This window comes from Zingiber officinale, chromosome 7B, assembly GCF_018446385.1.
Source record: "Zingiber officinale cultivar Zhangliang chromosome 7B, Zo_v1.1, whole genome shotgun sequence".
NCBI lineage: Eukaryota > Viridiplantae > Streptophyta > Magnoliopsida > Zingiberales > Zingiberaceae > Zingiber > Zingiber officinale.
The window spans coordinates 45,528,475-45,672,653 of NC_055999.1; the positions used below are offsets into that span (position 1 = coordinate 45,528,475).

The window sequence follows — 144,179 nt, forward strand, 5'->3', positions numbered from 1 at the left end:
ACTAGGGTCCGGCTTCACTCACCGGGACTTCCACCACCTAGCTTCACTCACTAGGGTCCGGCTTCACTCACCGGGACTTCCACTTTACCTAACCTTTGGTTAGGACTCACCTTTGCTAGTCATCTAGTCCTGACTAGACTTCTCTCTCCCAAACATCAAGTCCTGTTTGGGTCAATCCTTGGTCATATTGTCAAACATCGAAACCCTAGAGGTTAATTGCACCAACAACACTGACTATCACTAATGTGTATTGTTTAATTGAACGGATGTATGGATTAGTCATCGCGTAACGGAAATACTTGAGTTTGTATAACCGAGGGTCCCTTAGTGATAGAAGGTAACCATTAAACCGGACATCTCGGAGACTCCCTCGAACTAGAGGTCAAATCCATACAAGGGAGACTCTAATTTATGCTTAAAGGGTTTTTCCTAATTTATGCTAAGAGGTGATAGGTGTGATTTAGATTGTATGACCGAGAGTCCCTAAGTGACAAAAGGGTAACCATTAAACCAAATTTTCTATGTTACCCTTATCACTTGATACCAACGGGAAAACACTCCGATGGGACCGTCATGGGGTAGCATTGATATTTACTTAGGTTCCCTATGAGGTATAAACTTAGATGACATGGAATTGATGACTCATATTGTTAATAATAGCCCTAAGAGTCAATTATGAGATGATTAGACTTATTGGGTTATTAGGTTAATGGTTAATCCAATATAATAATTCAACCTATTAAGAGGAAAACAAAGAGAAGTTTAATCCAAATTAGACTCATTGAGTTAGACTCAATTGGATCCAATTATTAGATTGAGTCTAATTTAAATTAGATTCATGGAGTCAATTTGGATTGATGTCCATGGAGTCAATTGGGATTGATAAGGTTCAATGAGTTAGACTGATTGGGTGAACTTGAATTCATCAAGGAAGAGGAAAGGTCAATTTTGACTTGACCAAAACGGAAGAAGAAAGGTCAATTTTGACTTGACCAAAAGACTCTTCATGAAAGATAACTAAGAGTCAATTCATGAAGAAGATCAAGAGGCAAAAGGGAGATCAAGAGCCAAATGGACTTTTTGTATTCCATGGGAGTACAAAAGGAGGAATTTTGGCCATTGGTTGTAAGAAATTTTATTTTTTTTCTTCTTCTCCTTCCTCCTCTTCTTCCTCTTGGTCGATCCTTCCTCATGGCTGAATCACCTTGTGTGGCTAGCACCACAAAGTTGGTTCTTCTCCAGATCGAGAGTTCGTGAGATGAACGGAACACATGTGTGGATACCGTAGAGGCACGGACACTGATCGCGCTGAGATTTACATCTAAAGAAAGGTTGCTGCCGAGATTGTGAAGGGCACGCATCAAAGGTATAATCCTCTCATGTAAAACATAGTATATGGTTTCCTTTTGCATGGATCTTTTGGAGGAATTAGATATTTTCTGTTGTGCTTTCATGTGTTTAGCGCCCTCGTTCTTTGCAGTGGTATCAAAGCCACTTGCGAAGGGATATACTAAGTTGTTAGAATGTTATATATGATATAAAATTGCATGATAGGTTTACTATAATCTACAAATTATGAGTTTCGGTCATATTATGAGTTTCGATCATAATTGAGAATCTCGGCCAGATTATGAATCTCGGCCAAAATTATTTTGTTGGGAACGAAACATAGTTGGTACTGTGGCCAGCAAGGTCTCAGCCAATGGTGTCTTGTTGGGAACAAAACAAAGTCGATTTTAGGGCTTAGGGTCTCGGGTATGGTAGCAACTCATAAAATGAGTATGTAAAATAATTTTGCTTCAGGGGCGCTGCCCCCTGAAAACCCTACAAGGGGCGCTTCCCCCTTGACCCCCGCCCGCTAACCAACTAGCGGGACCGCCATGACGTTGCGACTCATAAGTCTTTGTAGAAATCATAGTAAATTTTATGTCATAGAAATATTGTGAATGTTATATGGCATGGTACATGGTTATGGCCTTTAACGCCAATGTGATTGGATGTGTGTGTATGTTGTAATTCATAATACAGCCTATGTGTCATGCCTTCATCTTATATCAATCTTATTGTAAATTTAGACTACTCTCGAATGTAACTCAAGGTTTCTTTAGGTTTTGTAATGTACAAATTAGAAAATAATCAGTCTACTGGACGACGGTGAGAAAAAGGAAGAAGGACAACAACATACGACGACCGAGGCACTTGAAGAAGATTCTTAGCCCTGGGTTAACTTTTTGATCTTCTCATTAGCTTAAGAGGATCATAGATTAAGGGGCCATAACCATGTTATGTTTCATTTTTGATGTGCGTAGATTGTATATACTTGTTTAGCATGTTTTGACGCACATTACTATATTTGACGCATACTTTATCTATGCATTTTCATGTTCCTTGCTTACTTTTAACATATTTACTCTTGTTTGTTCGGAGATTTGCTCTTGTGTGTTTTCTATATACAGGGGTCAAATTTGGAGAAGAATTGATGTTCGTGGCTAATTCAACAATCAAATAAAGGAAGAAGACATTAGCCATGAGTGTCACACGACCATGCCAAAGGAAAATGACTTTGGCCATGTGAAGCTGGCTGGCCGTGAAGCTTCAGTAGAGAAGGAGAATGGTACGGCCGTGTGAGAGTCACACGATCATGTCACTTTTGAAGCTAATCCAGAACATGGTCGTGTAGATCTACACGGCCGTGTAAGCCTTCCAGAGACCAAGCATTGCCTAGTCGTGTGTGTCACACGGCCGTGTGACATTTCCAGAGGCAGAACATTGCTAGGCCATGTGGATTTGCACGGCCGTGCAAGGCATCAGTGACAAAGCATGACACGACCGTGTGAGAGCCGCACGGCCATGTGACTTTGGCCGAGAGGTAAGAGGGCAAGTGTGAGATTCACACGACTGTGCCACGGGCCGTGTGGCACCCAAACCCCCTACTCTATATAAGTGTTTCTCCTCTTTTGAAAGGGGAAGGACTCTCCCTTTGGGAAGATGGAATCTTGAGGCTTTCCTTCACCTTTTGGGCATTGATCCTACAATTTGAAGGAGTTTTCCATCCAAGATTCGACTCCGGTGGCATGGATTGGTTTCGAAGATCACTCGTCGTCTTTAGATAAGCATTTCTTCTTTATCTTCTTGATTGAGATTGAAATGTTTACAATCATCTTGTCTTCGGTTCTTTTCTCTTGTTTCATGGAGTAGATCTTCTTGTTCTAGGATAGAGAGAGTATCTATGATGTTAATTGATGTATGAATTCATGGATGTGCCAACTTCTTGTTTCAATGATGTTGTTATGTTTTGTATCAATTCAATCTTGTGTGGATTGTTGTGTTTGGATCTAATTACCATTTTTGATTGGATGTTTGTAATTCTTGTGAATCTTGTAGATGAATTCTCTAGATTGTATGACCGAGGGGTGTCATGACAGAGCTATCTCGTTAATGGACATTTAGGGGATCACCTTAAAGGGTGATGCAAGAATCTACAAAGAAGAGGGATAGATGAATGCGATGTACCATATATCTTGATGTGAATTGATTAGTGATGAGTTTCTATGTTGTATGACCGAGGGGCGTTGTGACAGGGCTTCCCCATTTACGGACTTCATAGGGATCATTTTTATTCAGTTTCTTGAGGTGTAGATTAATGTCCCTAGCCGGTGTTTTCTGCAGAAGATAACCGACAACTTCTTGTAAACGCATGACAATTGAGGAATAGGATTGGTAGACCATGTTACATTGATAAGTATCACAAAGAACCCAAATCTCCTAGAACTTCCATAAGACCTAGTTTCCTGCATTACCTTTCTATTTCTAGTTTTGTTTTAGTTCGTGTAATTCTTGTTCGGTTGTTTAGCTAATTCGGTTTGATACATCTTTAATGATTATAACCAGTCCCTGTGGATACGATATCTTTTTATATTACTGACGACGTATATCGTGGTCACGAAGGTAACGACAATGAATTCAATATCATTTTTAGAAGTGAAGATCATAAATCTAGATTTGATATTCTTGTCAATAGAAAGATTGTGTGTACACATTATTTGGACCCAACTATTTTGAATATTCTAGGAATTAGAGATGATGTAGATTGGATGATTGGGTCTCTTGATTGGAATGATATCATGTACACACATCTACCTACATATCCTCGCATTATACTTGAGTTTTTGAGTTCACTAGATGTTCACTTTGCTAATGAGGATGGCTACGTTGGCAAAATAACTTTTAGATTAATGAACCAAGAATTTCAGTGGGCATTTAGTGAATTCAATAACCGATAGCTCTCGTAGGTTTGACTCTAGATTCAATTGGAATCATTTTTAGAATTCGATTACTGGATTGGATCAACCCTATGAGCCTTCTAGAGCTAAAGCTTCCCATATGCAAAATCCCATTTTTAGGTACTTACATCGAGTTATGAGTAAAACTATTTTTGGTAGAGGGGAAAGCGATGGAGTTGTTAGAAAAGTGGAACTTTATGCTTTGTGGGCCTTGTTACATAAGGTTGATTTTGATTCCGATTTCCATTTCTTGCAAACCTTGGTGAGAGCTGGGAAGGCATCCTCGGGATCGATTATTTTTGGTGGTTTGATTACTCAAGTAGCTATAAGTTTAGGTTGTGATATAGATGAACTAGAGATCATTCATGGCAATAATATGATTGATATTGATGTATGTCTTGCTATGAAAATGATTTACCGAGATGAGAATGACTTTGCTTTTCCTAGGAGGGATGGTTTTCCATTACCCCTTCCTTATCCTGAGCAGACTTCGGTTCGCAACCCTGCTAATTAGGTAATCACTGATGTAGATCCTGAGAATGTTCCTTCTTTATTTGAGGACACTGAGCCCCACATTGAGCCCTCGTCATCTGGACACCCGCAACCCTCCGGACATCCGGAACCTGTTAGGCATTCTTTCTCCTATGCTACGGGTCAGTCCAGGTTTGATTTTTCTCATTTTTGTGCATCTCTAGACTCGCTTCATGAGAAGCAGGAGGCCAAACGAGTAATGTTAGAGGGTCGCTTTACTTTATCAGATGATCAGTTTAGAGAGGTGCAAGATCATTTTCAATTTACGAGGAATTTTCAAGGTCAAGTGGCTGAGTTTGTTCAGGACTATGATATTGATTAAGCTAGGATGAGAGAATTCATGCAGGGCATGAGTGTTACTAATCAACAAGTGGATGCCCTCTATGAATATCATAAGTTCCTGAGTGAAACTCCAGGTTTCCCTAGTTTTCCTATTCATGTAGACCCCCACCTCTTCCTTCACCACCATATTGATTTCATCGGAATGATGAAAAGTTTAAGTCGGGGGGGGGGGTTGCAACAACCTGATTTTTCTTTGCATTTTTCAGTTTTTATATTTTATTATGCATTTTGTTTTGTTTGTTTGATTTCTTGAGTTTGTTTTTTATTGTCTTTTGAAACATTGTGGCATACATATTGAGAACATCAATCTTCACTTTTATGCTTTTTTGTCTTTAAGTAAAATGGTTACCACATTTTTATCTTGATTCATGATGTTGTAAATGATGCTAGTATGTATAGTGTACCTTTTTCTCTATCTTAAGTAGCATGATATAAGCTAAGTATCGTATGGAGATAAGTTTGAGTTTGGCTTAACCTTAAAGATCTTCTTTCACCTTACTTGAACTTGAATAGTTGAAATTATTGAAATAGTCATGATTCATCCTATTTGTTTAGTACTTGGTTTCCATGGTGATTTCTCAAACTTTATTTTGGTTACTAGATGAGGCTCGAATCATGTAAGCCCATTTGGAAAAATCAAAATATCCCAACATTTGTGCTTATGTACATATGTGTTAAGTGTTGCACCTTGCAATCACTTAGAAAAAAAAATGAAAAGAAAAAGTGAAAAGAAAAAAAAAATGTTGAATAAGGGATATAAAAAATAGTTGTCATGAGTGGAAACTAGCAAGTTACCCCTTTGAGACCGAGTTAGGTTACTGGAGAAATAACTGCTATGATTATCTTGATATCAAGCACGCCTTTGAGACCTTGGGTTGATTGAGAAATATGAACCAAGTGTGTGGCAGGTAAGTGTCTATCACTGGAAACATTAGGAACTCAATTGGATGGCAACTTGACTAGGACGAAGATTAAACCTTGAAGGGGTTGGGTCACTTATTTGCACTGTGCACAAAGAGACTTATGCTTAAGTCATACTTGAGTTATTTCCATGATCATGCTTATCAATGAAACTTTTGGATAGAGATAGGAAAGTACATTAGGGATTATGATGCATTATAGAACATATGAATCTAGATTGCGACATTTTACTTAAGGACAAGCAAAAGTTTAAGTCTAGGGGTGTGATGTGCGTAGATTCTATACACTTGTTTAGCATGTTTTGACGAACATTACTATATTTTACGCATGCTTTATCTATGCATTTTCATGCTCCTTGCTTACTTTTAGTATATTTACTCTTGTTTGTTCGGAGATCTGCTCTTGTGTGTTTTCTGTCTACAGGGGTCGAATTTGGAGAAGAATTGATGTTCGTGGTCAATTCAACAATCAAATGAAGGAAGAAGACATTAGACATGAGTGCCACACAGCCATGCCAAAAGAAAATGACCTTGGTCGTGTGAAGCAAGCTAGCTATGCATCTTCAACAGAGAAGGAGAATGGCATGGCCGTGTGAGAGCCACACAGCCATGTCACTTTTGAACCTAATCCAGAACATGGTCGTGTGGATCTACACTATCGTGTAAGCCTTCCAGAGACCAAGCATTGCCTGGCCGTGTGTGCCACACAGCAGTGTGACATTTCCAGAGGCAGAACATTACTAGGTCGTGTGGATCTGCACGGGCGTGCAAGGCATCCAGTGACAAAGCATGACACAGTCGTGTGAGAGTCACACGGCCATGTGACTCTAGCCGAGAGGGAAGAGGGCAAGGCCATGTGAGATTCACACGCTCGTGGGGAGGCTCTCCCTTGGGGAGATCGAATCTTGAGGCTTTCCTCTTTTGGGAGGATCGGAGTTTACATCCAAGATTCGACTTCGGTGGCATGGATTGGTTCCAAAGATCACTCGTCGTGTTTAGATAAGCATTTCTTCTTTATCTTCTTGATTGAGATCGAAATGTTTACGATCATCTTGTCTTCGGTTCTTTTCTCTTGTTTCATGGAGTAGATCTCCTTGTTCTAGGATTGAGGGAGTATTTGTGATGTGAATTGATGTATGAATTCATGGATGTGCCAACTTCTTGTTTCAATGATGTTGTTATGTTTAGTATCAATTTAATCTTGTGTGGATTGTTGTGTTTGGATCTAATTACCATTCTTGATTGGATGTTTGTAATTCTTGTGGATCTTATAGAGGAATTCTCTAGATTGTATGACTGAGGGGTGTCGTGACAGGGTTGCCCCATTAACGGACATTTAGGGGATCACCTTGAAGGGTGATGCAAGAATCTACAAAGAAGAGGGATAGATGAATGCATTGTATCCTATATCTTGATGTGAATTGATTAGTGATAAGTTTCTATGTTGTATGACCGAAGGGCGTCGTGACAGGGCTGCCCCATTAACGGACTTCATAAAGATTGTTTCTATTTAGTTTCTTGAGGTGTAGATTAATGTCCCTAGCCGGTGTTTTCTGCAGAAGATAACCGGCAACTTCTTGCAAACACATGACAATTGAGGAATAGGATTGGTAGACCATGTTACATTGATAAGTATCACAAAGAAACCAAATCTCCTAGAACTTCCATAAGACCTGCTTTCCTGCATTACCTTTCTATTTCTAGTTTTGTTTTAGTTCGTGTAATTCTTGTTCGGTTCTTTAGCTAATTCACTTTGATACATCTTTAGTGATTATAACCAGTCCCTGTGGATATGATATCTTTTTATATTACTGACGACGTATCCGTACACTTACGGGGACGAAACAATTTTGCATATATGTTGATGTGTTCTATGATTGTGTGCTAAGGGTAGTTTCACCATAATTAGGTCCTTTTACTATATGCCTACCAAATTTTGGTACTCACTACTACCTCGATCATTTATAGTCAGGTTTGCCAAAGCAAAGTGACTTGTTTTATCTTAGTAGAGTGCGACAGGATAATTGTAAAGTCCGACTATTAGACTTTGGTTGTGACTTAACTAAGTTACCTCAATTGGATTGAGAACTTAGAGGCATAACCCATGTGATGTAATTCAAATTATACTAGTCTTGGACGATTAGCCAAAGTTAACTCAAGATGAATTATAATATGGATTTTATAAGATGAGCAAATGAACAAATAGTTTTGTTCACCTAAAGATACAAGAGTTACATAAGATGTAATTGATAAACGTTGTCTACCTAAGTTGTACTAAGTCTTGGGTGATTAGCCAAAGCTAACTCAAGATTAGGTATAATATGGATCTTTTCTAAATGGTACACAATACCTACCTAATTTATACAAGTCTTGGGCGATTAGCCAAAGCTAACTCAAGATGAGATATAATATGGACCTTGTCCCACATGAATGTCAGCACGATTGAATTTAGCACTAGTAGAGACTTGCTTCTACCAAGCTTTAGAATTCAGTGGGAGAATCATTTAATTAAAGACCTAATTAAATGATTTAGTATGATACTTTTCTGTATTTTGATGTTGTAGACCACCATGTCATCTAGTACGTTGAATACACTCTCTTTGTGATCTGCCCTTAATAAGAACAAGCTCAATGGAGCTAATTTCCTAAACTAGTACAGAAACTTGAGAATAGTTCTCAAGCAAGAAAGAAAACTATACATCCTAGAGCAGTCCATTCTTGAAGCACCCCCCACTACTGTCACTAGAGATGATAGAGATACTTATAAGAAGCATTAAGATGATGCATTAGATATATCATGCCTTATGCTGCCACCATGTACTTTGAGCTTCAGAAGCAACGTGAGAACATGGATGCTTATAATATGATTGAACATCTTAGACAACTATATCAAGGACAAGCAAGGCCTGAGAGATTTGACATCTCTAAGGCATTGTTTCAGTGTAGAATGCAAGAAGGAAGTCCCGTAGGGCCTTATGTGCTCAAAATAATCGGGCATGTGGAGAATCTACAAAGGTTTGGATTCCCACTAGGTCAAGAATTGGCCACTGACCTTATCTTGCAGTTATTGCCTGAGAGCTACAGTCAATTTGTCATGAATTATAACATGAATGAAATTGACAAACCATTGCCTGAGATGTTGAGCATGTTGAGAACTACTAAACTCAACCTTGAGAAGGCAAATCCTAATATCATTTTGATGATGCAAAAGGGCAAAGGCGAATGGAAGCTCAAAGGTAAGGGTAAGACCCAAGCCAAAGACAAGGGCAAGACTCATGCATTAAATCCCAAAGGTATAGTTGTTAAGGAAGGAACCTACTTCCACTATGGTGAGACCGGATGATCCTGTCCGAGTGATGAGTGGATGGACGCTGGGAACGTGGCGCTCTTCGCTGTCTCCGGCTGGTGATGTGGATCTCCGCCGCTACCTGCAAAGAAGTCGGGCCAGGAGGAGTTTCCCGGCGACGACCCTCCGACGCTCAAGTCAGGCAAGAGGCAAGCGAAAAAGTGGCGTTGAGAATCAGAGATTGCATACCTCCTGTGAAGTCTGGGGGGCTCTTATATATAGAGCTATAGGGAGGCTAGCTTGTGCACTCCCATCGAGGCGTACACGTGTACCTCACCTTACCTCGGTATGGGATTGCCAGTAGAGCATGTCTGACACCATACTGCTACAGTCCGAGCATCTCTTCGATGGGACGGCAGGCCATTTCGTCTTAGGCTTCTGCGTTATGGCCTGGTCGTTGAACATACCTGTTGTCAGTGACAGGTGTTTCTGAGGATGATGCTCCCACTGTTCCCTTTGTCGTCTGGTCTCCTTTCTCCGCGCCGAGCGTCCAGCTGTTCGCCAGCACATTACTCCCGACCTGGCGTAGGTATTGGTCCGACCGGGAAGATTCCCAATCGCGTGCTCGGACGAGCTTATTCCCTCCCATGCTGCTTTATGCCTTGGCCGAGCGGACTACCCGCTCGGCCCGACTACCCCTTTCACCTTAAGCATCGGAAACCGGACTCCTGACAGGGGGGTTATTGATTTCGCTCGGATTTGCTCGGCCGGTCCGCCTGTTAACCCTACTCCTATCCGATCGGCCATACCTTAGGTTGACCATTTTGCCTTTTGACCTCCATGTGGCGTTGACTCCCCTCTAAAGGGGGTTCCCCCGACCTTACTGCCGGATCACCGGACATTGGAAGAGGAACTGCAAGGTGTATCTAGAGGAATTGAAAAGGAAGAGAAGTGAGATTTCTGCCTCAGGTATATATGTTATAGAAGTTAATCTATCTATTTCTTCTTCATGGGTATTAGATACCGGATGTGCATCTCACATTTGTACTAATGTGTAGAGGCTGAGAAATAGTAGATCATTAACAAAGGGCGAAGTTGACCTACAAGTAGGAAATGGTGCAAGAGTTGGTGCTATAGCTGTAGGAACATATTCCTTATCTTTGCCCACTGATTTATTTTAGAACTTGAAGAGTGTTATTATGTGTGTGCTTTAACTTAGAACATTATATCTATTTCTTGTTTAGATAAGAAAAGTTTTTCATTTGTAATAAAGGACAAATGTTGTTCTATTTATTTCAATGAAATATTCTATTATAGTGCACATCTTGTGAATGTACTCTGTGTTCTAGACTTTGATAACCCAATCTATAACATAAATACCAAACATATCTCTGGCATTATCGCTTGGGTCACATAAATGAGAGTCGCATATCCCAACCCCATAAGGATGGACTTTTGGACTCATTTGATTTTGAATCATATAAGACATGTGAATCTTGTCTCCAAGGTAAGATGACAAAGATTTCATTTAGTGGACATAGCGAAAAAGCAAATGACTTATTAGGACTCATACATACAGCTACGTGTATGTACGCAGATGGCCCTTTCAAAATAGTAGCTAGAGGAGGCTACCATTACTTCATTACTTTTACTGATTATTTCAGTAGATACGGCTACGTGTATTTGATGAGAAACAAGTCAAAATCCTTTGAAAAAGTTCAAAGAATTCAAGAATGAACTACAAAACTAACTTGGTAAGAGTATTAAGATGCTTTAATCAGATCAAGGTGGGGAATACCTTAGCCAAGAGTTTCATGACCATCTCCTTGAGTGTGGGATCATATCTCAACTCACTCCACCTGGAACACCATAATGCAATGATGTATCAAAAAGGAGAAATCGTAATTTATTAGATATGGTACGATCGATGATGAGTCATACATATCTTCCTACTTCCTTCTGAGGACATGCTCTAGAGACGGCCGCTTTCACACTTAACCACATTCCATCCAAGGCAATCATAAAGACACCATATACGATATGAATTGGGAAGAGTCCCAAGATGTCTTTCATGAAGATTTGGGGTTGTGAGACTTATGTTGGCAAGTCTCAGATAAACTAGGACCCAAATCAGACAAATGTTATTTTGTAAGATATCCCAAGGAAACAAAGGGATACTACTTTTATAATTTCACATAAGGCAAGGTGTTTGTTGCTAGAACTAGTGTCTTTCTAGAAAGGAAATTTGTTTCTAGAAAAACTAGTGGGAGTAAAGTCGATCTTGAAGAAATTCAAGTTGCATAAACTAGCACTGACACCTTGATGGAAACTGAATAGGAACCACAAGATGTTGTGGATCATGATGTTGTTACACCACAAGAAGTTGTGGAGCAATAACCTGTTCTAGTAGCACAAGCTCTACGCAGATCTGATAGGACCCATCGTCAACCTGAGAGGTATTCTTTTCTCTTGTCTGACAATGGTGATGTAGTGTTAGTTGGTCTCAACGAGCCTACATCTTATCAGAAAGCTGCACAGAGCCTAGATTCTAGAAATGGCTAGAGGCCATGAGATATTAAATGGAATCCATGTACACTAACTAAGTATGGACTTTGGTTGATCTACCTGAAGGGATCAAACCTATTGGGTGTAAGTGGGTCTTCAAGGTGAAAACTGACATGGATGGGCATGTGCATACCTATAAAGGTAGATTGGTGGCTAAAGGATTCAAGCAAATTCATGGTATAGACTATGATGAAACCTTTTCACCAGTTGTGATGAAAAAGTTTATTTGGATCATGCTTGTTATTGCTGCTTACTATGATTATGAGATCTGGCAGATGAATGTCAAAACTGCATTTCTTAATGGAATCTACTCGAGGATGTGTACATGACACAACCTAAGGGTTTTGTAGATCCAAAGCATGCTGGAAAGGTTTGTAAGTTGCAAAGATCCATTTATGAATTAAAGCAAGCTTCTAGAAGCTGGAATCTTTGATTTGATGATGCGATCAAAATGTTTGGTTTCATCAAGAATGAAGATGAACATTATGTCTACAAGAAGGTTAGTGGAAGCACAGTCATCTTTCTCATATTGTATGTAGATGACATACTTCTCATTGGAAATGATATCTCTACTCTTTAGTTAGTGAAGACTTGACTTGGAAATTGATTCTCAATGAAGGACTTAGGTGAAGCAGCCTATATTTTAGGCATCAAGATCTATAGAGATAGATCTAAGAGATTGCTTAGTCTAAGTCAGAGTATATATATTGACAAGGTGCTTAAACGTTTTGACATGCAAGATTCTAAGAAGGGATTTCTGTCAATATCACATGATGCGAGTCTTTCGAAGACTCAATGCCCCTCTTCTAAGGAAGCAAGGGACCGCATGGATCAGATTCCTTATGCATCTGCTACAAGGTCTATCATGTACACCATGCTTTGTGTACTCGCTTAGATGTCTCGTATATGTTAAGCATGATGAACATATACCAGTCAGATCCAGTTGAAGGTCAGTGGAGTACAGTCAAGAATATTCTTAAGTACTTGAAAAGAACTCAAGATTATTTGTTGATCTTTGGAGGCGATAAAGAGCTTGCTGTAAAGGATTACAGCGATTGTTGTAAAGGGTTACAGTGGTGCTAGCTTCCAAATTCACAAGGACGATTCTAGATCACAGTTAGGATAAGTATTTTACTTAAATGGTGGTCCTGGGTATTGGATACTACAACGATCCCATCTCATTCGAGGGATCATCAATATATGAGATATGAGGATATGTAGAGAACCGAACAATGCTAACATTACAGATCCTTTGACCAAGGCTTTGGCACCAAGGAAGCATGATGGTCATACTAGATCAATGGATATTAGATATTTTAGTGATTGATACTAGTGACATAAGGAGAATGTTAGTGAAAGGCCTAAGAGGCAATCAAGAGTTAATTGACGTGGACATTTTGTATCATATTTCGTTATTTCATTAAAGGGTAAAGGTTATGGTTATTATATTTATTTTAATTCAGTGCTGAATGAATAAATATAATAATGTCCTAGGGTAGTAGGTTCTAGTCTACAACATATCAATTAGCTGAATTGATAGTGGAATATTGTAGATATATAGAATGCTACTCTTAATTATTTCTTGTCAAGTATTAATATATAAGGATAATATTAATGCGCTGAGACTAGCATGTAGGTCAACGGATGACTTAATCTCATAAGTCATGGATATGAGATATCAGGTTGATACCTAAGTATATATTAGAGAATATGTAATGAATTGGCCCGCCATGAGAATGTTTCATGGATCATTATATGAGTGTCATAAACATTCTCATGTGACTATTGGTATGAATAGTTCTTAGACCTAAAGTCACTATAGTTCCCTACATAAGGAGTTGTGTATTTTAGTATCGTCAAACATCACCTATAATAGAGTGGACTATAAAGTCGATCACTGGGTATACAATGAGTTATGCGGAGGGATGTGAGTGATGTAGATGGGATCTATCCCTTCCATATAACGAAAGCGATATCTGTCGGCCCCTTGATTAGTAGGACACAATAATGCATGATCATGCTCAAATGAGTCAATATGCGATATTAAGCTTATTTGATTGAGTGTGTCTATTTGTAGATCAAGAAACATAAAGATTGATAAGATGATGACATAATCTATGCCTCATTGATTAATCTAGATATCAAGGATAGAGAGACTGAGTCATATAAGATAATAACTATGGGCAGGTTAGGTCGGATCTCGACTTTCTCGTCACTTGGGTAGCAATGATGCATTGCTAAATGTCACTCATTGTTTATGTATCTAAAATATTGATTTGGATACATTACCAATGTTACGAGAGTCTATTAGGTAACACACAAAGAACATGTTGGTTTGGAGATGGATATTTTAATTTGACTAAAATACTGAGGATCTTAAGATTAATGGGTTAATCTAAAGTGTTGGTGTCATCTTTGTAATGATTAGCACTAGTGCTAGTGGGAGATTGTTAGTAATAGCCCTAATATGAGATGATTTTGCTTATTGGATTAATGGTTAATCCAATATAATAATCGAATATATTAAGAGGAAAATAAAGAGAAATTTAATCCGAATTAGACTCATTGAGTCAGACTCAATTGGATCCAATTATTGAATTGAGTCTAATTTGAATTAGATTCATGGAGTCAATTTGGATTGATATTCATAGAATCAATTGGGATTGATAAGGTTCAATGAATTAGACCTATTGGGTGAACTTGAATTCACCAAGGAAGAGGAAAGGTCAATTTTGACTTGACCAAAACGGAAGAGGAAAGGTCAATTTTGACTTGACCAAAACGAAAAAGGAAAGGTCAATTTTGACTTGACCAAAAGACTCTTCATGAATGATGACTAAGAGTCAATTCATGAAGAAGATCAAGAGGCAAAAGGGAGATCAAGAGCCAAATGGACTTTTGGTATTCGATGGGAGTACAAAAGGAGGAATTTTGGTCATTGATTGTAAGAAAGTTCATTTTTTATCTTCTTCTCCTTCCTCCTCTTCTTCCTCTTGACTGATCCTTCCTCATGGCCGAATCACCTTGTGTGGCTAGCACCATAAAGTTGGTTCTTCTCCAAATCGAGAGTTCGTGAGACGAACGGAACATGTTCGTGTGGATACCATAAAAGCGCAGACACTTGATCACGCTGAGATCTGCATCCAAAGAAAGGTTGCTACCGGGATTGCGAAGGGAACGCATCAAAGGTATAATCCTCTCATGTAAGACTTAGTATATGATTTCCTTTCACATGGATCTACTGGAGGAACTAGATATTTTCGGCTGCACTTTCGCGTGTTTAGCGTCCTAGTTCCTTACACATATTATATTGAGCATCATAATGAAACCAAACTTCTAGAATCACTTCCCTCAAACTAACTTCTCTCTACAATCCCTCTCTTTCTCTCCCAACTCTCTCTCTCTCTCTCATTTTCTCTTTTCTTAGTTCTCAAGCATTCACCCAACCTTCTGATTGTCTAGATAATTCATCATGGAAAGTCAACTAGTGCTTAATCAACAGTCCCTGTATGATCGATATTTTTATTACTTGATGACATAACCGTGCACTTGCGGTTTGACATGAGTCGACTGATTTTTTTCAAATGAATTGATTTAAGGACAAGGATAAAACAAGAAGTGGGTACGTGATTTGATCATTTTAAAACTATAGTTCGTGATTTGGATATTTTGGAAACTTATCTACTCAGTTCGATAAAAAAAAATTGTTATTTCAAACCGAGAATAAGCAAAAAGAAAAGAAAAGGGTTTTTTCCCTTCCGTCACTGATGCCAACATAAAAGAGCTTTCCTTTTCTCAACTGCCCGTCGCCTCTAAGGCTTGCCAGCGCCACTTGCGGACTTCAGCCTCCTTCTCCAACTTGCCTCGCATCTCCGGCCTTGGACTGTCGAATAGCAAGGAAGGGTTGGTGGAAATTTTATTTCCGCCAAATTGCTTATTGCAACACCCGCTGTCGCCTCCTGCTACCCACTGTTGGCCACCGATAAGTCTCTTATCGGTCAGTACGACATCGAAGAGCAACCTCGACTGAAGCCTGTGTTGCCGCCCAAAGGGGTGTTTCCCCTTGCTATAGCACCCGCCGCCACCTTTTGCTGCCCACCACCAGCCAACTATTGGCCGCCAGTAAGTCCCTTGCCACACCAACCTTTTTCCACTTGTTTTCCAATGGAAGGGTAGCAGCGAAAGGTTGTTGGACAACAACCTATCTTGGCAAATAGCAACCTTGTGAAGGTTGCTCACCGGTCGATTTGTGTCGTCGGATTGCTTCGGCCGCTAGACACAAATCAAGTTGTGATCCATTTCTCATATCGTTCCGTCTCCCCACTTTTGCTAGTACCAAAGCAGAGACTTGACTCAGGCTTTGGAAGCCATCTTGATGAAAGATCAACGTGGATATGAATAGAGGCAAGGCTCCGAGAGTATCACTTCGTTGGTTCCAATTCCACTCCAGTTGATTCCGATGGAGGCTAGCCTTGCAAGGCTAGCAAACACTCTATACAAGGTCCATTAACAAACCCGTAGGTATAATTTATTATCATAAAATTTTTATTTTTATGATCATGTTTGGCTGTGTTGTATCATTGCATGTGTGTGGTATGTGTGATTAATAATTAGGAATTATTATATTTTTATTTCCATTGTGCATGTTTACGAAATGTGTTTTAGTATGTACCCATGTTGAGCTACCCTACATGATCCCCTCTATAGTTAGGCAATTAAATGTTTTGATGACTTGGACAACATGTTTGATTTAGGTTGGTTATTATATCTAATTTCTATGTTAAGTTGCCTTGAATCTACCATATATGCAAGTTGACTTGGCATCGTTAATGCAATCGACATCTAGTCAAGGTTGACCAAGCTCTAGTTAGCTTGAGTTAAATTTTGATGTTTGATCCATACATTTAATGGTAGAGTGAGATGTCAGGAGAAAGGAAAGTTTATTGGAGAGGGAGATTAAATCAACTTCAGTTCAAGGTTGACCAAGTTGTATTTTGATGGTTTAGACATAGATGGTTGAGAGAAAAATTAAGTAGATTAAAGGTTTATAAGATACTTAACAGTGGAGAAGTTTAAGTGGCTCACAGTTGGTCAAACATATAGTGATTGGAAGTCCAACAAGGAGTTGGCAATGGTGAAAATCAAGTAGGTCATGGAGGATCAGACACTTAACATGAAAGGGAAAATCCAAGTGTATCATAGAGGATTAGATATTTGCCATAAGATGTGAAGTCTAAGTAAGTCAATATTGACTAAACACTTAGCAATGAAGAAATCCTGGCAGATCAAATTTGACCGAAATTAGGCACAAAATGAAAAGTCCTGATAAGTCAACGGTTAGCATATGCTAAGCAATGATAACATTTTGATAGGTCAAGGTTGATCGGATGCTAAATAATAATGAAGTCTCGACAGGTCAAGGTTGACTGTATACTATACAATGGTGAGTTTTTGGCAGATCAACATTAATCGGATGCTAGAGAAATTAAGCCTTGATAGGTCAAAGTTAATTGAATGCTAGACAAAGAAAGTCATGTTAGGTTGAGCTCAATCGGATACTAAAACAAATGAGAATTAAACCTTGTTAAGGCTGAAATAGAGATATCAATCGATTATTATGGACCAACAATTGGCTAAGGGAGTTTACAATATATGTAATATGTTAAAGTAAACAGAATATTTAAAACTTAACTAATCAATTCGATTGATCATCATCAATTGATTGATGGAAACAATTAATCAACTGATGACACTACTATAGCAAAAAAAAAAATATTTGAGTTAATTTAGAAATTTGATTGTTGATGTAACACTGATAAGATATAACAATCGACTATTATAATCAATGCTGAGCTAGAAGAATCGTTCTATATGTGCAACATTTGAATTCTAGAAGAACAATTAACTAATGGTAACAAGCAATTGACTATTAGACGGTTTTCAGTCATGATAGCAATCTTGTAAAGGATGGTTTTGTGGAAGATTTTAGATGGCATTTCCAAAACACGTAAAATCGATTTTTACTTGTGTTATTAATTTGTTCAATTTTTGTTTCTATTTTTCCTCTGCATTTAACTCTGTGTACAAGCACAAGTGAAAGACTCATTTCGAATTGCTATCCACCACCTCTAGCAACATCATTGATCCCAATAGGCATGACCAAGGTGGTTGTTGGCTCAATGACTCAAGGTCCATGGAGATTGAAGTACAAGATCAAGCATTTGAGGGGCCACAAAACGAGATCCATAGAGATCAAAGAAGGATACTGAGGGGCTGCAAAAGTATAGCAAGCCAAAGAGGTGAACAACATGAGCGAAGGCAAGGCTCAGAGCATCCAAGTGGCGTACCTTAATGAGGGAAAGCCTCAAGGGCCAAAGAAACTCTACAAGAAATGTAAATGGAGCAATCTATATACAAGGGATAAGGGTATATGGCAGTTTAGATAGACTTAACTGTAATATAGTCAAAGTTAGGAGAATCAATCAATTGGTGTTGGGATCTAGTCAACTAGTGACTAAGAAAATGGCACCCTAAGTTTTTTAGAATTTTATGATTTGACTAGTCGATTGATAGTTTAGTTGACTGATAGCCAAGAGAGTCAATACCCCATCCTCATGTGTTTGGGGTATATGGTTTGCTCAATCGACTAGTAAATAGAGACTAGTTGATTGATGTTTAAATACCCCACGTTAATCTATTTAGGGTATTATGGTTCCACCAACCAATAATTTTGACCATCAACAAAGGAATAGAAGGGTTGTCAGTAGATTGAGTTTCTTTGTTCGAGAATAGAATATTTTTAAGTCAACTAGAGCAGTTGACTCAACATCAATCAATAAATTGATGGTAAATTTACTTGACTATGGTGCCACGATTGATTCAAATGTAATCAAAGATGAAATGCTTAAAATGACATGATTCAGATAAGATGACGATCACTTGACTAATGGTGGTCACATTAGCATAGTAGAATTCGAGGAGAAGGCTATAAAACATTTTGAGAGACTATGAAATAGACCATCAATAATATAGTATCAACGTCCATAGTTTACCACCAACATAGCTTCAATTGTTCTTACCCATTTGTGCCTTTTGTAATTGTCAAATTGTAAAAGGTTTTCCACCTCTAGTGCTAAGAAGGAAGAAATATATGTGGGTGAAATCGCCTCTAAGGTTTTGATGGTTTGATTTAAACAATATGTTTAAGAAAATTTGGTCAAGGGTAATTAATTAATAACTTGATTATGGTTAATCAAGTTAAGTGAAGAGTCCAATCAAAGTCAAGATTTAGTTGAAGCATGTAAATGAGTAAGAAATTCAAGTAGGATCTAATACTTGGCTGGTGGTGAAAAGATCTAGTGGGACTAGGCAATTCAAGTCCTAGTGGGATTAGGCAAGGGAAGGCCTGGTTAGGAACCAAGCAATGGAAGTCCAAGCGAGGATAGGTAGTGGAAGATCTGGTTGGGAACCAGACAATGGAAGTCCTAGTAGGATTAGGCAGTGGGAGACCTAATTGAAAACTAGGCAATGAAAGTTCTAGCAGGGCTAAGCTGTAGAAGACTTAGTTAGGAATTAGACAAATCTAGTTAGAAACTAGGTTAAGTCCAAGGTGGGTAAGCTAGGAGCTAAACACTTAGCAAAGAAAGAAATCTTGGAGGAATAAACTTTAAGCAAGTGAACCTAGTAGGTTAGGTAAACCAAGTACTAGGTTTTCCATGTTTTGCTTATTGTTTGCTTGTTTGTTTTATAGAAAACAACAATTAGACTAAGACTCAGGTGAGATCAGTTGAGAACTAGTTCGGGTCATCGGACTAATGATCTGGTCAACCGAAAGGATCTAGTCGACCATAAGGATCCAATCGACAACGAGTTGGTTCTCAAATAAGTTTTGACTAAGCTCCAGGCATGTTCCAGTCAACCAGAATGTCAAGACTAGGCTCAAAGAGGATCAAGTTTGTAGTCGAGTCAACGGAGGTCGAATCGATCGAAGAAGTGCCAATCAAGTTGTATAAAAGGGGAGTTAAGGCAGCCTCTTCTTACAATTCTTGAAAACCTCTATCTTCGTGCTAATGCTCAGAAAGTGCTCCAAACTTTGCTTGTGTGGTTCGAGAAGCGCCAGGAAGAGTGTCGCAACATTCAAGATTTCCAACAGTTCATCACGAATTTGTTTTCATACTTGTATTGTATTTACATATCTATTTTTCATATTTGTGATTATCCTTACAAATTCTATAAGAGGTTTCTCCGCCTCTAGAAGAATCTGAAAAGGTAAAAAACATTAGTGAACTGACACTGGGTGCATATTTTAGATATACTAACCCTACGAGTTGTGAACCAAATAAATCTGGTATCTTCTTTTTATTGTTTTATTTTACTTTATTCTATCACGTATTTCTAACACTCTGATTGACAAGAAAATGAAAGAATGAAAAATTTTTAACTAAGTTATTCACTCCCCTCTAGCGTTGAATAAGATCCTACAATATAGTGGTGTTTTGAAAATGATCTGCCTAAAAAATTATAGGTCAGGGTATAGAAGTTTGGAAGCTATAAAACCACATTAAATCGTGGAACACTCTGGTTTATGTTTTTTTCTGTATTATTTACTTTCTGCTGCATATACTTTTGTTGAATATTGATCTTGTAAGAAGTAATATTTACTTTTTGAATATTACTTCCTACAAGATCAATATTCAACCCCCTTCTATTACATCAATCACAACACCACATGACCTTCAGGGCATAGTTGAGCCAGTCACAACATGGTATATTTATAGAATTGGATAAGGGTTGATTTCTAATGAAGCCACGGAAATATCTTCCATGTGGTGACTTACTTCGATTTCCTGATTTACACCCTCTTAATGGTGTGGGATAGTAATGGGATTGTCAAGATGACAAATTTTACCTTTTTTGCATAATCACAACACCACACGATCCAACAGTAGTTTGATTCCTACTCGTATATTTAAGATGTTTGATTCCTACCCACATATTTTCCTTTTTTAGAAATTTGGTCTACATAGCACCAAAATTAGTCTCACCAGTTGCCCATAACGTGTCCATTAAGACTGTTAAAGGTCCTTATATTTTTGGATTAGCAACCTATCATAGTCTAAAGCCTTGGTCACAATGTCCCAATTGATCATGTGTAATGTATAAATTATTACCCATTTAAGTTCCTTTAGTAAGAAGATGGGAAGGAATAAAAACCTTCATGTAATAAATAGGCATGGTAGTAAGTAACTGCTTCATAAGTGTATTCATCCTTCCATGGACAGTGTTCATTCTACTTAACTAGCTAACTTCCTTTTGGCCTTGTTAATGATGTGTACGAAATGATCTCTTTTTCTTTTCGACAACTAGATTGAAACACAAATATTTGTTAATAGAGTCAGATGAATAAAGTTAGCCCAAAGTGAATCATCTGACAAGATTTTTACCTTTAGGAACTAGAACTGGCAACATAATTCGATTGAGCAAAGCAATCTATCGAAAACCTTCTTGTTTCACTAAGTAGTCACCTTCCCCTAAGGAAGCTAAAATTTTGAATCTTGAACTTTGCCTTGTTTGTTGTGGGGCTCTTGTGCTCTTTCCTTGTGTTTGCCTCAACATTCCTTTTCCTCCCAACCTTCCCAACTAGCACCAAAGGGCTAATATTAGGAGGATTGCCATAATTATTTCTAGAATCCTTCACAAAATCAAGCACCAAATTTAGCAACAAAAGATCATTCCCAATTTAGTGATTCTCCTGAAATAGCACGATTTTTCGAAATAAGATCATCCTCTGACAGCCAAAACATCCCAAACAGGTTCTAATGAGGGCTAGTTCTCATTTATATTCCTCGCGACCATCCAAATTATGTTCCTCACACGTGAGACATATGAGACGTAGGCTTTCGTATTCGATGCAGTGAGAACATCTCGTTGTCAAGAACTTTGTAGTGAGGCTTTTATTGAGGCTCAACTTCACACAAATAAGTGCAAATTTCCTCTGAAGATAATTTGTGAATTAATATATTCTGATTGTTTTGCCTATAATGCTACACACCAAGCGCAAACAATGATCATTGAGGTATTCTATCATAAGTTTGGGTATGTAGATGTTGGGATCTTTGTATTAGTGCAATCTGAGCGCAGATAGAATGATAGTATATCATCGTTTTGGCAAAGTCGAGACTAGAGTTAGACTCTATTTCTTTAAGACGAATTTGTCCCGCACACAGTGCTCACGGAACACGGCAATCATCTCCCAAGATACAATGACTTTATCTTGCGATAGCAGCACTGCAAATCGCAAGATCTCCGAACCAAAGAAGGCTTATCGAACTCTCCAATGCAAGTATGGAATGCAATGTTTGCTTTGATTGGAAGGAATTGAGTGAGTGAAATGAGGATATGAGGGACTTTATTTATACTAAATGAAGGGGTATAAGAACCTCTTGGTTCAATTAGATCTCATCCATTCATTTTGAATTGGATGATGTAGATCACATCCTTTCCTAAGAGGCACATTACCCCTTCATAAGATGTCACCCTTTAACTATCCAAAAGGCACTTAAAATTTTTAATTTCTCATTTATAATTTCTAACAATCCCCCACATAAATGAAAATTAATGCATGCATGTTATCACCTAAGGAGAGTTCAATCGATAAGTTAATACATCGAAAGAGGTAGCTTGTGACTTTGAACCTTCCGTAGTGGAATGCTATTGAGCATACTAGGTTGCGCAGTGAACGTGATGTCTTAAACTACTCAGCGGTTTGTGTATACTAAGATAATAACACCTACACAGAGACTTATCTCACCTACTTTTGGTTCTCATAGTTGGTTCCATTTTAGCCATGGACATCATCTTGGATTCATGAGTGTTTCATTGAAGCGGTCAGTCTTCACACTCACAAAGGTAATACTTCTATCAAGAGTTTCCTGCCATACTCTACCTTATAAAGGTATAGAAGTCATTAAAAGCATACCCTTAACCTCACTACATGTGGTAGGATAGCACAAGTTCATCCTAGGATTGGGATAGAGATAATATATCTTGTGTGCTATAACACAACTTCTGTAACTTTGTTGTCCCATTGAACCAAGATCTTGAGATCTCCAGTCAACAAGATTGGGTTACCGCTACAGTTGTTTTAGTTATAGATTTTTAGTCTCATTCCTCTCGATGAGCAGTAAACTTGATCTTGACTTAGCCCCTTCGTAAGAGGGTCTGCCTAGTTATCTTTTGACTTGACATGGTTGATTGCAATCACTCCGTTGGAGATCAACTGCCTAATGGTATTGTGCTTGCGATGTATATGTCGAGACTTACCATTACACATACTACTCTGTGTTCTTCCAATCGTCGATTGACTATCACAGTGTATAAATAAGGTGGGCACAAGTTTCTCCAGTTCGGAATATTTTCCAAGAAATTCCTCAGTCATTCAGCTTCTTCTGCTGCTTTGTCTAGTGCTATAAACTCGGATTCCATAGTTAACTGAGCAATGCATATCTGCTTTATGGATTTCCAAGATACTGCTCCTCCACCGATTGTAAATACATACTCACTAGTGGATTTGGAATCTTTTATATCTCATATCCAATTAGCATCACAATATCTATCTAAGACAGCGAGATACGTTCCGTAATGTAATCCGTAATTCATAGTATATTTCAAATATCTAATAACTCGCATCAATGCTTTCCAATGGGTGTCGTTTGGATTACTCGTAAAACGACTCAACTTGTTTACCACACAAGCAATATCTGGACGTGTGCAGTTTGCGAGATACATCAAACTGCCTATTAACCGAGAATATTCCAATTGCGATATGGGCTCACCATGATTTTTCACTAAGTGTTTACTTAGATCCATAGGTGTTTTTACTATAGAGAGATCATACACATTGAACTTTTTTAACACTGACTCTACATAATGGGATTGTGTCAAAACTATCCCATCGGATGTCCTGAGAATTTTAATTCCTAATATAACATCTACTAGACCCATATCTTTCATATCAAAATTCTTGGTCAACATTTTATTTGTACTCATGATTGCTACCCATTGTAAGCATGTCGTCTACATATAGACAAACGATTACATGCCCTTTAGGTGTGTGTTTAACATAAATGCATTTGTCACATTCATTTATTTTGAACTCGTTTAACAACATTGTTTTGTCAAATTTTTCGTGCCATTGTTTAGGTACTTGTTTAAGTTCGTACAATGACTTAACAAGTCGACACACCTTTTCCTCTTTTCCTGGAGCTACGAATCTCTCAGGTTGCTCCATATAGATTTCTTCTTCCAACACACCATTTAAGAACGCAGTCTTAACATTCATTTGGTGTATTTCAAGGTTAAATAGTGCTACGATGGCTATCAGCACTCGTATGGACATAATCCTTATCACCGGTGAGTAGGTATCGAATTAATCAATGCCTTCCTTTTACTTGTATCCTTTGGCTACAAGTCTAACTTTATACTTGTCAATCGATCCATCAGCTTTATACTTACGTTTTAGTATCCACTTACAACCTATGGTTTAGTACCAGAAGGAAGGTCCACTAATTCCCAAGTATGGTTATTCATGATAGACTCGATTTCATTATTGATAGCTTCTTTCCACAATGTGGCGTCGGGACTAGAGAGAGCTTCGCTTAATGTTCTTGGGTCCATTTCCAACATAAAAGTCATGAAGTCCGACCCGAATGATTTCTCAACTCTAGCATGTTTGCTCCGACGTGGCTCTTCGCTTTGATTGTCAATAGTCCTTTTATGACAACTAAGTTCAAAAACATCATTTTTGCTAGAACTTCCATTGTTATTACTTTGAATGTTTCCCTTCTTATTCGGGAATATATTTTCAAAGAATATCGCATTCCGAGATTCTATGGTTGTTCCCACATGAGTATCAAGAATGTTTGACTTGTGAACTATAAAACGATATGCACTACTATTATGGGCATATCCGACAAATATCGCATCGAATGTTTTAGGTCCGATTTTTATTTTCATTGGCTTGGGTACTTCGACCTTTGCTAAGCACCCCCAAACCTTCAGGTATTTGTACGATGACTCACGGACTTTCCATAGCTCATATGGTGTTTTATCATTTTTCTTGTGAGGGATTTTGTTAAGAATGTAGTTTGTTGATAATATAGCCTCCCTCCATAAGTTTTGGGGTAAGCCTGAATTTATCAACAAGGCATTCATCATTTCCTTTAATGGCCGATGTTTACGTTCAGCAACACCATTTGATTAAGGCGAGTAAGGCGCCGTTGTCTGATGGATAATGCCAGATTATGAATAAAACTCATCAAACGGTGTACTATATTCTCCACCTCTATCGCTACGAATTATTTTAATTCGTTTATCAAGTTGATTCTCAACTTCTGTTTTATAGGTTCTGAAAGCTTCTAAGGCTTCGTCTTTACATCTTAAAAAAAAGACATAACAGAACCTCGTGTAGTCATCGATAAAAGTAATAAAATACTTTTTACCTCCTCTAGTTTGCACGAATTTTAAGTCACATAGATCACTATATATTAACTCTAGAGGAGTCATTGACCTTTCCACCGAATGAAAAGGTAGTCTCGTCATTTTTTCTTCCACACACACTTCACATTTGTGTGTTTTGTCCATATTGACATTTGATAATAAATTTAACTTGACGAGACATTTAAGAGTATTATTATTGACATGCCCAAGTCAATCATGCCATAAATTAAAGCACTCAACAGCATAGCTAGAAGCTTTTATTTTATTACCATCAAAGTCACGGTGTACAGTCATTACAACCATTTTGAACAGACTTTGTTCTAAAGACCCCTTATCCATGAATACACCATTCTTCGTAAAAACAAAGTTGTTTGATTGGAACAATAGTCTGAAATCAGCTTTAACAAGTGACGATCCAGAAACTAGGTTCTTCCTGATGTCAGGAACATGGAACACATCAATGAGAGTTAGCTCTTTTCCAGACGTCATTTTCAGAACAACCTTCCCAAGTCCGGCAATCGGGGATGTTGTGCGATTGCCCATATAGCGCTTTCTTCCACTTATCGGAGTATACTTGGAGAACATCGCCTTATCAGAACATATTTGGCTTGTTGCTCCAGTATCGATCTACCACTTCTTAGGGTTATCCATCACCGTGTTGGCTTCAAACATGACCGCAGTGAGATCCAATTCTATGTCGTCAACAGTTACGACCTGGTTCGCAACATCCTTCTAACTCTTGGTTGGCTTCTTCGGGCGTCTGCAGTCTTTGGACATGTGTCCTAGCTTTCTGCAGTTGTAGCATGTGCCCTTGAATTTCTTGCCTTGAGCCTTCATTTTGGATTGGTTCGGCTTTTTGCCTTTTGGCTCAGCCAGGTTTGACATCTCGTCAGCTACTCGCTTTGTTCCTCTAGAGTCGGACATCTTTCGATTATCTTCCTCAATTCGTAGCTTTAGGATAGGGTCTTTAAGTCTCATCTCCTTTTGCTTGTGCTTTAGGTAATTTTTGAAATCCTTCCATGACGGAAGGAGTTTCTGTTAAAGTGTATACTAAAAGCCTAGCTTTTTGTAAATATTTATTTTTGAAATAAAGAATCACATTAGTCAAATGTCTACATTTATATGCTAAGTGTAGTTATTCAATTAATTTATATTGTAGATAACATTTTGTGTGGTGTCACACACAGAAGATCATGTTATCAATTCCTTATAAATTATAAACAGTAGTTCACGACTAAGATGGAAAGGAACAAACCATTGGAATAGTCGTAAAGTAATTTGATATTAGTTTATCTTAACTATAAAATTACACTAGTACACTCTGAGTGTATTGAACAGGACCATTTAAGGTAAGTTCTTTTTATGCTGACTGAATAAAAGAACAAGACTTTTGTTATTATGGAAGTGTGTGCTCTTAATCCTGATATAATAACAAACACATATATCTAGTATTTATTTCTTTGACTTATCAATGGGTGAGATTTAGCTCGATAAATCAAGAGGCCCGATAAGTTGGAAAATGATATTATTTATAGTGTGTGTTGTTGATTATAGAAGGAAACTGTGTCCTAATAATCTAGATTAATGATGTCCCCAAGAGGAGCTCATAAGGACGGTCATGTAAACCCTACAGGTGGACTTAGTCCGACATGACGATAAGGTTGAGTAGTACTACTCTTGGACTAAGATATTAATTAAAATGAATTGTCAATAACTCACTTAATTAATGAGCATTCGACATCTTAAACACAGGGAGACTGACACACTCATGATAAGAAGAAGCCCAAAATATAATTTGGGATTGGTGCGGTAGTTCATGTAAAATACCAGAAAATAGAGAATAATAATAAGGGAATTTTTTGGAAGTTTTAGAAATTTTTCGGAGCTTGTACGGACGAGTTAACGGGGATAAAAAAAAAACGGGGCCCCGGAAAAGCCTGTTTAGGTTATCCCATTTAAGTGAGGAAATTTTTATATTTACATTTCCTTTTTATTTTATTTTCTTTATTTTCTTTATTTGTTTTTCCCTTCTCTGCCTCGCCGAAACTGAGTGCCGACTCCTCCTCTGCGTGCACCCGAGCCGTCGGTTTGCCCTAACCGCCGGCCCCGGTGGTTTCTTCCTCGCCGGCGCTTGATCAAGAGCCGAACCCCTCTCCTCTCTGCGCCTTCTCCACCCGACAGCACCGCCGGGTGCTCTACCCCCTCGCGACCATTCTTACTTAACCGGCGGTTCCCTCTCCCTTCCAGCGACGCCGACTGGACCGCCGACACCACTCGATTGCTGGCTGCCGACTCCCCTCTGCCCTAGCGTCGACGTCCCACTCCTGACGCCACAGCGTCGCGGCCGATGGCTAGCCACCCGAGCTCTCGTCGCCGGCTAAAATTCCCTGTTCCCTAGCCGCGAGCCACCGAGAGCCCTCTGATTTTTGCCACTGTGCCCTAGTTGCGATCCTCCTCAGCCGCTGCCCCTTTGACCCGATGCCCTAGTGCCATTGATGTTCTCTGCCGGTTCACCACCACAGTAGCAAGTGGAGTTCGCCTGAGAGAAGGCTGCTAACCTGGATTTGGAGTGAAGCTTGCAAGGTATTGGATTTGCAGGATTTGATTTCATGATTTGTACTGGAATTTTAACTGTATGATGGATATTTGACCTATACAGCAGGATTTGGGAATTTTAGTGTTGGATTTGGAGGTTAGCGGCTCTACCTAGCTCCGGGCATTGTTTTGGCAGCAACTTCTCCGGCTGTGATTCAATAGAGGAGGGCAAATTAGGTAAGTTTTAGAAGTGATTTCGATTGTACATTGGAGTTTGTTTGTTATTTGATGATGGTGTTATGCTTGGTGGTGGAAAATAATTTCTAATTATAAGTGTGGATTGGAGGAAATGGTTGTGTTGATTTGAGGTGCTAGATTTACTGAGAAACAGATTTAATAGGGGGATAAATCAGATTTAATTGATGATTAATTGTGTTGGTTTATAGGAGGAATTTATCCTTGCTGTTGTTACACATAAAATGGAAATTTGGAATAGTTACTGTTTCTGGTAAATAAGTATTTGCATTTGGTTATGCATTTGAGTTGTAGCTAAATAAAATATTTATATATTGGTGACACAGGACTGTGACTCGAGACGAGTATCTCGACGTCGTGTTTGGACCAGCTTGGACTTTTCGATTTGAGACGGGTACTTTTGACTTTTTGTCTTTGATATGCTTAGTAATGAAATTAACATATTGCATCAATTGTGTTACTTATCTGTTTCGGTTAATCACTACCCAAATCTTGATACATGTTTGATTGATTGATTTGTTTTGCATCCCATGTATACTTTACCTGTCTATACATGCTTATAGGGGTAGTGATATACCATGCTTCACCATGTTCAGGACCTAGGTTTTTATACCTTCTGTGTACCTTTGATTCGATATGATTCGTTGACCTAGGGTGGATTTTTCTATATATATGGATTAGGTCAGGATGTTTATATGGTTATTGTCATGCATCATTTGCATGATTGCATGCTGTGCGATAGTCCGCTCCATTATTGTTAAGCACATCGCCAGTTACATGGATCTGCACACACCACCACTCATGGGTTAGTGGTCGATTCAGGCAGAGTGTGTTGCAGTAGGGACTCTGTTAGGCATCGTTGGTCCGCTCATGGGTAGTGTGACACAACGAGTTATCCGGCAGGGATTCCTCCCCGTCATCGTGTACCGGGAGTTGAGAGCATTGCGCTCCCCCATCTATGATTTGGGGTAGGAGGATAGGTGTACTCCGACAGCATCCCGTCCACTCGGTCACTCATCAGGAGTAGTGACGACAGAGTGCACGGTTGTCACAGCCCTACCCACTCGGCCTCACTATTGTGTGAGATGATCGACTGGCGTCAGGGGTGACCAGGACGCATCATTGGCATCATATGCATGATGCATTTATTGCTTGTGTTTGTGTTTGCTGCATTTATATGCTGCATATTGTTTGGATACCTATGTTTGACATGCATACAGGACTTCCCTATACCACTGACTGTTTGACCTTATACTCGGGACCTGGTTAGTACAAGATTCTCCTGTTTAGATGCATTTTTATCTTTCTTATCAGGAGACTGTACGCATGATTAGTGCTAGGTGTTGTTTCTTTACTTTGCATATCAATTGTACCTGCTGAGTGTTGGACTCACCCCGCCTCCATTGTTGTTATTTTCAGGTTGATGCTGTCAGGAGGGAGTTCCAGTCGCTGGTCCCCACAGCACATAGTGCTACTCCTCTGCTGGTTTTTGAGTTGTTGTTTTATTTTAGCTTTCCGCTATCAGACTTTGTTTTAGTTTTGTTTTGGACTTTACATATGGATATTGTATGGAATCTTTCCGTTGGATGGACTTTTGGTATGATTTGGATTTACTCTACTACATGTCTGCCTGGACGGCAGAAGAGGTGAGTTCGTCGGTTTTGAGCTTTACGAGTGTAGTTGAGTAGGGTGGTTTTCGAGTCAGAGTATTACTACTTTGTTTGATTATATATATAACTGCGTGGATGGTTGTGTGGAATGTGTTTTTATTTCTTGTTATTATTCCAGCCGCCTGTGGCTGAGGTATATGAGATGTAGAAAAGTTTCAGATTGTCCGCTGTATAGGGGAGATGCTGCCGAAATTTCTTCGGATAGGGACTCCTCTCGGGCGTGACAATTTAGTGGTATCAGAGCACAGGTATACGATCTTTTGTTTTCATATTTTTGATGTTTGGGATAACCTGATACCAATTTATTTACTTGGTATCAGAGCGCCAAGTTGGGCGATACTTGTTGGATTTTTATATTTTGGATTTTCGAGATTTATCTGATACCAATTTATTGGTATCAAAGCAGGTTACGATACCTGCTTTTGGTGTTCTGGATTTTTGGATATCTATTTCAGTTTGTTGGATTTCCGAGATTTGTCTGATACCAATTTATTTGGTATCAGAGCGGGTTATGATACCTACTTTTGGTGTTTTGGAGATTTATCGGATACCTGTTGTTGGTATTCTGGATATTTGGGTTAGCCAGGTTTGCGAGTCAAACTGGGCATTTTCGGATTTTCAATATGGTTATGTTTAGGATTTCCGTTTCGGATTTATTTGGATTTCCGGCGATATGTACGTTCGGAATTTTGAGGTCAAATTGGGGACTGGACAGCGACGGAACATCTCCAGACGGCATATAGGTATGATGTTTAATTTTATAGTTTATGACAGGTATTAGCATTCTTTATTTAGTACCTGTCTGGTTGCTGTAGCACATATTACTTGTGATGGGTTAGCCATTGAGGATGGTTGACCTTAATAGAGATAAAGGATTATAATCTCTGGTGATTTTTCTTATCATACCATCAGTAGTGTTAGCTTCTGTTACTATTCGTAGGAGATGGAGGCACATACTAGCCTCTGCTATTGTTAGCTGGGTAGTGGATGATACCTACATATTTCTGTTGACTTAGCCAGGAGAGTTTTATACTCATATCTTTTGGATATTAGGGTACCAGGTACGATGGAAATTGATCATTGGGGGTTGCCATGTTTGATCATTATTGAGAATGGTTTGAGGTTGAGGGATATTGTGAGATCAGATATTATGATATGTTGATTTCTAATGATTTATGAGAGTAAATGTTATGTGGTTGTCTGATGATCAATTACTAGATATTTGCTTTGATGATCTATTAGTGGATAACTATTTTGATGATTTATATTTGGGTTGTCATTGATGGTGACATAGTGAGTGTCATTTATGATATTCACAGGTTTGATGATTATGGTTGGTGATCAGATTATAAATTGGGTGCTGGAGAGTTTACGGTTGAATGTGCCTATGAGATTTTAATAAATCTGGTTGGTTATGGATAGTTAACAGGATGAAAAAAAAAAAATTGATATATGCTTCCTCTGATATGAGACTATGTGGATAAAAAATGATTGATGTTTTGAGTGCTAACTTGCCCTCATGGGGAGTAGAGATTTATTCATCTGATATAGTGTGGGCTGATGTTTTTGAGGATGAAGATGAGAGTGTCATGATGTTCTTAAATTCTGACTTTTTCTTTTGGGTCATACACATTTATACATATGATATTATGTGGTTGGATATACTTTAGTTGCTTGAGGAGGATTAAGGTATTCTTGATTAGTTGGTAGATGAATGATTTAGCTTTGTTGGTTGATCAGTAAAGGATTGTCATGATCTATTTTTAGAGGTTCGAACCTTTAGCTTATTTGTGCTTAGTTATGTATCTAGAGCACCTTTGAGTACATGTTTTGTACTAACGTGGGAAGGACTGATTTAGTCAGAAATCATTTTCAGCTTGGATAGTTTATAAAGGATCGATGTATCCTATTCCATGAAGACTTTGACCGTGGACTGTATATACCTGGTGGGATAACTTAGAGGGTGCGTTGGGATATGTGACCCCGCTGGTGTAAGGAAGTTTAGAGCTAATTGCTTAACACTTATGGGATACAATCGTTACTAGTATAAACTGGGAGAGTACATTTGGATTTATGATGATAAAATTTTTCCCATTGGATATAGTCTTGGTAGTGTATGACATTGACTGGCAATGTTATATCACGGTGTGTATATTTTTCTTGTCCGATATCAGTTCCTTTGAACCTAGAGCAGGGTTGTTACTGGATGATTAGGCTGCTTTATTTTGGGTTGCCTTTGATTGATGTATTCATGCTTGATACATATGCATGAATTTTGTTTAGATATACCGGTAACCCATGAGTGTTGGTAGCATAAGGTTGGTCTCTTTGATTGAGCTGGTATGCTGATTTTGCATGTATATCATGATTGTTTTGGGTTGTAGGAGTCCTGTGGTAGACTGTCCATTTGCAAGTAGTATATGTATCCATGTTCTGATATGGTTTGAAGGTTCCTTGTGGATCATAGATATGTAGTTGGGTGTATGTATCTGGAGGTATTATTGAAGATATCTTGTTGATTAAATCCGAGATATAGTATAAGTACATCGGTGGTGTTTTGATGGAGGCATTTTGTCGATTTAATCTGAGTTGGGATATGTACATATTTGTTTGGTGTGGTATCTGAGGTAACTTTTTGATTATGTTTGATTTGTGAGTGCACATGGGTTTAGTATGCTTTATTGGAAGTATATGTTGGTTATACTCTTGGCATAGATGAAAATATGTCATGTGAGTGTTGTTTGAGGTGTATTGTTGATTGTACCTACATTGATTTTGCACACGTGTTCGGTATGTGTTGTTGGAGGTATCATACTGAATATACCTGAGTTGTGAGTATGTTTGGTGTATAATAATTGGAGGATTTTGTTGATCATACATATGTTGTGTGAGCATGTGTGCTAGGTGTATACATTGGTAGCAACATGATGATTCTACTTATACTGAATGCAGAATGTGGAGTGACTGCATTATGTCATTTGTTGAATTAATCCATCAACTAATTTTCCTATCAGTGGATGACCCACTAGGATGCTAATAGAGTTGATGATGGATTTGATTAGTTAATAGGTTGTTATATCCTAGGCTAACCACAGTGAATTGTGGTAGAGAGATTTTGTACAGTCTCTAGCTGGATAGTTAGGTGCCTTGGGGTACTTAGGTATTGTTTTGTGGTGGAGCGTTGCTCCCACATATCACGGATTGCTGGTAGCGGAGTATTGCTCCTATATTTATTGCAGATACATATTTCAGATTATTTGTGGTGGAGTGTTGCTCCCACATATTGAGGATTTCTTGTGGTAGAGCGTTGCTCCCACATATGTGGTGTTTCCTGTGATGGAGCGTTGCTTTCACCCTGGAGGATTTATTCTTTGTTAATTTATGTTATTGATGATCAGATTTTTTTCGGTTTATTATCGAAGATCTTATGGATAGGAATGTCTGTGATACGGACATTATGTGTCTTGGTTTTTGCTATATAGGCTTACAGCGCCTTAGATGTTTTCAGGGACTCGATGATCCTGGTATGTCGAGGATGTTTGGATAGGTTTCCATTATCTTTGTGGACGATGTTGTGATCTATTTCAGATCCGAGGTGAGTCACGTACACTACCTTTGCATAGATCTAGAGATGATTCGACGAGAACATCTATATGTGATTATCAGTAGTGCTGGTTTGGATTGTCTTTTGTTATGATGTTTGGGACACACGGTCACTAGTAGGAGTGTACCGTGGTTCCACAGGAGATAGAGGTTGTTACCGTTGGGAGCAGCCGAAATCAGTGTAGGAGATCCGCAGTCTTTTGTGACTCGCAGGATATTACAGACCTTTCGTCGAGGGTTTCTTCCGCATAGCTATGCTACTTTCACGCGTGACCATGAAATGCGTGAAGTTTACTTGGACTGAGGATTTCAAGACCAGCTTCTAGGAGCTGAAGCGGAGACTAGTGTCGGCTTTGATTTTTGGTTTTTACCTTCAGAAGAGGACGAATTTGTCCTCTACACCGACGCGTCTCTACAGGGTATGGGTGCTATTCTGAGGTAGCACGGTAGAGCGTTTTTATATGCTTCTCGATAGTTGAGGGAGCCTGAGAAGAAAATACTCAGTTCATGATCTGGAGTTGGCCGTTATTATTTTTGCCCTGAAGATTTGGCGGTAGTACTTGTATGATATTACATTGAGATTCTCACTGACCATCGGAGTCTCAAATATCTGTTCACTCAGAAGGAACTTAATCTTTGACCGAGGACATAGATAGAGTTCCTGAAGGATTATGATTGTACCATTAGCTATCACCGGGGAAAAGCTAATGTGGTTGCCGATGCACTTAGCTAGAGGTCCAGAGGGACTTTAGCTTCCCACCGAGTTGTGGTCACAGATTTGATTCAGGATTTCTTTGAGTTAGACATTGAGGAACAGGGACAGACAGAGCAGGGTATTCTTGTTACCATAGTTGCTCAATCGTCGATCAGGACGAGAATCCGAGAGACCCGGTTGTTGAGACCTCATGGAGCTCAATGTGAGGCAAAGTGGTCCATATTATCAGCAGAGGATGTCAGAGGCATAAGATTGCCAGAAGTGTTATGCTGACCGGAGTCGGAGACCCTTAGAGTTCTCCATTTGCGACCAGGTATTTCTGCGAGTTTCACCCACGAAAGGGGTGAAGAGATTGGCCTCAGAGGTAAGCTAGCTCCGCGATACATTGGACCTTTCCAGATCTCGGAAAGGATTGGAGCAGTAGCTTATCGGTTGGCACTATTGCCGTCCTTGGTAGGCGTTCACGCCGTATTCCACGTATCTACGCTGAGGAGATACGTACCCGATCTGATACATGTGTTGATAGATAATCTCAGTTCTCCTTTCAGCCTGACGTCACCTATGAGGAGGTTCCGGTATGGATTCTAGACCGGAAAGAACGTCAGTTGCGGAACAAGACTATTCGGCTGGTTAAAGTCGGATGACAACATCATTCGGACGAGGAGGCTACTTGGGAGCTCGAGGATACAATCCGAGCTCGATATCCCCATCTTTTCACAGGAGGTATGTGATTTAATTTACCGTTCAGCATTTATACTCTTTACCTGTTGTTAGTAATGTGCTGATGGTAGATAACGAAATTTGGGGACCAAATTTTTATAAGTGGGGGAAAATGTAAAATACTAGAAAATAGAGAATAATAATAAAGGAATTTTTCGGAATTTTTGAAAAATTTTCGGGAATTTTTCGAAGCTTGTACGGACGAGTTAACGGGGATAAAAAAAACGGGGCCCCGGAAAAGCCTGTTTAGGTTATCCCATTTAAGTGAGGAAATGTTTATATTTATATTTCCTTTTTATTTTATTTTCTTTATTTTCTTTATTTGTTTTTCCCTTCTCTGCCTCGCCGAAACCGAGTGCCGACTCCTCCTCTGCGCGCACCCGAGCCGTCGGTTTGCCCTAACCGCTGGCCCCGGTGGTTTCTTCCTCGCCGGCGCTTGATCAAGAGCCGAACCCCTCTCCTCTCTGCGCCTTCTCCACCCGACAGCACCGCCGGGTGCTCTACCCCCTCGCGACCATTCTTACTTAACCGGCGGTTCCCTCTCCCTTCCAGCGACGCCGACTGGACCGCCGACACCACTCGATTGCTGGCTGCCGACTCCCCTCTGCCCTAGCGTCGACGTCCCACTCCTGACGCCACAGCGTTGCGGCCGATGGCTAGCCACCCGAGCTCTCGTCGCCGGCTAAAATTCCCTGTGCCCTAGCCGCCAGACACCGAGAGCCCTCTGATTTTCGCCACTGTGCCCTAGTTGCGATCCTCCTCAGCCGCTGCCCCTTTGACCCGATGCCCTAGTGCCATTGATGTTCTCTGCCGGTTCACCACCACAGTAGCAAGTGGAGTTCGCCTGAGAGAAGGCTGCTAACCTGGATTTGGAGTGAAGCTTGCAAGGTATTGGATTTGCAGGATTTGATTTCATGATTTGTACTGGAATTTTAACTGTATGATGGATATTTGACCTATACAGCAGGATTTGGGAATTTTAGTGTTGGATTTGGAGGTTAGCGGCTCTACCTAGCTCCGGGCATTGTTCTGGCAGCAACTTCTCTGGCTGTGATTCAATAGAGGAGGGCAAATTAGGTAAGTTTTAGAAGTGATTTCGATTGTACATTGGAGTTTGTTTGTTATTTGATGATGGTGTTATGTTTGGTGGTGGAAAATAATTTCTAATTATAAGTGTGGATTGGAGGAAATGGTTGTGTTGATTTGAGGTGCTAGATTTACTGAGAAACAGATTTAATAGGGGGATAAATCAGATTTAATTGATGATTAATTGTGTTGGTTTATAGGAGGAATTTATCCTTGCTGTTGTTACACATAAAATGGAAATTTGGAATAGTTACAGTTTCTGGTAAATAAGGATTTGTATTTGGTTATGCATTTGAGTTGTAGCTAAATAAAATATTTATATATTGGTGACACAGGACTGTGACTCGAGACGAGTATCTCGACGTCGTGTTTGGACCAGCTTGGACTTTTCGATTTGAGGCGGGTACTTTTGACTTTTTGTCTTTGATATGCTTAGTAATGAAATTAACATATTGCATCAATTGTGTTACTTATCTATTTCGGTTAATCACTACCCAAATCTTGATACATGTTTGATTGATTGATTTGTTTTGCATCCCATGTATACTTTACCTGTCTATACATGCTTATAGGGGTAGTGATATACCATGCTTCACCATGTTCAGGACCTAGGTTTTTATACCTTCTGTGTACCTTTGATTCGATATGATTCGTTGACCTAGAGTACATTATTAGGTCAGGATGTTTATATGGTTATTGCCATGCATCATTTGCATGATTGCATGCTGTGCGATAGTCCGCTCCATTATTGTTGAGCACATCGCCAGTTACATGGATCTGCACACACCACCACTCATGGGTTAGTGGTCGATTCAGGCAGAGTGTGTTGCAGCAGGGACTCTGTTAGGCACCGTTGGTCCGCTCATGGGTAGTGTGATACAATGAGTTATCCGGCAGGGATTCCTCCCCGTCATCGTGTACCGGGAGTTGAGAGCATTGCGCTCCCCCATCTATGATTTGGGGTAGGAGGATAGGTGTACCCCGACAGCATCCCGTCCACTCGGTCACTCATCAGGAGTAGTGACGACAGAGTGCACGGTTGTCACAGCCCTACCCACTCGGCCTCACTTTTGTATGAGATGATCGACTGGCGTCAGGGGTGACCAGGACGCATCATTGGCATCATATGCATGATGCATTTATTGCTTGTGTTTGTGGTTGCTGCATTTATATGCTGCATATTGTTTGGATACCTATGTTTGACATGCATACAGGATCCCTATACCACTCGGACTGTTTGACCTTATACTCAGGACCTGGTTAGTACAGTATTCTCCTGTTTACTTCAGATGCATTTTTATCTTTCTTATCAGGAGACTGTACGCATGATTAGTGCTAGGTGTTGTTTCTTTACTTTGCATATCAATTGTACCTGCTGAGTGTTGGACTCACCCCGCCTCCATTGTTGTTATTTTCAGGTTGATGCTGTCAGGAGGGAGTTCCAGTCGCTGGTCCCCACAGCACATAGTGCTACTCCTCTGCTGGTTTTTGAGTTGTTGTTTTATTTTAGCTTTCCGCTATCAGACTTTGTTTTAGTTTTGTTTTGGACTTTACATATAGATATTGTATGGAATCTTTCCGTTGGATGGACTTTTGGTATGATTTGGATTTACTCTACTACATGCCTGCCTGGACGGCAGAAGAGGTGAGTTCGTCGGTTTTGAGCTTTACGAGTGTAGTTGAGTAGGGTGGTTTTCGAGTCAGAGTATTACTACTTTGTTTGATTATATATAACAGCGTGGATGGTTGTGTGGAATGTGTTTTTATTTATTGTTATTATTCCAGCCGCCTGTGGCTGAGGTATATGAGATGTAGAAAAGTTTCAGATTGTCCGCTGTACAGGGGAGATGCTGCCGAAATTTCTTCGAACAGGGACTCCTCTGGGGCGTGACAGTTCAATAATAATTCTTTAATGGTATGAATTATTAATGATGAAATTAAGTTAGGTGTTCGGGACGAATACGGCAAGCTTAATTTCATCGGGAGACCAAAATCAATTCCTCCTTTGCTGTAAAATACTAATCTGACCTGTAACAACTGTCAAGGCATTCGCTACGTCCTCTCTGGTTAAGGAGTAGATCCTTGCATTCGTCATAGCTGGAGGGGCTTCTAGTCTGCCTTGGCTGATATGTGGACCATCTAACACAGCCTGCATCTGATGTAACTGTGCTGGCTGTCCTCCATACTGTATCGGCTGTGGTTGAGGAAGACTTGTCTTGTTCGGGCATTGCTTAGCCATGTGCCCTTCCTGTCCACATTCAAAGCATCCTCGTGTTCCCTTGCGACAAACTCCTGGATGAAATTTCCCACAAGTAGCATATTTGGGATAACTAGGCTGTTTGCTGGCTGGTCCTCCCTTTGGGTAACTCCCTGGTTTACGCTTGTTGCTGGAGTTCCCTTTCCAGTTAGAGCTGTGGCCCTGTTGTTTCTGAGTACTTGAGCCTCCTTGCCCTTTGGACTCTAAGAGGACTTGCTTCTGCTGCTTGATATTATTCTGATAGTGCTCGGTAGTCAGAGCACTGCTGACTAGTTCTTCGGTGGTTTGCGGCCTATGAACGCCGCCAGCCACGTTCATTGCTATTTCCGGCCTCAGCATCTTGAGCATCAACCGGACTCGTTCTTTTTCTGTGCTGACTAGTTCAGGGCATAGACGAGCCAATCTATTGAATTTCTTCACTGCTTCCTCAACTGATAGGTTGCCCTGACGAAACTCAATGAACTCGTCGTAGTGGCGGTTTGTGACCCGCATGTGAAAGAACTCCTCAAAGAATTTTTTCTCGAAGTCAGCCCATGTCATCTGGTTCACTGGGCGCTTCGCTCTAATTCTCTCCCACCACATACGTGCATCTCTTGTCAAGCAGAAGGAGGCGCACTTCACTTTTTCATGCTCTGGCCAGTCCAAAAGCTTCATCGTACTCTCAAGTGTTTTGAACCAGGCTTGGGCATCCCATGGTTCACTGGTGCCTGAGAAGTTCTCGGGCTTGACTCTCTGCCACTGGATCAGATAGGCTTCGCTCTTTGCCTCTGCCACTGCGGCTACTGGTACTGTAGGCTGGACTGGTGGAACCTCGATAACTACTGGGGTTGCTATGTTTGGTTCTGGGGTGACAGTGGGAGTATTCTGCTGATTAGCCTTTAAGGTGGTATCTCCTGTCGCTGTTCTTCTAGCTGCTTCTGTAGCTGAGCCACTACTGCTGTAAGGTCTGGGGGAGGCACTGAACTGCCTGCCTCATGCTGGGGCTCAGTAGCTGGTGCCCTTCTAGTTGGGCGTCCTCGTGTCATTTCTAAAGGAACAAAGGACATACATAACTAAAGCATCATGTTTACATAGCTAATACTATCATGTTAGTTACTATCACAACTAAGCATACTTTAGTTATCTACAAACATGAAAGCAATAAACATAACAAGTGAGAGATATTCTTACTTGGAAGCTGCAGGTTCAATGCTGATGTGTGTGTAGGAAGTTTGGAACTTTCTGCTCTGATACCACTCTGTAACGACCCGCCTTCTACTGGCTAGGCTATAAGGTCGGACCGTCACATTATGCTGTGCTAAGCTATGTCCATGACCATTACTAAGTCAAGGTGTAGAAAACTGTACCAATTTAAAACCTTGCTAAGCTAATACAAGTTCTTAGCCCTACATGTGCTAAGGGATGCAATCTAAGGTATACATGGCATAACCTGCATCCCCTATGGTTAAGGAGCTGAACTACAAGGTCTCTTGGTCGAAACTCAGCTTCCCAATCGATCCAGATTGAACTCAATCGATTGCAAGCTGTTGAATCGATCTGTGGATTGATTCCGATGGCTACTGTGCTCTGGTTAATATTCTGGATCGATCGGCTGATCGATCCAGACTGGCCAATCGATCCATTGATCGATTCCAGAGCTCTCTGTTCGCGGGAGTGATTTCCCCGATCGATCGAACGATCGATCCCCCAAACTCTCTGTTCGCGACAGAATGCGACTGGATCGATCGGCTGATCGATCCAGAAGCTTACTGTTCGCGGAACCAGGCTCCCAATCGATCCACTGATCGATTGAGGGCCCCCAATCGATTCACTGATCGATTGGGGTTTCTGATTTCGCAACAAACTCTGATTTCAGCACTGTTTCGTGCCAAACTCACATACACAAGTTCTAAAATAACTGGAAACATACTAATAACACATAACTATGATCCTAAACATGATCACTAATAATCTAAGCAGATTTTCTATGATCCCATGCACTTAGATAACTAAATAAGCAAAGAGTAACATGATAAGAAACACTAAGTTCTTAAATGTTCTAGTTCTTCCAAGGTCTTTATTCCAGGTTCCTTCCACACACATCTTCATCGCATTGCCCTCCAGCCTCCGCTAGTCCATCTTTCCTTTACCTTTATCTGTAGTATAAGGAAAAAGTATCTGTAAGCTTTCGCTTAGTAAGAAACCATCTATCTCACAAAACAGGCATACGATGCAATTTATGATTTGAAAACATGCTATTTGAAATATACGCTGAACAGGTGAGAGCATGGCATGGTATCATACAACATGGAAATCAAAAATTGATCATAGAGCTATCACATGTATCAATGATAAAAACTAAGTTGAAGCATGAACTGAGCTAAAACTAAAACTAAGCTGGAACTGAGTTTAAACTGTATACACAACTGATTTGTGAGTTTTGAAAACTATTTATCATAGATAGATTAAAATACATAATCATGCTGCTGATGGGCCCGGCAACTGTACTTGCTATGCGCGTATCCCTAACTAGACCCGGGTTTGCAAGTCCCGAATTTAGTAGGGTTTACTAGGTTATCTAAACCTAGGGACGACTGTGGGAGCCCAACCCAATGGATATCTAATCCAGTACAGTGCCACTGCTAAAATAAAATACTGGTTATAGCTAAATTCTTCTTATTTTGCTATTTCTAGGTTATCTGAACCTAGAGCTAGGTTGTCTGAACCTAGAGGCGACTGTGGGAGCCCACCCATTGGACCGTAGTCCCATATAAACTGTAGAAAAACTGCATATGCTAATTAAATGCTTCTATCGCATTTAGCTAACAATTAAAATGCCTAAGTCACATTTTAATGGTGTTGAACATACTATTGAGCACTTGGCGTGCGCTGTTGCACACCCTATGCGCCAAAAATCCATAAACTACTAAACTAAAACATGCAATCACACGAAAGCTACTTATACTACAGGTGAGGGGTTTCTTACCTCCTGCGCTAGTTTTCTTACGATTCTAATCGCTAAATTTCCGGAGAAGATGATCCTTTCGACGATCTTCTCGCGTCTATGCGTTCCTCTCGCGGAGTGGAGCGTCCTCGTGCTGGAGTTGTCGCCTGAAGGTGCTCCTATGGCCCTTTGGACGGAACCCTAGGTTCCTTGGACTTGGGCACCGAGAGGGTGAGGGAGAGGGGTCGGCGGATGTGTGAGGGTTTGAGGAGAAAGAATCTCGATCCAAATAATAACTCTTCACTTAAAATCCCTATTTATATTAAGTGGATAATTCGGCCCAACTCAAATATAAATATAATTGTTCCCCTTTCCTTTCAGCACGGCCCTGCTGGGTTCACTTGGTTACTAGAGTTCACCTTAAGTCATAGAATCCAATAGGTCTCGGGTTCAATTCTCGCGTAGGCTATTCTACGATTCTATTTATTTTTGCTACTTCTGCTATTCTAAAAATTTTGTAAAAATATCCTAAAATTCCAGAAAAATCATAGAATATTTCTAAAATTGATTTGAGAATTTTCTGGCGTTACACTTTGTTTCCTAGTCTTCCTTGGAGCTTGGTTGGTGGCCGAGGCTTGCTATCTCTTGGAGAAGGTTGCTTGGCCGAAACTTGGAAGAAGGAAGAAGGAGGCTTGGTAGATTCTCATCCTGGTAGATCGTTGTCCACACAATGTCCGAGATAAGAAGAGGAATACGGTAGAAGATCTAGAAATTGTTGCTTACAAAAAAAGGTATAACTAGTAATTCTATTCCGCATCATACTAGTTTTTCTTTGTATGGATTTTGAAATACCAAACACAAGAGGCATATGATTCTAGGTTTCGAATTTGTGATTCGAGTTTGTGTTTTTTTTTGTTTTTCGAATTTATGATTCAATTGTTCCTTTTGGTTAAACCTATGGTTATTATAAAGAAATTAAATATTAGATTTCATTGAAAGGATTTGTTTAGGAAGTGGTGGATGCTCTCATACCCAAGAAGGCCTAGTGTCTCGCCATGTTTAACCTAGAAGTCGATTTCTAAAATTAATATTTAATTGAATTTATAACATGGGTGGATTTGGATCAATAATGTTAAGTATCGTTTGCGATCCAAATTTAAACATCTAAGAACAGATAAGTTAAATTTGGAATCAATAATGTTAAGTTCCGTTTGCGATTCCTAATTTAATTTCTAAAGAATACAATAGGTTGTTAGTAAAGGTTCAGGACTTGTATAAAATTTTTGTACAGGGGAACCGGTATGATATTCTGCATAGCAACCAACAATTGGTATCAGAGTTAGGGTTTGCCTTTGTGTGTTTGGTTTTCAGTTTAATTATGCACATGTCATACATAATTTAGGCAGGATAATAGTAGGATGTGCTAACTCTGTGGTTGTAGGCTCCAACTATTATGTCTTATAGATATTGTGTGTGATTAGACCCTTGGACATGTCAAGGGCATTTTTGTGTGTGCATGATTATATGTATTAAATATAGCAGGAGCTGTATTAGTTTTAGGATTTTATATTTTTGTTTCGATCTAGATTACATGTACATTCCTTTGTGGAATATATGATCGATATATGTAAAATTCTATTTTAGTCGCAGATCGTATCCTTGTGAGGCGTGATACTTTTGAGGACCAGAGACACAGCGAAAAAAGAAGCAAGATGGATGCGGCGACTGGACCCGATTGCGGTGGCTAAAGATGGCAGTAGCTAGGGTTGGCAACACACGGAGGACAGTGATGGAAAAAGCTATAATAGTTGGAAAATTAATTTCCATATTTATTACTTTTATTTACTGTGATGTGTGATATGTGCTTGCATAGTTAAAATTCCTCACTTTAAATAACTAAATGGGAGAGAGATTAGTAAATAAACAACACAGTCTCCATTACTGGTTTGTAAGTGATGCGACAAACTTACGTGTTGGCTCTGAGTGTCTCCCTCCCCATCGGATGAGTTTGTTTGCAGATCACTAGATCAAACTTCCTTTATAGATGGTTATAGGAAATTATTAAGGAGCGTGTGATCTTCTCCATCTGAAGGGGCACAATCCTATTTAATGGACTAAGTATCAAGTAATGGTATACACTTAGGCACATTTAATAGTATCCTCCCCATCGGAGTCACTGCTATTATTTGTGTGACCGAAGGAAAAAACCAACTATTAATTTTATTTGTCATAAAGTTAGGTTGACAAGAATAAAATTAATAGGTAAAACCTCCTCTTACAAATGTTTGATTTTGTATACGTCCACACTATCGTGGCATGCAAAATTCACGGTGTTTGAGGTGTTGGTAAATTTAAATAATATTGTTTGAGGAATCAATATTATTTTAAATTTAGAGTCTTGACCAAAATTTATTTTGTGATTCTTAGGATAACTTTCAACCCACTGGCTATTATACTGAAAGAGAACAAAATTACTAGTCCCAACTACATAGATTGGAAAAGAAACCTGGACATTGTCCTAACTACTGAAGGCTATAAGTTTGTACTGTTAGAGATCTACTCTAATGTGCCTAATAACGATTCTAGTGAAGAGGAGATTGAGTATCATAGGAAATGGGTCGAGGTAGATGAGATGGCGCGAAGTTATATTTGACTTTTATATCAAATGTGCTGCAACATCAGCATCAGACCATGCCTATTGGCCAAGACATGATGTACAATCTAAGGAACTCTTCGGACACTAGAATCGGACTGACAAGCAAGACTGTATGATCTCTAGGTACTGGACTAAAAGCAAGAATGAAGAAGCCGAAAGGCAAGTGCTTCATTTTCAAGCAGTCTGGATATTTGTAGGCGGACTGTCCTCGTAGGAAGAGAACAATATAGGTATATCTTATTCTCTAGTAGTTGGAACATGATTAGTGGTGTTATCTATCGGTACCTGGCGTATAGATATGATAACCACTGATCATGTCTGCAAATTATTACAGGGGTTCCAGGAAACCCGACAACTACACGAAGGAGAAATCACTGTTTACATGGGCAATGCTACAGAAGTAGCAGCTGTTGCAATGGGAGATGTTTATAGGAATAAAATATTTGTTTTAAGAAATTATCTTTACGTACCAATTTTTAGAAAGAACTTGATTTCAGTTTCTAAACAATACAAGAATGGATATTCCTTGGAGCTTGGTTGGTGGCCGAGGTTTGCTATCTCTTGGAGAATGTTGCTTGGCCGAAACTTGGAAGAAGGAAGAATGAGACTTGGTGGATTCTCATCTCGGTAGATCGTTGCCCACACAACGTCCGAGATAAGAAGAGGAATACAGTAGAAGATCTAGAGGTTGTTGCTTACAAAGAAATGTATAACTAGTAATTCTATTCCGCATCATACTAGTTTTTCTTTGTATGGATTTTGAAATACCAAACACAAGAGACATATGATTCTAGGTTTCGAATTTGTTATTCGAGTTTGTGTTTTTTTTTGTTTTTCGAATTTGTGATTCGAGTTTGTGTTTTTTTTATTTTTCGAATTTGTAATTCGATTGTTCTTTTTGGTTAAACCTAGGGTTATTATAAGGAAATTAAATATTAGATTTCATTGAAAGGCTTTGTCTAGGATGTGGTGGATGCTCTCATACCCAAGAAGGCCTAGTGCCTCGCCATGTTTAACCTGGAAGTCGATTTCTGAAATTAATATTTAATTGAATTTGTAACATGGGTGGATTTGGATCAATAATGTTAAATATCATTTGCGATCCAAGTCTAAACCTCTAAGAACAGATAAGTTAAATTTGGAATCAATAATGTTAAGTTCCGTTTGCGATTCCTAATTTAATTTCTAAAGAACACAATAGGTTGTTAGTAAAGGTTCAGGACTTGTACAAAATTTTTGTACAGGGGAACCAGTATGATATTCCGCATAGCAACCAACAGTTTCTCGATTACCACAGCTACTATGAACGACTCGTTCAGCTTCATGCCTTCGGCATCCAGATCATACATTATCAGTTGAATGTCTTGGACTTGAGATGTCACGCTCTTCGAATCCATCATCTTGAAATCCAGAAACCGTCCGATGATGAATTTCTTCAATCCAATGTTTTCGGTTTTGTATTTCTTTTCAAGTGATTCCCATAAAGATTTTGTCATTTTCATCGAACAATACACGTTATACAACGTGTTGTCCAATGTGTTGAAAACATAGTTGCGGCACAGGAAATCTCCGTGCGTCCACGTATCACATGCAGCCTTATTATCGGACTTGCCTTCCGTAGCAGCCGGTGGATCTTTATGCAAAAATCGTACGAGGTTTAGCGTTGTCAGGTAGAACAACATCTTTTGCTGCCATCATTTAAAGTCGGTTCCGTTGAACTTCTCCGAATTTTCTCCATGTGGAATGGCGATCGAACCGTCGTTGATCCCAGCCATCAGTTTGCACGATTAAATAAAATTCGTCTTAAAATTGTTGGGATCTTTGTATTGGTGCAATCTAAGCATGGGCAGAATGACGGTATACCACCATTTTGGCAAAGTCGAGGCTAGAGTTAGACTCTATCTCTTTAAGATGAATTTGCTCCGCACACGGTGCTCACGGAACACGGCAATCATCTTCCAAGATACAACGACTTTATCTTACAATAGCAGCACTGCAAATCGCAAGACCTCCGAACAGAAGAAGGCTTCTCGAACTCTACAATGCATGTATGGAATGTAATGCTTGCTTTGATTTGAAGGAATTGAGTGAGTGGAATGAGGATGTGAGGGACTTTATTTATACTAAATGAAGGGGTATAAGAACCTCTTTGTTCAATTAGATTTCATCCATCCATTTTGAATTAGATGATGTAGATCACATCCTTTCCTAAGAGGCATATTACCTCTTCATAAAGTCTCCTCGTATGGGTCTAGTGGCTATGAGGTGTTGCCACAATGAGGTATGCGGTTCGAATCTTGACAAAACCGAGATAAATACCTCCCTTATGTGCTAGTCATTATTCCAAAGGTTAGTAGCCGCCCGTGATTTACCTCCTCCGTGTTGGCCTTGGGACGATTTGACGGGGGGGGGGGGGGGGGGAGAGCTGGGGCCGAGCGTATTCGTCTTTTGCCATAATATTACCTCTTCATAAGATGTCACCCTTTAACTATCCAAAAGATATTTAAACTTTTTAATTTCTTATTTATAATTTCTAATGGTAGATGTAAACTGTCATTTTGTCTATCATGGCTTTATTCAGATATGAAATTAGGTTCCATTTTAAGACTGAGGTGGAGTGGTCAAAACCATCCATGATCCATTCAGAAGTACGAAGGCATGATCATCCACACTTGTCAGCTTTTCTATGTAAAAATCAGAGCCTATATCAATTAGTGAAAAACTAGCATTCAACTTCTCTAAAGAAACGCGTAGTCTCTTTAAGTAGTTGTAGTTGATTTTGCAATCCATCACCTGCATAATAACGGACAATTGTCACTAAGAACACATTGGCTGAAGGTGTTCCGTGAGTGCGATGATGAGCTAAGCTTTAGGCATTGTTTCTAGTGGACTTTCATCTTCCTCTCGTGGATCATCTTCCTCTACTTGGGTCACAAAAGTTTCCCAACATCGCATCTTTAAAAGAGACAATGGTCAATTCATCTTGAGGAAAGGCCCAGCATTTTGCTTCTTGTTACATTGTGAGTTTTTTTTTCTTTTTATTTTTTAATTGGCATCAAATATCCAACTTATACTGATTAATCCTAGAAATGACCTATCCGACCCAACAAAAGTTTTTTACTGACAGTAAATCAGTAAGCAAGCGGGTGGCTTATCAACCCAGTATTCTTAGATCAACCGTCCATTAAGAAAAATTCATCTATTAATTTACCGAAATTGAAACTCAATCCTTAGATATCTGAGAAACTAAAAAGTGACGTAATTATTCATTTTCATTTACTGTTCCTGTAATATTTGTTCCTTCGATATCAAATTGTTTGATTTCGTAATTTAAAAGTTGCATTCCTTATTCTTTTTTCAGCTCTGTTCAATTATCAAGTAAAGCTTAAGCTTCCAATAAGTCGGGAGATAAAATCAATCCTCGTTCATCCAATATATTACCGCTAGCACTGAACATCTGTTTCATAGCAACTGTTGACATTGGACAAGATAAAATTTCTTTGACCATCATAGAGATGGTAGAAAAGTTTTGAGTCTTCTGTGACTACCACTTTAGGACATCAAAATCTACTTCCCTATCTTCTTCGTTAAAATCAAAAGAAATCGTAAAATCATTCTCAAGTTCTTGTGTGGAACTTAAAGATCCTCATGAACGCATCGTCCGTTCTTTTAATAAAATTTATGCTTTTATAAGTTTTAAATTACTACTATTAGTATTCTTATTTTAAAAATATAACATTGTATTCCATATTTTATATTATTTCTTTATAAATATCATGTAAATAATTTCTAATATTATATACAATATTATTTGAAACAACAGAAGCAGAATCTTTAAATGGAAGTAAAACGTCATAATATAAACCTAATATTTCTTGTAAAATTTTTAATTTATATCTAGGATTTAAAGCAAATGCAATTAAATGATTTTCAGGAATATGAAAAAAATATTTTTCTTATTTCGAAATTATGAAAGTAATTTTAATACAATTTCTAATACTACTAATATTACAAAATTTTCTTAAAATAAAATGAGTGGGATAATAAAAATAGAAAAATTGTTCAGTTCATCATTAAATACTTTTAAAATTTCATAAATATTACTATAAATATTCCATTGTTATGAAAATAAATATATATTAATATTATTAATATTTTATGTAAAAAATGAACATAATAATTATCTATATTGAAATGAATATTATAACAATTGATATGTTGAATTCTAACGTGTGTTAGTATATTATGTAGAAATTTTGTAGGTCTCATTCTATTAATTTTATAAAATGTATCCTATTGTTTGATTATTGATATTGGATGCGACCATAAATAGGAAATAACATTTCTAATTGGTTCAATATGATTTGATAAAATTCTTAATCCATCTTGAACATATAAATTTAAAATATGACAAACACAGCTAATATGAAAAAAATAAACCACAAACAATAGGTTGGTATATAAATTTAAGTTCTTCAATGCTAACAATATTAGAACTAGCATTATCAAATAATATTCAAAATATTTTATAAGTTAATCCATATTCTTCTAAAATTAAATATAATAATTGTAAAATGTTGTGAGCATTATGTGATTCATCAAAAACTATATAAATTAACAATCTTTTTTTGGATATTTCATAAATTATCGATCCAGTAGAAAGTCACGCTCATATATGAACATGTTTGCCAATAATTACTCCAAATATCATAACATAAAGAAATTTTATTATTTAATTTACTAAATTCTTCAATTAATTTATTTTTCCTTATTTTACTAATCTTTTAATTAATTTTATAAGTATAGTTCTAGGTACGTGTTTAGTAGATGGATTAAAAGATTCTTTATAAAAATCTTCAAAAGAGCATTTAGATTCAAAACTAAATGAAAGATATTCTTAAAATGACCCATAATCGACATCGGCTTAGATTTTGTATGAAGCATTACAGTGCTTATATTTTTCACCCAATTCTCTAGACGAAAAAGTAACTTTATTAAAATGTTTAGTAAAAATAGAAGATTTTAAAGGAGAAATTTCCTGAACCTTAGAAGTAATTGCATCGGTATTTCTATGTTTCGAGTGTCGAAGTCGGATTTGGAAGTTACTCTCATCATCGGTGGATTGAATGTTCAGATTCGTTATTTCTTTGCCCCTCCGAGATCAAGATGATAAACCTCCTCGCCCTCGGCCTCCTTCCATTGTAATTGGAACTCGAAAGAGGAAGTCTAAAGTATAGAGAATTGGAGTCAAAAGCGTGTAGAGATTGCGAAATTAAAAATGAGAATAGATAAGATGTATGTATAAATAATGAAATGAGCTCTTTATTTATAGAGTTTGGAGAGCAACTGACACTAAATCATAGTTATTGATCAAAAAATGATCAAACGCTCTCAACCATTGAAAGAATACAAAAAAAAAAAATCCCTTCTTTTTTCATCCCAACCACTATAATCGTCGGTTAATGGCCCAAAACACAAAAAAAAAAAAAAAAAAAAAATAGAACTGTCAATTCGAACCGGTAATTCACCGCTAATGGGCGATTTCTGGAGGGGATGAACTGGAACCAGGTCAGCGGGTACCTGGCACGTTGATCCTGTTTCAGGTCTAAGTAGAGTCTATGGAAGGTCCGATTCTAGTTCCAAGTCTGAGCCGGGTCAAGTTCCAGGTTTGGGTCGGGTCCGATTCAAGGCTAGGTCCAAGTCGGGCCAAGTCTAATTCAGACCCGACCCGAGGTCAGACCTAATCCTTGAATGATCGATCCAACACCACAGAAATATCCCACTGATTAGTAGGATAAATCGAGAAGTACTCACAACAGGTGACCCATCAACCCAGCATTCTTAAGTCAACTATTCATCAAGGAAAATTTATTTATTAATTCACTAAAACTGGAACTCGATCCTTAGATGTTTAGGAAACTGAAAAGATACCCTACAGCTGCACCATTACCTAGGAGTTTACATTGTGAATCTTCTGGTGGTAAAAGATAAAATCGTCATCTTAACGACCTCTCCGAGATGACCCACACTCTGAAATAGGGCAAATCATGGAGGCTTATTAGCATTAGCCAAACAACTTTCCTAGACTGGGGCAATTTCATTGAGTTTTTTTTTCTTGTGATGTTCAGCTCTTCGAATCAATTAATTATGGAGGTGATTAATCTAGTTCCACAGAAATTTTTCATCGACTACCAAAATAAATTAAAAAGCGTTCACAAAATTCCATCTAAGCAACCAACATTCTTAGAATTATCGTCTCACATATAGAAAACTCCTACATTGTTATTGATGTGATTTGTTCCGTCCACATTCATTATCAACCAGTGCAATGAATGTGGACGGAACAAATCACATCAATAACAAAAGTGAATGCTTGTGTAATTCATACATTCATAATTGGTCTATCCAATTGCTAACCTGGTAAGATGAAAGCAAGTTGAGCCAAATCAGGATGTGCCCACACAAAATATTCTGATAAGAATTTTAGTGCATCAAGGGGAATTGATATGAATTTGATACTTTTATAAGTTTGAGTAGGCAAAGTTCATAAAGTGATATATGAATAGGGATGAACTATAACGCATGGGGAAAAGTATTTAACAGAAGAAATGCAAAGTCGACTGTCATGTAAATAATTTAAAAACAAAAATCTCATGTTATAATTTGCAACAATTTCATTATTATCAATAGGCCAAATAACTAAGATAACAAGTCAGTAGTGAAAAAATAAGCAACAGCAGTTTTGTTGTTTTCTATAGAGATCATTTTCATCTCCTTAATCAAAGTGAATATTTTGTAGTTTTCTTTCATTTATATTGAAGCCATTATTAAGAAACCAACATGCACAAACGAATGTGCTACCTTGAATATGTATAAACAGTGATATTCTTGGAATCTTGCAAGTCCTTACGTCTTTTGTTGATATCAAATGAGATTTTGACTAAATTGAATGCATGATATCTAAATTTTACATTTTACGACATATGAATGAGTAGTGTTGTAGCTACTCATAAAAACACGGTCTATTGTTTTTCAACATCTGGCTGTGATTTTTCTTTTTTATCTTTATTCAGCTAAAAACTTGCATAATAATTGGAAATTCTGTTCTAAATGACCCGGACAGTTAGGTTTACAGCTTACCCTGGGAAAAAAAAAGGGAGAAAGAAAGGAGGTGAGAAAAGGTTGGGGAAAAACTGATTGCTTAGGAGGGGAAGAGCTAATATGACAGAACCAATTGATTTGTGTATTGGATTACAAATAAGGAGAGATCACAGGTATGGTACAAAACCAACAATTAACTCTCAAGATGGAAGTAATCCCATAGATGTTGTATCTATGCCTGTTCAAAATGCAAATCATAGTATTCATTCTTATGGGAATGATAAGGAAAAACAAGAAGGGAAAATGTCTGAAAGAAATGCATTTATCAAACAGCCCTCTCCCCTTGCCCATTCAGCATTGCATGTAACCCCGAACTCTACTGACTTCTGATGGCCTTCATCCCCTACCCTCCAGACTAACCTCTGTTGCCACTACCTTCATTGACCTACCTCCGATCTTGTTCTCACACCCACTTCCTCAGATTGGACATGAGCTCACCCCAATCCAGTTTGCTGCATCCACATATCTTTGCACCAACCTAACTCTGACCCACTCACTGCCTACCATGCCCTTGCCCCCATGCAACATAATTTCGCTTGCTCGTCATTGATTGCTAGCAAAGGAGAGCCATCGGAGGAAAGGTGTCTCTTTCTCCACCAAAGACATTTGCTTCCATCGCAAATAGAGTGAAAGTGTATGGGTCATTGATGGCAACATATTTACATTTCCTAGTATGGCACCAGCTATGGATCCTGGTAGAGTTATGGTTTTCCATTTTCCTCAAAAAAACGTATTATCATGAACATAGATGACAATGAGCACATTTCTTTGACGAAAGGATATTGATAGTCTAAATGGTCTACAGGCATATGTGGCACTGAGGTATCACCATGAATGATCATCATTTTGTATAGTATGGGACGAACTGCTGTGCTAAGTCTCGGACATGACCTTCTTCGAGAAGATGAACAACCTGTTCCAGTAAAAGTAAGTTAGTGGAGCAACTCAAAATAAACTATTTGAAGATGAGCAACTCAAATTCCTCAAAAGCCAAAGTTTCCATAATTCAATAACCAGTAAGGATTAATGCAAAAGGTCATCAGATATTACATCAAAAATACATAGGTTCATGAAATAGCGAATGCATAAAGATCATGTTGTTCAATAAACATACAGGTATATCCGCTTAATCTTGACATCACAATCAATAATGGATTCTAGATCTCATTTGCACACTTAATCCAAACACGGTTGAAATTCTTCTCTCGTAAGGTCAAATTATTTCTGTAGGAGGAAGATGGAGTAATATTGAAAGGCAGTTATTTGATGCAATGTGAATGTAAGAGCAGTTTTAGACATTGTTCACCAATTACTTTCCCTAACATGCCCTATTGAGATAAAGATTGTTGGCTTTAATACAATAAGATGGACTTGGGATTAACGTATCCAATCAAAAATTATATTCATAACAAACATAATATTTGAGAGGTGACTTCAATTACTGTTAATATGATACTCATAACATAATCTTTGATGCTTTTTTTAAAAAAAATATGCATGAAAAGACCAATGAATTCAGTAGATTAAACAAAAATCTGAGACACAATGAAACCATCTATCAAAGGGAAGTACTTATCTTGTGTTTCATAAAACAAAATAACAAAAAGGATCTGTATACAAACCTCTCCCACAGATGGACGCATTTCAGGATTTCTCCTAACACAGAGAAATGCTGCTCTAGCCACACGATATAACTCATAAGTGTCATAAGATTCTCCAAGGACAGGATCAATAAGATCATGAAGTGCAAGATTTTCAACTAACGGTTCTGCCTACAATTACCAAAGAATAGAGTTACATGCACATAATCTTTTAGAATCTGATAAGCAACACAATAATTTAAATAAAGATATAAAGCTCATACCCATTGCAATATATGCTGGGGATGCCCATTGTCTTCATCAATTACCGGACGTCCAGATATCAGCTGAAAAAGAAGTACTCCAAATGAGTAAACATCAGTCCTTACTGAGACAATACCAAATTCAGCATACTCAGGTGCAAGATACCTGCAAAATATCAGAAAGTTATTCACATCCAAAAAAAGTTCAAAGATGTCCATAGAAATATTAAATTAGCAAACCATAAGAGACAGAAGATTCCTACCCAGAAGTTCCTAGAACTTGTGTTTGGAATGAATCACTATTAGATTTCCATTTAGCAAGACCAAAATCCCCAAGCTGTTCAAAAAGCACTTTTTATCATATTGTGTTGTGAAAAAATATGAATAAATGTGATATCTCATACACAAATGAAGAAAGCTAGATAAAAGAAAAAAAAAATTAAAGCACAACAATGGGGGTACAATTCAAGCTTTTGTAGGAATCACGTGAACTTAATACTCTTGCTTTAATATGACACTCTCAAAAGGTTAAATTGCACCAAAGAAATAAGGTGAAAAAAATGTGATTTAAGGTTTAGAGTAGTGTTTTGAAGTTACAGACTCCTACTAGAATTTTATAGTTTCGCTCAAGGTTTAAAACCTCGGTCATGTCGGAGTTTCAATCGTTGACTAGAACGATATAGTTTTGGTACCTTATCATATCGTGTCAATAAAGTTTTGATACTTATAATAAAATTATTAATAATAGCATAATTAATTTTATTTAATATACATAATTTTTAACTAACTTTTTATTATAACTAATTATTTACTTAGTAATTAATTATACTGTAATATAAATTTGTTGCATATCAAATGAGGAAGTGGAAGATCAAAAAAGACTTGGTTAGCAAAATAAGATAAAATTTATTTAAGTATAAATGATGATATACTAGGCGATAGAGCTCATGGCGTAAAAGGATCCATATAGCCGACCCCACCTAGTGGGATAAGGCTTGGTTGTTGTTGTTGTTGTTAATATATATTTGTTCTTTTATTCATCTTTGTCGATTAATTTAATTATCTTAGTTTTAAAATTAAAAATGTTTGTAATCATTAGTTTTTATTTTTAGCTTTAGTTATATTTCTTCCATTTCACAACAATTTACACTTAAAATCTATTTGATAAAAAAAAAGGCAGCCCGGTGCACGAAGCTCTAGCCATGCGAGATCCTGGGGAAGGATCCATTGTACACAGTCTTACCCTGCTTTTTGCAAGAGATTATTTCCAAGATTCGAACTAGTGACCTTTTGGTCATAAAGCACCAACTTAAAATCTATTCGATATAAAACCTAAATAAAAAACTCTTGGATGCATGCAATGAAATAATTTAAAACTTATTATTTAATTTTAATTTGGTTTTATTTCTTCCATATTAGATTAATGAAAAATAAAAAGATTCATAATTTTTCAAATTTTAGGATTACAATATTATATTTTACATTTAAGATAAATTTTAAATTTTATAACTAAATTTATTAAATTTTATAAGTATGAAATTTATAAAAATTAAATATATGAAACTCAGTTTAAACTTGAATGAATTAAATTTAAAAATTTTAGATTGAAGAATGTTTGTTTGATAAAGTCACATCAAAATTTGAAACAAAGACTTTTAAAAAAAATAATTTTATGTTATGAGTTCACAATCACAATATAATATTTTAATAAAATAAATTTAAAATTATGAAAAAAAAATATTTATAAAATGTAATTAAATAATTTTTCAATTAATCAAAGTGATGTGTAAAATCCAAGTTATTTGCTGATGTTCAAATCAAAATTGAGAGAATACATAAAGGAGAGGACAAGAACCTAGACATTTAAATTTTTATTTAAATTTTTTTTTTAGATAACTAATTAAGTTAAATCAAACAAATATTTGAAATTTTATAGTCGAGTGGAAGTTGATTTAGGGTTAAATAAAGATATTCAAGTAGATATGGTGATTAGAATTAAATGGATCCAAACTGAACTTGATTTGCATTTATTTTGGTCTATTTTAAAATTAAACCAAATTTATATATAGGAAAATCAAGTTCGGCTGTATTTAATAAAGTTGGTTGTATTTTCATAATGTTATGAATTATATATTTTTTAAGTATCTAAATGGTCGCAACTTGCCCACCCTTGCCATCCATTATTGAAATGGACGTCTACCATAACTACCGCACCCTAACCCCTGCAACGCCCATTGCTCACTGCAGCCATCCCTTTCATCGTCCTCCATCATTTCTCTTACTAATTTCTTTCCCTTCTGATTCTCTCTCCCCTCAATCTTTCTTTTTTATTTCTCTGTCTCTAAGCTTTCGTCTGATGTCAATTATTTCGCTTTTGCCTAATGTCGAGCATTTCGTGTGTGGGTAGGCAGGTAGTGTAGGTAGGTGGGTGGCGTGGGTAGGCTAGAGGTGTGAGTAAGCGAGCAGTCCGCCTGTGATGACTAGAATAAATCGAAACTTGAAATGTTGATTTCGCTACTATCTTGTGTTGACATAGCACACTTTCAAGTATCTAGTTTTATGTAATTCCTTCCACTTACATTGTCTACCTCTCAAGAGTATAACAACTGCAAAGTCATTATTTTGAAAAGCAAGTAATAAAAATATAACAAGTCTATCAACTAATTTTATACCTTACTAACACCAGAATGAGTGTCATAGATTGAATGAGAATATTTTTTGTAATATTTTTGTGAGATTAACTCCACAATATTCTAAAATTGAAATTAAGTAATGCTCTCAAGACATCTAATATTCGAATCTCCATATATCCATCAGTACATGTCAATAAATTACTGGGAGTTGGACTTATATCATAATACAATTAGAGAAGAAACAAGCGAGGTACAAATCATAGATACATCTCGGTTTCTTTGGCTATAGTGTTACTCGTGTTTGTTGCTTCTGGAGCTCCATTTTGGTGCTCACCCCTCTTCCCTTTCCCTCTCTTTTTATAATATTTCGTCTCCGCATGAATGACAATCAAAGGATGAGCTGCGAGAATAGAATCCTATCTTGATTTGTACTACCACTGAAATTCTATGGGCACGAGTGACACTGACATTTACTCATACCACACTATCAATATCAATTGGTGATTGGGATGATTCATTGATTGTGTCAATCAATACTGATTGACATGTGAAATCTCATCACACTGATGTTGGACATAATATGGAGAATTCATTACTTTAGTGCACTGTGCAAGACTTACACATGAGACCAAGCAAAACTTTCTTGTTAATTGAACCTATAGAGTTGTGAGTTAGTTTATATCTCACGATAGATAACAAAGTTCACTGTCATGTGGTTCTCCTTAAGCATGTTGATATCATTCTTAGGAGCAAAATCAAATACTACAATGGATTCCGCAATTCCTAAAATTAATTGTACTACAGCATCATAAATTATCCTATCACCTAACCAGTTGCCTCATGTAGTTTCCAGTTTCTTATTTCATAGAAAACCAAAATTCATCATCTGAAATAGTAATGCTGAAGCAGAAACCAACGGATATGAATGCTAAAAAAAATTACCATGGGAACAAAATCATGTGTAAGCAGAACATTGCTTGGTCGCAAATCTCTATGAATAATTGGACCACCACGGCATTCTTCATGCAGAAAACGGAGACCTTTTGCTATTCCCAAAGCAATAGCATGTCTACGATCCCATTCAAGAAGCTCAGCAGATTCATCTACATAGTCCACAAAAAAGTTCATTCAACATTATAGCAGCCAAACCAGAAAATATATGACACTTGTTGATTCCAATATGACAGCAATAGGTCTACTACTTACTAAAAAGATGCCAATGAAGAGACTTGTTGCAGATATATTCATAAACTAAGATATTATGTTTCTCCTTGCAACAATAACCCAAAAGCATCACAATATTCCTATGTCTTGCAAAGCTTAGAACATGCACTTCAGAAAAGAATTCATTGTATCCTTGGGTGCTTTCATCTTTTCGTACTTTTGCTGCAATAAACTGGTCATCTTTAAGTTGGCCTTTGTATACAAAACCAAATCCACCTTCTCCCAATAAATTATCTTTTGAAAAATCGTTAGTTGCATCCTGAATCTCTGAAAATTGGAACTTCATAGATTCCTTGATATAAAGTATTGACCTTAGTCCACAAGCAGCACAAAGAATTGGCTTTTCAGAGGAATCATACTGCAAAACTAAATCATTATTGCCCTCCAGGACCTGCTTACCAGACAGATTTCTTTGTTCTTTAAAATATACCCCTGAAAAGGACAATGATCATGGAAAACTAAGATAAAAGGAATTTCCTGCTGATAGAAATCGTTCTTAATGTGATTAGATCACAGAAAAGTCATCTTCTGTCAACTACAGATCACTAAAAGCTTATAATACTTGGAGAATAGAATTCATAGTTGCTACATACTAGAGGATAGAAGACATATATATTCAATTCAGTTAAACAATTACTAAAGCTGCAAACCATAGGCAAGGGGAACTTTCCATCACCACAAACAGTTAACAATGAACGCCATCCTTGTAGAGACTTCAAAAGATGAATCAGATGTTCAGGTTGTTCATAGTAACTAGCATCTCCAGTACAATACTTATTCACATTAACTCATTGATGCTATCCAAACTTTCAATTATTTCAATTGTTATGACAAATTTAGCTATCAAATTTTGGTGTCGGTTTTCCAAAACTGCTTATTACATATATAATTTAACTTTCTATATAAGATCGATATAGAATGCTTAGTGGCATAGGGACAACTAAAGATATACTATTAGCATTTTCCTTTTTCCAATTTTTCCAAAATAACCAAAGATTGGAATCTAGTTCAATATTGGTATCAAAAGTTGTTAGTTTTACCTAAACTAGTTATGATCTCTTCTTCACTGAACATATATCTGTGAGGACGTGTATGCATGTGCATGCCAGGGTAACTCTAACAGCAATGAAGATCACAGCTCTGAAAGGTATGTGGATGGTTGCTTGTAAAATTCCATGTTCAACTGAGCACAAATAAATCCAGTAGCATCAACCCAGACCCAGAAAAGGGGTAAAAGAAGTGCAAGTATGAACTTTATAGCTGGAACTGTAAAGTATAAACTATCAACATGAAAATAAAAGGTATATATTACGAAAAAGGCTAAATACTCCACGAGGAAAAACCACCTCTAGATTACACTTGTCAAGATTACCATGGATGCAAAATGCATAATTCATGGACCTTCATGAAAATAAGACCAACCTATAAGATCCTTGTACCTAAGGAAATTTAATATTTGATGTCATTTCCACTTTGGCAACAAGCATATATACGCACATGCTATATATATATATATAGACACACACACACACAAAGAAAAGGCATATAGACACAAATTATGTAGGAAAAGAAGAGAAATGCCTTCTCTCCCTCTGATATTGCAATTTGCTTACCTGAAGTGGCAACTCCATCAAATGGCATTATACTAGAGTCCTCGAACCTTGATTTGGATGATGATAGCATGCTCAGCTTAAAGGCATTGGAGTAATCTTGGGAAGTTATAGAAGAATAATAATCTGAAAAAGACACCAAAGAGCGCACATTGGCTTCACCTATGTTCTTGTCATCTTCCTCCATGTTTGAACTGGGTTGAACACTTCTGGAGACAGAAAATAGCTTCTGCTCTACTGTTTCTTTACTTGAAGCATTTGTAACAAATGGTTTTGGCACAGCAACAAATAGATTATCAGAAACAGATGCGACTTTGCAGGTTATGTGTTTCATATAAAATTTCATGTCCCTCCGCAAGTGCCTTTCAACATGTATATCATTATTAAGCACTTCACACCACGCATCAGTACCATAAAATCATATATGTCTTTGCATCCATACAATTAGCACAAGGAAAAAAGCAGACAAAAAAATGAGCAGAATGTAGCAGTTTGAATGTGCAAAATCCATGGATACTGGGAAATCCTATGCTGGAAAAAGTATACTCATTTATCCTAGCATGGACAATTTTCAACACATTAATTTGGCAGATTTAGCAATTAGCACAAGTAAACAGATACAAGCTCTCAAAATCCTCAAACTTATGTGATGCTAACTCCACATCAAGGCTCAAGTCTCCTTTCATTACCTAAATAACGTGGATAATATCAGTCCCAAGATTGGATGGAAAAAAGAAAAGCTTGTGTTAGGCCTTAACAACAGGCACAAAACTATATCAATAACCTAATGTATATCTACTGTACATGGATCTTAACCAAATTTATTGTGACTCTAGGTCGTCACCCTAAGTGGCAGAGGTGTCTTCACCATAGTTGTCAAAATCAGTATCTGTATTGGGACTGGATGGTCAAAAAATCTAAGTATTGATTGGATCGGTTGGTAGGAGAAGTGAAATCAAAATTGATGAAGTCTTAAATAATTATGATATAAAACATGACAATTAGTCATAATTAGAGTCATAGTAAGGATAAATATTTTCTCTCATGAGATAACATAATAACACAATACAATTAATGAAATAGTATATTCAATTAATTAGATTAATGGAATTACCAGTGATTTCATATTACTGATATTATTAGGTTAACAATATTGTATTATCATTATTTAATGAGATGGAAAGGAATTCTGAAATAGACTTAACCTGATCATACTTGCCATCTCTAGAGGAACAATGAGATCAAGATGTTAATGAAACTTCTAAATAAAGGGAACATTTACAGACTACTGTAAAGGATTAATAGCCTATCTTGCTCACTTATTCCATAGTTTGCACTTTCCTTCATTGAAAGCAAATGTCCTGTAAACCATTATCCCTACTCATGTGTGGCTGACTGGTTGTCTAACTATTTGTTTAACCGGCCCGACATGCAATGGATATTCAACTGGCAAGCGAAAGACTGCATATGTCTACAGAACCAGTTTAGTATTGAGAAGCATAAGCTGACTCAGAACTAGCACTTAAAATAAAAGGAGGGGCTTATCTTATGACTCTACCCTTAGCATTATTAATAGCGAGCATGATATCAGCTTTCACTAGATTGTTAACCTTTTTCTAGACGTATCAAACATTATTGTATTGTTAACTAAATGTATGTCTTTAGATTATTGGAAGGAGGGTCTTGGCACAACGATCAAGTTATTGCCGTGTGACCTAGAGGTCATGGGTTCGAGTCTCGGAAGCAGCCTCTTGTAAAGCAGAATAAGGCTGCGTACAGACTTCCCCAAGACCCGCATTGGCAAGAGTTTTGTTCACCGAGATGCCCTTTTATGTCTTAGCTTATTGATGGATAGAAAATAAAGCATGAATAATTAAAAATATACTAATAAATTCTGTTGCATTATCAATAGAGTAATAAACAATATCATATATTAATATGTTGTTTACTAAAATAGATTATTATTGTTTAATATTTCATATTATTGGGTTTAGTTGAAAATGGACTTTGAGGCAATACTGGTCAATAAAGCTATTTATCAATATTGAATGAAGAAGAGATAGATAAGCTGATTCGTCGACATAGTGGTAGATCACTTGAAACAATAAGATTATTCTAAATTCACAGGAGCAACAAGGACCATATCAATGTACTGTATGCCTTAACTAATATTTAGGCAAAATAGAGACAGTTCGCTAGATTGGTTGACTTTTTTAATTCAATTTCGTTTGATAAAATTTCTTCCTATTGCATCATTTTCATTCATTTTGATTTAATGAGCTTTCAATCAATTTAATATATTTTCCAGTGGAGTTAATCTATTTCTAGATAATTTCTTCAAATTTTTTACTTTCTTTAAACTATGGATCTAATATGAGATATTGATCTCAAGAAAAATTGGTCAGACTTTGCTAATATTGATGCAACTTAGGCAACCCATATCAGTATCAACTGATTTTTTTTTAACAATTATGGTTTTTCTTCATTCTCCATTCAGTTTCCCAATATGCAAAGAATGACTTATTAGTAAGGATATAGTCCTACATTGAGTTTGAAGGAGGAATAAGAATTGTGTATTTGACCATAAATAGTTAAGATTTATAGTTTATTTGTGGTCCTTTGGGTACATGTTTAGGACTAATACAACCTAGCCCCTAAAAATGACCCATAAACATTGAAAACCGTGAACCATCAAGCAAAATATTGATACACAATAGAGTATAGACATATTGACAGTACAAACTCCCCCACAATTCAATATGGAATTATATTGGAGTCTCGCATAGGAATCTCTTGGATTGTAAGTTCTTTGTTGTTTCCTTGTAGCTGTTTATGGGTAAAGTTAAAGCAGAAAGAATTTGACAATATTGTCAGATGCCTATAATATAGCTTTTTCTATTTCATTTGGTAAATGATATGGTTATAAAGCAAATGGGCTCACAGAGGAGTGACTTGGTGTAACTATTCTATCCAACTGGACATACAAAAAAATCAACTTTGCAGCTTTAGAGAAGATGGCTCCAAACCAATCTAATCATGACAGAAGCAAGATGTGAACCAAACATGGTGAAAAGAACCTAGATAAAGAGGTCAAAGAAATTAAGTAACTCCATTCCAGCAAAAGAAGCAGCTGAGTAGAAATCTTGTTAATTTATTTATCTACTTTTGTCCTTTTTCGATTTATCTACCTGGTAGTTTCCTGTTTTAAGAAACAAAAATATCAGTCTATATAGTTATAATATACCAGATGTTTTATCCAGCCTGCACTGACATTTATCAAAGGATAGATTATTTAAGATACATTACTATTAATTGGGAGTTGAGATCCGCTGTTTCCATGGGAAGTCAAATTTTTATGTTGTGCTGCACTTCTAGGTGAAAATATAAATTTTCACAATTCATGGAAACTAACCAAAGCAATTTGGCTAACATTTAAAGCAAATTCATCTTTGCTATTGAATAATATGATTGTTGTGATAAACAAGCCATGTTGGAGTTTTGGTACAATAAGATTTTATATCATATTGTATCATGCAAATACCATTTTAATATTTATTTAATTAAACTATTAATAATAATATGATTAATTTTATTTAGTATAAGTTGTAAATTTTAATTAACTTTTTATTGTAATTAATTATTTACTAAATAATGGATTAAATTACTAATACATGTTTATTCTTGTGCTTATATTTGTTGATTAATTTGATCATCTAAGAATTTAGAGCTAAAAATACTTGCAACAAATTAAGATTTATTTTAAGATTTAGCCACATATAAATTGTGTACTTTTTTATAATGATTTGCAGTTACAATCTATTTTGCCGGAAAAAGGCTAAACTATTAAACAAGAAAATAGGACCTCCCTTGCTACTCTATAAACTAAAGCATGTGTTGCTTTCAAATTCTGCACATTGAAGCAATTTTAAATTTGAAGACTCGAGACGTTTTCATTGTTGAAGATGTAATTGTCATTTTAAAATGAATGTATATTTTTATAAGTTTATATAATTATATTTAAAATTTGTTCATGAGCATTTAATACAAATTTTGAGCGTTAAATAAAAACTAAATAAAATTTTTGAATACACTGAAATAATTCAAAATCCTTAGTTTTAATTTGGTTTTGTTTCTTATACATAACTACCATTATTAGAGTGGACAAAAATAGAGAGATCTATGATTTTTCAAATTTTGGAATGTAAAATATGTTTTAGGTTAAAATTAGATTTTAAATTTTGTAATTAAATTTATTTAATTTTATAAGTATAAAATCTCTAAAAACCTAAACCTTGAACTCAACTCAATCAAAATTGAAAATTATGAATGCAAGTTTTTTTCAATAAGATAATATTCAAATTTAAAAAAAATTATACATTTAAATTGAACTAAATAAATATTTTATATAAAAAAAAATTGATCCTATTAGTGTCCATCTATTGCAATCAAGGTTTAAAATTTCGACATGTGCCGAGATTTAGGTCTCAGACCGGAACGATACGGTTTCGGTATCGTATCATGCCGATACAGTTTCGGTATTTTTTATTTATCTATAGTAATTATAAGATAAATATGTTTATTGCGTATATAAAAATAAGTTGTATATTGATTTATTATAAGTTCTCAATTATTGAATAATTTAATATTGTGTAGAAAAAATAATTAAAAATAGTTTTATTTAAATAGAATTGATATATCAATAATTCAAATTAAAATGGAAGTATCTATAATAATAATAATAAGTATATAAATTAATACAAGATATTACTTTATATTAATAATAATTATATAAATTAACTATTTATTCATTTAATTAATTATTAATTAAATAATATATATTTTAAATAGTAAAAAATATCAAGTAAAAAAATTTTAAAAAATTAAAAAAATATATATAAGAATATAAATATAATTTATTATAATTTTTTAGAATTTTTTTAAAAATGTATATGAAATTTAAAATAATAAAAAATATATTAGAATATAAATAAGAATTATTATACATTTTTTAAATTTTTAAATGAAATTTAAAACATTATTTTTTTCAGAATATTAATTAATAAAATTTATTTTAATTTTAAATATATATTTTTATATATTTTAGTAGGACAATTTAATTAAGGTTTATAAAAACCTCTTCTAAATATCACATATCCTCCTTAGGAATTGTTTAAATTAATTAAATAAAATAAATAATTATTAAAAAATAAAAAAATAGCGTACCTGCGTACGCGAGATCAGATCGCCCACGATCCCGCGGGGGGCGTCCGGCGGCCCTGGAAGCGTCGTCGGACACCTCCAACGGCGTCGGAAGGGTCGTCGAAAGCATCCGACGACCCTGCCGGACTCTTTCAGCGCCGCAGAAGGCGTCGCGCATGACGCCTTCGGTGCTGCAGAAGGTGTCGCACATGACACCTTCGGTGCCAAAGGCGTCATGGGACGCCGCCGAAGGCGTCACGGGACGCCGCCGGAAGCGTCCCGGGACGCCGCCGGAAGCGTCCCGCGTCTCCTCCGGCGCTAATGAGACAAGGACGCCTCCCGTGCCGGTTTCGGCCGCCCGACGGAACGATAAAAATCATCCGTGTCGGGCGGCACGAAACTACATTTCAACCCCTGATTGCAATAATCATTTATCTTCATTGATATTCTATTGAAATAATTTAAAATTACTAAAAGAAAAATAGATAAATTACTTTTTTTAACTTAATCAAATCGATGTGTCTAATCCTAATCAAATCAGAGAGAAGATTCAAAAGAGGAGAATAAGCTCAAGACGATCTAACTAAACCCTAGTTTTCCCATTGTTTGCTTGCACAAATCTCTCATCTCTACCGGCCTCAAAAAAGTTAGAATATGAAGGGAAAAAACTTCATTGATGTTAAATATCAAATTTTATCCTATTTAAATTTTTATATTTTAATTATTTTCAAAAAGTTTTTAGATGACTAATTAAACCAGCAACCAAGTCTTATCCCACTAGGTGGGGTTGATGGGTTAGCAGTAACTTTAGTAGGTTAAAAATCAATTTTAAATCCCCTCTCTTGCTTTCCACATACTCCTCTCCTCCTATTCCTTTCACTTGTCAATTGACACATACCCCTTGCTAGTCACCCACCGCTCTTTCCACTCTCCCTCCATGGTACTCTTCTTTCAAAATTTTCAAGTACTCTTTCTTTTCCCTTGGTCTCTCTCTCTTCCTCCTCTTCTCTCTTTATTCTCACCATTGCTGACCTATTCTCAGGTACTCGCCGTCGGCTTCTGCTACAAGAGGATTCTGAGGAGACTGAGGATGCAGGGAATGAAGGGGATGTTGTTGAGGTAGAAATGTCCATATTCAATATTTATTTATGATTGTTGAAGCAGATAAACATTTTGCAATTAATGTGTTTTAATTGAATACACAAACAAGAATGTGAAATGGATTATTCTTAACAAAAGCAATTAAAGAGCTATCTGAATTCCACACATTTTTATGTAAGCTTCATGAACATGAACATGAAAACCTCATCTATAAATGAAATCACATCTAAAAATTTAAAAGCATCACACACACACACACACACATATATATATATATATACCATTAAGTTTGCTATATTTTTAGATGAAATCAATTGTCAGAAGTGCACGCACATGGATCAAAGACTTTTCTGTCTAAAACAACTTGGCTATTGTTGAAGTAAAATGTGGAGGACTTGGTCTAACGTGCATTTACAAATTAGAATCAGATTTTGGCTCAATAGAGAACTTCTGTACTTAGTAGTAGCTATTCATAGTAAACCAGATCCATAAACTCCCTATTGGTACCATGGCACAACAAAATTTAGAATCAAAACAATCAGAAGCAGAAGAACAGTACCTATCAAGGATAAGCCAGGCAGGTTTATTATTAAGAACTTCCTGAAGAACCACAATTTTGGCTGGTGTTCCAGCGGTTATTTTGATATTGATGCTAACCTAGCACCAGAAGCAACAGTATAAAGAGGCAATCAGTAGATTATTGAATTCTTTAAAAGAATATTCAAAGTGTCTAAGGTTGCCTTGTAGAAAAATATATGCAAGGATCAGAATTTTGAGAGTGGAATAAATTAGTAAGATCGATTGGATAAACTATTCAGTATTGACAAAGGAAAAGGTTCAACTCAGAAACCAGTTAAGAATGGAAAATCTTACTGTTATAAATAAAGATACAATGGCATTAATTAATTCTTAAGAAGCACTTGTATATATCCCAACTCTTTGAGTAAAGCTACATGAATTGCATTCTGCCTATGAATTCTTGGGTGATTTAGATCGATTATGTTTCATCATCATCATCTCATATTTGTCCCAACTATTTGAATCACTTCTAATTAATATGAAATTATTTGATACTTCTAACTCATATATTTAACTCTAATATAATTGATTCAATTCAACTATTTAACATATTGATTATTGTCGTATTACTCCTTTAACTCTGATTGATTCAATTCAACAATATAACATGTTGATTATTGTTGAGGTTAAATTTTCTTTTTTTTGGACCGTCATGATTTCCAACAAATTATGTACACATGTAAATTGAAAAAACGAAGAAAAAAAACATTGGCTCAAGATCCTATGGGACCAATACAAGATGGGTGGATCGAGTCAACTAATTAAAAGTTAACATCGGTTGGATTAGTTCTAGTTAATTTCATGTATAACCATCACAAAGTATATTGGATATGCATCTTGAAGAATCAAACACCACCATACACGAACCAAAAGCATCAAGTATATATCAAAAAGATTAGGAAAGAACCTTAATCAATTAATATAAATATATGCAAAAGTTGGATGCACACAATTTTAGAGGTTGATTGCTACAACAAAATAAGGAGAAATTCTCTAAATTTGTAATTCCTATGATGATGAGATTATAATCTCCGATCGCCCATGTCAAGGAGACAAAATAAGGAAATAAATATTTTCATCAATTCACATCCCTTAGTTAAGAGAGGAAATTATAGATTGAGACTCTATAAAAAGAGTTCATGGGATCAGATGAAGGAAAGAAGGGATGGCACCATGCCAAAGTCATGTAAAAATATTTAAGCCTCTTCATGAAGAAAAGAAAAGGAGGCACCAAACCAAGCACCAAGGTTGTCAATAAATCTAATCCTGGAAGACTCCTCCAAAAACAAACCTTCATGAAGAACAATAACGAAAGAGGAGTACCAATACCTTGCCAAAATCCACCCAAAACTCTACAACAAAGAAGGAAGCTTCCTAAGGCTCAAGAAGAATCTTCAAGGTAAGAACAAGCAAAGAGAGGAAGGGAGGCTTGAGGAAGAAGACCTTAAGGCGACATCAGGTCCTACCCGGCAGCTAAAAGAGCAACCAAGAGCTGGGAGCCATCCAAGGTGACAATCTGAAGGAAAATGTTCTTTGGCCTATTAACCAGAAAGGGCCGCCAAGGGCAAAAAGCCATTAAAGGTGACAATCCTAAAGTAACACAGATAACGGCTTCGACCCAATAACTCAAAAGAGACACGAAGGTTGAGTGTCATACAATGCAACAATCAAAAAGCTACCATACACTAGAAACTAATGGTAAGCGACAAGATTACCAAGGGCATGAGTCATCAATCATCCATGACTATGAGGAAATAAAGCAAGAATGATCAAGGAGAGAGGAATACTCTAAAACAACCTCTAAGTTATGACATCTTCAAAATTCAACCAAAACAACATCCACTAGAAAAAAAAGGGTAGCCCGGTGCACGAAACTCCCACTATGCGGGGTCCCGGGGAAGATACATTGTACGCAGCCTTATCCTGCTTTTTGCAAGAGGTTGTTTCCAAGATCCGAACCCGTGACCTTTTGGTCACAAAGCAACAACTTTACTGTTACGCCAATCCTCCCCTTATAACAACATCCACTAAAGATTAACTAAAATAAGGATGGACTTCAAATGCACTTATCCATAGTTAAAAACAAATTTTGGCTCATGTTGCCTGAGTCAACTCGATCAGTTCAAAATTACCAAACTGCCCTTGCTTCATTATTTGGTGAGAGTCAAAGTTTTATACTCTGAATCAAGCTCCGAAACCTCTCCCATAATGCTCAAATATACAAATATAGCTTCAAAGTTTGTGATGGCACCTAAATGTCCAAATACATCAAATCTTATCAAACATAAGCTAAATTTCTGCTAGCATAATGACATTACAAAATGGTGTTCGACTAGACCCAACCACAGGTTGTGTTTGAGCCAACCCTAGCCCGAACCTTAACCTGGTCAATGGGTAGATTACCTGTTAGACGAGTCGGTTACTCATTAACTGGGTTAGATAGGTCGGAACGGTAACAGAGCCAAAATTATATGTGAATTGTCAGTTCAAACCATTGGTTCAAGCGGGTTTTGATAATTGTTGGAACTAGTAGCTCCAACCATTGAAACGGTCGGTTAACCAATGATTCCGACAATTACATGTTGTTTTAAACGGTTCAGATTATGTTTTTTCAATGGATATGATTAATTGACTGTTATTCCCAAACTTCATCAATAGGCTACTCTATTTTATTGTTTTTACATCAAATTCTCTACTTTTGACTCTCGATTTTGAAATATCGATTGTTTTCAACTTTAATTCTTCAATTCAAATAGAAGGAAGTTCATCTCGGTCTCAGAAGGGCAAGGAAATAACAATTCTGAATTTGGATCTCGACGATATTGAACTTCCGATGATGAACTAGAGTCATTTTCGACAATTGAGATGCAAAAAAAAAAATAATAAAACTTCTAAGGTTAGCCTCTTACAAATTTCAATCGGGTGGCGGTTATGGGTTATTAAAGTAGCACGTTGAAACAAAGCAGTTGATTGAGTTTGGAGTCAATCATTCTCAAATATAACTGTCCAGATTTTCATCAACTAATAGAGGTACCAATTCTAGTTCATTTAAATATTCTGACATTAAATTATGAGAAACATTAGCTAGATTTATTTCGGTCAAATATCTTTCTTTTAGTTTTGACCTAGCTACTAAACGTGTTTCCCAAGCCACACTCGCTCGTACAATTAAAAAATTAGTGAGACAAGATAAAAAAAAGATTTAATTAAATAATTTAGTAAATTAAATAATAACGTATCTTTATGTTCTAATATTTGGAGTGGCCATTAGCAAACTCATTAATATATGAGTATGACTTGCCATTAAATTAATAACTCTTGGTCAATCCAAAAACATTTATTAGCATATTGAGTATGTGATGAAGCACACACTGCCCACAACATATCTTAATTAATGTGTTTAATTTTAGAAAAATATCGATTAACTTCTAAAATACCTTTAATCTCATTTGATAATACTAGTTCTAGTACTACAAGTATTAAGGAACTTAAAATTATATGTTAATCTGCTATTGGTGGTTTATTTTGCCATATTCGGTGTGTATGTTGTGTTTTAAATTTATACGTCCAAGAAGGATTAAAAACTACAAAAAATTAAATTAGATCAATTAAAATTATTATTTTCTTATTTGTGATCACATTCTAATATGATGAAACAATAAGATAGATTTTATAAAATTAATTGAATGAGACCTAAAAAATTTCCATATAATATACTAACACGTTGGAATTCAACGTATAAAGTATTACTAGATTCATTTCAATATAGAGAAGTATTATGTTCATTTTTTTACACAAAATGCTAATAATACTAATGCACATTTATTTTCACACCAATAAAATATATGCAGTAGTATTTATAAAATTGTACAAGTAGTTAATGATACAACTAAACAACTATCCAGTGTTTATTTATTATCCTACTCATAATTTTTGTAATATAGCTTTAATTTTAAATAAATACATTATAAATGAATTTTTATCCCCTTACGTGTTAGCAATAAGGCAAAATGAGAAAAATATTTTTATTATATTCCTAATATGTATTTAGTTGCATTTGTTTTAGGTCTTAGACTTAAATTAAATGTTTTCCATGAAATATTAGTTATGTATTATGGTGCTTTAATTCCATTTAAAGATTATTCTTCTCCTCATCTTACTTTTATTGTACATAATTTATATAATATTTATAAAGATTATATTTGAAAATAAGGATTAGAATGTAATGTGCCTGAAACATAGATTATTAGTAGTACTAGTAATTTAAAACTCACAAAACCATAACTCTTATTATGAGAACAAATGAAACATCCACCAGGATCCTCAAGTTCCAGACATGAACTTGAAAATTATTTTACGACTTCTTTTAATTAGTGAAACAAATAGCAAACTAGATTTTGATATTTCATGATGGTTGTCGCCAAAGACTCAAAGCTATTTCATCCTCTGTATCATAGCAAAGAAAATTCTAACTTATCTAGTGTCAACCATTGTTGTAGAATAGACATATCATTTTGAAAGCAATATCATAGATGAAAGATGATCTAGTCTTCGTACTCTTTGGAAGCACAAATTAATCAATATGATTGGACGAGAGTGATAAAAAAATACAAGGAATGCAACTTTCGAAGGATGAGGTAGATGATTTTGATACTAAAGGAGCTACCATTACAGGAACAGGAAATGAAAGTGAGTAAACAACAATACTTCCTAAGATAATAAGGGTAAAATGGTAAGCAAAATACACAACTTAAATAAGTTAAAGCCCTTTTTTATTTTTTTATTTTTTTATTTTTTTTATTTTTCCAAATTTATAAATTTTTAAAATAAAAATAAATAAATAATATCCTTGAAACGTCACGAACCATAAATTGAACCATGTAACCATGATCAGATTTACATTCAACCCCTATTTGTGTCATGAAACACATTTCAAGACCACTATTAGGGATAACAATGGGTCGGATTCGGTCAGATTCTTTATCCTCCATTCTTATACCCATCGGAGATAGGATATTCATCCCTATACCCATACCCATTACAAGATATAGTATATCTTCGATACTAATAATTTTGCTTCTTTCATCGAACTATCATCATTCAACAAAAGCATATTAGAATTAACATCATATTAAATATATATACACACATATATATAAAATTAAAAAAATGAATTAAATATCTATATAACCTACTCCTAATATCAACAAAAATAGTTAGTGGATTTTGGAAAAAAAATATCTTTAATATATGTATGTATATATATTATTTAATCGAGTATTCGGATTGGATATCGGATATCGATAGTTCCATTGGGTTCGGAGGAAATTGCCCCTAACCACTATAATGATAGACTAAATTCTAAATTTAAAGGTCTTGGCTCGACATCTATAAAATATGATGTCAACATGCCAAAATAACCATAATCTTGGCGACTTCAACAACCTTTGAGTGCATCATTACAACCTCTATTCAAGTCAAAATTTTACTTGATAAACATCAAACCAAAATCTTAATCTTGGCATTATGTCTACACAAAAATTGACATCAATATGCCAATATGACCAAAATACACACATTTAAGTTTTGAGGAATGTGGCATGTCAACTACACACTTTCCCTTAAATTGAACTCATGAGCATGTCTTGAGAATCACTGCACATGTTAACCTCATATCATAGTATCTAGCTCATTAGCACATCTCCGACCACTACCCAAGCTCAAATCTAGAAATCCGCTTAGTCTTTAGTGATGTCGTCAAGCGTTTATTTGACTCAATCATCAACTTCAACCCTAATGATACTTCTCATGCCTGTGTTATAAAATTTACAATGCATGTATCAAATTTCATAATAAAACAATCATGAGTGGCAATTACTTCTACTCCTTAATTGAAGGTACTCTAAATATATTTAGACATTGTCCGAAGTACTAAAAGTCACAAATAATAAAGCTTTTATCTCATAGGATGAATCACATTCTATTTGTGACACCCTAAATTCTTAAATCCCAGCGAGGGTACTTTTTTGACCTCACAATTATCTTTTTTGGCTAATCACCTTCATATATTTTATCCCGTTTTATAATTATCCAGAATATTCCTAATTACTAAAAACAGAACAACTATCACCAAAAAAGCAAAGATGTTAATCTCAACATTTACATTTCTATTAGTAATTTGGGTTCGCTGGTCTTTGTCCTATCTCTAATATCTAATTGCTTATGGTTAAATGATAGCAAGAATGTCCTTGTTAAATAATAACTTCAAAATATTTAGAATTATTACGTACATAAATTTGCTATCCTTCTAACTTAATTATTCCTTCAATCTTTTATTTATTGTTGTTAAATCATTCCTAGTTACATTTAGACCTTTTAGGATGTTACATTGAAGCATTTTCACCCAACTTCAACTTTTCAGATTAAAAAAAGAGAATAAATTGAGAAAACGCATTTGGCAATTGCACTTCTTTGAAATGAATTTCTATATATGAGAATATGAAAAAATGAAATATAACCAAAGAACAGAACAGATATAAGCTACTTTTAGTGCTCATCTCTATTTCCAAAGAAGTGAAAAAGAATAAGAAACCTAAGTATAATTTAAATTATCAAATAGTTACAAAACATTGTTAGAATAATAGTTATAGAAATATACGACAATTACTATTATTGTTGTGATGGTACTAACAATAGAGTGGCAAAGAGAAAAGCTCTCTCTATCTTATCATTAATATGTTTACATGTAGGTATTTATATACATAAGGAGAGAAAAGAAAAATCAATCACAATCCCAATAATCAAGATAATCCAAATCAATCATAATCCCTACAATCAAGGGAATCTTCAGAAATATTCAACACTCCCCCTCAAGCTGGAGAATATAGATCATATACACCAAGCTTGTTACATATGTAGTCAATTCGAGGATCTCTTAGTGACTTAGTGAATATATCTGCTAGTTGATCATGTGAATTGACAAAGCTAGTAGATATTTCTCTAGATATGACTTTCAAAGTGACAGTCAACTTCAATATACTTTGTCCTCTCATGAAAATTAGGTTCGAGGCGATATGCATGGTGGCCTAGTTGTCACGTATAAATGATATTTGTATAACCTCTCCAAACCTTAGTCCCTGAAGCAACTATTTTAGCTATATAAGTTCTTGACTAGCTATGACCATAGCTCGATACTCTACTTCTACATTGGATCTTGCCATAACATTCTGCTTTATTCTTTTCCAAGAAACAAGGTTATCTCCGATAAATATACAAAGTCTAGAAGTGGATCTTCTATCAGTGGAAGATCCAATCTGCATCAGAATATCCTACAACTCGAGTATGTCATTTGTCTTCATACAAAAGACTCTTTCCTGGTGCACCTCTGATATATCGAATAATGCGAGTCACAACATCCCAATGTTCCTTGCATGGAGAGTTAAGAAACTGACTTACTACACTTGTTGCAAACGAGATATTCGGACGAGTAACAGTAAGGTAGCTTAGTTTCCCTACTAATCGTATGTATTGTTCAAGATCTGGAAGAGGCTCCCCCTGATTTGGCAGGAGATTAACATTAGGATCCATGGGGTTGTTAACCGTCTTTGAGTTTAACATTCTTGTTTCTTCCAGAATATCCATTGCATACTTCCTTTGGGATATGATGATCCCATCTTTAGACTGTGCTACTTCTATCCCCAAGAAATATTTGAGTTTGCCCAGATCTTTTGAAATGTTTAAAAAGATGTTTTACTTGTGAAATCCCGAGATGATCACTACCTATGATGACGATATTATCAACATAAATCACTAAGTAGATGCAACCAGTAGATGAGTGATGATAAAAGATAGAATGACCAGCCTCGCTCCGAGTCATGCAAAACTGTTGAATTACAGTACTAAATCTACCGAACCATGCCCTGAGTGACTGCCTGAGGCCATATAAAGATTTCCGCATGCGACACACAAGACCAGAAGACTCTCCCTGAGCAACAAAATACGGAGGTTGCTCCATGTAGACCTCCTCGAGCAAGTCACCATGTAAGAATGCATTTTTGATGCCCAACTAATAAAGAGGCAAATGTCGAATGGCAGCAATGGACAGGAAAATGCGCAGAAGACATCTTAGCAACAGGAGAAAAAGTATCCCCATAATTCAATCCGAAGATCTGAGTATAGCCTCTAACGACGAGGCGAGCCTTAAGTCGATCAACTGTGCCGTCTGGACCAACTTTCACCATATACACCCATCGACAACCAACAACTGACTTCCCAGGTGCTAGAGGAACGAGATCCCAAATCCCACTGCGCTGCAAGGCACACATTTCATCGAGCATAGCCTGTTTCCATCCTAGATGGGCAAAGGCATCACCTTCAGTCTTTGGAAGAGAGACAGACGACAAGGAAGAAAGATAAGAAATGTAGGAAGTAAAAAGATGATGATAACTCAAGGAAACATAATGAGGAGAAGGATTACGAGTGGAACGCATACCTTTCCGAAGTGCAATGGGAATATCAGACTCAGGAGACGGGACCGGAGGAAGAGGCGAAGGACTCGGCTCCAAAGGTGTGTCTATTGCAGTGTCAGTGATGGGCGAAGGCAAAAGAGGGTGAGGACGACGCCGATAAACCTGCAAAGGAGGAGATGGGGCTGGAGGTGATAAAGACGCCCCCGGAGGATAAAAGACGGTCACTAGTGCAGGCAGAGGAGAGAACTCGGATGGAGATACGTGAGGCCCAAAAAAAGGAACCGAATCAAAGAATGTGACATTAGCAAAGATAAAGTACCGACGAAGAGTAGGGGAATAACAGTTATACCCTTTCTGAGACCGGGGGTATCCAAGAATGACACACTTATGAGACCGGGGAGAGAGTTTGTCAATGTCAGGATCAAGAGCATGAGCAAAACATATAAAACCAAAGACCCTAGGTGGTAAAGGATGAGAGACTAATGAGGATAAATTACATTAAGAGGTATTTTACCCTGGAGTTGAGAAAGGCATGCGATTGATGAGATAACACGTAGTAAGTACAACGTCGCCCCAAAATTGATGAGGAACGTGAGAGTGGAGAAGAAGAGACTGAGTGGTCTCAAGGGGATAACGATTCTTATGTTCTGCAACCTCATTTTGTTGAGGGGTATGAAGGCAAGATGTCCAATGCAACCATGGTTTAAAATTTCAACCCGTGCCGAGGTTTCGGTCTCAGGCCGGAACGATACGGTTTCGGTATCGTATCGTGCCGTGCCGATATAGTTTCGGTATTTTTTATTTATCTATAATAATGATAAGATAAATATGTTTATTGTGTATATAAAAATAAGTTGTATATTGATTTATTATAAGTTCTCAATTATTGAATAATTTAATATTGTTAGAAAAAATAATTAAAAATAATTTTATTTAAATAGAATTGATATATCAATAATTCAAATTAAAATGGAAGTATCTATAATAATAATAATAATAATAATAATAATAATACAAGATATTATTTTATATTAATAATAATTATATAAATTAACTATTTATTTATTTAATTAATTATTAATTAAATAATATATATTTTAAATAGTAAAAAATAACAAGTAAAAAATATAAAAAAATCAGAATATAAATATAATTTATTAGAATTTTTTAATTTTTTTTAGAATTTTTTAATTTTTTTTAGAATTTTTTTACATTTTTTAAAAAATTTAAATGAAATTTAAAATAATAAAAATATATTAGAATATAAATAAGAATTATTATATATTTTTTAAAATTTTTAAATGAAATTTAAAATATTATCAGTATATTAATTAATAAAATTTATTTAATTTATTTTAATTTTAAATATATTTTTTTTATATATTTTATTAGGATAATTTAACTAGGTTTATAAAAGCCTCTTCGAAATATCACACATCTTCTACCCATCCTCCTTAGGAATTGTTTAAATTAATAAAATAAAATAAATAATTATTAAAAACAGAAAGAAAAAAAAAAAACGCGTACCCGAGATCGCGCCCGCCCGCGATCGATCATCGCGATCTCGCGGGGGGCGTCCGGCAACGCTGGAAGCGTCGCCGGACGCCTCCGGCGGCGCCGGAAGCGTCCAGCCACCTTGCCGGACGATTTCGGCGCCGCAGAAGGCGTCGCGCGCGACGCCTTCGCTGCCGAATGTGCCGCGGGACGCCGCCGGAGGCGTCCCGCGTCTCCTCCGGCGCCGCCGAGACGGGGACGCCACCCGTGCCGATTTCGGCCGCCCGGCAGAACGGTAAAAACCGTCCGTGCCGGGCGGCACAGAACGACACTTCAAACCTTGAATGCAACACACCGTCAGATGCCCGGCACGAAACGGCACTTCAAACCTTGAATGCAACACACCGTCAGATGCCCGGCACGGAACGGCACTTCAAACCTTGAATGCAACACACCGTCAGATGCCCGGCACGGAACGGCACTTCAAACCTTGAATGCAACACACCGTCAGATGCCAAGAAGGTACGAAACTGAGTAGATAGATACTCACGTGCATTATCACTTTGCAAAGTTCGAAGAGAAATACCAAATTGAGTTTTGATTTCATGGAAAAAAATTGAAAAATAGGAAACAATTTTGAACGATCCTTCATCAAATATAACCAAGTACAACGGGAAAAGATCGTCTATAAAAGTAACAAAATATCGTGATCCCAATGTAGAAGAAATACGACACAGACCCTAAAATCAGAATGAACCAAAGAAAAAGGGGGTGTAGCCCGACTCATAGTACGAGGAGAAAAAGAACTGCAAACATACTTTCCTAATTGACACGACTCACAAGATAGAGACTCAAAGTGAGAAAGACTAGAACATAATTGTTGCAACTTATCCAGACCTGAATGTCCCAACTGAGCATGAATAAGAAGTGGAGATGTCGTCGCCGAACCAACAAGAGAGGGTTGTTGAAGCCTGTATAGGCCATGAGACTCACATCCGAAGGCAATCATCTTCCCCGTAACCATAGACTCACATCCGAAGCCAATCATCCTCACCGTACTCCGATCTTGTAAGGAAACAGAAGTTTTAGTAAAAGAGATGACACAATCAAAGGCCCGAGTAAGTTGGCTTATGGACAATAAATTAAAGGGAGCTCCAGGGACATAAAGAACATTTATGGATAGAAAGAGACGGGGAAGGATGAACAATACCAACACCCTAGGACTGAGTTTAGGAACCATTAGCCATGGTGACAAAGGGTAAATAACCGGAAGTAGAGAGAGAAAAAAAAACTATTACCAGTGATATGATCGGTGGCCCTAGGAGTCAAGAACCCAAGGACCCGAAGAGCGAGATATGTCAGCAAAGGAATTACCAGTGTATGCGACGGTGGTAGTGGAATCTAAAGCCTGATGATCCTCATACCATATCAGAAAGTCATCATAGGAAGGCGATGAGGTCAGATCCAGTGGCAATTGTGCAACGAAAGCTGAAGAAGTGACAGAACTTTGAGCGATCTGAGCAACGCGAGGAGGTCGACCATGGAGACTCCAACACTTATCAATCGTGTGTCCTGGTCAGTGGCAGTGATCACACCAAGGACGTCCTTTGCCACCCTTACGAGGTGGAGGTCTGTTGTTGTTTCGAGAGACCAAAGCTGACGAGTCAATAGGAACAAAAGGAGGCAACGACAAGACTTTGGTAGGGACATGGAGGAGAGTTGCCCAGGTACTGTCCATCGTAGCTTCTGTGGGGCTGCCCAGGATCTAATTGCAAACATGAGAATAATCTGTGGGTGGACCATATAAAGTCAGAGACATAAAAAATTTCTTCCGATTTTCAATCTCCGCAACACGAGTGGTGTGGAAGTAGTTCATTGAAGTCACAAAAAGAAGGCTAGAGACTGAACCTAGATAGGTAGACATTGAATCCTTAACCTGATGGGCACTGAGGATGGTCATGAGATCTTCACAAACCTGATATAGTCGCCAAGAGGTGTTTGTAAAGAGTTGTTGAGCCCGTGTCCAAACAAAGTTTCAGGTTTTGTGAGTGCGGAAGACATCGCTAAGAGATGGATGGATGGTGGCTCGGATAATGCAACACATCAACCTTTTTCCATAGAGGACAATCGACAACTTGGACATCCTCTTCGGTATGAGTGAGATGTGTCTCACAACCTTGTCCAACAAGCCAAAACTCAACGTGAGAGGCCCAAGAAGAGTAGTTCTTACCATCCAATTGCTCGGAAGAGAGTGGTACAGTGATGTGGTTGGTAAAGATTGAAATATCCGATTTTGGAGTGCCGGAGAAAGCCATTGATCAGCTCGGTGAAAGAGGTCACACGGCGAAGAAAGGCTCGAAGATAGGTGAGGACGATGGAATTGCAGGAAGAATATTCCTTGCCGTCGCTAAACTGTTGATCTCCCGAGCTTCTCTCCGTCACCGAACGGAGAGGACGAAGGACGGTGTGCTCACGACGTAGGAAAACGCCAACGTCAAATCGTGAAGAGAAGAGGATGGCGGCAGCGTCGAGCGATGCTACAGCGCAAGGAACGACAATGTAGAAAAAAATAGAATGTGTCTTTCAACCTAGCTCTGATACCATGTGGAAAAGAGAAAATTTCTCTATCTTATCATTAATATGTTTACATGTAGGTATTTATATACATAAAGAGAGAAGAAAAAACAATCTCAATCCCTACCGTCAAAGGAATACAATTAAGATCAATCTCAATCTCAATAATCAAAGGAATTCAAATCAATCATAATCCCTACAATCAAGGGAATCTTCAGAAGTATTCAACAAATAGTATTAATGCACAAATGTAGTGTATCTTTTATACATTTTCTCAAATCTAGCCCAGCATTTTATTTTTTAAATCTAGCACAATATTTGTAAAATGTGAAAAAATTGAACACATTTAATTAAAATTTAGTTTAATTATTGTTAAAAAGTTGGTGTCACACCCATGTAAAAATTTGTCAGCTCATCAAAGTGCACATATAGATGTCAACATGAATATGTGTCTTAGTGTATTAGTGTTGTAAGGAGCGAATAACATATTTTTCCATGTCGCTATCCATGAGCACACTTTGTTAAATTTGCAAAATACAATATACTTTTCAACAACACAACAATGAGACAAGACAATTTGCAAAGATTATAGTAGATTTTAAAATTTATCCTTAATAATATTGTGATATTAATTAGAGATGACAATTGGTCTAGGTTGCCCACGACCTAGATCGATTTAGGCAGGGCTTGAAATGACTTAATAGGGGTTGGGTCAGGTCTTTGGCGTAACCAAGATTTTCATTAGGGGGGCAGAGGAGGAGGAGGAGGACGTGGTGGAGGAGGAGATGCCGCATTTGAAGTAAGTTCATCTCATATTTTCTTAAAATACCTATGCATTGTTATTTCACCTAATTTATATCAACATAATATTTTAGAAACATAATCACCTAATTTAATGACTATCTTTTTCCAACAATTCAAAAACAAATAACAAACGAAATTGGTAAAACTGACTTGAGAGTTAATGATCACTTATTTTGCATACATATTGATAGAGGTACTAAGTCAAATGTTTAACATACTTTTCTAGTCATATAACTATCCAATTTTAATTTTTTATCCTAAAGACAATTCCTTCCATCTACATGTGGTTATTATAAGATGTTCGTGTATATTATATGATGAGTCTATCCATGCAATAAATGATGTGATTGATCAAATTTTCAAACGATCATCAATGAAATTGATCACCTTCATATAACAAATCAAACACCAAATGCACGGAAGACCTCAATATTTGTAAACACTTGATATACTTAACTAGTAAACAAAAATATGAATATATGAAAAATTAACACTACATATTTTTCCAACACTTGAATCCGTAATCAAAAGAGATCAAGCAAGAAACTTCACCTCAATCAAAAGGCCTTTGTTGTTGAGTATCAGCGAAGCAACGACGGCGGTGCTGGCAACAAACGACAACGGCGCTGGCAACAAACGACAACGGCGTCGGCATGCGTCAACAGCAGCATGCGACAACAGTAACATAGAATGCATCAGCAGCAATGTGTGGCTGAGGATTTTGAAGGCAAAATTAGGGTTAGAGAAAGAATAAGAAAGGGATTAGGGGAGGAAGAAGAACACAGAAGAGAAAAAAGGGAAAGGGATTAGAGGTGGAAGAAGAAAACACAGGAGAAGGAAAAGAAAGGTTCGGATAGGAGAGAGAAAAAAAGGTTTGGCAGAGAGAAAAGGTGTCGGCGGAGAGAGAAAAAAAGGTGAAAATTTCAACAGAGAGACAAAGGGCGGAGAGAGAAAATGGTTCAACTTTTGATTTTAATTGAGCTTTTGTGAAAGAGAATTTTAACATTTATAACTAAACCCTTTTTTAAATTTATTTTTACTGTATTAATTTTTTTCCCTAGCTACGCCCTTGGGTCAAGCCAAGACAAGGGTGGCTTGGCCCACGAGTAAACATGGCTTGGGAATGGGCAGTGTTGGACTCAGTATGAACTCATTTCAAGTACAGCCCATGTGTACGCATGACCCATGTATCGAGCTAGCATAGCCAGCAATCTCAATCTAGCGTAGGCAGTGATTGGCACGACTCAATAGGAGTTGCATCGAGTTGTGCCAAGATCAACATAATTAGTTGGTCGAGTTGAGCAAGGGTGGCTTGACCTATGGCTCGAGAATGGCAATGTTAGACTCAATATGAGATCGTGTCGAACACAACCCCCGTGCCACCTGAGTATGACTCATGTGTCAAGCTAATATAGGTCGCAAATGAGACCCAACATGTGAAAATTTAATAAAAGGGCAATTCTAATGGTTAGTTTACGGGTATTTCAATGTCAACTTTAATCTAAAATTATCATACTAGAAAAAATTCAACAAAATCATAAATTTCCTTGTAAGTACCCCAATCCCACCACTCATCCATCATTCGAGCAACTCTCATTCTTATAATCTTAAGTCATTCCCTCATCTCTCATTCTTAATACCAGCATTGTCTCTAATTTTTTCACTAATCTCTATAGTTTTAATATTTTATAATTTGTTTTATATATTAACCCCCCTCCTTGATCATCATAATTCCTCGTGGGTTATTATAAAGTAATTATTAATATTTTAAAATTTATAATAGGATACAATGGAAAGTCTTGGACATGGTTATAATGGTGATAAAAAAATTCATCACCAATAAAAATTTCTGCTAATCTTGGAAGACTAGACCCTTTGGTCCTAATTCTGGTGCTGGAAATGTTAAATCATTTTAGGATCACAAGAAATAGATCTCAACCTAGTATATATTCTGTCCTTGGGATATTTAATAAACTCTACACACTGCATGAATCAGTGCTCCCCCTTACCTGGAGTTGCTACTCATCTTAGCTTGGGGACAAAGTTAGAAACTACTATTACCAACAAGTTAAACATAGCTGACCCCACCCCCAACCTTCCCCATCATCATACCACAATCATATCAAAGAAGTGTGGCAAGCATTGAGTCGAGCATGTGCATGAGACCATTCGCACAAAAGGTACAAGTGTGTCTTTATGTAACATTAATCATAGTTGTAAAAGACATAATAAGTGTGATTGTGTGAACCATTTTGACATCATTCTAAAGATGGTGAAGAAAGAATCAAGTGCAGAAATTGTTGTAAAAAGATTTTTACTTATAAATCTTTAGTTGGAAGTAGCCACTTTATTTGTTGCATAAGATCTTACAACACTAGGATAGTTATTGCGCAGATGATGCTATCCCTTGTCAGTGGTGAGCTTGCAAACTTTATTTTTCAAATGAGGAAGCGAGGAGAGGTCTCGTAGAATTGATTGTGAAGTCCAAGTCACAATTTTCATTGGTCGATGACTTAGGTGACTTTGAATATTTTGTAAGAACTTATCTCCGGCCTCGTTATGGAAAAGTCTTGAGGAATACAATGTGTTCCGATGTAATAAAAATATTCCTCGAAGCATAACAAATTCTAATTAATATTTTTACATGCCATAGATATAATATAACATTAACTTCATATGTTTAGAGTAATAATTGTAAACATAGTCGCATTTTTTGATAAATAATAATTATATCTAAAAATGAAAATTAGCTATAACAATTTGATTTTTGCTCAATAATTAGTCACATTCATCATGATTGTTAGGGTATAAAAGAAATGAATTATAATGAAATGTCAAATAATGAGAAGTAAGTTTTTTTTTATTTGTTATGTTTGTCAAGTTTGAACCTTTGTATACAAGGTAGGCTCCGAATAATTTATGAAAATGCTACACAAATTAGATGTGCAATTAAGATTGTCCCCTCGTCACTCTCTAGGACACAAAACTTTAAAAAATATTATAGAAGTGAATGTTAAATATAAAAATATACTACTAATGTACCACATAAATAGAATTAGATCTACCTTATGTTTAAAGCGGCCATATTTTAAGGAGCAATTAAAAAAATTCATGGACAAAAGATTATCTGCTAACTAATTAATAAATAATGATTAGATATATGCTTAAAGTCCATGCAACATTTAGAAATTTTTTATTCTTATATAAATCAATTCTTTGCTATGTATATCTCAACTTCACACTCAATACTTCATGCATTAAACACAATATGTGATTTATTTAAAAACATAGATATGATAACTTATTTCATGAGATTGTTAGAGTAATACAAAGGAATTTTAAAAACATAAACATGTCCCCATATTATTTGAATATATATTATTTTAGATGATAGGATCAAACATATAAGATTTTTTGTAATCTTATAACTGAATATTACGGAAAAGTAGAATTAGAAATTTCACAATAAAATTTTTTAAAAAATTTCTATATTAAACAAAATGTATTTAATTTACCGTAAGAAGTACAATCATCAACCAACACCATAGTCTCTAGTACCCTCTTCTCACCGAGAGTCAAGGCACCTGGATACCCAACAGCATCCCAAGATCCAAGGACTTCTCAGCCAATACAGCCTACCTTTCATAAAGAAACTAATACCAAGCTACGAGGAGGAGGAGTAAATAATAAACTATGGACGCTCCCCTCTGCCCAACAACAAGGGGGAGCTATCTTTGTTATTCCTGAACAGCTCGGCCTCTTCCATGATGTTTTCTCAAGATGGGAGTCAATAACCCTAAATCATGTGGCAGCCCAAGGGTTTACTGACTCTAGTGACAAAATAGAATATATAGAAAATCTCTTAAGTGAGATTGAAAAATTAGTCTGGATCCAATAGCGCATGATGTATCCTAAGGAATATGCTGCACTAATACAAGCAAGAGAAGGAAGAAGAGGTACTCGGAACATAATTTCCCAAATGCGTCGGGTATTTTCTTCAGAAGACCCAACACAAGGAGCCACCGCAATACAAGATGATGCTTATAGAAGCCTCGAAAAATTATCTTGTGACAACATGAAGAATATTATTCAGTATATGAATGACTATATAAGGCTAGCATCAAAATCTGGGAGATTATACACAGGACCAGAATTATCAGAGAAATTCTGGTTTAAGATGCCAGGTGACCTTGGAAAAAGAATTAAGGCCGCCTTTGATGAAAAGTATGCAGGACTTACTATAGGTGTAATCCCCAGAGTCTTATTTGCTTACAAATTTCTGGAGCAAGAATGCAAAGATGCTGCGTTCAAAATATCACTAAAGGACTTATCTTTCTGCAGTCAAATTCCCATCCCTAGGTACTACAAGGGACAAGGGCAGAAGAAATATAGTGTACGAAGAGGTCGTACCTACAAAGGTAAGCCTCATGATACACACGCTCACATAGAAAAGAGGAAGCACCTTCTGAAAAATAAGAAATGCAAATATTATTTATGCGGCCAAGAGGGTCATTTTGCCATGGAGTCCCAACGACAAAAGAAGTTCAAAAAGAGTAGCCATGTTTGAGCAACTCGAAATCCCTGATGATTGTGATATCTTGTCCGTCCAAGAAGGAGAAGAGCAAAGCGATGCTATATTTAGCATCTCTGAAGGAGAAGAAGATAATAGTGATCTCATCAGGTCTATCCAAATTCTAACTATAAATGAAAATATCTATATGTTAGGACAGGTTGACGGTGGCTACCGACAAAAGATAAAAGTTACAGACGAGCAATTCCAATGCCAACATGACTGGCAGTCTAATGAAGATATCTTCCCGCCATAGCCAACAAAATGCACAGGCATGAGGGAAACTATTAAGCGGGCGAGAATTCACTGCCCCAAATGCCTTGTTACCTCGTGTAACTTATGCGGACCATATTATTTTAACAAAAAGGTACCTATAGCACCAACTTCTTCAACTCCATTCTTTCCTAACCGTTTACTACAGGAACAGTAAAAGTATATTCTCTGGTGTGAGGTAGAAATCAAAAGACTTCAAGACGAGGTCACATTCTATAAAGGGCTTCTAATGGAAAAAGAGCTTGAAAAAGACTTTATTACCCTAAATAAAGAAAGAAGCTCTGAAGATGAACAAGAAGCAGCAAATATGCTATACACAGAAAGAACTGAAAAAATATCAGCAGCAGAAGGACAAGGCCCACGCCTTGTTGAAAATATGCTTTACAATCTCCAAGTAGAGATAGATATTCCGGGAATTCCAAAATTTCTATTACGGGCTATATTGGACACGGGAGCAACAACCGGTTGCGTGGACCAGAGATCAATACCTGAAAAGGCTCTTGAAGAAAATACATTTATAGTCCATTTTAGTGGTATAAATTCCCAACAAACGACAAAGTTCAAGATGAAACAAGGGCGAATGATAATAGGTAATTTCAGGATCCCTTATACATACAGTTTTCCAATGACATTAGAAGACAAAATCTAGATGATTATAGGATGTAATTTTATACGATCCATGAACGGCGGAGTTCGTATAGAAGGTAATGTAGTTACCTTTTATAAAAATTTAACTATTATAAATACACTCCACACGACTAATACTGCAACAGCAATTGAAGAATTGGACCTTGAAGAAGACAAGTATATTCAAATCAAAGAAATTATTTCTTATTCGATTGGAAACTCCTCTCAAAATTTTACAGAACAGTTTGGGTCATTACTCAAAGAATTAAAGGACCAAGGTTTTATTGGGGAAAACCCCCTTCAGCACTGGTCCAAGAATAAAATCTTATGTTATCTGGATATTAAGAATCCAGACTTTATCATCAAAGATAGGCCGTTAAAGCATCTTACACCCAAGCAGAAGGAAGCATTTTCAAAGCATATACAGTCACTATTAAAGCTTGGAGTGATCCGGCCAAGTACATCATAGTCAATTCAGGAACAACAGTAGATCTTGAGACAGGAAAGGAAACAAAAGGAAAAGAACGAATGATATTCAATTATAAGAGGTTAAATGATCTTACAAATAAAGATCAATACAGCTTACCAGGTATAAATACTATACTTCAAAAGGTAAGTCGCAGCTCCATTTACTCTAAATTTGATTTGAAAAACGAGTTTCGCCAAATGGCAATGCACTCAGAATCCATTGAGTGGACGGCCTTCTGGGTACCTGATGGGTTATATGAATGGCTTGTTATGTCATTTGGGTTGAAAAATGTACCCGCAATATTCCAGAGGAAGATGGATAATTGTTTCAAGGGGACAGATGATTTTATTGCTGTTTATATTGATGATATCTTAGTCTTCTCCAGGAATGAAGAAGAGCACTCAAAGCATCTCAGAATTATGCTCAACATATGCCAACATCATAGGCTTATTTTAAGCCCAACTAAGATGAAAATTGTTGTTCCCGAAATAGAATTCCTAGGTGCAGTACTAGGAAATCGAAAGATTAAGCTACAGCCTCTCATTATTACAAAAATCACAGATTTCATGGAAGAAGATTTAATGACAAAGCAGGGGATGCGTTCCTGGTTGGGTATTCTTAATTATGCCAGAAACTACATCCGTAACCTTGAAAAACTATTAAGTCCTCTCTACGCAAAAACCAGCCCTATCGGTGACAAAAGGATGAATTTTCAGGATTGGTCTTTAGTAAAGAAAATTAAAGAGACCGTCAAACAACTGTCAGATTTAGAAGTGCCTCCTGAAAATTGTTTTATAATACTTGAAGTAGACGGATGCCTTGAAGGATGGGGAGGCGTATGCAAATGGAAAAGGTGTAAATATGACCCTAAAACCTTAGAGAAGGTGTGCGTATACGTGAGTGGCAAATACTCTCCTATTAAATCTACCACAGAGATATATGTCATCATGGACTCCCTCGAAGCTCTCAAAATATATTATTTAGATAAGGAGATGATTATTAGAACTGACTGTCAGACGATCATAAGCTTTTTCGGGAAGACTGCTACAAATAAACCCTCTAGGGTTCGGTGGCTCGCCTTCACAGACTATATTACTGGAACTGGCATTTCCATCCAGTTTGAACACATAGAATGCCGAGATAATCAATTAGCAGATTCACTTTCAAGACTAATAAATTGTCTCTTAATTTCAGAATGGCCAGTCGAGATTCTCGGAGGACTGGAGCTAGTACCCCAAGCATTGGAAGAAGTTCAGCAAAAGCCCAGCAGGGAGGCTCGGCAGGAGATAATCAAGATACTCGACTGTTGGGATGTATACTATAAGCTTAGCTTTTGTATGAACATCTGTTTTGAAATATTTTGAAATGAAAATCACTTTGGTCAAATGTTTGCATTTTATATTTATATATATATCAATGCAGTTGTCCATTTAATTTATATTGTAGATAACATGGTGTGTGGTGTCACACAGAAGATTATGTTATCGGTTCCTTATAAATTATAAATAGTTGCTCACAACCAAGATGGATTGGGACAAACCATTAGAACGGTTGTAGTGTAATTTGGTATTAGTCTGTCTTGACTATAAAATTACACTAGTACACTATGTGTGTATTGAGGAGAACCGTTTGAGGTTGTTCGATTTGTACTGAATACATAAAAGAACAGAACCTCTGTTATTTGGATGTGCGTCCTCTTAATCCCTATATAATAACAAGTATGTATACTTAGTATTTATTTCTTTAACTTATCAATGGGTGAGATTTATTCGTTAAATCAATAGGCCCAATGAGTTGGGAAATAGTATTGTTTATATGATGTGTTGTTGATTATACAAGGAAACTGTGTCCTAATTATTTAGGCTGATGATGCCCCCTTGAGGAGCTCATAAGGATTATCATGTAAGCCCTGCAGGTGGACTTAGTCCGACATGATAATAAAGTTGAGTGGTACTACTCTTGGAATCATATGTTAATTAATTGAGTTGTCATTAACTCATTTAATTAACGAACATACAATATCTTAAACACGGGCAGATTAACGCACTCATGATAAGTAGGAGCCCATGTTATAATATGGGATTGGTGCGGTAGTTCAATAATAACCCTTTAGTGGTATGGGTTATTATTGATGGACTTGGGTTGAGTGTTCAGGCCGAACACAGGAAGCCCAAGCCCATCAGGAGGCCTAAACCAATTTCTCCTCTAGATCCCTGTTGTAGCCTCTATATAAAGTCTCGCATCCACCCATCCGGTTTGGTTTTGGTTTTTTTTTTTCTCTTCCTTACCTAGGGTCGGCGGCAAGCTTATAAAAGGGATTAGGTGGTGCCCCCAAAACTTAATTTTTCCCACAAGCCTCCTCCACCTTTGCTTAGGGCCGGCGGCACAATTCTTCCCCTCCTCCTTGTGGTCGGCGCCCCCCTCCTCCTTCTTTGTGGTCGGCGCCCCCTTCCTCCTCCTTGCTTAGGGTCGGCGCCCCCTCCTCCTCCTTGTGGACAGCGGCTTGAAGAAGAGGAAGAAGAAGAGAAGGCGCCCCATCCTAGAGCATCTTCCCTTGGTGGTCGGCGGTTTGGAAGAGAAGAAAAGAAGGGTGGTGTTGTCTTGGTAGATCGTCGCCCACACAACGTCCAAGAAGAGAAGAGCAATACGGCAGAAGATCAAGAGGTCTTTAGCTACAAAGGAAAGGTACAATTAATTTTTTAATTCCGCTGTGTAATTAGCCGAGTTTTCTTTGTATCGATTTTGAATACCAACACAAGAGGCCAGCGATCTTGTACTTCGATCAAGGTGTGCTTTGATCCGTCAAGAACTTGCTTGATTGATCAAACACATGTCTGATCGAACATGCGGGTTGTTAGGAAAAGTTCTGTACTTGTACAAATTTTATACATGGAAATTTAAACAGAACGGAATTTCAGCGCCTTCTCTACCTGGTTGAACAATACCAGAGGCTCCTACAGAGACAATACCCAATCACCCTCGAGGATGATCAAGCCATCAGGGAACAGCTCCACCAACTACAAAGACAAGCAGTTGTTCAAACCACAAATGCCCTTCAACAGTTACGGATCATCCATTCACTCAAATTACGGGAATGCAAAAGTCTAAGCACCAAGGATAATTGGTGGTCCGACTAGACCCCAACCACTTCGCAAGCGTGAGTTGGCAGCAAACTTACTTAATGATGCTGTCAGAAGGATGGATAACTTCAAGGTGTGAACGTGGTGAACCCTTACCACTACAACCCCTAGTAGTAGCAATACATAATGACCAGCTGTAAAGGCAGTGCAATAATATGAGCATCTAATAATGCTCTAGCTGTAAAGGTGCAATAATAAGAGCACCGAATAACTTTTGTGTCATGTTGTACAACACATAAGTTTCCGCTTATCAGGATAAAAAGTAGAACCCGTCGATGGGACCCAAGGAGCACCCGGGGTTCCTCTTTCTAATCCTATATAAGGAGGATATGTAAGCGATTGCAAAACATCAAGCAATACTTGAGCCCTACTTTGGTAATAGTTTGTAAACGCTTCTCTTCGGGGAATAAATCTTTGAGTTTGAAGTAAGCTGAGTCTGCAACATCAAGTAAGTTCTTATCTCAGTTATTTCTAACTTGTGTCTTGATCCAACACCCCCCCCCAAGTTGTACATCCTTCTGACAACATCATTAAGCAAGTTTGCTGCCAGCTCAAGTTAGTGGTCCACTTGCGAAGTGGTTGGGGTCCAGTCGGACCACCAATTATCCTTAGTGCTTAGACTTTTGCATTCCCGTAATTTGAGTGAATGGATGATCCGTAACTGTTGAAGGGCATTTGTGATTTGAACAGCTGCTTGTCTTCATAGTTGGTGGAGATGTTCCCTGATGGCATGATCATCCTCGAGGGTGATTGGCTATTGTCTCTATAGGAGCCTCTGGTATTGTTCAGCCAAGTAGAGAGGTTGTCGAGTATCTTGATCTTCTCGTGCTGGGCCTCCCGGCTGGGCTTTTGCTGAACTTCCTCCGATGCTTAGGGTACTAGCTCCAGTCCTCCTAGAATCTGGGCTGGCCATTCTGAAATTAAGAGACAATTTATTAGTCTTGAAAGTGAATCTGCTAATTGATTATCTCGGCCTTCTATGTGTTCAAACTGGATGGAAATGTCAGTTCAGTAATACAGTTTGTGAAGGCGAGCCACCGAACCCTAGAGGGTTTATTTGTAGTAGTCTTCCCGAAAAAGCTTATGATCGCTTGGCAGTCAGTTCTAATAATCATCTCCTTCTTATCTAAATAATATATTTTGAGAGCTTCGAGGGAGTTCATGACGGCATATATCTCTGCATCAATGGTAGATTTAATAGGAGAGTATTTGCCACTCGCGTATGCGCACACCTTCTCTGAGGTTTTAGGGTCATATTTACACCTTTTCCATTTGCATACGTCTCCCCATCCTTCAAGGCATCCGTCTACTTCAAGTATTATAAAACAATCTTCAGGAGGCACTTCTAAATCTGGCAATTGTTTGACGGTCTCTTTAATTTTCTTTACTAGAGACCAATCTTGAAAATTCATCCTTTTGTCACCGGTAGGGTTGGTTTTTGCGTAGAGAGGACTTAATAGTTTTCCAAGGTTAGGGATGTAGTTTCTGGCATAATTAAGAATACCCAACCAGGAATGCATCCCCTATTTTGTCATTAAATCTTCTTCCTTGAAATCTGTAATTTTTGTAATAATGTGAAGTTGTAGCTTAATCTTTCGATTTCATAGTACCGCACCTAGGAATTCTTTTTCGGGAACAGCAATTTTCATCTTAGTTGAGCTTAAAATAAGCCCGTACTGTTGGCATATGTTGAACATAATTCTGAGATGCTTTGAGTGCTCTTCTTCATTCCTGGTGAAGAACTAAGATATCATCAATATAAACAGCAATAAAATCACCTGTCCCCTTGAAACAATTATCCATCTTCCTCTGGAATATTGCGGGTGCATTTTTCAACCCGAATGGCATAACAAGCCATTCATATAACCTATCAGGTACTCAGAAGGCGGTCCACTCAATGGATTCTGAGTGCATTGCCAATTGGTGAAACCCGCTTTTCAAATCAAATTTAGAGTAAATGGAGCTGCGACTTACCTTTTGAAGTATAGTATACCTGGTAAGCTGTATTGATCTTTGTTTGTAAGATCATTTAGTCTCTTATAATTGAATATCATTCGTTCTTTTCCTTCTGTTTCCTTTCCTGTCTCAAGATCTACTGTTGTTCCTAAATTGACTATGATGGCAATGGTCCGATGCCTGCTTGTACTTGGCTGGATTACTCCAAGCTTTAATAGTGGCTGTAAATGCTTTGAAAATGCTTCCTTCTGCTTGGGTATAAGATGCTTTAACAGCCTATCTTCGATGATAAAGTCTGGATTCTTAATATCTAGATAACATAAGATTTTATTCTTGAACCAATGCTGAAGGGGGTTTTCCCCAATAAAACCTTGGTCCTTTAATTCTTTTGAGTAATGGCCGAAACTGTTCTGTAAAATTTTGAGAGGAGTTTCCAATCGATTAAGAAATAATTTCTTTGATTTGAATATACTTATCTTCTTCAAGGTCCAATTCTTCAATTGTTGCTGCAGTATTAGCCGTGGGAAGTGTATTTATAATAGTTAAATTTTTATAAAAGGTAACTACATTACCTTCTATACGAACTCCGTCGTTCATGGCTCGTATAAAATTACATCCTATAATCATCTAGATCTTGTCTTCTAATGTCATTGGAAAACTGTATGTATAAGGGATCCTGAAATTACCTATTATCATTCGCCCTTGTTTCATCTTGAACTTTGTCGTTTGTTGGGAATTTATACCACTAAAATGGACTATAAATGTATTTTCTTCAAGAGCCTTTTCAGGTATTGATCTCTGGTCCACGCAACCGGTTGTTGCTCCCGTGTCCAATATAGCCCGTAATAGAAATTTTGGAATTCCCGGAATATCTATCTCTACTTGGAGATTGTAAAGCATATTTTCAACAAGGCGTGGGCCTTGTCCTTCTGCTGCTGATATTTTTTCAGTTCTTTCTGTGTATAGCATATTTGCTGCTTCTTGTTCATCTTCAGAGCTTCTTTCTTTATTTAGGGTAATAAAATCTTTTTCAAGCTCTTTTTCCATTAGAAGCCCTTTATAGAATGTGACCTCGTCTTGAAGTCTTTTGATTTCTACCTCACACCAGAGAATATACTTTTACTGTTCCTGTAGTAAACGGTTAGGAAAGAATGAAGTTGAAGAAGTTGGTGCTATAGGTACCTTTTTGTTAAAATAATATGGTCCGCATAAGTTACACGAGGTAACAAGGCATTTGGGGCAGTGAATTCTCGCCCGCTTAATAGTTTCCCTCATGCACCCAGTGCATTTTGTTGGTTGTGGCGGGAAGATATCTTCATTAGACTGCCAGTCATGTTGGCATTGGAATTGCTCGTCTGTAACTTTTATCGTTTGCCGGTAGCCACCGTCAACCTATCCTAAGATATAGATATTTTCACTTATAGTTACAGTTTGGACAAACCAGATCACTATTATCTTCTTCTCCTTCAGAGATGCTAAATATAGCATCGCTTTGCTTTTTCCTTCTTAGACGGACAAGATATCACAGTCATCAAGGATTTCGAGTTGCTCAAACATGGCTACTCTTTTTGAACTTCTTTTGTCATTGGGACATTTCATGGCAAAATGACCCTCTTGGCCGCATAAATAACATTTGCATTTCTTATTTTTCAGAAGGTGCTTCCTCTTTTCTATGCGAGCGTGTGTATCATGAGGCTTACCTTTGTAGGTACAACTTCTTCGTACGTTATATTTCTTCTGCCCTTGTCCTTTGTAGTACCCAGGGATGGGAATTTGACTGCAGAAAGATAAGTCGTTTAGTGATCTTTTGAACGCAGCATCTCTGCATTCTTGCTCCAGAAATTTGTAAGCAAATAAGACTCTTGGGATTACACCTATAGTAAGTCCTGCATACTTTTCATCATAGGCGGCCTTAATTCTTTTTCCAAAGTCACCTGGCATCTTAAACCAGAATTTCTCTAATAATTCTGGTCCTGTGTATAATCTCCCAAATTTTGATGCTAGCCTCATATAGTCATTCATATACTGAATAATATTCTTCATGTCGTCACAAGATAATTTTTCGAGGCTTCTATAAGCATCATCTTGTATTGCGGTGGATCCTTGTGTTGGGTCTTTTGTAGAAAATACCCGACGCATTTGGGAAATTATGTTATGAGTACCTCTTTTTCCTTCTTCTGCTTGTATTAGTGCAGCATATTCCTCAGGATACATCATGCGTTATTGGATCCAAACTAATTTTTCAATCTCGCCTAAGAGATTTTCTATATATTCTATTTTGTCACCAGAGTCAGTGAACCCTTGGGTTGCCACATGATTTAGGGTTATTGACTCTCATCTTAAGAAAACATCATGGAAGAGGCCGAACTGTTTCAGGAATCACAAAGATAGCTCCCCCTTGTTGTTGGGCAGAGGGGAGCGTCCATAGTTTATTATTTACTCCTCCTCCTCGTAGCCTGGTATTAGTTTCTTTATGAAAGGTAGGTTGTAGTGGTTGAGAAGTCCAAGGATCTTGGGTTGCTGGTGGGTATCCAGGGGGCATGGCTGTGTCTTGCGATGGTCTATACGGAGATACCACAGGACTTGTGGAGTATATTTGTTGTTGTTCAGGGAGTATTGTTGTTGCTAATTCCCTTAGAATTGGGTACTCGAGTTCGTGACCTACCGCTAGTAATTGGGTTTTATCCCCACCACCTTCTGCGAATGGATTTAGCCACTCATCATCATCTGGATATTCGTCCTAGACGGTTGAAGTGATTGGTTGTGATGAAAGCTCTGCAAGATACTGGACGTAAGATAAATCATCATCTTCATGTATAGGATTTTCTAGGGCAGGGTCTATGGACTGGAGTACAGTGGCCCTAGGCTTGTATCTCCTGCATAGTCTAACCCTAGATTTTCCTGTAGATGCCAGATGAGAGTTTCTTCTTCCGCAAATACAGAGATTATTTATTTTTCTTTTGGCAGAAAAATATCCCAATTTGGTTTGTGTCTGGTGGTGTACGGTTGTTTTTGGGATGGTGATGCTTCATTCATTGAGCCGAATCCTTGATTGCCTCTTGTTGTATCAGAAAGGGATGGAGCGATATAAATATCAGGGTATATAATCTTTTCGAAAATAATTTGTGCAACAGACATCCCTGAAAGATAACAACTTGTTTGTCAGAGTGATTAAATACTAGGATTTTTATTTCACCTCTATAATCAGAATCAATCACTCCTGCACCCACATCAAGGCCAAGTTTCCATGCGGCACTTGATCTTGTTGTTATTCGGCCATACGTTCCCTAAGGAATTTCCAGGCTTAGTCCTGTAGATATTGGGCTCGCCCTCTGGGCTCTATGATACAATCCGCGTCGGCCGATAAATCAAATCCTGCAGCGCCTGAGGACTGTGTCTCGGGTTTTGTAGTTGTATTAGAATTGATTGATCTCCAAGCCATCTGTTGTCTCAAAAGACTATGAGCGCCATGACTCCTTCTTGGAGGTGTAATGTTTGAATTCTAACCTGGAGGATGTCAATGTGTATATATTGCATTTGACTCCTTTGGAGCTGATTAAAGCTTTCCTCCTGTATGAACGGTCTGTCTAGTTGGTTAGAATTTATGACAAGTATAGGTTCTTCTGACCTGTGCATATACACTCTATGGTGTATGTTGTCTCGTCTCGAATGGTAAAGGACTTCTGCTGGAACAATTGATGTTCTTTCTTGCATGGAAATCTGAAGTTGTACTTGAGGATCAAGCTGCTGCTCAAGCATATATACTGGGGTGCTTCCTCCAGTTAGTCTTCTGCTTATCCTTCAGACTGCCCTTTGTGCATTATGCAAACTGTAAAATACCAGAAAAATGACGAATAGTGATAAGGGAATTTTCCGAAATTTCTGGGAATTTTTCCGGAATTTTTTAGAGCTTGTATGGACGAGTTTACGGGGATAAAAACGGGGTCATGGAAAGCCTGTTTAGTCTACCCATTTAAGAGAGGAAAAGTTTTATTTTTCTTTTTCTTTTATTATTCTTTTCCCTTTGTTTTTTTTTCCCTCCCGCGTGCTTCCCTCTTTCTCCCCCGCCGAACCCGACGCCTGCCCTAACCCATGCGACGCCGACGGATTTTTCCTTCCCCTTCCTCTCCGATCGACGCCGGCCAAGTTTTAGTTTCCCCGTCTCTTTCCCTTTTCCGGCCGAACAACACCGTCTTCCCTACCTTTTTGCCGCCGGCCGATTTTTCCTGCACGACCCAGCGCAGCGACGCCAACCGATCGCCGGCCACGAGGAAGACCTAGATCCGAAGCACCTGTTCACCGACCGCGATTTCCTCTGCCCTAGCGCTGATTTGGTTCCGCGGTTACCAACCGATCGCCGGCGAGGGTGGACATTTAAGGTTCAAGGGGTAATCTAGCTTCGACTAAACCTCCTTCTCTTGATTTTCTTGATTTGTGCCTAACCCTAGTTCTGGTTCATATTTTCTCTCTTTGGTTGTGATGGTAGTAGTAATCTTGGAGAGGGGCTGCTTGATATCAGCGACCACAACACTGTGGGCTGGACGTTTACATCGCTAGATTTGTGATCAGCACCTGTAATTGAAGAGGAAGAGTGTGGTGATTCCGGCAGGTGAAGTTGTGCCTTGTGGTCTTGGATCAGTGGTGGTTTATCCCAATTTGGGTAAGTTTTGAATTTGATTCATTTTTGTGTTGGATTGATTAACTAGTTGATGAGGAGATATGGGTCTGAAATAAGATTTGATTTTTATTTCTTGTTGAGGTTTGGTTCACTAGTGATTGGTTGATTTAGAGGAATATATGGTTGTATCGGAAAATATTAGATTAATAATTGTGATTAATAGTCATGGGTTGGATTCGCACGATTCCTTGTTGGCAGAATTGAGTAGATTGTAATTAATGATTCATGGGTAAGAGTTGTGGAAGCTAATCATTTATTGAGGATAATAATGATCGGTTTGGAATAGGGTTATTTTTCCTGATGGCTTGGATCTTTAGGTCTAGCCACTTGTTGCTTATCTGTTAGCTAAATTGTATAATATATGATTTGCAGGACTTGGATTCGAGACGAGTGTCTCGATGTGGGATCTTTCGGATACGATCTCCATTTTTGAGGCGGGTACCTTTACTTATCTTTTTGATATGTCTTGTTGATATGTCTAGTAAGTTATAGCCTTTAGTAATAATTATGTTCGTCCTTGTTTCGGTACGTCACTACCGGATACTCGTCACATGCATATTTGCTCACCTGTTATGCATTTTTATGCTAGTACCCATATGATTATATATATGCTCAGTGAGGTAGTGACATACCATGCTTGTTAGGTTCGGGACCTAGGTTTTTGATATCCTATCTGACCTGTGTACTTTAGATCTTCATATTTGACCATCGATATTACAGTACTCATTTTATATTTATGGATATGGCTATGTTGATCAGTTTACTTCCATGCTTAGTGGCATGCATCATGATTGCATGCTGTGCGATAGTCCGCTCCATTATTGTTGAGCACATCGCCAGTTACATGGGTCTGCACACACCACCACTCATGGGTTAGTGGTCGATTCAGGCAGTGTGTGTTGCAGCAGGGAGTTTGTTTGGCTCCGTTGGTCCGCTCATGAGTAGCATGATGCAACGTGTTAGCCGGCAAGGATTCCTCCCCGTCATCGTGTACCGGGAGTTGAGGCATTCGCTCCCCGTTTATGATTTGGGGTCGGAGGACAGGAGTATTCCGACATCCACTCGATCACTCATCGGTGTAGTGATGGTAGAGTGCAGTTGTCCCTACCCTCGGTCTCACCATTGTGTGAGATGGTGGCGTCGGGGTGACCGGGACGCATCATTGGCATCATCTGCGTTGTCATTTACTACTTGTGTTCTTTGCGCTTATATCTTGCGTTTGGATGGATCGTATGTTTGGCATCATCTGAGGATTTATGACACTTAGGTCTAACGACACGATTATTACGATAGGTGGTGAGTCTGATACTCTTGACCTTTTCTATTATGCATTACTTTCTTTTGTTCAGGAGATTGTACTCCATAGTTATTACTATTTGTTATAATTTACTATACATGTCAACTAGGTATCTGCTGAGTTGTTGAACTCACCCCCGTGGACACTATATTTTTCAGGTACCAGGTTGTTTATGGTGTCGCTTGGAGTATCCTGTCTGCTGGTCCCCACGTCACATCAGAAGACTTATCGGTTTCCCTTATGTTTTGTTTGTTATTGTATCAGTTTGTTTAGCTCTGTACTCCGGTTTTGTTTTTGGAGTGTTGATGTTGTTATGTGGTATTTTGTATTGGGTGTTGGTTGTGTAAGCCTAGCCGGCTAGCAGTTTTTGTGTTTTGGTTTGTATTTGGTTTCTGTCATTTTCTGTTGTGTTGGTTTTGTTCCAGCCGAGTGGTTGATGATATATATAACTGTGTGGTTGTGTATATATTCCAGCCGCATGTGGCTGATGTATATTGTGGATGTAGGAAGTTTCAGATTGTCCGCCGTACAGGGGAAGTGCTGCCGAAATTTCTTCGGACAAGGACTTTCCCGGGGCGTGACAATTTAGTGGTATCAGAGCAGGTATACGATACTTGCTATGTGTTTTGGATTTTCGAGATTTATCTGATACCAATTTATTTGGTATCAGAGCACAGTTTACAGATCGTATTTCCTGTGTTTTTGGATTTTGTATTTTAGTTTTCTTGACGTGACTTTTCGGGTTTTGGGACCTGGCAGCGGCAGGACATCTCCAAGCTATAGGAGGTATGTTGGTATACTGTTATCATATCTTTCTGTTGGTATATGCCCTGTTGACTATTATAGATTATGACATGTATTAGCACTTTTTAAGGAATAGAAATTTAGTACCTGTCTGGTTGTTGTAGCACATATTATATGTGATGGGTTAGCCACTGATCTGATCAACCTTAATAGAGATTAAGGAATATAGTCTCTGCTGATTTTTCATATCATACCATTAGTAGTATTAGCTTCTATTACTACTAGTTGATTAGCATATTGAGGCACATACAGCCTCTGCTAGTATTAGCTGGGTAGTGGATAATATCTATATCTTCATGTTGACCTAGCCAGTAGTATACCATTTTATCTTAATTAATTACATCAGTAGATAACTGATTTACTCTTGTTAGATTGGTCAGTGGAAGACTGACTTACGCTTGTCGACTTGGGTAGTCGTAGATCGATTTACCTTAGTTGTTTGCAGAGGATTTGTGCACATTCGCTAAATTTAAATAGTTAATGACCGATTCATTTGTTTTGGTTGGTCTGATCAGTAGGGAATCGACCTACTCTATTTTATAGAGATGCTGATCGTTGGGTTATTTATGCTTAGGTTGGTCACTAGAGCACATTTGAGTACATGTTTTGTACTGATGTGGAAAGTCTGAATTGACGGTATACCATTGTCGATTTCGGTCAGTCTATAGAGGATCGATGTATCCTATTCCATGTGGACTTTAATTTTTGACTATATGTACCTAGTTGGATAACTTAGAAGGTGACCCTACCGTTTCAGAATGCCAGGTTGATTGGGTCAAATATGTTGATTATGTCTATCTTTGTTGCGTGTACATATGATTGTTATGTGTGGTAGGAGTGTTTTGATGGACGGTCAAATTGCATGTAGTGAGTGTATATTTTTCCAGTTATAATTGTTGTGGGTTTCTGATAGATTATGCCCGAGTGGTCTGATTGGTTATTGGAGGTATTTTGTTGATTACATCTATGTGGTGAAATGTGTACATGTGTTTGAGTGTCATATTGGAAGTATCTTGTCGACTACATCGGTGTTGTGATATATACATATGTGTTTGGTGTGGTATCTGAGGTATCTTGTTGATTATGTGTGATTTGTGAGTGCACCTGGGTTTAATATGCCTTATTGGAAGTATATGTTGATTATACTCTTGGCATATGTGTATATATGTCATGTGAGTGTTGTTTGAGGGGTATTGTTGATTTTACCTACGATGATATATGCACACGGGTTCGGTATGCATTGTTGGAGGTATCACGGTGATTTACACCTATATTGTGAGTATGTTGGGTGTGCACTAATCGGAGGATTATGTTAATCATACCTATGTTGTGTGTACACGTGTGCATGGTTGGTAGAATCATGATGATTCTACCTATGTTGAATGTAGAATGTCTACATTATGACATTTGTGGTATTACCCTGTCAACTAATTATCCTATTAGTGGGTGATCGACCCATTAGGATGATGATAGAGTTGACTATGGATTTGATTTGCGTACTGGGTTGTTATACCCTAGGCTACCCACAGTGATATGTGGTAGAGAGATCTCGTGCAGTCTCTAGCTGGATAGTTAAGTGCCTTGGGCAATTATGTATTGGTTGTGGTGGAGCGTTGCTCCCACACATGTTATGGATCGTTTGTGGTGGAGCGTAGCTCCAACATATTATTGTTTGTTGTGGTGGAGCGTTGCTCCCACGTATTTCAGATTTCTTGTAGAGGAGCATTGCTCCCATATTTATTGTAGATTCATATTTCGGATTATTTGTGGTGGAGCGTTGCTCCCACATATGAAGGATTTCTTGTGGCGGAGCGTTGCTCCCACATATGTGGTATTTTGTGTGATGGAGCGTTGCTCTCACACTAGAGGATCTATTCTTAGGTGATTTATGTTGTTGGTGATTAGATTTCCGATTTATTATCAGAGATCTTATGGTTAGGAATGTCTGTGATACGGACATTATGTGTCTTGGTTTTACCATTATGGCTTGCGGTGCCCTAGATGTTAGCCTGGACTCGATGATTTGGGTATCCCTAGGATGTTTGGATCGGTTTCCATTGTCTTGTTGACGATGTTGTGATCTATTTCGGATCTGAGGTGAGTCACGTACACCATCTTCGCATAGTTCTAGAGATGTTTTAATGGAAACATCTATATGTGAAGATCAGTAGTGCGTATTTTGGTAGTCTCCTGTGAGATGTTTGAGACACACGGTCACGAGTAGGAGTATGCCGTGGTTCCATAGGAGATAGAGGTTGTTACCAGTTGGGAGTTGTCATAGTCAATAGATGAACTCGCAACTCCCTTTTGTCGAGCTAGTTATTACCGGAGGCTCGTTGGGGGTTTTCCACGCGTTGCTATGCCACTTACACGCCTGACCGGGAAAGGCGTGAAGTTCACTTAGACTGAGGATTACGAGACCAGCTTCCAGGAGCTGAAGCGGAGATTAGTGTCGGCTACGATTTTTGGTTCTACCTTCTGAAGAGGACGGATTCGTGCTCTGTACCGACGCATCTCTACAGGGTTTGGGCGTTGTTTTGCTGCAGCACGACAGGGTAGTCTCTTACTTCTCGGCAGTTGAAGGAACATGAGGAGAACTACCCAGTACATGACTTGTCGTTGATCGCCATTATTTTTGCCTTGAAGATTTGGCGGCATTATCTGTACGACATTACATTTGAGATTCTCACTGACCATAAGAGTCTCAAATATCTGTTCACTTAGAAAGAAACTTAATCTCCGACTGAGGAGAAGGATGGAATTTCTGAAAGATTACGATTTGTACCATTAGCTATTACCCGGGGAAAGCTAATGTGGTTGCCGATGCACTTAGCAGGAAGTCCAGAGGGACTTTAGCTTGCCACCGAGTTGTGGTCATAGACTTGATTCAAGGTTTCTCCGAGTTGGGCCTTGAGGGATAAGGACAGACAGAGCAGGGTACTCTGGTTATCATGGTTGCTCAGTCGTCGATTAGAACGAGGATCCGAGAGGCTAGGCTAGTGATCAGCATTTGTAATTTATTGGTAGTCAAATAGCTTCCGGGTAGTAGACCGAGTTCACTCGAGATGATGCGGGTATTATATATTACCGAGGCCGATTATGCGTACCTCCAGCTCACCCGGTCAGAGAGGAGCTACTTCAGGAGGCTTATCGCTCTCAATTTGCGATCCACTCAGGCGGGACTCGCATGTGTCGAGATTTGATGCGTTCCTAGTGGAACGGTATAAAGAAAGACAGCGCGTAATTTGCAGCGAGAGGTCTTGTTTGTCAGCAGGTGAAGGCAGTGCACCAGATACCTGCCGGATTATTTTAGCGGATCCCTATTCCTGAGTGGAAATGGGAACATATTATCATGGACTTTGTGGTGAGTCTGCCTAGAACACGACGAGGTCATGACGCGATTTGGGTAATCGTTGATCGATTAACCAAATCCGCGTATCTCATAATGATCCGGAAGATTTGTTTCCTGGATCGATTGGCAGAGTAGTATTGCCGAGAAATCATCAGAGTTGCGCAGCGGAAGCGTGGTGGCCCATTGAGTATTATTTCGGATAGAGACCCTCGGTTCACGTCTCGTTTCTGGCAGAGTCTGCGGCAGGCCTTGGGCACTCAGCTCTGATTTAGTACAGTTTCCATCCGCAGACAGATGGACAGTCAGAGCGGATCATTCAGACTTTAGAGGATATGCTGAGGTGATATGTATTGGATTTTGGAGGCAGTTTGGATGACTATTTGCCATTTGTAGAGTTCGCCTACAACAACAGTTTTCTTTCGGCTATTAGGATGACATCGTTTGAAGCATTGTATGATAGGTCTTGTCGGACACCCACCCTCTGGGATAAGGTTGGGGAGGTCCAGTTGTTGGGACAAAAAAAAAAAAAAACTCGGCATGACGCAGACTTGGTCCGTACTATCAGACGGAGGAGAGGCGCAGGACCAAAAGAAGAGTTATGCAGATCGGAGACGCAGACCCTTAGAGTTCTCTGCAAGCGACCATATTTTACTGCGAGTTTCACCCACGTAAGGGGTGAAGAGATTCGGCCTCATCGGTAAGCTGGCTCCGCGATACATTGGACCTCTCCAGATCTCGGAAAGGATAGGAGCAGTAGCTTACGGGTTGGCACTATCGCCGTCCTTGGCGGGCTTCCACGATGTATTCCACGTATCGATGCTGAGGAGATACATACCCGACCCGACACATGTGCTGTCAGGTATCTTAGTTCCTATTCAGCCTGACGTCGTTTATGAGGAGGTTCCGGTACGGATTCTAGACCGGAAAGAGCGTCAATTGCGGAACGAGACTATCCGGCTGGTTAAAGTCGGATGACAACATCATTCGGACGAGAAGGCTACTTGGAGCTCGAGGATACTATCCAAGCTCGATATCCCCATCTTTTCACTTGAGGTATGTGATTTAATTTACCGGTCGACATTTTGTACTCTTTGCCTGTTGTTAGCAGTTGCTGATGGTATAGAACGAAATTTGGGGGGAGAATGTAAAATACCAGAAAAATGACGAATAGTGATAAGGGAATTTTCCGGAATTTCTGGGAATTTTTCCGGAATTTTTCGGAGCTTGTATGGACGAGTTTACGGGGATAAAAACGGGGCCCTGGAAAGCCTGTTTAGTCTACCCATTTAAGAGAGGAAAAGTTTTATTTTTCTTTTTCTTTTATTATTCTTTTCCCTTTGTTTTTTTTTCCCTCCCGCGTGCTTCCCTCTTTCTCCCCCGCCGAACCCGACGCCTGCCCTAACCCATGCGACGCCGACGGGTTTTTCCTTCCCCTTCCTCTCCGATCGACGCCGGCCAAGTTTTAGTTTCCCCGTCTCTTTCCCTTTTCCGGCCGAACAACACCGACTCTTCCTCTTCCCGGCGCCTTCTCCCCCTCGCGACCATTCTTCCTTAACCGGCGGTTCTCTCGCCCTTCCAGCGAGGCCGACTGGACCGCCGTTTATCTGATTCCAGTGCCCTAGCGCCGATATCAGAACCCTAGCGCCGACTGTTTCCTCTGCCCTAGCACTGATTTGGTGCCGCGATTACCAACCGATCGCCGGCGAGGGTGGACATTTAAGGTTCAAGGGGTAATCTAGCTTCGACTAAACCTCCTTCTCTTGATTTTCTTCGATTTGTGCCTAACCCTAGTTGCTGGTTCATATTTTCTCTCTTTGGTTGACGATGGTAGTAGTAATCTTGGAGAGGGGCTGCTTGATATCAGCGACCACAACACTGTGGGCTGGACGTTTACATCGCTAGATTTGTGATCAGCACCTGTAATTGAAGAGGAAGAGTGTGGTGATTCCGGCAGGTGAAGTTGTGCCTTGTGGTCTTGGATCAGTGGTGGTTTATCCCAATTTGGGTAAGTTTTGAATTTGATTCATTTTTGTGTTGGATTGATTAACTAGTTGATGAGGAGATATGGGTCTGAAATAAGATTTGATTTTTATTTCTTGTTGAGGTTTGGTTCACTAGTGATTGGTTGATTTAGAGGAATATATGGTTGTATCGGAAAATATTAGATTAATAATTGTGATTAATAGTCATGGGTTGGATTCGCACGGTTCCTTGTTGGCAGAATTGAGTAGATTGTAATTAATGATTCATGGGTAAGAGTTGTGGAAGCTAATCATTTATTAAGGATAATAATGATCGGTTTGGAATAGGGTTATTTTTCCTGATGGCTTGGATCTTTAGGTCTAGCCACTTGTTGCTTATCTGTTAGCTAAATTGTATAATATATGATTTGCAGGACTTGGATTCGAGACGAGTGTCTCGACGTGGGATCTTTCGGATACGATCTCCATTTTTGAGGCGGGTACCTTTACTTATCTTTTTGATATGTCTTGTTGATATGTCTAGTAGGTTATAGCCTTTAGTAATAATTATGTTCGTCCTTGTTTCGGTACGTCATTACCGGATACTCGTCACATGCTTGTTTGCTCACCTGTTATGCATTTTTATGCTAGTACCCATATGATTATATATATGCTCAGTGAGGTAGTGACATACCATGCTTGTTAGGTTCGGGACCTAGGTTTTTGATATCCTATCTGACCTGTGTACTTTAGATCTTCATATTTGACCATCGATATTACAGTACTCATTTTATATTTATGGATATGGCTATGCTGATCAGTTTATTTCCATGCTTAGTGTCATGCATCATGATTGCATGCTGTGCGATAGTCCGCTCCATTATTGTTGAGCACATCGCATTCAGTTCTGCACACACCACTCATGGGTTAGTGGTCGATTCAGGCGGTGTGTGTTGCAGCAGGGAGTTTGTTTGGCTCCGTTGGTCCGCTCGTGAGTAGCGTGATGCAGCGTGTTAGCCGTGATTCCTCCCGTCGCGTGTCTGGAGTTGAGGCATTCGCTCCCCATTTATGATTTGGGGTCGGAGGACGGGAGTATTCAGACGTCCGTCCACTCGATCACTCGTGGTGTAGTGATGGTAGGCGTGCAGTTGTCGCGACCCACTCGGTCTCACCGTTGTGTGTGAGATCAGCTGGGCGTCGGGGGTGACCGGGACATCGTTGGCATCATCGCATTTATCGTTTCTTGCTGTGTTCTCTTGCCTTATATCTGCGTTTGGATGGATCGATATGTTTGACATGCATCTGAGTTTATGACACTTCGGTCGCGACACGATTATTACGATAGGTGGCCCTGGTGAGTACAGTACTCTTCAGCCTTTTCTATTATGCATTACCTTCTTTTGTTCAGGAGACTGTACTCCATAGTTATTACTATTTGTTATAGTTTACTATACATGTCAACTAGGTATCTGCTGAGTTGTTGAACTCACCCCCGTGGACACTATATTTTTCAGGTACCAGGTTGTTTATGGTGTCGCTTGGAGTATCCTGTCTGTTGGTCTCCACGTCACATCAGAAGACTTATCGGTTTCCCTTATGTTTTGTTTGTTATTGTATCAGTTTGTTTAGCTCTGTACTCCGGTTTTGTTTTTGGAGTGTCGATGTTGTTATGTGGTATTTTGTATTGGGTGTTAGTTGTGTAAGCCTAGCCGGCTAGCAGTTTTTGTGTTTTGGTTTGTATTTGGTTTCTGTCATTTTCTGTTGTGTTGGTTTTGTTCCAGCCGAGTGGTTGATGATATATATAACTGTGTGGTTGTGTATATATTCCAGCCGCATGTGGCTGATGTATATTGTGGATGTAGGAAGTTTCAGATTGTCCGCCGTACAGGGGAAGTGCTGCCGAAATTTCTTCGGACAGGGACTTTCCCGGGGCGTGACACAAACGCCTTTGATTTTGTCTATATTCTCTAATTTGGTCTTCGAATAAAGGGGTCGGGTTTGGAGTTAGCATGGTTTGAGTTCTTGTGGTCATTTGAGCTTATCCTATTCTTGCTTGAGAATCTGATAAGGATCATTAAAGACTAGAAGTTTTCCTAGCTTTTCTTTGGGTTTTTTGGTTTGTCGGAGGGAGAGATTTTGGAGTTTTTCAATAAGATCTTCAGGTAAAGGTGCAGGACTCTTATTTGCAAGGAGTTTTCGAAGGTCGGTATGGATCTTTTCAAGAGTTTCTACTATTTGGGTAAGGATTTGAAGCTGGATGTTATTTTGTTTGATAATACAAGCAAGGGAACTTGAGTTAGATTATATTATTTTGTATAGTATTTTTAAATATTATATTTTGTAGAAAAAGAAAGCTTAATATATAAATTTTTGAATAAAAACACATAATTATGATGGTTTGCAGTATTAAATAATATTATTCATGTATCTATCTGTATTTTATAAACTTAAACAAACAAATACTACCTATATTACAATATTATTGAATATAATTTATTATTTCTATGTAAAAGAATTATATTATTGTAATATTAAATAACATTTACATAGAATTACAATACAATGCAAATAAATTATTTTATATAGTGTTTATAATATTTTTGTATTTAAGTTTGACCTGTATTTTCTCTATTTAATTATTTTTAATATATAATGATATACTATTCCTATAATATAATAATAATATTATATTATAAATTAGTAATATAATAGTATTCACAAATCATATTTATGTTATGTTAATGTGTTGTGTTGTATTTTCAATTTTTCATGAACCAAACATGCCCTTACTTCCTCAAGCTTATCTCTGAATTTCAAGCTATGAATTTAGTATATATAAGCTCCTATCAATTAGCACAACAATAACATACAACATAAAGATATTTTCTTAGCTAGTAAATTCATTTAGTATCAGTATATACTGAAATAATAGGGCATAAATATGTAAAGACAATCACAGTGAAAAATTAGAATGTGAAAATAAATGAAGTGCAGAAACTTCATCTTCTCAGAAGCTCTATAAATAAAAAGGATAAAAGTAAATCAGCTCATAGCAGATAAGGAAAGTCTTACTGCTTCATTTTTGCATTTCTCAACACTTTCTTGAAGCATGCTTTCATATTTATCAAGCTTCCTCCAGACTTCCTCTTCAAGAGCCCGAGAACTTGTCCCACCAAATGAATCAGTGCATGCTTTTGTTTGATATCCCACTGATACAGAAATATAATGATCATGAGATAACACACACTAAAGCATGCAAAATTACAAGTTCCACTTCTTCTGTACTTATATTGACCATCAAATCAAATTGCAAACATCAGATAACAATAAAATGTTGTAATTTTTCACACACTCCACTTTGTTGCATAAATAGGTATTTTATCGCAATGTGAATCAATTATTCCTGCAAAACTTATGATGGATAATTAGTTCGGAGTTTGGAGATGATAAAGCCAATGATTCACAATTATTTCATACAATCAACAATTATTCAATCAGTATCTGATTCTACTGATTACAGCAATTTCCCTAGATTTATTTTTTCAGAAATCAGGCACAGTAAATGTTTGTCAAAACTGTAAATTAAAATGCTAAACTGAAAATTCTTGAGTCATGAGAAACATGAGCTAATTCGACAATAGATTTGTTAGCAAGCACTAGAAGCTAGAACATAGGTCACCAAAATTTATGATGACTATAAGATAAAGTGTATAGTCATTTTACAGGCTTTATCAAACATATTTTCTATTCATTTTACCATCATTACCACAATTAACCAATGTTACATAGTTGTCTTATAAAATTTGCGTAGAGCATAGTACCTGAGCCATATTAACAATGGTGATGGCTATAACAGAGACGCTAGTGAAGAAGATACTAGTGGTGCTAACTATGAGCAGTAGTGGTGGTGGTGGTAGAAATTGCAGTTTACATGTATATACCAAGCAATGGGAGGAAACAACATAGTCCATGTTTGTACCATGCAATGCCAGTAGGAGGCACCTGTGAGAAATTACTTCTACACCAAAGCAGCTTTTGAAAGGGAGAGTAAGAGTTGAGGGAAGGGATGAGTAGCTAAATTTAGGGAAGGGAGGAAAAAAAGGTTACTTTCATCTCAGTGTTCACAGTTGGGAATAAAATTGGATGCTATTCACACAATTTTCTAGTCGTCACTCATTTTCTCTCAAAGAAAACAAGATCATGAAAATATTAAAAAAAACGTTGGGAAATTTGAACGAAATCTCACTGGGGTTGGTGACCATGTGGAGGACGCCGAGGACGATCAGGGTGTTTCGGCCGCAGAGAATGTCGCCTCTCATGCGAATGGCGTTCACCGTCAGGCGCATCTCGACCTCGTTATGCTCCCTCGTGGCGTCGCAGGCCAAGATAACAACTTTGGAAGAAGACGCGAAGGAGGAGGAGGAGGCGAAGCGGCTCTCTAACTCCATCTTCCGCAGCAACGAGTAAGCCGACCCCTTCTTCCTTTCCCTCTCCTCCTCCTTCACGCTTCCACCGCTCTGACTCTGTACCAACTGAAGGTCCTCCATCAAAATCTAAATCAACAAATTGGCAGATTGGCAGAGAGTGCCGCCTCCTCCAGCTCCACCTACTCCCCAGCATCTGGTGTCGATCGGTCTTAAGGCGTTGGATATGCATGGCATATTGGAGAATGATTCAGAGGATAACGCATATACTGAAAATATTCTTTCAGAGGGTTTGGAAGGAACTGGAGAAGGTTGATGGCTGTCTGCCGGCGGAGAAAGTGGAGACGAAAGAGAAAGACACGCGATGAGGAAAGACAAAAAGAGAGAGAGAGATATGTGTAGGCCTTAAAATAGTTGAGCCCATAAAGGCATAAGACCTTAATTGCAACAGATGATTTTTAATGGGCCTTTTTGTGCAGCATAAGGCCTACTTAACACCTGAAAAACAAATTCATTATGTCTATTAAATCTATTGTAATTATTTTTTAATGTATTTTCATATATGCATAATAACATTTTTGTATTTTTTTTTATTTTTATTTTCGCACAACAGTTGTATAGTTGATCGACATTGATTTAAAACTATTTATTAACCCACACGATTTCACATTTATATTCCTAAAACTACCTTTTATAATTGATTAACCATTTAGAGGGTGTTTGACTAAACTTATTAAAAATAACTTATAAGTCCGTACAGCTTATAAGTTGTTTTAGTAGTTTATAAGTTGTTAGGTGTTATTTTAAAAATAAGTTGTAAAGTGTTTTGGTGAACTTATTACAATCAACTTAAAGATATTGATCTGTTTGGTATTATAAGATCTTTTTATTAATAAAATTATCAAAAATGGTATAATACTATTAATAAAGGGTTTTAGATTTTTATTAATAGAGGATTTTGGGAGAATTTCTACACTGAGGGAGAGAAAATTATAAAGAGGCGTTGGCGGAGAAGATGACACAACGTTGGAAGAAAAATCGTGAAGATAAAAAGATATTAGGCTTATAAAAATTTATGGAGGATAAGATGGGGATTTATGAAATTATATAAGGATATTTTAGAGAAATAAATTATTAAAATAAGATCTTTTTTTAAAAAGTAGGGTCTTCCATACTTTTTTAAAAACAACTTATAAGCTCCAAAACAACTTATTTTGACAGCTTATAAGCTGTTTGAAAACAAATTTACCAAACAAATTTGAAGAGCTTATAAGCTCCAAAACAGCTTATAAGCTCCAAAACAGCTTATAAGCTATTTTAGAAAACTTATAAGCTCAGCCAAACACCCTCTTAAACTCAAGCTTATATTTATTTTTTCTTTTTTTTTTCTTGTCCCAGGGCGTAGCACAGATGGGGAGTGCTTGTTCTGTGACTTAAAGGTCCAGGGATCGATCCCCGGAGTATCACTGCCTGGGGTTAACGTCACCGCTATGCACTTTCCACCTGTGTACCTGTATTTACCTCCCTCTATATCCATGGGACCGGCTCTAGGGGGCCGTTGATGTGACGGTTCCATATTTTTTTTTTATATTTATTTTTTCTTGTTCTTTTTCTTTCCTAAATTTAATACAGTGTGAAATTAAAAATCAAAAAAAGGCCCAGGAGGCCCATTTAAAAAATATTAAAAGATATCTTATCATGTTTTTCATCTTGAAAAATATAAAACAAAATCATTTTAATTTATCAAAATTATAATATTTGGCGTACTGTGTATCAAAATATTTTTTATCATAAAAATTTCTATTAAAATTATTTGAACTTAACAAAATTATTTTAATAATATTAAATTAGTAATGGTCATGATTATTATAATTATGTTACTAAGTCATTTTGATTTTAATCAAGTTAAGCAATTTTATATGATGGTATAAGTGTAAATGAGACCAGCCAAACTAAGTTTAACCTGGAACTTATTTATTTACTTATTAAGCTTCTTTAAACTTGTTTATTAAAAATATTATCGAGCTCTAGTCGAACTCACACTTGCTCATGAATATTTTTAACATTATTTAATTTTTTAATGAAGCTTAACTATCACTGTTCTTATAATTTACATTGAATTTTTATATATTTATAAATGATTTGTCTGAAAACGAGGAAGATAGTATATTAGTTATGTGATGTCGATATTGACAATGAGGAGACTTCAAGTAATAAGGGCATGGCACCGCTACTGAATCTGCGTACCACATAGAATAACTAGAGGTGAAAAACGTCAGTCACCGGACCAGGGAGGGATTTCTGGTGCAAGCACTCCTACGCTCAAGTCAGGTAAACGGTGGTGGAGAAGATGAACAATAACAATGAACAGGGACAGATCCAGAAATTAAAGATGGACTGAGTTAATTCTGAATTGATTAAGTTTACTAAGGACGTCATAGAAGAAGTATTAGTTCATTTCGTGCAATCATGTTACCATTTCATCATTTCCTATATTTCACCAAATTTTATTTTTTTAAAAATATTTTTTTATTATTTATGAAATCGTTAAGTTAATTTATCGGTATTAATATTCAATTCGTAGATATTGAAAATTTGGAGGTTATAGTGGCTAAGAGCAGTCTTGTTGATAACTATACCTCGGGGGTGAGAGTCTGGCCACAAGCAGTGACAGGGAAAGGGCATGGGGAAAAGTAAGCGAGACTAAGAAGACAGACGATATAGTCAAGGGAGGACGGGTAGAAGATGATGACGGAAGGAGCGGAGCGAGTGAGACAACTAAAGTCAAAGGAGAATTGGAGCGTCGTCTCAAAGTCGAAGACAAGTGTAACAACCCAATTTTCCCTATTTCAAGTTCTAAAAGTCCATAAAAATATTGGTAAATACCTTTAAAATATTCTAGAGATTTTTAAGAATTTTTAGAGTATTTTTACGTAATTTTTGGAGATCGTTTGGTATTTTTACTAAATGAAAGAAGTTTCAGCAAAAATGATATTCAAGCCGAGATTCGAACCATGGACCTCGGACTTGAACCGAGCCTTAACCGAACCAAGCCAACCAACTGATCCGCGGGTATTTCGTGAAAAGATATGAAATGAAATATGTTTAAGTTATAGTAAGGATCAGAAATTAAACCTAGGTTATAAAGGGTTAATTTCTTTACCCCGAGCCCTAATCCCTTTTCTTCTCGTTCCTTTCTCCCGACGCGTGCGACGGCGCTGTGCTTGGGCGAAGACGAAGACGAAGCCGAGTTAGGGCGCTTCCTCCGGCGGCCGGCGAGGGGTTTTTCCGAGAATCCTTCTCATCCTCGTGACCTCCTCGACGTGAAGAGTACGTAGACGCGAAGAAGGCGCGGTGATTTCAAGTCTCGCCGAACCCTAGCAGCCCTCTCCTTCGGTTGTAAGTGCAAGCACATCGCGGTAAGTACTACTCACCTGTGGTAGGAGTTGCTCCGAATCTTTGGATTTCGTTTCCTTGCTTTCGGATTTTGTTGTGCCGAGTGAAATCATATGCTAGGGCTTTTCTCTCCATGCTCTGTGGACCTAGCCGAATTGCTAAGGTTTCCCTTCCATTCCATTTGTATGAATTGCCTATTAGAGATGTTAGATTCTTTATGTTGGAATTTAAAGCATGCTGTACAGATTTATGTTTCCTACCATTGGGTTGCAACTGGATCGTGTAGCTTGACAGTTTGTCGAATTTGCATCAGATGGATTTTCGTTGGGTTTCATTTTAGTTTCCAACCATCTATGCTAGTTCCTAGATTAGTTCTTGCAAGCATTAGTATACAGTCTGAGCTCTATATTCTGTTATAGTTTCCTTCCTTGCTTTCAGGTCATGTGGTATAGAATCAAAGTTGATTAGGGATTTAGTTTTTGGACAGCATGTTTAAGAAGCTTAAAGTTGTATTCTTTTGCTCTATTTACAGCATGTTAGAAAGCTTAAAGTCGCATTCTTTTGCTACCCTATCCAGCATGTTTAGAAAGTCCAAAATTAGCTTCCTTTTGCTCTATTTTGTAGCATGATTAGCAAGATCAAATTAGTTTCCTTTACGCTTCGTTTATAGCATGTTTAAGAAGTTTAAAGTAGCATGTTACCTTATTTTGTATAGCATGTTTAAAGGCCTTAAAGTAGTATTCTTTGTCATGTTTTAATAGCAGGTTTAGAAGCCCTTAAAGTAGCATTCCATGCTCTGTTTCTACAGCATGATAGAAAGTGTAGAGTTACATATATTGCTTTTATTACAGCATACTTAGAAAGCCCCAAAGTTAGCTTCCTTTTGCTTTATTTATAGCATGATTAGAATCATTCCATACTTGATTTTACAGCATGTTTAGAAGCACTAAAATAGCATCCTTTGCCATGTTTTCACCGTATGATTCAAAGGCTTTAAATTGCTTTCTTTAGTTTAGCTTATAGCATGATCAGTAAGCTTTAAGTTACTTGTTTTATTCTTTTATATAGCATGGTTAGTTGATTATACACCCATACTTGTTAAGTATATTTAAAGGACTCCCACAATCTTTAATAAAAGATAATAAGGAAGATAAAAGAATAAGAAAGATAAAAAGTAAGTCAAGCAAGAGGCTAGTACCCGACATCCAAGAGCTTGTCGTTAAACAAATCCAGGTGATCATTTCCGAGGTCTTGGCCCTGGTAGACCGAGGTCTGCTCTTTTAGGATTGGTGGCTCGCAACCCCAACCTATTAGGGAACGCGTATGAGATGGTACTAAGCCTGGGCCCAAAGAAAAGAAAAGTAAAGAAAGAAAGAAAAGTAAAGAAAAGTAAAGAAAGAAAGAAAAGCAAAGAAAGAAAGAAAGAAAGAAAGAAGAAGAAAGTAAAGGATAGAAATTAAAAGATTAATTTCTATTACAAGGATATAAGAAAATATAATAAGTTTTATGCTTAGAATAAATAAAAAGTTAGTTTCTTTAATTCTAAGCTTACAGTGTTCATTTCTTATTATCCTGTTAGATAGTGAGCATGTTTAGTATTCAGTTTCATTTTCTGTATACCATGAGCACATGCATTACAGTTTCAGTATTATTGCATTACATTTATGCATTTCGAGTTTTGTGAGATAGATTAGTACTTACTAAGCGTTTTCGCTTATAGATCTTTTCTTTTTCCTCCTACCGCAGATAAAGGAAAAGCTAAGATATGAAGGGAAACGACAGGATGGTGGTGGTGATGACGGTGTGTAATGACTGTGACTATGGAGAGATCCAGAGAGTGTTATCAAACTTGCAGGACCTATTTGATTAGAGTTTATGTTTTAGTTCTTTTCTTTAAATACTGTTATGAAGTTTATGTGATTGTGATTGAGCTTGATTCGTATTGTAGCTTATTTATGTCCTACTCTGGGAGTTGTGTTTAGTTCTTGTTGCTAGTCTAGTCTTTTGGTTATAGTATGAATTTATTACTGCGTGGTTGTGAATAAAATGTGTTCCAGCCGCATGTGGCTGCGTATATATATCTTGTGTATTATAGATTTGGTCACCGGTACAGGGGAGATTCTGTCGAAATTTTTTGGTAGGAATTCCTCTGAACCGTGATAAATCTAACTGACTCTAATAATAGCGTCAGTGACACTAGATAGAGAGTTGTAGTTAGGTAACATTCGCCCTTAGAGAGTAGATGCAAGAAGGGTGGGTTGTTACAACGAGGAGGATAGAAGCAATAGTTACCGTCCACGGCCAGAGTTAGCTAATAGCTAAGGAAATAACAAATAAGCATATTACAAGTTGGACTGGAAAAATGAGATTCGTATTTATAATTATAATAAAAATAATAATTAAATAAATATATAATTGAATTAAAAATAAAATTATAGGGTGCCAAAATTTTTTGTAAAAATACGAAGGACTCACAGTAGTCATATCTCCAATTCATAAGTAAATTAAAAGATTTTGAATTAATAAAAAAAAAATAATTCAAAACAAAGTAGCATATGTTTTTTTTTCATTGACTTGGTATTTACCAGATGATTGGGACTTGAGAATTATGGTGTTTGTGGTTTTTTTTTCTCTCTTACTTAGTGTCATAGATGATGGAGCCACTCAAGGGTTGTGCTATAGCCCAGGGCAAACCTTGAGTGGCTTCGTCCCAAATGATGAAGAAATGAACTTTGATAGCGAAGCTTAATGTGCCTGCGCCGGTAGGCAGATATCCCCTTATATAGTATTACTTTTCCTTTCTACACGAATCTTAATGCATTACCAAAATAGAAACAACCATTATGGCATTCTGACACCTTTCCTAGAATATACCCGTAATTCCTGCACTTTATAAGGTAGAAACTTACTATGTACCGCTGACAAGGGGAATATTCCCTTGATTCCCTAACAACGGTTACATAAGATGTCAAAAAGAAATATTAGATCGTTGAGCCAAAATCAATTCAAGATACTTACATTTATAATTTGATCAATTGGCACGAGAGTCTAGGACATAAGCATGTGAACAAGTATGCTTATAACTCGGTCGATCGACACGAGAGTCTAGGACATAAGTGTGTGAACAAGCATGCTTATAACTTGATCGATCAACATGAGAGTCTGGGGCATAGGCACGTGAGAAAGCACACTTATATCTTGATCGATTTGCATGAGAGTCTGAGATATAGGCGCATGAGCAAGCACACTTATAACTCGACTGATCGGCATGAGAGTCTAGGACATAGGTGCATGAGCAAGAACGCTTATAACTCGGTCGATAGGCATGAGAGTTTAGGACATAGGTACATGAGCAAGCATGCTTATAACTTGCCCGATCGGCATGAGAGTCTAGGACATAGGCACGTGAGCAAGCATGTTTATAACTCAGTTGATCGACATGAAAGTCTGAGACATAGGCACGTGAGCAAATACACTTATAACTCGAACGATCGGCACGATAGTCTGGGATATAGACACATGAGTAAGCATGCTTATAACTTAGCCTATTGGCAAGAGAGTCTAGGACATAGGCATGTGAGCAAACACGCTTATAACTCTGCCAATTGGCACGAGATTCTAGGATATAGACGCATGAGCAAATACACTTATAACTATATAGGCGCGTGAGCATGCATGGTTATAACTCGCTCGATCATCATGAGAGTCTTAGACATATGCACATGAGCAAGCATACTTATAACTCGGTCGATCAACACGAGAGTTTGGGATATAGGCGCGTGAGCAAGCATGCTTATAACTTCGTCGATCATCATGAGAGTCTAGGACATTGGCGCATGAGTAAGCACAGTTATAACTCGATCAATCAGCACGAGAGTTTGGAAATTATGCTTCTTGAGTTGAGCTTGCCTGCGTTCATTAAGCATAAATATTTAACAAGATACATTAAGTTATCACATGCATACTCTCAAGCATGATAAGGCTGCAAATGATTTGCTCTCCATGGTTGATCCAAATTCTTTTCTTTCACATTTTGAAGATAATAGGAACCCAAGGTGAGCTTTTGCATTACTTTATATGGCCCGTCCCACTACGGCTCTAACTTGCTAGCATCCCAACAGGCTTGATTTGCTTCCAAACTAGGTCGCACACCTAAAAAAATCTAGGGATGACCCTCCGATTATTTTTTTGCTTCATCTGCTGGCAATAGGCTACCAACCAAGCTGCTGCTTTATCTCTGATCTCGTCCACCAGATCAAGCTCTATGAGGTGCTAACCAACATTGTCTTCGTCATAAAATTGCCTTTGATTAGAATCCACGCCAACCTCTATCCGAACAACTGCTTCTCCACCATAACCCAGATGAAAAGTGATTATACCTGTAGCCTTTCAAGGCGTAGTACGATAAGCCCACAATGCACCGGGTAGTTCATCCACCCAACTCCCTTCAACGTGATCCATCTTGGTTTTGAGTCCTCTAAGGATCTCTCGGTTGATGACTTCCGCCTGACTGTTACTCTAAGGATAAGCCACAGAGGTGAAAGCTTATAAGATGTCATAACTTGAGCACTACTCCCTAAATTTTTTGGCCCTAAAACTGCCTTCCATATCTGAGACAAGCTTGTAGTAAATTCTAAATCGACAAATGATGTTCTGCCATAGGAACTTGATAACCTTTTGCTCGGTTATCTTTGTCAATGCCTCAGCTTCCACCCACTTGGAGAAATAATCCACAGCCACTAAGGGAAATATTTTCTAAGAGGATGCCATCGAGAAGGGTCCTACAATATCCATCCCTTATTGATCTAATGGGCATAAAATAATTGCAGTCTTCAACAACTTTGTGGGATAGTACAAGATATTTTGATGCTTCTGACACAATAAGCAAGTGGCTACTAGCCGAGCTGAGTTGGCCTGCAGGGTGGGCTGAAAATATTCGACTAACAAAATCTTTCAAGCGAGCGACTGGACACCCGCATAGCTCCCACAGGAGCCCTGGTGGATTTCTTGTAGAATATATGGTACATCTTCTAGACATGCACACTTAATCAAGGGACCAGAGAAAGCTCTCTTGTACCAGCGATCTCCTGCTAAGGTAAATTGATCGGCCCTCTTCTTGATCATACGTGCTTTCTCCCAATCGGAGGGTAAAATTTCTTGCTGGAGGAAAGAAATTAAAGGTGCTCTCCAATCACACTGCAGTTCTAGCTCAGCTTGCCGCTTAATGTGGTCTATTACAAGTGTTTGCTCCACCGACCTATCTAGTGCCCAGGGAACTAAGGGATCGGCTAACTTGGCCAACTCGTCTACTTTCTGGGTCTCCATTCTAGGGATTTTTTGTAAGGTCACTTCTTGAAATCCTGCTTTTAAGCTCTCAAAGGCCTCCGTGTACAACTTTAGCCGCTCATTGTTAATCTCAAAATTGCCTGACAATTGTTGAGCTGCCAGTTGGGAATCCAAGTAGATTAAGACTCGGGCAGCTTCTAAGTGCTTTATGACTTGCAGATCGACTATCAATGCTTCGTATTCAGCTTCGTTATTAGTGGCTCAGTAATCCAACAAAATGGACAATTACATTCTATCTTTGCAAGGTGATATCATAAGAATCTCGACTCCACTGCTTTGCTGAGTAAACGACCCATCCATAAAAATTTTCCAAGTTTCTTCTAGCTTCGGGCTTTGTATCTGTAGGACCATTGGCGGACGACTAGATGGAGTTGAATAGCCTTGCAAAATAAAATGAACCTTCCTCAAACTTTTGTAGCTTAATTAAACTAACACTTGCATAAATAAAATAAAACACTGAAAAAGAAGTAAACTAAGAGTAGAGGCACAAATGGGTTACTTGATTACAACCGGGCAGGTTGTTAATCCAAGCAAGTTAAAAGTTCAGTAAACAGTCTCCGTTAGGCGGAAAAACCTCTTACAGCGTTGATGGCCCACAAACAAATAGTAGAACAAACTAAAAGTGTTTACAAGTGTTGTTCTAAACCATTGGAACCAGGGCTATATTTATAGCACTGGTCGGGGTGCCTGAAAGGATTCTAAGCGTCTGGGAGGGGATAAAATATTATCCTCATTGCAATGGAACGTGACACGTCGCGTTCTGGATAATTTTCTACTCTGACCACCCGGAAGAGTTCTAGGCGCCAGGAGTCCGGGCGTCCCAGACCAGCTTGGGGCGCCCCAGACCGAAAAATCAACTTTTGTTGATTTTTTCGTCCCGATATTCCACTCTTTTTCTGCTCACCTTGATTTGGGTCTTCTGCTCTAGCTCCGCTCACATTGGTCCGGGTCTTTCGCTCTAGCTCTAGCTCCGCTCGCTTGGGTGATCTTGGCCATCCGAAATAGGGCTCACTCGAATCCAACTTTCGGTCTTCTCGAGCAATCTTCCACTCCGACTTCTCGTCCATTGGAAATGCCACGCGCCTCCTTCTTATCCGCCTGCGTACTCTTCCGCAGCACCTCATCTCTCAAATGCACCAAGCCTATTGGCTCTCTTTCGTGCCCTCCTTCTCACTAGCTGCGTCTTTCGCTCGACTTCTTGTGCTCCTAAGTTCCTACACATTTAGACACAGGGGTTAAATATCAACTGACCTAACCTGACTTAGTTGATCATATCAAAACTACCTTGGGGTACTTACAATCTCCCCCTTTTTAATGTGAACAAACCCAAGTTAAGTTAGAATAAACCATAAACAAATAACAGTTATAATTTTACAAGTAAAACAAATTTTGAAGGTAAAACAAAAATTATACTAACTACCCTCCCCCTAGACTTAATCTTTACTACTTCCCCTTTTATTCAAATTAAAATTGGGGTACTTTTAAATAACTTTAGAAAAACTAACTTAAAGTCTAAGAGAAAAATAAAAAAAATATGAAAGATTAAGTTTTAAAAACTTTGATTTTAAAAAAACTCCTTTAATTGTTGAATTTTAAACAGTATAAAAAGTTTGCATTTTTATAATTAGTTCATAAAAATTTTCTAATGGAAAAAAATCAATAGATTGTTTAAATCAAAATTTCATAAAAAGTTAAATTTTAGGCAAAAATAAAAAATTTACTTTTTGATAATTAGTTCATAAAAATTTTCTAACAAAATTTTTTTAGCAGATTGTTTAGATTAAAGTTTTAAAAAAAATAACTTAAACAAATTTTAATGATCAGACCTAAATAAATTTTTCTAATAAAAATTTAAAACATTAGTTAAATACTTCACAGTATGTCAATTAAATATTTATTTCAATAATTGACTTCTAGGTTATGGCGAGGCACTAGGCCTTCTTGGTTATTGGAACAACAACTACTTTGTAGACAAAGCCTTTTAAAAAAATTAAATATTTAATTTTCTTTCTAAAAGCCCTAAGTCTAGAAAAATAGTTAACCTAAATATGATTTTAGAACCTAGTATAGGTTCATACCTACTGGATTTACTAAAAATTTGAGAGGTACGTAACTTCTGGGGACTTTTCTAATTTATCCCTGGTATTTTCTAATGTACCAGTTTAGCATACCATACTTTGGTTTTTGAAAGTTATTTAGTTTCAAACATGCATGATCATTTTTCAAACTTTCGATTTATATTTTCAATTTATTGTTTTCTAATTTTAAACTATCAAACAAATCTAAGGGGTATGCATTGGCTAATTATCTTTTCAAGTCTATATTTTTTTTTCTAATTTTACTAAATCATTAGAAAGAATCTTAATAAATTGAAATGACTTTTTAGGAGATAAGGCATGTACCTGACTTACCTCATATTATGATGCTCTCCCTTCATCGTAGCTTTCCTCTGATGATCCTCCCCTTTCATTGATGCTCATCTTTGAGCTGCTTTCGTCTTCTTTTTGATGGTCTGCCATTATGGCTAGTTAGGCATAGTCTTCGATTTCGAATTCGGATGACGTGTCGTCCTACTTTGCCTTTAGATTATGCTTGGGTCGGGCTAGCTTCTTGTTCTTCTCCTTGTCCTTGTTCTTCAATTTTGGACAGTTATCTTTGACATACTCTTTTTCATTACAACGGTAGCATCTTACTCTCCTTTTTCTTTTTGTACCCTACACTTGATTAAATTTTTTAGTTTTAAATATTTTTTAAATTTTCTTACCATGAGTGACGTTTTTGTAGGACCGTTAAATTCGATAGAGGGGGGGTGAATATCGATTCGAAAACTAAGAGTATAAACGCAGCGGAAAAGTAAATGAACACAGTTGTTTTTTATTTCGTTCGGAGCCTGTGACGACTCCTACTCGAAGGCCCGTGGTCCTTGACCACTTTCGTTGGGCAATTCACTAGCAGTTCGAAATAATGATTACAAAAAACAGTACAATGAATGTTAATGAAAATGAAAAGCAAATACCGACAATAAAAACAAGAAAGGAGCGTAGTGTCGGAGCTTTGTTAGCGTCGCAGAAGTGCAGAGCAGTGGAAGACTTTTCTTTTTGTTGTCGTTCTGAAGCTCTCCTCTAACCCTTCTTTTATATGAGGCTCGGGGCGCCCTGGATGCCTTCTGGGCGCCTTGGTGAGACGTGGCAAGTCCAACCAGCGAGCTCCACGTGGCGACGCGCGATCAGGATGAAATTTCCCTCCCGGGCGCTCGGATCCCTTCCGGGCGCCCGGACTCCTTCCGGGCGCCCGGACCCTGTTTTCCCGCAGAATCCGTCCTGCAAGACAAACGTTAGTCCGGAGGCAAATTTACCCTGCAACACAGATTGTTAGCAAAAGCAAAGTGAGTATGAATTAGCAAAAATAGTATGACTTAGATTCCGTCTTTCCGAGACCGGAATCTAGTCACGATCTCGACTTAGATATCCGAAATGGATCTAAGCCGGATCGACGCCTAATGTTCCCTTCCCGGGAATGCGTCCTCGCCGTCACTCCCCTCCAGTGACTTACCTCACTTACCTGCAAGACGTCCGGTCAGCCCGTCGACCCGTCTGGACTTCTCGCCAGCTATCCGGTCAGCCCGTCGACCTAGCTGGACTTCTCGCCAAGCGTCCGGTCAGCCCGTCGACCCGCTTGGACTTCTCGCCAGCTATCCGGTCAGCCCGTCGACCTAGCTGGACTTCTCGCCAAGCGTCCGGTCAGCCCGTCGACCCGCTTGGACTTCTCGCCAGCTATCCGGTCAGCCCGTCGACCTAGCTGGACTTCGTGCCAGACATCCGGTCAGCCCGTCGACCTGTCTGGACTTCTCCTGCACACTTGATCAAAGTGTCAGACAAAAATAAACTAACTTAACCTGATTTGTCATTCATCAAAACCTGGGTTAAATCGTTAGTGCTAACCGCACCAACAATCTCCCCCTTTTTGATGGAATGACAACTTGGTTAAGTTAGTGAAAACATATGCAAGAACCATGCATTTATGTGGTTTTTAAGTTAGTTTGAATTTTCAGTTAGGTTCAGCTAACTTAACCTAACTTAACCACCTAACCCTCCCCCTTTGGCATTCATCAAAAATAAGCATGGATTAAGTCATTATAGACTTCAGAAAAAAAATTGTCAAGTTAATCTGGGGGATTTTAAGCTTTTGAAAATTTGTTTAAAGCATTAGCTTTTAGCTTTTAGCTTTTAGAAAGCTAGCTAAGTTTAGATAGTTTCATTTTCAAACATAAGTTTTCAAAAACCAAAATTCCAAAACTAAGTTTGAAAATTTTATTTTTCCAAAAACTGATTTATTTTTCAACACTAAGTTTGTAAACGATTTAATTTAAAACTTAAGTTTTGACAATGATTTAAGTTTGAAAACTCTAACTTTCATAATTTTCAACACTGAGTTTTTGCAAATCAAATTTCAGTTTGCAAATATTGATTTTGAACTTTACTTTTAGTTTTCAAAGAAGTTTGGTAGAACTAATTTTGATAAAGTAAAATAATTAAATCTAATTTTCAAAAATCAAAATTTTAAAGCCATGGTTTAAAATACTTGAAAAGTTGAGTTGTCAAAGACTAAGTAAAAAGGATAAAAAGTTTGTGATTTAAAACAAACAATTTTGAGTTGATTTAAAAAAATTTCACAATTTTAAGCAAGTTGATTTTGAAAATTGATTTTTAAACTTTGATTTTCAAAATTAAGGAAAATGATTTTGAGAAGCTTAGTTTGTAAACTTAAGTTTTGAAAAATCTAATTTCCACAATTTTCAAAACTAAGTTAAATCTAATTTTCAAAATCAATTTTCAATAAAAAGTAAAACCCAATTCTTAAAAACAACTTAGTTTTATAAGAGTTAGTTTTCAAAAGTAGGTTTAAGAAATTTTTAAGAAAACATTTTTCAAACAAAATTTAAAATATTTTATATAAAGGGAAAATTTTAATTAATTCCTCCCCTGAACCTGACATAAAATTTGAAAATATTTGCTAAAAATATTCAAAGTAGATATATATATATATATATTTTTAAATTGAGGTAGAATTTTCTAGAGAGATTTTAAAGAGAAAATAACGCTTAAGGAGATAATTAAAAAATAAACCTCTCCCTGAATTTGATATTCCTTTAATTTATTAATCCTCCTTATTTATTAAATTTTCTAGGGGATTTAAAAAGAAAAAATTGAACCTCCCCCTAAATTGGTTACTCCCCTTAATTTAATATCTCTCCCTTAAGTTAATACTAAGGTTTGGTTGTGTTAAATTTCAAAAGCCCTAACACATTTGTCTAATTTAGTAACACTTATATTATTATCTCTGTATCCTTGGTATAACTGTTTATTTGAATTTGATTAATCAATTATTAATTAATTTTAGATTGCGCTTAACTTTAGTTTAAGGTTAAATAAGATAAGATTTTATTAATTCAATAACAGTTAAGCATTATCAATAATTTATTGATTTTACTTGATTTAATAATTTAATACTTAGTGAAATAATTTAAATTTCATATTACCTGATTGAGTTGGTCAATAAAAGTGTTAGTTATAATTATTATTATTATTATTTTTATTTATTTATTTATTTTTTTTAAAAGGATTTCTAAAACAGCATTTAAAAGGAATTTAAAATGATTTTTATAATATGTTTTATGTCAATTAACATACGTTTGATTCAGTTTTGATTTTAAATTTAAATTAATATTAGTGGTTAATTTAAGTTTAAGTTTAATTTTAAGTTTAAGTTAAAAAATTTTAAATTTTAATTGTAATTTAAGTTTTAATTTAAGATTTAATTTTCAGTTAAGTTAAATTAACAAATAATTTTAAAGTTAAAATGCAAAAATGAGTTTAAAGTCAAATAATAATTTTTAAAGTGAAAATAATTTTTTTAAGTTAAAATAATTTTAAAGATAGTTTTTAAGTTAATTAAAATAATTTTTATGTTAAAAAAAATAATTTTAAGTTAAAATGATTTTAAAAATATTTTTTAAGTTAAAATAAAATGATTTTTAAAAGAGTTTTTAAAAAAAATTTAAAGAATTTTAAAATAGTTTTTAAAGAATTTTTAAAATAGTTTTTTAAAGAATTTTTAAAATAGTTTTTAAAGAATTTTTAAAATAGTTTTTTTTTTAAAGAATTTTTAAAATAGTTTTTAAAGAATTTTTTTTAAAAAGTTTTTAAAAGAATTTTTAAAAAAGTTTTTAAAGAATTTTTAAAAAAGTTTTTAAAGAATTTTTAAAATATTTTTTAAATAAATTTTTTTTTTTTTAAAAAGAGTTTTAATGAATTTTTAAAATACCTTTTAAAAAATTTTTAAAAGAATTTTTAAAATAGTTTTTTTTAAAATAGTTTTTTTTAAAGAATTTTTAAAATAGTTTTTAAATAATTTTAAAAAAAAGTTTAAAGAATTTTTAAAAGAGTTTTTTAAAGAATTTTTAAAAGAGTTTTTAAAGAATTTTTTAAAAGAGTTTTTAATAGAATTTTTAAAAAAGTTTTTAAAGAATTTTTAAAAAAGTTTAAAGAATTTTTAAAAAAGTTTTTAAAGAAATTTTAAAAGAATTTTTAAAGAATTTTTAAAATAATTTTTAAAGATTTTTTTTTTTTAAAGTTTTTAAAAGAATTTTTTAAAAAAGTTTTTAAGAGAATTTTTAAAAAAGTTTTTAAAAGAAAAAAAAAGTTTTTTTTTATTAAAGAATTTTTAAAATAGTTTTTAAAGAATTTTTTAAAATAGTTTTTTTTTTAAAGAATTTTTAAAATATTTTTTATAGAATTTTTAAAATGTTTTTTTTAAATGTTAAAAATATTTTTTTAAAATAAGTTTTATAAGTTTTTAAAATAATTTTTAAAAGAAATTTTTTTTTTAAAAAAAGGTTTTTTTTTAATAATTAAGTTAAATTAATTTTTAGGTTAAAATAAATTTTTAATTTAAAATAATTTTTAGGTTAAAATAAATTTTTAAGTTAAAATAATAAATTTTTAAGTTAAAAAAAAATTAAGTTTTAAAATAAATTTTTAAGTTAAAAAAAATTAAGTTTAATTTTTAAAATAGATTTTAAAAAAAATTAATTTTAATTTCAACTTCGAAATTTAATTTTAATTTGAAATTCAAAATTTAATTTTAATTAATTTTAATTTAATTTGAAATTCAAAATTTAATTTTAATTTAATTTGAAATTCGAAATATAATTTTAATTTGAAATTCAAAATTTAATTTTAATTTAATTTGAATTTGAAATTCAAAATTTAATTTTAATTAATTTTAATTTAATTTGAAATTCAAAATTTAATTTTAATTAATTTTAATTTCATTTGAAAATTAATTAATTTAATCCTTATTCATCTCACCCGATCTAGATTATCAATCAGGGAATCTTATAATTTTGTTAGATGAATTAGATTTAATTACAGAGTTTGGTTTAACTTGTGTTAGATTCAGGTTTAGCTTTGGTCTCAACAAATAGGCATTCTTCAGATAAACTTCTAAGCTTGGTGAGTCACTTGGACGTCATTAGAAGTAACCAACCTTTCGAGGTTTTCCGAATAGTCCTATCCACAGAGCTTAATATTAAACCTTGGTCTAGCTAGTTAGGATCCATTTAAAGGTAGCTTCGGTCGGTTCCACTTGGCCAAATACACCAGATTGAAGCCATATCTTTCTAAACATGCGATGCCCAAGCTTCCCCAACGTACTATCATCAAAAAACTTCACCAGTACCATGATTCAAGTTAAACTTGAACCCTCTTTAACTAGTCCTAATTACCCTGTCGGGTAGGTTGGTTGGGGTTACCCTTTTCGGGTAGGTTGGTTAGGGTTACCCTGTCGGGTATGTTAGTTTTGGAGGTGCCGGCTATTCTGGAGCCTCCCCCTGAATTATTGGCCATTAATTTAGTTTTTAGTTCTGGGTTTATTATAGTTAAGTTTTGGTTAAAATTTAATGTTTAATTTGTAATTTAGATTCAAGTTTTTAATTTTGAATTAATTAAATTAGTCAAATTATCTTTCTTTAAGAGAATGTATTTAAAATTTTCTTTCATTTTCACTTTTATTAGGTTAATTGAATTATTTTTCTTTAATAGCTTATTTTTAAAGTTTAAGTTTTTATTCATTTTTAAATTTGAATTAATTAAATTGTTTGAATTATATTTCCTTAAAGGTTTATCTTTTAACCTTTTATTAATTGTTAATTTTGAATTTTTCAAATTATCTTTATTTAATATGTTATTCTTAACATTTAATTTTAATTTTGTTAAATTTAGTTTTGATTTTATCAAAGTGTTTGATTTTATTCTTATATTTTCTTTATTTTTTAAGTTGATATAATTAGTGGAATTTATTAGATTATTCTTATTGTTAAAATTTAATTTTTTATTAATTAAATTATCTTGGGTTTGGATAGGATTTTCTAGATTAATATTGTCTAGATTATTAAATAATTTATTAATTTTATCTAGATCAATATTCACCTTGTCCTCTCTATCATTTGAGTTTTCAGATTTGTTTAGGTTCAAGTTTGAATTTTTTAAATTAATTGGATTTGTTTTATCAGATAATATCTTAGGGGTATTTTTGTAATTATTGTCAACTACATTGTTTTCACATATATTTTCAGAAATAACCAGATCAATGCTCATATTTTCTAAACTACTATTAGCAGGGGTATTTTGGTAAATATCACTAACCTTGAGCGCAACCCCTAATTCAGTAGGCTTTTCGATTGGATCTAACCCGAGTTCATATTCGATTTTTACTTGATCCTCAAGCTCCATCGGCTCCTCGTGAAGTTTGATCAATTGGGTCCAAAGCTCATGTGCATCTTTGTACTTTTTTACTCTGCATAAAACATTGTTAGGTAAAACATTACAAATGATTTTACTTACATTTGTATTTAGTTCTGAGTTCTGAGAAGGTTTTCTCAATATCAGCCAATAATCAAAGTTTACGCTTCCTAAGAAGCATTCCATTAATCGCTTCCAATAGTTGAAATCTTGATCGTATGGTGGTGGTTCATGGGGGTTCCATCCTTCTTGAAGAGTCATTATTCTTGCACACAGAGAAACAGAAAAAAATCCCAAGACTTGGTCTTGGATTAGCAGTGCTAAAAAAATAATATTTCACTATTTTCGAAAAAAATAATAAAATATTATTAAAATATTAATAAAATATTTGAAAAAAATATTATTTCAAAATTTTGAAAATGTAATATTTTTTAAATACTAAATAATGGTGAAAAGATGACGATGTATTTTTCAAAAACAGTTTTGGAGGGAAAAAACGAAAGGCGTAAGGTTTTATTTTAAAGACGAACGATATCTAATTTTTCTTTAAAAAACACCCCTCTTTGCCTGACTGGTGGTTGCACCAAATCAGAGCGGTACCTGCTCTGATACCACTTGTAGGACCGTTAGATTCGATAGAGGGGGGGGTGAATATCGATTCGAAAACATAGAGTATAAACGCAGCGGAAAAGTAAATGAACACAGTTATTTTTTTACTTCGTTCGGAGCCTGTGACGACTCCTACTCGAAGGCCCGTGGTCCTTGACCACTTTCGTTGGGCAATTCACTAGCAGTTCGAAATAATGATTACAAAAAATAGTATAATGAATGCTAATGAAAATGAAAAGCAAATACCGACAATAAAAACAAGAAAGGAGCGTAGTGTCGGAGCTTTGTTAGCGTCGCAGAAGTGCAGAGCAGTGGAAGACTTTTCTTTTCATTGTCGTTCTGAAGCTCTCCTCTGACCCTTCTTTTATATGAGGCTCGGGGCGCCCTGGATGCCTTCCGGGCGCCTTGGTGAGACGTGGCAAGTCCAACCAGCGAGCTCCACGTGGCGACGCGCGATCAGGATGAAATTTCCCTCCCGGGCGCCCGGACCCTGTTTTCCTGCAGAATCCGTCCTGCAAGACAAACGTTAGTCCGGAGGCAAATTTACCCGCAACACAGATTGTTAGCAAAGCAAAGTGAGTAGAATATAGAAAATAGTATGACTTAGATTCCGTCTTTCCGAGACCGGAATCTAGTCACGATCTCGACTTAGATATCCGAAATGGATCTAAGCCGGATCGACGCCTAATGTTCCCTTCCCGGGAACGCGTCCTCGCCGTCACTCCCCTCTAGTGACTTACCTCACTTACCTGCCAGACGTCCGGTCAGCCCGTCGACCCGTCTGGACTTCTCGCCAGCTATCCGGTCAGCCCGTCGACCTAGCTGGACTTCTCGCCAAGCGTCCGGTCAGCCCGTCGACCCGCTTGGACTTCTCGCCAGCTATCCGGTCAACCCGTCGACCTAGCTGGACTTCTCGCCAAGCGTCCGGTCAGCCCGTCGACCCGCTTGGACTTCTCGCCAGCTATCCGGTCAGCCCGTCGACCTAGCTGGACTTCGTGCCAGACATCCGGTCAGCCCGTCGACCTGTCTGGACTTCTCCTGCACACTCGATCAAAGTGTCAAACAAAAATAAACTAACTTAACCTGATTTGTCATTCATCAAAACCTGGGTTAAATCGTTAGTGCTAACCGCACCAACAGTTTTGTCATCGTCAAGTGGTGTCTCGGAATCTGGTTCGTCCATTTTTACTTTTAATGCAATGTTTTTCCTTGATTCCTTCTTTATACCTGTACATCTTGACTTGTAAATTTCAAAGATTGAAAAAAGTTTTTCTAAAGTGCTTATCTTTAAATCCTTAGAGATGAAATACGCATCTACTAAGGTTAACCATTCTGGAGTTCTAGGAAATGCGTTAAGTACCTTAGTGAATCTTGGTTGGTTACATTTTCTCCAAGATTCATGAGTCCGATGATGAGCTCCTTGATTCTTGAGTGGAGGTGTGCGACGGTTTCACCTTCTTCTAACCGAAGGTTGCTGATTTAGTTCCGGAGCAGGTCTCATCTCGCTAGTTTTGCCTCCAAGGTTCCTTCGTGTAGTTCTAGGAATTTCTCCCAGAGCTCCTTGGCTGACTCGTAGACTCTGATATGGTTGACTTCTTAAGGTGGTAAAACACTAAGTAGATGAAACTCTACTTTATCGTTTGCCACGAAGTCGGCTTGCTCCTTCTCCGTCCACTAATATTCTTCTTTATCTTTCTGGGCTGTAAAATCATATTTCATAATTATTAATAATTCAAAATCTATTTTGAAAAATATCTCCATCTTTTTCTTCTAGCTCGGGAATTCTCCCTCGAATTTCAGTGGGTAGATGCTCGGTCCGGTCATCTCGTGTGTTTCATTCGATGGTTAGTCCTCCTGAAGTGAACCCGCACTGATACCAATTGTAGAACCCTTGGCGGCAGGCTAGAGGGGGTTAAATGACCCTGCAAAATAAAACAAACATTCCTCAAACTTTTACAACTTAATTAAACTAACACTTGCATAAACAAAATAAAAGACTGAAAAAGAAGTAAACTAAGAGTAGAGGAACGAAAGGGTTACTTATTTACAACCGAGGAGATTGTTAATCCAAGGAAGTTGAAAGCTCAGTAAACAATCTCCTTCAGGCGGAAACCCTCTTACAGTGTTGATGGCTCACAAACAAATAGTAGAACAAACTAAAAGCATTTACAAGTGTTGTTCTGAACCATTGGGACTAGGGCTGTAATAATAGCCCTGGTCGGGGCGCCTGGAAGGGTTCCAGGCTCCTGGGAGGGGATAAACTTTTATCCCCGTCGTAAGGGAACACGCCACGTCGTGTTCCGAATAATTTTCTATTCCAGACACCCCAGACAAGTCTAGGCGCCTCGGACCAGCTCAGGGCACCCTAGACCAACTTGGGGTGCCCCGGACCAACTCAGGACGCCTCGGACCATCTCAGGTCACCTCGGACAGAAAAATTAACTTTTGTTGATTTTTCAGTCCTGGTCTTTCGCTTCGTTTCCACTCACCTTGGTCTAGGTCTTCCACTTTGGCTCCGCTTGCATTGGTCCGGGTCTTCCACTCCGACTTCCCTCGCTTGGGTAATCTTGACCATCCGGAATATGACTCACCCGAACCTAACTTTTGGCCTTCTCGAGTAATCTTCCGCTCCGGCTTCTCGTCTCTCGGAAATGTCACGCACCTCCTTCTCATCCGTCCGCGTACTCTTCCACAGTACCTCATCCCTCAGACACACCGGGCTCGTCAGCTCTCTTTTGTGTCGTTCTTCTTGCTAGCTGCTTCTTTCGCTCGGCTTCCTATGCTCCTAAGTTTCTACACACTTAGACACAAGGGTTAAATACCAACATGACCTAACATAACTTGGTTGATCACATCAAAACTATCTTGGGGTACTTACAGTATCTCGGTTACAAAATCGGCTAAGACCTGAGCTTTGATGGCTGCTCGGGGTTGATATTGTATGTCATATTCACTTAACTCTGTAGGTCATTTGATAAATCTTCCTAAAGCGTCTAGGTTGATGAGCACTTGGCTTAGGGTGCTATTAGTCAATACAATTATTGAATGAGAAACAAAGTCTGGACGTAACCTTCGAGCTGCTAAGACTAGTCCATACGCTAATTTCCCAATAATAGTCTATCAACATTCAGTATCTTTTAATAAATGACTTAAAAAATACAATGGTTGTTGCTCCTTGCCCTCCTGTCATACTAACACCAACCCGATGGCACTTTCAGTGGCAGCCAAGTATGCCCATAGTGGCTCACCAGTTATGGATTTTGTAAGTATAGGCAAAGCAGATAGATAATTTTTGAGTTCTTCCAGTGCCTTATCGTACTCAACATCCCATTGGAACTTAGTGACTTGGCGAAGTATTTGTAGAATGATAGACTCTGATCGAATGATCTCGACATAAATTGAGACAGAGCTGTGATTCGCCCGATTAGACACTATACTTCTTTCAAATTGCATGGGGTCCATGTCTCAAAGAGCTTGCACCTTATTTGGAGTGGCCTTGATCCCTCTCTCTATTACTATGTAACCTAGGAAGCACTCACTTTTAGCCCCGAATAAGCATTTGCTAGGGTTGAGCTTGAGTTCATACTCCCTCAGGGTTTGACACATCTCCTTTATGTTTGCGCACAGATCAGCCACTTGGACAGACTTGATCAGGATGCCATCCACATACACCTCTATGCTCCTTCCAATCTGCTTTCAAAACACTTCTCCTAGTCTTTCTTGGCTAAAGGGATTTGATGGTAGCCTTGATATGCATCCAACATGCATATCAGCTCACAGCTGTAGTTGAGTCCACCACTTAGTCGATGTATGGTAGAGGATGACAAGCTTTCAGGCGCGTCTTATTCAGATCTCTAAAGTCCACACAGACGCGTCATTTGTTCCCTGGTTTAGACATCAGCACCATATTGACCAACCAACTTAGGAACTGTACTTCTCGGATATATCAGGCTTTGAGTAGCTCATCTAACTCAGCTTGGATGATTGTGTTTTGCTTGACTATGAAATCTCACTTTCTTTGTTTGACTAGTCGAGCGTTCGAGCAAATATGGAGCATGTGTTCTATAACTGCTAGTGATATACCTATGATTTCCTGGAAGTCCGGGCGAAGACATCATTGTTATGTGTTAAACACATGGTTAGCTCTGCTTTAAGTTTTGGGATCAGATCGGCTGCTATTTGAGTGGTGGCTTCCAGTCAGTTGGGATGGATCTACACCTACTCTTTTTCTTTATAAACTAGCTATAGTGATCTTATGCAAAAAATAATAAAATACACAGCAAAAAAAATAGATCCCTCCAAAGATCCATGCGAATGCAGTATACACATTATTCTACTCCATCAAGATAGAATGATTACTTTTATTGCATAAATGATACAATCCCAGCAACAACTTTGATTCATCGGATCTCAGCACAATCAGAGCGGCCACGCCTCTTCGATATTCACACGAACACGTTCCACAAGTTTGCCTTTTGGTCTTCTTTCATCAATGATACCAATTAATCTCCATCAATATACATTAATCTTCTTAATGGGTTAGATTTTAGTATATTAGATTAACCATTAATCCAATAAGTCATTAATCCAATAAGCCAATGAGTCTAACTGTAACGATCACCCTTCTTACAACTACTACTCTCTAAGAATGACCGTTACTTAACTACTAACTCTACTTAACCGGTATGATTAAAATATCATATGGAAACCCTACCGAAAAATTTCGGCAGAGTCTCCCCTGTACCGGTGACCTTAAACTGACATACATAACATAATATACACAGCCACAGGCGGCTGGATCACATATCAAACAACAACCACGCAGTTTAATAAATCAAAACATGCAGGTAATGAAAAGCGGAAACATAACTTCTTACTACAAAATTTTCTTATCAACTTAATAAGAAATTAAACTAAACAAATTCTTAAACTAAGTGAGTTCTTTAGCTAAGTCCAAAGGATCTCCATAGTCCACACATCACACACCGTCACAGCATCTCCTTGTCGCCTTCTTCCTTATACTTTAGCTTTTCCTTTATCTGCAGTAGGAGGAAAATAGTATCTATAAGCTAAAAGCTTAGTGAGCGCTATCCTACTCACAAAAACTCGATATGCATGTATATAAATAAAACATGCTAAAACTGAATGCTAACATGTAAAGCTACTCATGCTCATAAATAGCAAAGAAATCAACTAACTGAAAAGCTAACATGTATAGCTACTCATGCTCATAAATAGCAAAGGAATCATGCTAACTGAAATACTAAACATGTATAGCTAATCATGCTCATAAATAGCAAAGGAATCATACTAACTGAAATACTAAACATGTATAGCTAATCATGCTCATAAATAGCAAAGGAATCATACTAACTGAAATACTAAACATGTATAGCTAGTCATGCTCATAAACCAATAAAGGAATCATACTAACTGAAATACTAAACATGTATAGCTAATCATAGAACTATCATGTGTATCAATAGGAAACTGAACCGATAAGTTGAACTAATTAATGCTAAACCGAGTCTAACTTGTATTCACATAACTAATTTGTGAAGTTTTGAAAACTATTTACATAATAGATTAAAATAATAATCATGCTGCTGATGGGCCCGGCAACTGTACTTGCTGTGCGCGCATCCCTAACTAAACCCGGGATTGCAAGTTCCGAGTCTAGTAGGGTTTACTAGGTTATCTAAACCTAGGGACGACTGTGGGAGCCCAACCCAATGGATATCTAATCCAGTACAGTGCCACTGCTGAAAATAAAATACTGATTTCATAATTAATTTTCTTACCTTGCTTTAACTAGGTTATCTGAACCTAGAACTAGGTTATCTGAACCTAGAGGCGACTGTGGGAGCCCACCCATTGGACCGTAGTCCCATATAAGCTGAAGCAAGACTAAATAAGTTATTTTAAATGCTTCTACTGCATTAACTGAGCTATTAAAATGCCTATCAAAATCTGCATACTTTACTTATAAAAATCTGCATGCTATAAAAATAGAACTGCTCATGTTATTCCAATAGCAAATAGGAAACTAGAACAACTTAAGCATGCTGTAAAATAGGGCAAAAGAATGCAACTTAAAACTAGGAAATCTGTTCATGTTCATCTATTGCTACACAAACAAAAATGCAAATAAAGAAAGGTTGTTCTAGGCCCTAAAGGAAATTGTTCTTGCTTGCGAATATGCGATAAAAGAGAAACTGTTCTAAGCTCTAAACAGAGCTGTTCATGCTTGCAGAAATGCAAATAAAACTAGTATGGTAAGACTGAGATGCTAATTAAGGTAACAAAGAAGTCTAAGATTGATATGCTTAATTTCAAAGCTATTCTTTTATCGCAGCAAGGAGAAAACCCAACAAGAGCTATAACTCTACAGCATTTCCTGCTCTAACAATTCAATAAAAGGTCTATAGCTAATATGGACCCAAAACATGCTTGTTCTTCTTGTTATGTTCCCCCGGCACAAACCAACCAGAAAGTACTGCTGTAACTAAAATCTTTGCAAACATGTTCACAACATAAAGCAACAGAATTCTTTAAGTTTACTTCAAAACAACCCGGAACCATAGTCCAATTCCCTGTTTAGTGCCACGGTAGGAACCAATAAGAGTAAAACACCCCACTTACTTAATCCATAAATTAGCATGCTTAATATGTATGCTACAGAAATGAAAGGGAAACCCTAGCTTATAATTCTGTTCAACAGCAACCCAATCTTACTCCAAAGGAAAACCCTAGCATAGAAATCCGAAACCTATTGCCCTAACATGGAAAATTCGGCCTAGCACCCTTAGGACAACAATTTAGCACAGAAAAATCGAAAACAAGGAACGAAAATCCCGTAGCTATCCTACTGCAGGTGAGTAGCAACTCACCTGATTCTTGAATTCAACCCGAAGGAGAAAACCTCTAGGGTTCGCGGAGAACTTCAAATTTCAACCCTTCCTCGTGGCCACGAGCTCTCTTCAACGAGGAGACCTCGAATCTGTGAAGAACCGACGAAGAGAAGTGCTCGCCGGCCGCCGGAGACGAAGCCCTAGCTTCGTTTTCGCCCGAGAAGGAATCGGCGCCGTGCACGCGTGAGGAGAAGAGGTGAGAAAGAAATTAGGTTTCGGGAAACCTAAATCCTCTCTTTATAACCTAGGGTTAATCCGATTCCAACTATGCTTTAAATTTATTTCTCCCCATACTTAGTTAACAAAGCCCATATAGCTCAGCTGGTTGAGCCGTGTCCGGTTGGGTCAGTCCGACCCGAGGTCGTGGGTTCGAGCTTCGGTTTTGATAAATTTTTTGTCAACTTCTTTCGTTCAGTAAAAATACCAAACGAACTCCAAAAATTACGTAAAAATACTCTAAAAATTTCTAAAAATCTCTAGAATTTTTCTAAAGCATTTCTAGATTTTTATAAGGACTTTTAGAACTCGAAATAGGGAAAATTGGGTCGTTACACTAACCCATTAATCCAATGAGTCTAATCCAAATTCATTTGAGTCTAACTCAATGAGTCTAATTCGGATTAGATTTAACCCCATAATCTTAGGGTTCATTATATTTTAGTCAAATTAAAATAAACTCTTTTCCAAATCAATATGTTCTTTATGTGTGACCTAATAAGTTCTTATAACGTTAGCAATGTCTCTAAAATCATTTTAGAAATATAAGTAATGAGTGACATCTAGTAATGCATCATTGCTACTCAAGTGACGAGAATGTAGAGATCCGACCTAACCTTTTCTGTGTCTATTATCTTGTATGATTTAGTCTTTCTATCCTCGATATCTAGATTGAATGATGAGGTATAAATTATGTCATCCTCTTATCAATCTTTGAGTTTCTTGATCTCCAAGTAGACTCACATGACCAAATGAGCTCAATATCTCATATTGACTTATTTGAGCATAACTATGCATTTAGTAGTCCTACTTAATCACGAGACCCATAAATATCACTTCCGTCATATGGAAGGGATATATCTCATCTACATCACTCACATCCCTTCATATAACTTATTACATATCCAGTGATCAACTTTATAGTCCACATTGTTACAGGTAATACTTGCCGATACCAAAGTACACAACTTATTATGTAGGGAATCGTAGTGACTTCAGGTATAAGGATTATTCATACTAATAGTTACTATAAGAATGTTTATGACACTCATATAACAATCCATGAAACATTATCATGGCGGGTCAATTTAGTACATATTTTCTAATATATATTCATGTGTCAACTTGATATCTTATATTCACGACCTATGAGATTAAGTCATCAATTGACCTACATGGTAATCGTAATGTATTAATATTGTCATTGTATATTAATGTTTGACTATGAATAATTAAGAGTAGTGTTTTATATATATCTACAACTTCTTATTATCAATTCAACCAATTGATATACTGTAGACTAGAACTTATTATCCTATGACATTATTATACTTATTTATCTATCACAAATCTAAAGTAAATATAATAACCATTATATTTTATTAATGAAATATGATACAAAAGTTCTCTTATCAATCATCTCATAATTGGCTCTAAGGGCTAATACTAACACCAGTGTCGGGCGTGTTTCATGGATGACATTAACTTCGCCTCATTGAGTTTTCAGAGTCGTGCGAGCTTCAATCTTGATCACATCTATGTAGCACTTGCATGCTACCAGTTGGTCCCCTTCACTTCTCCCATCGATTAGTCGGTTGAAAACTTGATCTTTTAACAAAAAGTGGATACAACATCTTAGAATTCATTCAACGCCGATTTGCCCAAAATCACATTGTAGGCCTAGGGTGCGTCCACCACAATGAAGGTCGATTGACGGGTTCTCATCAAGGGCTCCTTCCCTAGAGAGATAGTAAATTTGTCTGATCAGCTGCACCTCATTGCTAGTGAATCTGAACAGTGTCGTTGTCATGGGTTGGAGCTTGATCGTCTCTATCTGCAGCTGCTCGAATGCCTTTTTGAATATGATGTTGATAGAACTCTCTATGTCAACAAAAGTCTTGTGGATGTTGTAAATAGCTATAACAGCCTTAATGATCAAGGCATCGTCATGGGGCACTTTTACCCCCTCCAAGTCCTTGGGGCCAAAACTGATCTCTGGCCCCCTATGCCTGCTTTCGGCTATACCCGACTATATGAATCTCCAGTCGGTGAGCATGTGACTTTTAGCCTGATTAGAATCTCTGTTAGTTGGGCTGCCCATATCATGCCTATATCTCCCCGAGCGGCATTGCCGTGATTTTCTTCTTCTCGGATCAGTGGGTGCGGTGGCTTGGCAGGTGCCTAATCTAGGGCTTGGTTTTTTTATTGTTGGGGTCGCTACTGGTTCTCACTGTATTTCCATGGCCTCTCTCTGATGATCCATTCAGTCGTTGATAACATTAATTATTTTTAGATAGTGAACGTTGATGGAACTCTTGGTTGACTGCTCAGTGTATCTCTTGGTTATATTGGTAACAGTCTTCAGTGTTGTGGGTTCTTGACCAGTGGTAAATGCAGAATGGCGGAGTCCATCGGCGGGGTTTGGGGAATTGTATCCGCTCAGCTTCCTCGTGTTGAACCTGTTAGTTAGAGCCCTAGAGCCAATCATTTGATGATTGTATGGACTCATTGTATCATATTCTTGTATATTAATAAAGGCATTTGTTTGGTTATTATACTTATTTATATTAGTGCCAAATAGACTAAGTATAATAGCGTCCTTGAGTAGAAGGTTCTTACCTATATCAATCGATTGGTTGAATCGATAGTGAGATGATATAGGGAACACTACTCTAAATCATTCCTAGTCGAGTATTAACATTCAGGGACAATGTTAATACAATAAGACTAGCATGTAGGTCAGCTCGATGACTTGATCTCACAAGTCATGGATATAGAGATATCAAGCTGACACATGGGTATGCATTAGAGAATGTATATTGAATGACCCGCCATGAGATAGTATCATGGATCGTTATATGAGTGTCATATACTTTCTCATGTGGCTATTAGTATGACTATTAGTCCTTAGACCTGAAGTCACCATGGATCCCTACATAAGGAGTTATGTACTTTGGTTTCGTCAAACGTCACCCGTAATGTAACGACCACCCTTCTTACTACTACTATCCTCTAAGGATGACCGTTACTTAACTACTAACTCTACTTAACCGGTATGATTAAAAAATCACATGGAAACCCTACCGAAAAATTCCGGCAGAGCCTCCCCTATTCCGGTGACCTTACTCAACAATACATGCAATATATACTCAGCCTCAAGCGGCTGGAACACATATCAATCAACCACGCAGTATAATAAATATCAATCACACAAATATCTACTTACTAAACTGATCCTACATGTAATCTAAACAGGAAAATCTCAAATGACATGAACTTAAAATACAACTCGAATGTTTATTAATTACTAAAATGCGGAAACTAAAATTAAAACTTCTTTCCTAGTCCCAAGGCTTCCATAGTCCTGGCATCACACATCCTTCGAACACCTCCTTGTCGCCTTCCTTTCTATATCTTTTCCTTTCCTGTATCTGCAGTAAGAGGAAGTGTAGTCTATAAGCAAAATGCTTAGTAAGCGCTATCTAACTCACAAAAACTCGATATGCATGTGAATATTCTGAAATAAAAACATGCTAAAACTGAATGCTAACATGTAAAGCTAAACATGTAAAACTACTCATGCTCTTCTAATAGCAAAGAACAGTAAGCTAATCTAAATAACATGATAGCATAAAAGGGAACTAAACTTGCTGATTCTAAAACAAAGTGAAACTTGATTCATTTGTTCTAACTTATTCTTTAACACTTTATGTTTATATAAAAACTCGTTTTACTTATTCGAAAACTTATACTTATAATACTTCAAAATAATAATCATCTTCTTCTTGGGCCCGGCAACTGTGCTTTTACTTTTGTAACGACCCGACCCATTCGGCGGCCCATTTGGCGGCCCATTTGGCGACCCTATGGTCGTCGACCGTCGACCGTCGGCCGAGCCGTTACTACTAGGTTATCTAAACCTAGGGACGACTATGGGAGCCCAGCCCAAGGACAGAGAGTCCAACACAGTGCCACTGATAAAAGTAAAATACTTGTTATCTTTTAATACTTCTATATAATGCCTCGGCATTTTCTTTAGCACCTTGTGTGCCAAAATCCCTAAGTCTTGACTTTGGGATTTACTTAAGGCCTTGGCCTTTTTCTTTCTTTTCTTTATCTTTCTTATACTTGTTCAAGTAAAATACTAGCCTCTTCAAACATGCTATAACATATTAAAACAGGAAAACAAATCTGAAGTCTTTAAACATGCTACAGCAGAAATAAATCAAGAAAGAAAGATCTGCATTCTTTAAAAGGAAAACTGTATATACTTAGAGAGTAGATGTTCATGCTTGTTAAAAAAAATAGAGAAGAAACTAGAACTGCAAGGCTAATAAACAGGGCTGATCATGTTTGTTAAAATAGCAAAGAAAACTAAATCTGCATACTAATCAAATATCTGCACTGCTATAGCACTAGTTGCTTAAAGGAAACTACACTAAAAATGAAACAATGAACACATCTACTACCACACCTAAATCTATTCCTTCTAATCTGTCCAGAAATTCTGCAGTCAACCCAAGGAATACAATGCACACTAGCTACTCTTAAACTTTTAGCCGTTCTAGTGTTGTACAGGAAATCCAAAGCGAGAAAAACAAAGCATACTAGCTGTACCGGAAATCCGAATCGTAAGAGCAAGTCTGACTTCTTCAAGTATGCTACAACAGTCGTAAATCAAAGGAAACATATCTACTAACACATATATGCATAGGTGGCAAAAATCCAGAATGAGACTAAGGGCTACCCTGCTCACGACAGCCACAAAAACACTAAACTGCAGTTAAGGAAACCCGAACTTCATGCCTACTGAAATAATAAACAGAATCTGCCAATGCATTCGTGCTCACTAACTAGCAAGGAAAAACCAAGCTGCTATGCTCGTTATACATGGACTGCCCCTGTTCAGGAATTGCAAAGAGGGAAACACCAACCTGCAAGCTTTATGTAACTGGACAGTTTTGTTCCATGGCAGGGCAAACTGTAAGCTTTATTATCAAAAATCGAACTCTGTAATTAAGAGGTTGTTCATGCTTGCTAAGTGGTAAGAACAGAATTTCTAAATCACCATATAATGAATGCTGTGCTAAAAGAACACTGCCCTTAAGAACACTGCCCTAACCAAAACTCACGGCAGAAACCAAAGAAATGATTTCTATGCTCAAATAAACTTACAGCATGAATTCGAAATCTGCAGAAACCAAAACATATGCTTGACAAACCAATTAATTCCTTTCCTTGAGATTCTCGGCAGCAGGTTTCACAAGAAATCAACCTCACGGCAACAAGCTCTAAACGGAAATCCCCATAGAAAAATTCGAAAGCAAGGAAGGAACGAGAACCCGGAGCTACTCTACTGCAGGTGAGGAAGCACTTACATCGGTTCCTTGGACTTACAGCCGGCGAGAACAATTCTAGGGCTTCGGAGAACTCGAGCTTTCGGTCCCTCCTTGTGCTTACGGCTCCTCCTCGACGAGAGGAACGCAAGGAGATGAAGAAGCCTTTGAATGAGCCTTTGGCCGGCCACCGGAGACGCCCTAAAGCTCGGCTGCGTTTTTCGCACGAGAGGAATCGCCGACGCGAGAGAGGAGAAGAGGAAAAGAGAGAAAAGAAAAATAACTTAACCCCTCTCTTACCTATCCTTTTATAACCTAGGGTTATGGCTTAAGACCAATTCGTGATTGATTTGTTCACGAAATATCAGCGTGCTCGCTTGGTCCGCTGGAAAGTTGGATTCCCGAAGGTTTCGGGTTCGAGCCGCCCTCGGCTCCTTTTTAAACGGTATTTTAATTTCATTTCTTACAACTACTTAACTATATTTAATTCCCCCATATTATAACAAAATTTGCTTAGCTCAGTTGGTTGGCTGACCTTGGTTAAGGTCTAGTTCGGTCTAGGGTTTAGGGTTCAAAACCCAACCTTAACACTTTATATATATATATATTTTTTTAAACTTCTTTCGTTTGGTAAAAATACCAAACGAACTCCAAAAATTGCATAAAAATACTCTATAAATTCCTAAAAATATCTAGAATTTTTCTAAAGTATTTCTAAATATTTTAAAGCACTTTTAGAACTCCTAATGACCTTAACACTTTATATATATATATATATATTTTTTTAAACTTCTTTCGTTTGGTAAAAATACCAAACGAACTCCAAAAATTGCATAAAAATACTCTATAAATTCCTAAAAATATCTAGAATTTTTCTAAAGTATTTCTAAATATTTTAAAACACTTTTAGAACTCCTAATGAGGAAAATTGGGTCGTTACACGTAACTGGGTGGACTATAAAGGCGATTACTGGGTATATAACGAATTATGTAGAGGGATGTCAGTGATGTAGATGGGATCTATCCCTCCCATATGACGGGAGCGACATCGGTATTCTTGATAGAGTGAGACCACTAAGTGCATGGCCATGCCCAAATGAGTCAACATTAGATGTTGAGCTCATTTGATCGAGTGAGTCTACTTGGAGTTCAAGATTTAGATTGATTAGAGGATGACACGGTCTATGCCTCATATTGATCAATCTAGATGTCTAGGATAGAAGGACAATGTCTCATATATTGTGAGAAGTTACAATTAGTAGTCACAAGGTGATGTCGGATCTCGACATTCTTGTAACTTGGGTAGTAATGATGTGTTGCTAGATACCGCTCATTACTTATGCTCCTAAATGAGTTTAGGGCATTGCCAACGTTACAAGAACCTATAGGGTCACACACTTAGGACAATTAGATGGAGATTAGGTTCATATGATGAACCAAGAGGATTAGATTCATTTGATGAATCAAATTGGATTAAGAGTAATCCTAATTGGGCTAACTTGAGTTCGACTCAAGTTGATTCATGTGTTCAATGAGTCTAATTTAGATTTTGACTCATTGAATCAATTTAATTTAATGAATTAGATTCATTATATTAAGTTGACTCGAATCAAATGGTTAGATTAGATCAACCATGGTAGAGATTGAGTCAAGTTTGACTTGACTTGAGAAGGAAGACCAAAGGTCAATTTTGACTTGACCTTTTGCCACCTCATTGGTGAGTTGGCATTAGGTGGACCAATAATGATGTTCCACATCATCACGGGTGCCACCTCATGGAAGTTACAAAGCCATTCTCTTTAATGGCTTCATATTAATTGCAATTAATGCAATTAATTTGGGAGGTTTTTGAGAGTGGCCGACTACTTTGTGTTTGTGTGGGAATTCATTTTTCCATTCAAGTGGTGTAACTCCTTCTTCTTCCGTGTGTTCTCTCCTTGCTCTCCCTCCTCTTCCTTGCCGTGATCTATCAAGGTGCTAGCACACCTTTGTTTAGGTTTTCTCCATCAAGAATTGTTCGTGTGGATACTTCTAGAGGACCGACGCTTGACGGTCTAGAGATCCGGCAACTTCTTGGACGAGCGGGAACGCGAAGGGCTTCGCTACAAGGGTAATGATCTTAACTTTAGTGTATATCTAAAGTTTTTACAAACTCGTACAAGAAAAAGGTTTTTCGAAAAGTTTTTGTTTACGAATCTTTGCACGAGATCCATGGCTTTGGGTGACTCGGGGTTTCCGCGATGCGAAAAAGCGGTTTTCGCGGCCCGACGAACCCAACAGAACCACGTTTGACCTCTGCTCATGGGGATGTGATGGATGACCCGCTTGGGGTCCTTTGTGTAATAAAGGAGAGAGAGGGGTTCAGTGATCAGGGGCAAAGATAGGAGCAGGGTGGTCACCTCCTTCTTCCGAGCAGACTGTGCCTCCTCCACATTTATGTACTTGGTTGTCCTTCCTAGCAGATGGTTGAAATATCTAGACAGCTTCTTGACCAGCAACCAGAAGAAATCCTCATCTGTGAGCCCTTGGGAGAAAGCGCTCACCAGAATCTCTGGAGTGGCCGAGGGGACCTCCATAGTCATTTGGTTAAACCACTTGATGTATGCCCTCAACGTCTCTTTAGGCCCTTGTTTGAGGGAACTCAACGTGGTCATGTGGTACCAACGACTGCTGGCAAAGTGGTGGAGGAAAGCCTTGCAGAAATCTTTAAAGCAACAAATAGAATTAGCTCTCAACCTGTTAAACCATTGCTGTGCCGAGCCTGAGAGGATAGTGAGGAACACTCGGCACTTAACACCATCTGTATATTGGTGGAGGATAGCTACATTTTCCAACTTAAACAGATCTTCTTTCGGGTCGGTTGCTCCTCCGTATTCCCCAATTGCATAAAAATGACTCGACAATTTGTCCTTCAATATTTCCTAGGAGAATGACATGCTTATCTGCTTAGAGGAGCCATTGGGGACTGGAGCCTTCCCCTTCCGAGGATTTCGAGCAAGCACGTCTCCTGAGGATGATCCCTGGGACCTCTTCGGGCAGCTTATGTCCTCGAGGGGCATGCGGAACAGTGCTCAGTGGTATGCAATCAAAATGGTGGCATAGGAGGAAATCCACTTGGTTGTACAAGTACCTGATTGAATCCGTCCAGTGGAGGGACCGGGTGAAACTTCATCGATCCCTCTACCCTAGTCCTCCACTCGGTGTGAGGTCCTGTCGTCAAGAATATCGGGTCGTTCTGTAAGGGATGTCTGACAGTTTGCTATTATTGCACCAACATTTGTGCACATACAACCACCACTCTAAGAAATTTGGGATTTAATAACACTCAATAGACAACAACTTTTAAAATATTGCTATCTTTTTCCATTTAACAACAATTTTATTGAAAACTATTATTGTTGGTGTTTTTTTTAAAATGACAATGATTTTTAAAAAATAGTTGTCTTATGTATGTCAAAGACAATAATTTTTTAAAATTGTTGTTTATGAACTTATTTTTTATACCTACGATAACAATTTTAATCAACCATTGTTTATTAGTATTACTTATATAGTAATAGATAATAATTTTATTAAACTATTGTCTATATGCACATTTTTTAGATCTAAGACAATGACGTTATATTTGAAAAAAATATTAACTTTTACTTACATGCATATTTTTTAAACAACATGCAAACTTAAACTTAATAAATTTAATTTATTTTACTTAATAAATTTAATATTATTAGAAATTTATAAAATTTTAAATCGTACACTAGGTGAATTACGACAATGCTATTTGTCTATGAAAGATTTTTATACTTATTTTATTTCTTTTCATATGTTTATTTTTCTAAAGTTTTATTCCTTAAACTTGAAACCTAAAACCCGTTAACGCTCAAACATTATCACGCGCCTACGTCTCCATCGCCAGACCATTCCTCTTCCCCTCTTCCTCTCTTCATCGCCAAAACGTTCACTGCCTTCGTCTTCATGGGACCCTTGACTGCTCTCGAGGAGGGCTGCTTACAACGACCATTCGTTGCTCGACCTGGAGTAGCAATAGGACGGAAGAGAAGCGTATTCCGGCCATGGTGACCTTCCAATCCAGCATGGACCCTTCCGTTGTCGTTCGTTGCGGGCTCGTAGTTGGGGACACTGAAATCACTCGTCGACGGGGAAAAAGGAAGGGGGAAGGACAGGGGTGACAACCCTGCTGGTGGCGGGCTACTTCGTGTTGTCGTTATTCTTTGACGCCACTTTTGGCGTCGATTCTGACTTGGGCGGTGGGGCTGCCACTGGTGCCGGTGGGCGCGCTGATGATGAAGATGGTGGTGGAGGTGGAATGGGAGAACATGAGGGAAGTCATCCCTGCCTTTGTCAAACGTCACCCATAACTGGGTGGACTATAAAGGCGATTACTGGGCATGTAACAAATTATGCGGAGGGATGTGAGTGATGTAGATGAGATCTATCCCTCCTATATGACGGGAGCGACATCATTATTCTTGATAGAGTGAGACCACTAAGTGCATGGTCATGCCCAAATGAGTCAATATGAGATATTGAGCTCATTTTATTAGAGTGAGTCTACTTGGAGTTCAAGATTTAGATTGATTAGAGGATGACACGCTCTATGCCTCATTTGATCAATCTAGATGTCAAGGATAGAAGGACATTATCATATATTGTGAGGGTCACAATTAGTAGTCACAAGGTGATGTTGGATCTCAACATTCTTGTAACTTGGGTAGTAATGATGTGTTGCTAGATACCGCTCATTACTTATGCTTTTAAATGAGTTTGGGAGCATTGCCAACGTTATAAGAACCTATAGGGTCACACACAAAGGGCAATTAGATGGAGAATATGTTCATATGATGAACCAAGATGATTAGGTTCATGTGATGAACCAAATTGAATTAAGAGTAATCCAAAATAAACTAATTGAGTTGGACTCAATTTGATTCATGTGTCAAATGAGTCTAATTTAGACTTGGATTCATTGAGTCGATTTAATTCAATAAATATAGATTCATTAAATTAAATTGGTTTGAATCAAATGGTTAGATATGATCAACCATGGGGAATTTAAGTCAAGTTTGACTTGACATGAGAGTGAAGATGAAGAGTCAAGTTTGACTTGACCTTGACTTGACCAAATACCATGTCATTGTGACTTGGCATAGGGTCGGCCAATGATGATGTGCCACATCATCAAGGCAACTTCATGGTATGCCACCTCATGAGGGAAACCAAGAGCCTTGACTCTTGATATTCCATGGAGGTTACAAACTCACATTGAAGTGGCCGCCCACTTAAGAGGAGGGAATAAGTGCAATTGAGGGCTAATTGATTCTATCTTCTTCCTTCCTCTCTTCTTCTCTTATCTCCCTCTCCTCCTTGGCCAAGACTCCTTGGGGTGCTAGCACACTCTAAGGTTTCCTCTCCATCTCTTGTTCGTGTGAATACTTCTAGAGGTATGTACACTTGAACACACTTGAGATCCGACGGACCTTGGACGAGCGGGATTTACGAAGGGTTTCGTTTCAAAGGTATACTTCCTTTTTATGTAGATCTAGTGTAGATCTAGGATAAAACATGTACATGATTTATTTTATATGTCTTCGCACGGATCTGTGGCAAGACTTCGGGGTTTCCACAACGCAAAAAATGATTTTTGCGGCCTGAAAGTCCCAACACTTTTAATCACATTGTAAATATTTTTTTGAAATATACAAAGGTAAAAGTTTTAAAAGAAATAATTTTCAAAACTTATTTACGAGAGGATTTTCGAAAGAAAGTTTTCAAATATTTTTCAATTATAATTCTGGATATTTGAAATATTTTAAAAGTAATATTTGAAACTAAGATTTTGTAAAAAAAAAAAATAGCTCCCCTTAACTTCACATCCCTATTCAAGGAATTTTACAATTTTGAAATAAATGCATCTTAAAGTCTAAGTGGGATATAATATGTCTAGGTTAGACCAAACTTTTAGATTTTTTTCTTTTCAAATTTATCTAATTCATCTCACTATTTCTAAATTATCAAATAAGAAAACCCTATAGTTGTATGAGATTATTCAAATTATTTTGATATTTATGTCAAAGTAATACTCGATTATTATTCAACTATAGTTTAAGATTAAGTTTAAAGTTAATTTAATTAAGGATTAATTTAAGGTTAAGTTTGGTTAAGTTAATTTTTAATTAATAATTATTATTTGCTAGATTAACTTTTGTTTAATTATTGAATTGTTTAAGTTAAACTTAATAACAGTTAGTTTCAAATTGATTAAGATTGATTAATTAATTCAATTGATTAATTATTATTTAGATTTATTAATTAATTTAGGATTAATAATTTATTAAAATAATTGATTAATTAAATTTGAATGAATTTGGAAATAAAATAATTGAGTAATTGATTAAGGTGATTAATTTAAGTTGTTGATCAATTTTTTTGATTAATTAAAGTAATGTAATAATTAGTTGATTAGTTTTGCATTAATTAATATTAATTTTGGATTAAATTAGATTAGATGAAATTATTAAGATCATTTAAACTTGGATTGAGTTAACTTTAATTAATTAATTTCGTATTAAATTAAATAATTTCTTAATCAATTAAGTTGATTATGTTGAGAATCAAATTTGGATTAATTTAAATTTAAATTTAATTAGATTTGTAAAGATAAATTGATTAAGGTAATATTGATAATTAATTTAGAATTAAATAAGAATTAATGGTTTAATTATTATTTGAATTAATTAAATTAAATAAATTACGTTTATGATTAAAATTGTTTATTTATTTATTTAGTTTCTGATTTATTTTGCATTAATTTAATTTATACATAATTTAAGATTAATTAATATAGAATTATTAAGGTTAAATGTTAAAGTTAATTAATTAATTAAGGATTAATTTAAAGTTAATTATTTATATCAATTTAATTAGTTTGGATTAATTAAACTTAATTAATTTAGGGTTAGTTATTAATTATAAATTTATTAATTGAGAATAATTGATTCATCAATTATCGATTTCAAGTTTAATTAGATTAATTTATTAACATAATTATTATTAACTTTGAATTGTTAATTTTAGGTTTACATAATTTGATTTATTAAGGGTTAATTGATTAAATTGAAATTAATTGAATTAAGTTAGTTTAGTTTATTTTATTAGGTTTTGAATTAATCAGAATTAAGAATAATATAATGGATTAATTTGCATAGTTAATAATTAATTAATTGAGTATAAGATTAAGTTTTCAAATTATAAAGTTATCTTGATAATTAGGTTTTATTTTAAGTAATTAGATTTTTAATTAATTACGAATTACTTAAAAATTATTTAAGTTTTGATTAAATTAAAGTTGTTGTTTTGGTTCATTTTTAGATAAAGTTGATAAATTATTGTTTAAGGTATTTATGAATTAAATTGATTGCAGTTAATTTTGATTAATTTATAATTGAATTAATTTATTTT

General features: G+C 37.1%; 1 protein-coding gene across 2 annotated transcripts; it reads right to left on the reverse strand.

The window, feature by feature from the left end:
* Positions 1 to 51,629: 51,629 nt before the first annotated feature.
* LOC122005721 (receptor-like cytosolic serine/threonine-protein kinase RBK1) lies at positions 51,630 to 106,455 on the reverse strand. Of its 2 annotated transcripts, XM_042560864.1 has the most exons (10): positions 105,908 to 106,455; positions 104,734 to 104,870; positions 65,175 to 65,272; positions 58,319 to 58,677; positions 56,688 to 57,137; positions 56,424 to 56,584; positions 53,112 to 53,185; positions 52,870 to 53,014; positions 52,628 to 52,777; positions 51,630 to 51,918 (listed from the first exon to the last, which is right to left on the reverse strand). In XM_042560864.1, exons 1-10 carry the CDS (start codon positions 106,206 to 106,208, stop codon positions 51,847 to 51,849), a joined length of 1,947 nt encoding a protein of 648 aa, XP_042416798.1. In that variant the 5' UTR covers positions 106,209 to 106,455; the 3' UTR covers positions 51,630 to 51,846. The 2 variants fall into 2 exon arrangements, with proteins under 2 accessions (XP_042416798.1, XP_042416799.1); XM_042560865.1 differs by lacking the exon at positions 51,630 to 51,918 and having other exon boundaries at positions 52,631 to 52,773.
* Positions 106,456 to 144,179: the final 37,724 nt, after the last annotated feature.

Coding starts and splice junctions, on each gene's coding strand:
- LOC122005721 (XM_042560864.1), bottom strand. CDS start 106,208: ATGGAGGACCTTCAGTTGGTACAGAGTCAGAGCGGTGGAAGCGTGAAG. Junction 58,678..65,174: donor GCCTGGCTTATCCTTGATAG/GTACTGTTCTTC, acceptor ACATGTTGAAAG/GCACTTGCGGAGGGACATGA. Junction 53,186..56,423: donor CACATGATTTTGTTCCCATG/GTAATTTTTTTT, acceptor CTTTTTGAACAG/CTTGGGGATTTTGGTCTTGC.